Raw genomic sequence first — 132,223 nt, forward strand, 5'->3', positions numbered from 1 at the left:
AGCCCTGCCCAAGCCAGCAACTTGTTCCATAAGTCTCCTATTCTCTGGGAAAAGAAGTACTGCCTAACATCTAACCTATTTCTTCCCTTGCGTTATTTATAGGCATGAGTACTCCCCAAACTATCCAATTGAAATAATTTGTCATGCGTGCCCACAATCTAGTTTCTTCATTATTTTATAGACCTCAAAGTCTTCGCTTCTCTTTAAACCTATCTGGATAGCTAAAGAAAGACTTGCATTTATATAGCACCTTTCACTGGATTTCCCAAGGCGCTTTACAGTCAATGACCTGTTTTTTAGTGATGTTGATTGGCCAGGACATCAGGAAGAACTCCCCTGCTCTTCTTCAAAATAGTGCCAAGGGATCTTTAACGTTCACCCGAGAGAGCAGACAGTTTAGTAACTGTCTCATCCGAAAGACGGCACCTCTGACAGTGCAGTGCTCCCCCAGCACTGCACCGGGAGTGACAGCCTAGATTTTTGTGCTCAAGTCCCTGGAGCGGGGCTTGAACCCACAACCTTCTGACTGAGCCACGGCTGACACAGTGGTGTTATAAACTGGGAATCATTCTCGCGGCCCTCGTGAGCCTTTCCCAAAGCCACATCACCCAGCATGCGAGGGGACCATAACTGGACGGGGTATTCTAAATGAGGCCGAACCAAGGGTCTTGTACAAGAATAAAATGGTCCGTTTTGTTTTGATGGATAGTCATGTGAATGCAGTCCAGTGCTCCATTTGCTTTAACTATAACTTTGTGACATTGCTCGTGAACCTTTACAGAGTTAGGAACTATGAAATCAAGATTTTGTGCTTTCACCACAGGCTTTAGGTTTGATTCTGCTTCTTGTAGGGTGCAAGGGTGCTTATGTAATCAACTTTGGATCCAACTCCACATTCTACCCTGCAGGGAAACCAAAACTAGGGGCTATAAATATAAGACAGTCACCAATAAATCCAATCGGGATTTCAGGAGAAACTTAATAGAGTGGCTAGAATTTGGAACTCGCTACCACAGGGAGTGGTTGAGGCAAATAGCATAGATGCATTTAAGGAGAAACTGGATAAACACACGTGGGAGAAAGGAATAAAAGGTTATGCTGATGGGCTTAGATGAAAAGGGGAAAGAGAAGACTCGAGTGGTGCATAAACATCAGCATGGACCAGTTGGGCTGAATGGCCAGTTACTGTGCCGTACATTCTCTGTAACTGTGTTCTGTGGATGTTGGTTTAATTAGGAGTCTGATGTGTGGGACCTTGTCAGAAGCATTCTAACTGTCCAGATTAACAGTGATGCTAAAGCAGATAAACTCTAAATGGGCCCTGGGTTCGGGAGGGGGGTTTGGTTCCTGCTCACTGCAACCGAATATCAAGTGCATTATAATGTTGGCTTCTCAAATTTTGGACTTCTCCAGACTTGAACAAAAGTGAATACACAGCAGCTGACCTACAATAAAGGTTAAGGATAGTCCTTTACTAACGGTGAAACAGAGTAACTTTCAAATCAACAGATTCCCCCCACCCCCAACAGCAATGCTCTCTCTGATACAAAGAGACTGGTTATAGCTCAATCATTCTTAACAGAAACCATAAAGCACCATCTAACCACACTCCTCATTTTCTTCTGGCTCCCACAGAAGGTGTTACAGGGGATGTCTCGGAGAGGCTTTATTGCGAGAGCAATGTTGTGGTTGGTGCGTATTCAATATCCAACTGGAACCATAAAAATATCCTGGCTGCAGTATACATCATCACGATGCTCTGGGGGAATTTAGGAAGCTGCACTCTCTCATTACTACTTCTTCCAGCCACATGCAGCTCCTGTTTATTCAGCAGGCCAAGTATCGAATGAAGACTTTAATTGTTCCAGTGGAGTTCCATGAGTTTTGCACCTTCATAGTTTCCCCCCTCCCCCCCAGAGAAATTAATGCAAATTACCACATGGATTCTATTTATTTCATTAAACGTGCTAGTTTAATACTTCCAGGAGGGTTCCCCTTCTGTTGAAGGCATCCTCGACACTGTTGTGTTTGGCTTACAGTAATACAATCTCCATTACTTTTGCAGATTCAGGTACCTGTGTGTATCGCTCTTTAAATGTTGCGCAACGTTCTTCCGCCTTTTCCCCTTTCCAGCTGAGTCACGTCACGCAGTCTCCACGCTACTCCATGTGGAGAGAGGTTGGAAGTGCACATAGCTCACTGAGTTTCACTCGTGCCGTCCTTCAATTTAACCTCCCCCTTACCACTGGAAGACTTAAGCATTTAGTGCAACCATGTAAATCTTCCATCACCATCCATTCTCCAGTTCCCGAAGCACGCTCAGCGCAACAGATAGCCGATATCGAGTAAAGAATTCTCAAAAACATCAAATTTCCCCCTCCCCATTTTCAGGCCTCTGATTGAGAAGGCAGACGAGCAAACTATGCCCAACTCTCTGCCGATGATACTGCTAAACCAGGCGCATAGCGGAAACCACCACCTTCTGGGAAACTCACCCTGCCCCACTGAGATCGGGATCTTGCTGTGCAGGGGACGAAGCTGTATCTGACCACGCATCACGTTGCTGCCCGACTGCACTTCAAACTTGCTCAGTCTGCCTTTTCACCCATAAAGCATTTTGATGGCATACTATGATTCCTCTCCAATATTGTCACTCATAGCTCTTCCTCTTCTGGAGGGGTTGGTTTCCTCATTGGGGTACAGTTCCATGGGCACAAGCCACCCCGTGTCATTGTTTCATCGTCGGCTTGATATCGAGTGGCGGCAAGCTAGCCAACTGGGGAGGATGCCACAACCGGCCCCTATCCTGTCCTCGGCACGCGTACACGTTCAGTAGGGCATCCCCTTATAGCGATTGGGAGGGGAAACCCTGGCCCATTTGTCCGTTGGTAACCCCAGGATACTACAGCCGACTGCAGCAACCCTAATGCCGCCCCAGGTGAGATCAGAAAATTCACTACAGACTTGGGGTCAAACACGAGTCCCCCCTGGTCAAGGAGACTTTATTTCTGAGCCATCAGGGCATCAAGATAAATTTCAGACTGTTTTCAGCTTCAAATAAACAAATGCATACCCTTAAACCTCTCACCAATACAGATCAAAACAGCAATGTTTTTGGCTCCATGTGAGCTCTTAGCTTGCGGCACTCTGTGCAATGTCAGAAAAAGTGGGTCAGATTTCTGGAAAGAATCCCAGACATGTCTAACACTAAAGAAAACATCTCAAAAGGCCTCCCAGGTCACACATGGGTTCAATAACCAAGAACAAAGCTGCACTTTACAGTGCAAAAGCAAAATACTGCAGATAGTGGAAATCTGAAGTAAAAGCAGAAAATGCTGGAAACACTCAGCAGGTCAGACGACAGGTCATCGACCTGAAACATTAACTCGGTTTCTCTCTCCACAGATGCTGCCTGACCTGCTGACTATTTCTGGCTTTTTCTGCTTTTACTGCACTTTACAGTTGAAATTGCTTCATAAATCAATATTATTATTAGGAATAAAAACTGCCAAACTGCTGGCAGCCTGTTCTCTAGCCGCCTTCAGAAACTGCCCGATGCTCACTTTGGCAAGAGAACAGGTTCTATAAAACTAAAAAGCACTGGTAGAAAAACAACAGACAGTGACAACTGACTCTGAAGTTGGTGACAATCTGGCTCAGCTATTTGGGTCAATTTTTTAGGGTCCTCCCTTATAAACCAAAGTGAAATAAATGAGCTTCACTAAATCTTGTGATTTCTCTGCTGCTCAGTATCTCAGTGTAGAATATAAGAGCAGGAAAGTTATGTTAGAACTGTATACAACACTAGTTAGGCCACAGCTAGAGTACTGTGTGTAGTTCTGGTCACTACATTACATTAAGGATGTGATTGCACTTGAGAGGGTACAGAGGAGATTTACGAGGATGTTGCCAGGACTGGAAAACGTTAGCAATGAGGAAAGATTGGATAGACTGGTGCTGTTTTCCTTGGAACAGAGGCGGCTGAGGGGAGATTTAATTGAGGTGTATAAAATTATGAGGGGCCTAGATAGAGTGGATAGGAAGGACCTATTTACCTTAGCAGAAGGGTCAATAACCAGGGGGCATAGATTTAAAATAGTTGGTAGAAGGATTAGAGAGGAGATGGGGAAAAATGCCTTCACCAAAAAGGGTGGTAGGGGTCTGGAACTCACTGCCTGAAAGGATGGTAGAGGCAGAAATCCTCACATTAAAAAAGTACTTGGATGTGCATTAAAGAGCCGTAATTTACAGGGCTATGGACCTAGTGCTGGAAGGTGGGATTAGGCTGGGTAGCTCTTTTTCAACTGGCAAGGACACGATGGACCAAATGGCCTCTTTCTGTGTCGTGATTTTTCTATGATTTTATGATCTCAGTATTTCCATTTCCTCACCTGGACTACATAGAATACACAGGTTATTCGGCCATGCAGGCGGGACATTTTGTGTCATGTACTCGGAGGTCACAGCCGCCTAGCACCTGACTCAATATCCAGCATGCACTGCAAAGCAAACGGGCACTGAGAAACTCAAACACAAGCAGGAAATGCTGGATCAGGCATCAGCTGGGGCGAGAGAAACAGTCAACGCTTCAGGTCAATCTTCTAACGAAAGGTCAACGACCTCAAACGTCAACTCCGTTCCTCTCTCCACAGATGCTGCCTGACCTGCTGAGTATTTCCAGCATTTTCTGTTTTTATTTCAGATCCCCAGCATGTACTGAGAAACTCAGAACTGGTTTGCCGTTGCTCCTCCAGCCTGGATATCCATTTGCGCTGCTTCCAAATTTGTTGGTAGGCCCACAGAATTGGCGGTGATGGGAAATCTCTCCCGCGTCCATTTTATGGTTGAGATACCCATGGAGATGATCACACAGAGGGAAATTAGCTCAGTTGCCCGCTAACACTTATTTTGTTGTACAAATACCAACACCGAGTGTTTTTCTTCTCTCCCTTCCACAACTTCCTTGAACCGCAAGCTGTTGTTGGGTCACCAGTGCCCGAATCGGCAATCGAAAGCATTCCGAAGCATCCACAAAAAGCAGCTTGCTGGATAGCCTCCTGCCAACCGCACCACCGCCCCCCCCCCCCACCCCACCCTTCCCCGGCCCCTCTCTGTGCAAAAGCTCAGACTCCATTTGGTAAAACACAAGTAAGCTGGGAACCCGCTGAGGTGGCGGAGTGAGAGAACCGCGCCTACAAACCCATGTCTCGCAGCCCCGTGAAATCGAGTGGTGCTCCTGCAAGATGCAGCATTATCGGAGCACCACCTCCTCACAGCTGACAGCAGTGCCCCGCTCTTCGAAATAGTGCCTTTTACATCCACCCGAGGGAGCAGACGGGGCCTCGCTTTAATGTTCCACCTGAAAGACGGCACCTCCGACAGTGCAGCACTCCCTCAGTACAGCACTGGGAGTGTCAGGCTGGATATTAGTGCTCAAGTCTTTGGGCCCAAGTTTCCACATGATTTGCGCCTGATTTTTAGGAGCAACTGGTGGAGAACGGACTATCTTAGAAATCGCAATTCTCCACATTTTTTTTTCTGCAGTTCTAGTCAGGTAGAACAGTTCTACTTTGGAACAGAATTTTTTCTTCAAAAGGGGGCATGTCCGGCCACTGACACCTGATTTCAAAGTTTCCACAGTGAAAACGTACTCCAAACTAACTTAGAATGGAGCAAGTGAAGATTTTTGTAGAACTGAAAAAATCTGTTCTACACATTAAAAAATCAGGCGCAGGTTACAAATTAGGCGTCCAGAACGAGGTGGGGGGGGAACTCATTAAATTCTACAATAAATCCTTATTTATACTTCTACAAATATTATAAAAATAAATCCAACCTGAATAAACATTTATAAGCATAGAAAAGATTAAATAAACCATCTTCCTACCTGTGTGAAAGTGCTTCAGGCACAGAGAATGCTGCAGTCAGCCTGAGGCGCCTGTTCTTCCCGCGGGCGGGGAAAGAGGGGAAGAGGAGGCGCCGATCTTCCCGCGGGGGGGGGGGGGGGGGGAAGAGAGGAGGCGCCCGTTCTTCCCGGGGGGGGGGGGGGAGGAGACAGTGAGAAGGCTGCAATTGCTGATGGCAATGTGCTTTTATTAAAAAAATGTTCAAAAATTAAACAGCTACAAAGAACTACAAAAATGGCCGAGTGCCAATGTTTTTTTCACGCTGCGCGTGCGTGAACGCTCCAACGCGCATGCGCAGCGTTGCCGGCAGGAAAAAAGCTCATTTAAATAGTACCCACCCCCTCCCACTTACAAAACTGGCGCGAGTGTAGGCTCTGCCCCCCTGGACGCCGCGCCAAACAGACAAGGAGCTGCAGAACGCTCCAGAATCGCGAGTTTTTTTTTAGGCGCCGTTTTAGGCGCGAAAAACGGGCGCCCAGCTCGGAGGGGCGCCTGTTTTTTATCGTGTGGAAACTTGGGCCCATGGAGTGGGATTTAAACCCACAACCTTTTGACTCGGAGGAGAGAGTGCTGCCCACTGAGCCACAGCTGACACTTTGGTTAATCTTGGGTTACTGCAGGCTCTTCTGCACAAATATATATTACCCGCCTTTATCATCTTGACATACACTACCTCTTAGTGTTTTCTGTCCTTTTCACCTCTCGGTCTAGATAGTTCAGCTTTTCTTATTTCAAATTACTCTCTTAAGTAAGTCTTACCTTACTACAGTGTCCAGAGTGTTTTCGCTGGTCCTGAAATCAAGTTAACTTTCTGACAACAAGCCTTGGATAAGAAGTGGGAAACGTTTCTGTAAATTGCGTTAGCTGCTGGATCGATCCTGTGTCTCCCCTGGAACTTCCTTCTGGCTTTGAAAAGCACCGAAGCATTGTAACCTCAGACCTCCTTTAGACTAACTCAAGAGAATTTAATGAATATATGACAGTTACACACACACATATATCTATATAAAAATGAATGTAGTATCTATACTAAACTATTTTCTGTTGTACATAGTTATATTATTTTGTACTTTTCAACTGCAGAGCTAAATGTCTTGAGCTATTCCAAACCAACTCCTTTATACGAATGGTTCTTGAATAACTTGCGACCCTGCTCCCTCCCTCAAGAAAATCTGCTGAGAGACAACAGAACAAAACTCAATAACATTCATATCGCATTAGGCTGGGGACGCAGTTTTAACTGCAGCTGGATTTAAGCTCCTGATATGATGTGACTGGGTTAAATAGATCTCTCCACTCAGCCAAAACTCGACACAAATGCTTCATTTCTGTCGCAAATCCCTTCCAAATAAAAAAACACTTCTAACTCACACCACATCCAAATTAAGATGGACTAGATAGCTGTAATGTTCACCCACAAATGTTTTTATTGTTTAATTTTAAAACCATGAGTAAAATATAAATATCAGTTCTTTCAGGCAAAGGATACGGATAGTATCAAACACGTTATTTTCACTATTCACAGGAAAGCACTCAAAACCACAAACTTGGAGAAGTCATTCACCTTGAGACAGCAAATAAATTCTCGGGAAAATGTAATATATGCAAAAATTAATAGAAATGACGAAATAAATACATTTGTCTACTACAAAGACTTGGCAACCGTTGCTTTGCAATGACCTCACTTGAAGCTCAGAGAAAGTCTCTAGTTACTCGAGAGCAGAGTGCAATCCATGATTTGTGCTGACCTTCGGTGGTGTTGAGGGTCAGGTGCGTGCTTTCTGCGGACTGCTGGCACTGGCAGGAGAAATTAGAACTGCACTGCTCCGGGAGAAATGTTAAACAGAGATGGGTCAAACATCTGTCCTTTAAATGGTGAACCTTCAGCGTCCCAGCCTTTCTTCAACATCTCGTGCACTTTCTAGAAAGTCAACAAAAAACAGTTCAAGAAAAGGTGAGGAAAATAAGAACGTAAGAAATAGGAACAGGAGTTGGCTATTCAGCCCCTCGAGCCTGCTCCGCCATTCAATAAGATCATTGTTGATCGACTTCAACTCCACTTTCCTGCGCTATCCCCGTATCCCTCGACTCCCTTAATATACAAAAATCTATCAATCTATGTCAAAGACTGAGCCTCCACAGCCCTATGGGGCAGAGAATTCCAAAGATACACCACCCTCTGAGTGAAGAAATTTCTCCTCATCTCAGTCCAAAATGGCCGACCCTTTATTCTGAGACTGTGACCCCTGGTTCTAGACTCCCCAGCCCGGGGGAAACATCCTCCCTGCAGCTACCCGGTCAAGCCCTGTAAGAATTTTGTATGTTTCAATGAGATCACCTCTCATTCTTCTAAACTCTAGAGAATATAGGCCTAGTCTACTCAATCTTTCCTCATAGGACAATCCCCCCATCCCAGGAATCAGTCTGGTGAACCTTCGTTGCACTCCCTCAATGGCAAGTATATCCTTCCTTCGGTAAGGAGACCAAAACTGTACACAATACTCCAGATGCGGTCTCACCAGGGCCCTGTATAATTGCAGTAAGACGTCTTTACTCTTATATTCAAAACCTCATAATAAAGGCCAGCATACCATTTGTTTGCTTTCTTAATTGCTCACTGTACCTGCATGTTAACTTTCAATAATTTGTGTACAGTTCCAAGGACATCTAGGTCTCTCTGAATCTGCCATTTGTCACAGTTTGCAACAACGTAAGCCACATACACGAGTTGCTGCATGGATGTGTGCTCAGGAATGCAAGGTAAATACTGCCAGATGAAACAATCGTCTGTACATTTACAGTTGTAATAAAAGAGAGTGAAAGGTAGCAGGAACGATTGGGAGAAGGTAGAACAGTGGATATCTGCGCTCCTCTAATTCTGTCCTCGAGCATCCCCGATTATAATCACTCCACCATCGGTGTCCCTGCCTTCAGCTGCCAAGCCCTGGAATTCCCTGCCTAAACCTCTCCACATCTCGTTCCTCCTTTAAGATGCTGCTTAAAACCTACCTTTTTGGCCAAGTTTTTGGTCGCCTGCCCTAATTTCTCCTTATGTGGATTGGCGTCAAATCTTTTGTCAAAATACTCCCGTGAAGCGCCTTGGAATGTTTTATGACATTAAAGGCGCTATATAAACACAAGTTGTTGTTGCTAAATTGGCACTCTCATTCTGAGAGACATCAGGTTCAGGTAGGGTGGGAAATGGAGGCCGAGCAGGAGAGAGCTCTGAGGTTTCGATAAAATCGTATTATTGCAGCAAGTGAAGAAGGTTCACTTCATCCATCCTGTGGGGTGTCTGACCTTGGAGGTATGGGTGCCAAACATTTAAGTATTCTATAAAACAGCACTCCGCGCCCCTCAAAAACCATGCTTAACTTAACATGTACAACCAACGTAGCAACATACTAGCCCTGTCATTTACATCCACACCCAGAATCTATTTAATCACATCCATGGCCCTCCATTCCCTGGTCAATTAGTGTTCCATCCACTACTTTTTAGAATGATTCCACCAGGCGGTGGTTACCCACCATCAGTAGCTGCCTTTTGTCACCAACACTTAAGTGTGTACAAGTTAAAGTTTGAATTTCATAACAGCTTTGATAAAGATTACATAGAAACATAGAAAATAGGTGCAGGAGTAGGCCATTCGGCCCTTTGAGCCTGCACCACCATTCAATAAGATCATGGCTGATCATTCACTCAGTACCCCTTTCCTTCTTTCTCTCCATACCCCTTGATCCCTTTAGCCGTAAGGGCCATATCCAACTCCCTCTTGAATATATCCAATGAACTATCAGCAACAACTCTCTGAGGTAGAGAATTCCACAGGTTCACAACTCTGAGTGAAGAAGTTTCTCCTCATCTCAGTCCTAAATGGCTTACCTCTTATCCTTAGACAATGTCCCCCCACCGGTTCTGGACTTCCCCAACATCGGGAGCATTCTTCCTGCATCTAACCTGTCCAGTCCCGTCAGAATTTTATAAGATTCTATGAGTTCCCCTCTCATCCTTCTAAACTCCAGTGAATACAGGCCCAGTCGATCCAGTCTCTCCTCATATGTCAGTCCTGCCATCCCGGGAATCAGTCTGGTGAACCTTCGCTGCACTCCCTCAATAGCAAGAACGTCCTTCCTCAGATTAGGAGACCAAAACTGAACACAACATTCCAGGTGAGGTCTCACGAAGGCCCTGTACAACTGCAGATTGGTCTGTGAACTGGATTAAGGGGACGGGGGAAGGGAAAGAGCAAGCGAGACCCAACTAAAACCCAGCATCTTCGGCCCACTTTTTAGACAGAAGGGAAAGCAGCCAAACTGGTTTGATTTTACCCGGAGTCGACAGCAAGAAAAACCGGTCACATAAGCATTCCTTAAAATGGTCTTTAATGATCCAAACTGATTTGGCTGCCATTTCATTCTGCCATCAGCACAAATCTATATTTAGATGTAATTAGGACATGTCTCCTGCAGAACATTTACCTACAGCTAAATGCTTTGTCAATAGCATCATTGTGTGGTAGCTACAATTCACTGCAGGATTCTGGCCCACTTGTGGTGCAGCAAAACACATGCCAATGAGCAACGTCAGTCACACTATGAGAAAAAAAACTAATAGAATTTGCAGGTAAAGTGACTTAAGGACAAGGGAACGAAGCTTGCGTGGAACGTGCAGCACAGAGACAGGCTATTCGGCTCCACACGAGCCTAATCCCACTGCTGTTGGGAAATGAATTGAATGATACAGCATTGGAGCAGGGGGGGGTGGGGGGGGGGGGGGTCACACAAGCAGACCCTTGTCTTGTAATCAAAATAATGAAAGTGAAGAAACATTTTGGAATCACTGGTTGGTAAAAGAAAGCCTCATCATAAGAACAAAAGAATTAGGAGCAGGAGTAGATTATACTGCTCCTCAAGCCTGTTCCGCCATTCAATGAGGTCATGACTGACCTCAACACTTTTCCGACTGATCTCCATATTCCTCAATTCCCCTAGAGTCCAAAAATCTCTCTCTCTCAGCCTTGGGACGTTTTACTACATTACAGGCGCTATATAAATACAAGTTGTTGTGGTTGCTGGATATACTCAATGATTCAGCATCCACAGCCCTCTTGGATAGAGAATTCCGAGGATGAAGAAATTTCTCCTCATCTCAGTCTTAAATGGCCGACTCCTTACCCTGAGACTAATCCCCTTAGTTCTAGCCCGGGGAAACAACCTCTCAGCATCCACCGTCTACAGACAGTACCTTCACCACACGGACTGCAGCGGTTCAAGGTGGCGGCTCACCACCACCTTCTCGAGGGTAACTAGGGACGGGCAATAAACGCTGGCATTGCCAGCAGCGACCACATCCCATAAATGAATTTTTAAAAATCAGAATTAATTTAAAAAATTATTATTATTTTTTTTTAAGTGCAGTAATTGCTGTTACATAGGCAAATGTCGCAATCATCCAAAGCAAAATAACACAAACAGCAATTTTATCTGCTGTTGGCTCATTAGTGGTGTTGGTGAAGACACAAGAACACCCTACTTGTCTTTAAATAGTGCCATGGAATATAAAACATGTACCTGAACCACAAAAAAAAAGCAAGTGGGTCTTGCTCAATGTTGTTAACCATGCAATACTCCTTTGGTACTGCACTAGAATGCCAGCTTAGAGTTTGGATTCAATTTAATGACCCGCAACCTCTTGACTGAGAATCAAGCACATGGCCAAACGAGGCAAGACAGCACTGGAATTAACAACTTGCGCTTTTAGCGTAGTAAAATGTCCAAGGACGTTTCACAGGAACGTTATCAGACAAAAATTGACACCGAGCCCAAGAAAGAGACATTAGGACAGATGACCAAAGGCTTAGTCAAAGTGATAGGTTTTAAGGAGCGTCTTCTTCAGAATACCAGCAGTGTGTGTACGGGAGGGACACAAACCAATTCTTATCCCAGTTTTCACTGGAGAGTCCAAAATTCCAGATTCACGTGAGCTGGTTCTCTGCTTGAACGGAATATGCATTTGGCCAAGCTGATTGGCCCAGGGGAAAAGTCATGATTAAAGGATGAAACTTTTCATAAACAATTATGGGAGCTAGGGGGGAGGGGAAATTCACCGGGCACCACTCCTGCACACCTCCAGTTCAAGACCATCTCCGTTGGGGCACTAGTTCACAAACTACACAAGTAGTGGTAGCTATATTCTGGTCCATTCAAGTGTAACATAATATAGAAAATTCTTATTCCATAAAAATCCTGATGTTTGCCAGCAGGTTTGTTTTTTTAAATGTCTCATTCTGCCCTGAACTGCATTTTTCTCATTTATTCCTTCCACTCTTTTGCTTTACTGCTCCTTTTCTGACTCTCTCCTTTTTTGCCCTCTTCCCCATCCCATTTCTTTGCTCGCTCTGGATCTCTCTCTCTCTCTTTCTCTCAACATTGCAGCAGCCCACAGAGTTTTTGTACAATGGCTTCAAGATTTCAACACGCGGACAAAACACAGTCGTCAATCGGTCACCAGGTAATCGGTCTGTGACGGACTACTTACACCAACAGGGCAGGGCTGGCCACAGGAAGAAAAGATTTTAAACTGTATTTTCCTTCAAGGTTACCCTGTGCCAGTGTGGGCTTGGTCCCGAGAACCTGACCTCAACGATCAGCAGAAGTGCACAGGTTTCCCCTGCCAGCTATATTATAAAATACAGGATCCCCATACAGACTGAAAGCCGACAGAGTGACAGTCCACAACACAGGTTGTTTCTCCAGATAATGGTCCATGAAACGGGGAGGCCTTAAAGAGGGCGAAAGTTACAAGGTGGGGGGAAATTTATTTAAATAAAAACGTTGACATTTTTATCTTCAAAAAGCACTCTCAAGTTTATCATAATGTGGAACTCGAGTTACAATCATGTCAAAGACTCTTTTATAATGGGCCACTTGATTATCTAACACTGAAACTTTGTGCAGTGATGCCCGCATTTCCCGTTGACATAACACACAATCGCAATTCTCGTAATCCTCACGCTAAACCAAAGTAGTCTTAGAGAAAATGAAGGCATTCTATCAGCTTGGTCCTTTTTTTTTGCATAGACATTTAAACAATTAAGTCATTTACTAAGTTTCATTTAACAGGTTGGATTTTACTGTAAAACACTTTTATTTAGGTCCATGCTATACTTAAAGGATTCCCCAGTCATCAAATGATTATTCAATTTAACTTCTGTCACAATAGTTAACCCTTCACTGTCCTCCTCCTCCTCCTCCTCCCACCTCCCCGCCATCTTTTAACTTTCTCCGCACCAAATATCATTTTCTGGGAAATGTATAGGATGGCCTCTGTTTAAGTCACTTTAAGTGATTGTTCTCTGCAGGTGTGCTGCAAATGTGAAATTTGATTATGTTGCAATTAGTCCCTGAAAGAACATACCTGCGTCTGTCTGTATGTCTTAATCTCACCGATGTCGGCAATTAGAAGAGTAACTCTCTGAAACCATCAGCCAAACACAGTGATACTTGGAGGCTGTTTGCTTTCAAAATAGTACTTGGATATTTAAAAAAACACTCAAATTAGGATGTAGAAAGTCACTGTGTATCTCTCAGCAAAAAATGCTTTCTGAAGGTTTTAGCACCATTATTAAGCACCAACTAAAACTACAACAGGTATTTTTTTTCTCTTGCCTGTCTGACTCTCTTTCATATGCACACAACCCCTCTGTTTTAGAACACACAATACGTTTTACCTCAATAAAGCTTTTGAAATTGGTCCTCGAGCTTCGCTTCAAATAATTTTGAGAGAGATTTTGTCAAAGGCGGAGATAGAAGCTAGCTTAAATGCTACTGATGCACACTGCAGGTGGTCAAACTATCGGGGGCCTGCCTTTAGGTAGCAGTGTCACAGCTCTGAGCAAAAATATAAAGGCCAAGTCCAGGCATTTGGGACAAGCAACACCTTCAAGGGATTAAAATTTTTTTTTTTTAATTAAGGCATTAAAGGACAATAAAATTCATAAGATTTATGTGAAATAACGATTTTTTTAAAAAGTTATTTTAAAACTTATTTTGCACATTAGAAATTTCAGTTACCTAAGAAAAAAATGGGAGACCAAGATTTTTTCCCCCTCAAAATGTTGAGTGATTCCACTAATTGCTTAACAAACCATGACTCTAAAATGTTGACATGTTCCTTATGGGGGGCTTTCCGTGACAAATGTTGATATTCAAGGGGTTACTAGAATGAAGGCCTGTGGACAAGAAGCATGGGTAATGCTGAAGGTCATTAATATACAACTAGATAGGTGGTCAGGGATTAGCAACTTGCACCCCACTCCTGATCACGTTCTTACCGTTTCGTGGCTCTGTGGTTTGCCCTGCATTTTCTGATGATAATCAAACGTTAGCCTGTCCAGCACTGCATGTTCCTCCTCGTCCACCGTCGCCATCGAGCGCTCTTTGTTTATTCTGTCTATGTCTATAGTCTCTTCGCCTTCTAGAATTGCATTCCACCAGTATTCCCCATTTTTATTCAGGTTAATCTGTTAGAAAAACAAATTATTTAAAAAGTTATTTCCTTTGCAAAACTGAACACTGGGAGCAGAGGGTGCAAATGCCCGACATGGTTGGAAAGTGAGTGGGCAGGGACAAACAAGAAAAACAGCATCCAATGGAATGGAACAGCTTCCATGCACTTCCTCCACTTGGAATGTATTTATTAGGGGCCATTTAAACAAAAACCTCATAGCATCTCTTGGGAATACTATATCCATTAAAAAAAACTTCGATTTATATAGTGCCTTACACAACCACCGGACGTCTCAAAGTGCTTTATAGCCAATGAAATGTAGTCACTGTTGTGATGTAGGGAAAGGGCCACCAATTTGCGCACAGCAAGCTCCCGCAAACAGCAATGTGATAATGACCAGATCATCTATTTTTTTGTTATGTTGATTTGAGGGATAAACATTGGCCCAGGACAGCGGGGAGAACTCCCCTGCTCTTCTTCAAAATAGTGCCATGGGATATTTTACATCCACTTGAGAGAGCAGACAGGGCCTCGATTTAATCATCAGAAAGACGGTACCTCCGACAGTGCAACACTCCCTCGGCAGTGCACTGGAGTGTCCAGCCTAGATTTTTAAAATTTTGTGCTCCAGTCCTTGGACTGGGACTTGAACCCACAACCTTCTGGCTCAGAGGAGAGCGTGTACCCACTGAGCCACAGCTGATACTATATCCATATGCATACACTGACTTGTTAAAAAAAATTGGGAAAGATACAGCTCAAAGCACAATACAGTCCTTTATTTCCACAGAAAGAACATCTCGGAATGCAATAGTTTGCATGACTGGGAAATGTACAAAACGGGCATTGGTGGCTTCAGGTCCATATTGCAAGGATGATGGGATGATGGGACCAGCTTGAAACATTCTCCACAGACAAGATTAATATACCCAGGCTGAACTCTGAGCAGTACAAGGATTCTCTTTGTCCAATATTTCCTCTTTCCCACACATTTAAAAAAAAAAGGGAAGGAAAATGAATAATATTGACTGTTAAGGGATGCATTTTGTTGACTCAATCAATTGCCATGGCAATAGTGCGGAAAGATAGGAGTTGAGGTAGAAAGTCAGCCATGATCTTATTGAATGGCAGGGCAGGCTCGAGGGGCCGAGTGGCCTTACCCCTGCTCCTATTTCTTATGTTACAGTGATAGACTCCTGTTATTTGCAGCAAGTTCTATATTTTTGTAAGTCTGTGGGGGGAATTTAATACCATTTAGTGCAATAAACTTAAATGTCATAAAGAAGATCTCAACATTAACAAACCCCAGCATTTAAGCATCAAGTGACTCGAAAAGGTTACATGCTATGGGGATTTTGACTCCACTTCTGTACCTCTGAACCCTGTCAAGGACTGCAGCGGTTCAAGGCGGCGGCTCACCACCACCTTCTCAAGGGGCAATTAGGGATGGGCAATAAATGTCGGCCTTGCCAGTGACGCCCACATCCCAGGAACAATAAATTTTTTAAAAGCCCTGTTGGAACCCTCCTGCAGCTATGTTCAATGGTAAATAGGAACAGGAGAAGGTCATTAAGCCTCCCCCCCCCCCACCCCCGGAGCTTGAACTGTACCAGAAATATTTTTCTTCACTCACAGCTTTGCTGTCCAGTCCTTCTGAAGATACATTCTGCCAGTCCAAGAGTATTGTACATTTCTTGCTGGGAGCGACTGCGTTTATGTGCATAAATGTTTAATTGGATCTTCAGTCGGAGATTCTTTCTGTGGCCAAAATTAATGCAATATATCTTTGGAGGTAGGGATTATGAGCGAGATTAAAAAAAAACTCAAAATAAATGTATAAACTGAACCATTTATTTTCTCAAAAAATTCCCAAATAAATCACGTGCACAGATCTCATTAAAATACGCAAGATTCGGAGGGGGATGGACAGGATAATTGCTGAGAGATTGTTTCCCCTGGCTGGAGATTTTAGAACAAAGGGGGCATAGTCTCAAGATAAGGAGTCTGCCTTTTAAGACGGAGATGAGGAGGAATTTCTTCACTGAGGGTTGTGAATCGTTGGAATTCTCTGCACCAAAGGGCTGTGGATGCTGAGTCATTGAATATATTCAAGGCAGAGAGAGATAGATTTTTGGATTCTTTTGGGAATCAAGGAGAAGATGGAGTTGAGTTCAAGGATCAGCCATGATATTGAATGGCGGAGCAGGCTCGTGAGGCCGTATGGCCTACTCCTGCCCCTAATTCTTATGTTCTTGGAAAAATAAAATGAATCAACCAGAGAGCTGGGTGCAAGTCATCCAGTCCTCTCGTAGGAGGTTATGCAACTTGGAACATACAGTGGAAAGTGATGGAGATCTTCAGCTTCAAATTATTAAGTTGGGTTTGAATAGAATTGTTCCAAACTCTGAAGACTCCTTGCAGGCAGATTAGACCATTCTGTTCATTGCAGCCATTCTTGACAACATTTGACATGGGAGCAGTCTTGATCCCAGTGGTGATCCTCTTCTGGTGCATTTGCACTACACCTCCGGAGCCAGGTGAAGTGGTTCTGCATTGCATCCCCAGTTATAAGCAAGGGACCTCTCCCTTTGCCCATGAACAGCCCAGGTGTTTGCTTGTGTCCACTGAAATCACAGACAGGAAATTTAAGGCGGTTGGCCCGTGATTTTGTGAGATGCACTGGTGGTGCTTGGGAGTCCTTTGTGCTGGCCCGTAAATGGAACATTATTCCTCAGTTTCCCACATTACAACAGTGACTACACTCCAAAAGTACTTAATTGGTTTTAAAGTGGTTTTGAGATGTCCGGTGGTCACAAAAGGCGCTATATAAATGCAAGTCTTTATTTTTTTCACTGTGAAAATGCAAACCTAACTCTGGATTTACAGGAGATACATTTAGCATTAGTGTGAAATGATAAGATGAAATTGAAACCCCAAACCTCTCTTGCACAAATCTTGACTGGCGATTTATAGCATCACCTCAGAGCAACACCCGCTCCCCCCCCAACATCCCTGACTGAAGAACGATACTTGCAACAAAGTGACATAGGAAGGGAATTTTTTTTTCTCATTTTGGAAAACTCGGTGACAATAGCAGAATTAAAAAAAATACTAAATTAAATAAAATGGTTTTTTTCAATAAATGTTTTCTTGATTCGCACATTTGGACATCACTGCCAAGGGACCTAGCTGGACCGATCTAATCATTAACCGGGGATAGCACCGTTTCAACTGGGCACGTTAGTTCAGCCCTTCATCATCAGACTCTGTCTCATTCAATGAGGTTGCCGTCAGAACTCAAGGACTCAGCAACAGAAAGGAGCACTTAAGGCAGGAAAGGAAAAAGACGTTACAATGAAAGATAATTCTCTGTGACTGATTTAAAAGAAGTGATATTAAGGTTTCCTCAGAGAGATACAGCCGATGTCTGCAGCAGCCAGACACGTCTTGATATCACGAAATATCAGTGAGTGGGAAACCTGTTATGTTTGGGGTTTTGTGGCTTTCGCAAGCCGATATATTTTCCACGCAGGTGGCTTTTAGAGCAGACTGCTTTGTGTAATAATAGTGCCTCACAGCAACTCACAAATCTCATTTCACCATTGGGCATAATATGTGGTGGAAAAATGATCTACAGGTAAAAACAATGCTGTTACATATCATAAAAATCAAGGCCGTCATAAGACAGCAAAAATACAGCGAAGAGGTGAACAGAAAAGGGACATCCCAGTGATGCTGCCATGTCCAAATTTATAACATAAGCAATAGGAGAAGGAGTAGGCTGTTCGAGCCTGCTCTGCCATTCAATAAGATCAAGACTAATCTTTGACCTCAACTCCATATCCCTTGATTCCCTTAAAATCCAAAAAAACTAGCAATCACAGACTTGAATATATAACAACTGAGTGCCCACTGCCCTCTGGGGTAGAGAATTCCAACGATTCAGCACCCTCAGTGAAGAAATTTCTCCTCATCTCAGTCCTAAATGGCCGACCCCTTATTTCCAAGACAGTGACCCCAAGTTCGAGACTCTCCAGCCCGGGGAAGCATCCTCTCAGCATCTACCCTGTTAAGTCCTGTAAAAATTTGATATATGTTTCAATGAGATCACCTCTCCTTCCTCTCAATCCTGGTCTCCTCAATCTTTCCTCATAGGACAATCGCCCACATCCTTGGAATCAGTCTGGTGGACCTTCGTTGCATTCCCTTCATTCAGATGCCTGGGTTGGAAAATTCCAGCCGCCAAGCAGCCAGAGAGTCACTATCTGCTCTACCACCAAGAGAACAACTTACCAGCTTGTAAGATGCATTTGTGCAATCAGCCCCTTCTCTATTCATTAACTGCTTTCATTTAGAATATATTCCGTTTGAAACTCAAGTAATAATTTTTGACAACTGAAAAGTGAATTGATTCATATTTTGAAAATTAGCTCAAGTCTCTGAAGTCACAGTCATGCAACCAGCAGCGTGGGAGGACAGGCTGCGCAGGTCAGCACGAGAGATGCCTAACATGCTTAATTGCCAATCAGAGCCATTCTGTCGGCTGAGACATAAAAGACTTGGATTTCTACAGCGCATTTCACAACCACCGGATGTCTCAAAGCACTTTACAGCCAATTAAGTACTTTTAAGAACATAAGAAATAGGAGCAGGAGTAGGCCATCCGGCCCATCGAACTGCCATTCAACAAGATCATGGCTGATCTGATCATGGGCGATCTGATCATGGGCTCAGCTCCACTTCCCTGCCCGCTCCCCATAACTCTTTACTCCCTTAGGCAGATTTTTGAGCGATTATCTCCACCTTAAATATATTCAATGACCTAGCCTCTCCACAGTTCTCTGGGGCAGAGAATTCCACAGAGTTACAACCCTCAGAGAAGAAATTCCTCATCTCAGTCTCAGAATAAGGGGCTGCCCATTTAAAACTATGTTCCCCTAGTTTTAGTTTCCCCTATGAGTGGAAATATCCTCTTTGCATCTACCTTGTCGAGCCCCCTCGTTATCTTACATGTTTTGATCAGATCACCTCTCAGTCTTCTGAACTCCAATGTGTAAAGGCCCAACCTATTTTCATAAATCAACCCCCTCATCTCAGGAATCAACCTAGTGAACCTTCTCTGAACAGCCTCCAATGCAAGTATATCCTTCCTTAAATACGGAGACCAAAACTGTACGCAGTACTCCAGGTGTGGCCTTATCAATACCCTGTACAGTTGTAGCAGGAATTCTCTGCTTTTATACTCTATACCCCTTGCAATTAAGGCCAACATTCCATTTGCTTTCCTGATCATTTGCTGTCCCTGCATACTAACATTTTGTGTTTCATGCACACGGAGCCCCAGGTCCCTCTGCACTGCAACACTTCGCAATTTTTCTCCATTTAAATTGTAATTTGCCTTTCTATTTTTTCTGCCAAAGTGGATAACCTCACATTTTCCCACGTTATACTCCATCTACCAAATTTTTGCCCTCTCACTTACCCTGTCTATATCCCTCTGCAGATTTTGTGTGTCCTCCTCAGAATTTGCTTTTGGAATGTAGTCACTGTTGTAATGTGGGAAACATGTAATAACGCGCAAGTCAGCGGGTCTGATTCTCGGTATGTGCACCCCTGTGACTGCCTGCTTGCACTATTTTTACACAGCCGTTAAGCCAGTTTAAAATAAATACAGGCCATTCAAAAATTCAACCCAGAAATGTTTCTCCAAGGGGTCAGCAAAAACAACATCGGCCCCTTCAAAAACTGTACGGTGCAGCAAGGTCAAAGCAAGGGAAACAGTTGGGATAACCTTTTTAAATTGTAGATAGACCTCTGCCCTTGTATTTCTTCCTCCATCTTACATAGAATACACAACACAGAAACAGGCCATTCAGCCCAAACAGTCCATGCCAGTTTATACTCCACTCGAACCTCCCCCCATCCTTCCTCATCTAGCTCCATCAGCACAACTCTCTCTTCCATTCTTCTGCATGTGCTTAGCTAGCCTTTTTTAATTTTAATTCATTCCCAGGATGTGGGTGTTGCTGGCAAGGCCGGCATTTATTGCCCATCCCTAATTGCTCTGGAGAAGGTGGTGGTGAGCTGCCTTCTTGAACCGCTGCAGTCCGTGTGGTGAAGGTGCTCCCACAGTGCTGTTAGGGAGGGAGTTCCAGGATTTTGATCCAGCGACGATGCAGGAACGGCCGATATATTTCCAAGTCAGGATGGTGTGTGACTTGGGGGGGGGGGGGGGGGGGGGGGGAACTTGGAGGTAGTGGTGTTCCCATGCACCTGCTGCCCTTGTCCTTCTAGGTGGTAGAGGTCTTTTAAAAAGTAAATGCCCCCCCCCCCCCACACCCCGTCTCTTCAGACCGGTTTCCAATTGTAAAAAGCACATGGCAATCAGGCCTACACTAATAGCCTTTAGTTGCAGTTGCTTGAAGAAAACGGAGAACAGTGGGAGAGGGGGGTGGTAGATGGGATTTCCCTACCAACTTTTCCCCATTATGCAGAAGCATCCATGCACTATGAACGAGTGGCATGTAATGGGCGAGTGACTTCACTGATATTTCTGGAGCTCCGTTGTGTGTATTTTGTAAATTACAAATGCAATTCAAAGGGTTCGCCTTGGAGTACTCCTAACCATGAATGCATCATTTCAAGAAACCTATGTGTTTTCAGCAAAAGGCAACACACCCAACAAAAGCTGTGACAAGTAATGGAAAGTGAAATTTCTGTTATGGCTGAAACTCTTGTCTCAGAGAATAAATTGACACGGTTATCATTTACATGAGTTTCAGTTAGAAGGGGACTGCACCGAAACACAGTGTTTTTTTTGACTGTGCGCTCCATATGTGCGATCATTACCTCGAGTGGCTGTTGTGAGTTCGGTATCACAGTGAAAGTTGCTTAACGTGAATGGCGACAAAAGTATTACTTTTATTCAGTGGGTCCCACCAAAGGGAGGTTGTCTGGGGAGACCAGGAGGGGACAACAGGAATTATGGGCACACTTCTCCACAAGGAAATCTATCCGAGATCACATCCTTTTCTGATTAGTGTTACAATCTATTAACTTTGGTTAAGTGTGTGCATGCGTGCGTCTCTCTCTCTCTCCCCCATGTGCCTCCACTGTCCCTGCGCGCAGCACTAATTGCCAAACTACCTGCAACACCTCTCCCTCTGATACTGTGAGCTCCTCGCAGTGAGGCCCCTGATCCCTGCTTGGGAACTCAACACGGCTGTACAACTGGGGCACGGGGAGCATGCAAGTCAGGCACACATCTGCCGTTGCCATGGCATCCAAACAAGGACTTAAAACGCAATAAAAATGCCAATCCGCCAACATAAATCTACTTTTGAAACAATTCGGAGCATTCTTGTGTAATTGGGGGTTGTCAAGTGACTAAAGGCCCGTAACGTATCAGGAGACACGAAAATATTCTGAGGTCTCGAGTTGGACCCAGGTCTCAACTAGCGAAACAAATTGTGGCCCCACCTGGGTTTTCCTTAAACATTCTCGCCGACACATTTCTGTTAATTTCCTCAACAGCAAAAGAACCCAACGAGTCACCAAATTCATCAAAAGGAATGGGGTAGAGCAGAAGCTGCTAAAAAGATGCACGCGCATGCATACACAGTTAAAATGCAATGTAATGCGCGCACTGAGCTACTGAAGCCTTCACAACACCACTAATACAAAGAAGCTGCGGCAATGGATCAATATCAGACTGCCAAGGTGCATTTTTTGCAAGTTCTGCAAGCGAGTTCTTTTCAGTGATTAGCAGAACCAAGCAAGGCTCGATTATAAAGAACCACCAGCGAAAAGTAATCAGTGGAAAGACAAACCACACCAAAAAATGCTAGCAATACAAAGACTCGTTCACAACAAGGCAAAGATAGATTAACATTATGGAGGCAGACACTTCATTGGAAATTCATCAGAGGGTAAATTCCAGCTTAACCGGATACTTTTGCTGTTTCATAAGAAATTAGGAGATGACCATTCGGCCCTTCGAGCCTGCTCCGCCATTCAATGAGCTCATGGCTGATCTTCTACCTCAACTCCACCTTCCCACACTATCCCCATATCCCTTAGTATCCAAAACTCTATCGATCTCTGTCTTGAATATATTCAAAGACTGAACATCCACAGCCCTCTGGGGTAGAGAATTCCAGAGATTCACCACCCTCTGAGTGAAGAAATTTCTCATCAGTCCAAAATGGCCGACTCCTTAATCTGAGACTGTGACCCCTGGTTCTAGACTCTCCAGCCAGAGGAAACATCTGCATCTACCCTGTTAAGCCCTCTACGAATTTTGTATGTTTCAATGAGATCACTTCTTATTCTTCAAAACTCTAGAGAATATAGGTCTAGTCTGCTCAATCTCTTCTCATAGGATGGTGTCTGCATTTGACATCTACACACATGAACTTTCTGGCAGGCGTCACTGTATATTTGGGGATCTAAAATAGGCCAATTATAATGTCCCAATCAGCCCAGCTGAGATCAGCTAACTCAGCACAGACCAGAAATCACATCCTAGACCCTCCTGGGCTCACCTCTGGATAAACGCAGAGACACATCAGGGGAGCCCAGCATGTAAAGAAAGGCCTGCATTTATATAGCGCCTTTCACGACCACCAGTCGTCCCAAAGCACTTTGCAGCCAATGAAGTATTTTAATGATGTGCAATCACCGTTGTAATGCAGGAAACGCAGCAGCCAATTTGCACAGAGCAAGCTCCTACAAACAGCGATGTGATAATGACCAGATAATCTGTTTTAGTGATGTTGAGGGATAAATATTGGCCCCAGGACACCAGGGATAACTCCCCTGCTCTTCTTCAAAATAGTGCCGTGGGATCTTTTACGTTCGCCTGAGGGGGCAGACGGGGCCTCGGTTTAACGTCTCATCTGAAAGACAGCACCTCCGACAGTGCAGCACTCCCTCAGCACTGCACTGGGAGTGTCAGCCTAGATTTTGTGCTCAAGTTTCTGAAGTGGGACTTGAACCCACAACCTTCTGACTCAGAGGCGAGGGTGCTACCCACTGAGCCCTGGCTGTCACTAAGATTTATTATATTAAGGGATTCCGTAACTTGAAAAGCATAATTATTCCCAGAATTATAATCTGTACGACCACCATAGCACCCCCCCCCACCCCCACCCTCCAATCTTCACTTTAACTGCTCCAGTGCGGGATGTCAAATTCATCTCATCTGTCCAGCACCCCACTGTGAACAAAGGGAGCACGATGCTCACTGATACAAACGACTCCATGTTTGTACAGTTTTGAAACTCTGACTGGTGATGTTAAAATATGAAACTTGCTGCACGCTGGAATCAAATAAAAGCTGCCTTGCTGCACCAGTCGATGCAGGCATCAGTCGGTAGCAGTGAGACCCACAAATAGAAAGCCCTTGGCTCGATTCCCGGTTTGCGTCACGTTAGTTGCAATCGAGGAGCTGCTGCTTGCTTTGGTCCACCCGAGTTAGGAATGGGAACACGGGCCGCCCGCTCTGCCGCTCCCAATCGGCGGCCAGTGACCCTGGCGGAAACCGTCCGTGCATGGCTATCAGGCGAGGACATACATGGCTCAGTTGTGCTACCTCGCCACGGTCTAATACTCTGCCGACACTCGAGGTGCTTTGGTTTTTGAGATGAATGGAGCCACTTGAGCAGGGTACTGGAGTGTGGAACTCTACCGGTGAGAATCAGCGACAGCAGGAGAAAAAACCTGCGGTACAAAATCCTAAATTTAAAATAATTTCTGCCGTGAGCGATTTAGGCTGGGGATTTACATTGAGTTTAAGTCACATGTTGAGCACGTCCCCACTCTTGATTTCACAGGCGCATTTAAGGGGAAACTAGGTAACACGCGAGGGAGAAAGGAACAGACGGCTATGCCGATGGGGTGAGATGAAGAGGGGTAGGAGGGAGGCTCGTGTGGAGCATGAACACCGGCACGAACCAGTTGTGTCGAATGGCCAGTTTCTGTGCAGCACATTCGATGTACTGTGTGAGCAGGCTTACCAAGATGCAGCGGCCTGGCTCCAAGCTCCACATGGAGTTTTCGGTGTTGATCTTATGCGTCAGCTTTCCATCTATAATGACTCGCTCGCTCCCTCCTTCGAACACGGCCACGCGCAGCCTGCTGCTCTGTATGTCTACCGACACCTGTGTACAGACACAAACAACAAAATCATTTTCTCTCCAGTGCCATTTTTACACATCAGTTGACACATCCCAATTACATTTCACGCTAGTCAGAACAGATTTAGATTGTCTTGACATACGGTATTGCAAGTTCATATTGACCCTCCTGATGATTCCCATTCTATGACATGTTTTTTTAATCTATTAGCATTCTATTCGGGATCTGAGGGGACGAGAGTAAGGTAGCAATCTGAAGTGAAGCTCTTCCTTCTACAAATGTAATGGAAGAAAGTCTACATTTTTTTTTGCAAAATCAGTTTCTAGCAGCTAGTGACAGAAGAACATTACCCAAAGTTAACCAGGATTTGGAATGCACTGCCTGATGGGATGGTGGATACAGGGGATGGTGGATATACAGCACAGAAACAGGCCATTCGGCCCAACCAGTCCATGCCGACGTTTATGCTCCACTCGAGCCTCCTCCCGTCTTTCCTCATCTAAATCTATCAGCATAACCCTCTATTCCCTTCCCCCTCATATGCTTGTCCAGCCTCCCCTTAAATGCATTGATACTATTCGCCTCAATCACTCCCTGTGACAGCGAGTTCCACATTCTCACCACTCTCTGGGTAAAGAAGTTTCTTCTGAATTCCCTATTGGATTTCTTGGTGACTATCTTATATTGATGGCCTCTAGTTATGCTCTTCCCCACAAGTGGAAACATTCTCTCTGTAGCCACTCTACCAAAACCTATCATTTTAAAGACCTCCAAGCCTTCTTTTTTCAATGAGAAAACCCAACCTGTTCATCCTTTCCTGATATGCATTCAATTGCAGACTTCAAAAAGGAATTGCTTAAATAGTTGAAGGAGAAAAAATTGCAGGGAAATGGGAAAAGAGCGGGGGAGTGGGACTCACTGGATTGCTCTTCGAAAGAGCCGGGGCAGACTCGGTGGGCCAAATGGCCTCTTTCTGTGCTATACTATTCTATGATTCTATGAATGTTACCAGAGGCCTGAGAACCAGCCTTTAATCCAGCCTGTATTGGAGACTGGTGGACTGGTATGTAGCACGGCATTTGGGAGTGGGAGAACATCATCATTTTGATGATAGCATTCAGAGCTGGCATTTGGTCAGAACAGAGAGAACTCCCTGCTCGTCTTCAAAACATCCCAAGAGATCTTGAACACCCACCTGAACCATCAGAACTGAGCCTCATCCAAAGACCGACACCTTCCACAATGCAATGTGCCCGTAGTACTGCGCCTTCCACAGTGTAGTGTGTCCTCAGTACTGCACCTTCCACAGTGCAGTGTGCCCTCAGTACTGCACCTTCCACAGTGCAGTGTGCCCCCAGTACTGCACCTTCCACAGTGCAGCGTGTCCTCAGTACTGCACCTTCCACAGTGCAGTGCCCTCAGTACTGTACCTTCCACAGTGCAGTGTCCTCAGTACTATACCTTCCACAGTGCAGTGTGTCCTCAGTACTGCACCTTCCACAGTGCAGTGTGTCCTCAGTACTGCACCTTCCACAGTGCAGTGTGTCCTCAGTACTGCACCTTCCACAGTGCAGTGTGTCCTCAGTACTGCACCTTCCACAGTGCAGCGTTCCCTCAGTACTGCACCTTCCACAGTGCAGTGTGTCCTCAGTACTGCACCTTCCACAGTGCAGTGTGTCCTCAGTACTGCACCTTCCACAGTGCAGCGTTCCCTCAGTACTGCACCTTCCACAGTGCAGTGTGTCCTCAGTACTGCACCTTCCACAGTGCAGTGTGTCCTCAGTACTACACCTTCCACAGTGCAGTGTGTCCTCAGTACTGCACCTTCCACAGTGCAGCGTGTCCTCAGTACTACACCTTCCACAGTGCAGTGTCCTCAGTACTGCACCTTCCACAGTGCAGTGTGTCCTCAGTACTGTACCTTCCACAGTGCAGTGTGTCCTCAGTACTACACCTTCCACAGTGCAGTGTGTCCTCAGTACTGCACCTACCACAGTGCAGTGTGTCCTCAGTACTGTACCTTCCACAGTGCAGCGTGTCCTCAGTACTACACCTTCCACAGTGCAGTGTGTCCTCAGTACTGCACCTTCCACAGTTCAGCGTGCCCTCAGTACTGCACCTTCCACAGTGCAGCGTGTCCTCAGTACTACACCTTCCACAGTGCAGTGTCCTCAGTACTGCACCTTCCACAGTGCAGTGTGTCCTCAGTACTGTACCTTCCACAGTGCAGTGTGTCCTCAGTACTACACCTTCCACAGTGCAGTGTGTCCTCAGTACTGCACCTACCACAGAGCAGCGTGTCCTCAGTACTACACCTTCCACAGTGCAGCGTGTCCTCAGTACTGTACCTTCCACAGTGCAGTGTGTCCTCAGTACTGCACCTTCCACAGAGCAGCATGCCCTCAGTACTGCATCTTCCACAGAGCAGCATGCCCTCAGTACTGCATCTTCCACAGTGCAGCGTGCCCTCAGTACTGCACCTTCCACAGTGCAGTGTGTCCTCAGTACTGCACCTTCCACAGTGCAGTGCCCCCAGTACTGTACCTTCCACAGTGCAGTGTGTCCTCAGTACTGCACCTTCCACAGTGCAGTGCCCCCAGTACTGTACCTTCCACAGTGCAGTGTCCTCAGTACTATACCTTCCACAGTGCAGTGTGTCCTCAGTACTGCACCTTCCACAGTGCAGCGTTCCCTCAGTACTGCACCTTCCACAGTGCAGTGTCCTCAGAACTGTACCTTCCACAGTGCAGTGTGTCCTCAGTACTGCACTATCAAGTCCGCATGTCAAATCCGTTGATGTCCAGCTGAATTCTACTCTGAGAATTACCACTGGTATGCTTTTATCGACAACACCTTGACTGCCCGTGTTTGCAAACATCGCACCCCCACACCTACGCTGCGAATATGCAGTTTCCAGAGAATACAACCGCTACACCAGCAAAGACCTGCCAATCCAGGCTGACTTGAACAACCTACCACCAACCCATCTCAAATCAAGAAGGCCATTTTAGACCGTCACCAAAGCCCTTCAGCAATCTCCCCTCAGCTTTGATGACCGATGGCAAAATGCTTGAAAGAACTACAACATATGGAATGGATTCTTTATAGAGGAGCCCACAGTGCAACCTGAAGGATCAAAGCCTTACTCGCAAACAGTGGACAACCATCAGTCGTCTCAGAACCGGTCCTGGTCGATGCTGCCACCTTCTCCATCGGTGGAGGATTAAAGCCTCCCCATCATGTGACTGTGGAGCTCCTAATCAGACCCAGGAGCACATCATCGAGCACTGCCCTCACAGGGAATTCACAGGCAGCCTACACGATATCCACGCTGTTACATCGAAAGTTTTGGCCTGGATATCCGACTTAGATATTGACGCTTTACTACTATCATACGGAGGAAGACGAGTACTGCACTGCAGCCTAGATTATGAGCACAGATTGTGTCATGGCTCTCAAACACATGACCTGCAGGCAAGAGTGCCTCCAACTGAGCCAAGCTGACACACCCGAGCTGGTATTTCATTAAATTCCGATACGTCAGGCTCTTTAAAACACCAATACATATTGAATGCGATGTACCAAAAACTTCCCATCGCCTTCACGTGTCCCGACTGTAGGAACACTGGAAGTACAAGGATTTGGGGATGACACATTTTACGTTAAATACACAATGAACACTGTCCCCCTCCAACCAACAAAATGGCAGCAAGAAATTTACAAAGCAAAAGGCCCTTTGTAGCAGGATTAAACCATTGAACATTTAATCTTCCTGCACTGCAACAATTTATGGTCTGCTTGCTTGTGGTCCAATTTCACCGTGATCCAGGTAACTCTCAACACTGAACTGGGAAACCACAAATGTCCATTTGAAAGAAGACTGCCACGGTCACAAATACAATCTAATCCTGACGAGCTGGTTTGCCAAAAAGCTGCCGTGCTTTCAGCAGGTATTGCCTGGGTCAGGGTTTCGGTCACTCAACCGTTAAAAAAGAACACGACAGCGGACAGACCATTTACTGCGGTGGGACAGTAGCCTCGTGCACTGATGCTCCCCGCACTCTGACGCTCGGGGTCTGTGAGCAGCAACGCGTTGTGCCATCTTACCTTGCTTTGCTTCATCGCAATCAATTTCTTACTCCAAGGCATTTTGGGAATGGATTCAGACAGCTCTGATCGAATCGGGTTTAAGATGTTGCCACTGACCTGCTCCTGCCTCACTTCTCCACAACAATGTTCTGCCCCCTCCTTCTGAAGGCATCAATTTCTCCTGGTGGACTATTGGTACCCCACCCGATAGACCACTCTTGCGTCAGCCCACACAGTGAACAACAGCAGGCTGTTCTACCAGAGGACAGCACAGCCGAGCTGGATTCTGATTCCACCCAACATCCACACGCACGCTCCCCAACAGACATTACTGGATGGTGGTCTGGAGTAGGAACCCTGGCTGACCCTTCCTCCTCCTTAACCCAGGGGTGCAGAGGTCGTCTGTTGCACCCCAACTGTTGCCGCAGCCTAGATCAGTACAAACATAGAAACATAGAAAATAGGTGCAGGAGTAGGCCATTCGGCCCTTCGAGCCTGCACCACCATTCAATAAGATCATGACTGATCATTCCCTCAGTACCCCTTTCCTGCTTTCTCTCCATACCCCTTGAAGCCTTTACCCGTAAGGGCCATATCTAACTCCCCCTTGAATATATCCAATGAACTGGCATCGACAACTCGCTGCGGCAGGGAATTCCACAGGTTAACAACTCTCTGAGTGAAGAAGTTTCTCCTCATCTCAGTTCTAAATTGCTTACCCCTTATCCCAAGACTGTGTCCCCTGGTTCTGGACTTCCCCAACATCAGGAACTTACTTCCCGCATCTAACCTGTCCAGTCCCGTCAGAATCTTATATGTTTCTACGAGATCCCCTCTCATCCTTCTAAACTCCAGTGTATAAAGGCCCAGTTGATCCAGTCTCTCCTCATATGTCAATCCCGCCATCCTGGGACTTTCAGTGGGATGGCCGAGTGCTACACCGGACAGAGCCTTGACCCAGTCAGCCATCACGGTCGATCTTTGATTCTCTCAGCACTGAATTCTAAACCAGTCAAAAGTTACAAAATGTGTAGCACGAATAGGTCACTCATTCAAACAAGTCGGGATTTGTGGTGCAGACTGCACGTGATTGGCAATTACCTGTCTTCCTTTCACGATCACCTTGGGCACTGGCACTTTCACTTCCAGGTCAGTGTAATCCTGGGACCAAGTGTAGTTGTCCCTCACAGCCCCATTGTAGCTGTCAGAATTTTCCTCACATTTCCTGCAAACAAACCGATGAACAAATGATCACGTGTAACACATCATTGCTAAAAGTTCAACAAGGTGATGATAACACACTCAGACTCGGATTTTCCCACTTCAAGTGCTCAGTGGCAACAAGCATTCTACACAGGATACCACCGGCTGAAGAACAAGGTCATTGGAATCCAACCATTGAAGAGGAACCCGACTGCACCATGGCAACGTTTCCATTTCTTACCTTGGGCCGCCTCAAAGTGTCATTCCCAAGCTGGTGCCAAATTAGAACTAATTTTGAGCTGTGGACCACACCAACCAATAGTTACATGGGCACTGACCAAACTCCTTTCATGGATCACCCTGGCAAAGAAAGGAGAGCTTCAACTCAGCTACCCGGATGGGGCGATTGTCCTATGAGGAGAGATCGAGTAGATTGGGTCTATATGTTCTGGAGTTAAGAATGAGAGGTGATCTCATTGAAGCTTACAAGATACTGAGGGAGAGTGACAGGGTAGATGCTGAGAGGTTGCTTCCCCTGAATGGAGAGTCTAGAACTAGGGGGCATAGTCTCAGGATAAGGGGTTGACCGTTTAAGACTCAGATGAGGAAGAATTTCTTCACACAGAGGATGGTAAAACTTTGGAATTCTCTACCCCAATGTGGATGCTGAATTATTGAGTATATTCAAGACGGAGATAGATAGATTCTAGGGCAATCAAGGGATATCGAGATCGGGTGGGAAAGTAGTCAAAGATCAGCCATAATCTTATTGGATGGGGGAACAGGCTCGAAGTGCCGTATGGCCTACTCCTGCTCCTAATTCTTATGTTCTTAGCAGCCTGGGCAGGATTAAAACCCAGGTCCAAGAGGTTAGAGAACAATGTAGGAACTTACTGCAATTCCCCACTAGTCTTGGGAGCTCAACATCTGCCTGAAGAGGTTCAACATAGCATGTGTACTAGATAGCAGCCGGGGAAGAGAGAAGGCGGGTGAACTGGACGGCAATAGATATTTCAACCATTGCACAGACAAGCTTACTCATTGTGCTATGATGGGTACTCATTTTTACGAATAGGACTGGGTCTGTGTTTTTGTTTATTCAGGATACAACAAAAATCTTCCTTCACGTACATTTTTCTGGGCAGAAAGTTCAGACGCTCAGGAAATATTCCCCTACAATTGATGAATAACGCAGGATATCGCGGGCATTTAGCAGTGTGATATAAAATAAAAAATTTATACCATCTTAATTGTTTTGCCTGTTCCAATAATGTATTTTTAATGTCATTACCAGCCAAGTAGTCAGATATCCAACACAATGCAAGTCACCACGGCCCCAATTACTGAAACCCAGCGGCAACGTTCTCTTTCGTTGGCGTTTCGTTTTAGAAATGGAATCAACTTGAGAAGTTTCCATTTGTGTTTAAATACGAATCAGTTACTAATGTACATGCGACGGAGCCTGGTCTCCAGTCGTCTTGGATCCCCTTGTCACTGAACCAAGACCTTGCTCCGTCAAGCCCGTGTGGTGGCTGGTGTGCAACGGTCACCACAGGTTAAAAGAATCCACGCACAGGCATCTTCCACCGTTTAAAATGAGTTAGTCAGTCACCTGAGAACTCATTTTTAGTGTGGAAGCAAGTCATCCTCGACCCCGAGGGACTGCCTATGATGATTTACTAATTGCTGCTACTTCCTTTCATATCCATTTTACCCGCTCTGTGAGCCTCCCCTTGCCCAGTGGGCAGAATACGGAGCTGATTCAGCCCCTATCCCCACTCAGCAGCCACAAGGTGTCTCGTTGCTCAACGTTCTCTCGGTCAGCACCTCGCAACCACTTCCACTGTCACTCGCTGGGTGAGGTGGGAAATACCCAAACTCCACCATTGGCGGCCATGCCGAGGCCCCAAGCTCTGGGATTCCCTCCTAAACCGTCTGCCTCGCTACCCTCCTTAGAAACTACCTCTTTGACCAAGCTTTTGTTCATCTGCCCCAATAGCTTATGTGGCACCGTGGCCAATTTTGTCCGATAACGCTCTGGTGAAGCGCCTTGGGACATTTTATTACGTTAAAGGCGCTATATAAATACAAGGTGTTGTTAAGAAACAGAGGTGGACAAACTAGGCACAGACTGACCATAGATAGTATCTTACAACAGAAGAGGCCATTTGGCCCATTGTGCCTGTGCTGGCCATTTGAAAGAGCTACCCAATTAGATCCACTCCTCCACTCTTGCCCTGTAGCCCTGAAATTTTCTTTTTCAAGTACAGGGTACAGGCCAATTCAATCCACTTAAACGCTATTATAAAGTAATTCCACTTAAAATCCACTACATAAGCACCACCAAAATGGACCATGGAAGCCGGGATTGTTGAGCATTTTTTAAGTCTTAACTTTATGGTAGTGCAACATGCTTGTTACAGGAACGCAGACATCTGCATTACAAATAAATTGACCGTGATTTTTTTTTTGGGGGGGGGGGGGGGGGGGGGCATGTGTTTGGTTTGCGTTGGAGAGAGCATGGCTGCTGGTGGGCTGCCTGCAAGAAGACTTTCTTCCGCGGAACATCCGAGCAGGGAGTGGAGAGCCAGGGTCTGATCACGGGTTCTCTTGGATGAGACAAGGTTTGCCATTGCATCGTCCATTCTTCATCTCCTGTTCAGACAGCAACACACCATTTCTCATCCAAGAAACGAGCCGAGTGGCCTTCGACAAGCCTCTCTGGAGTGGGCTGAACAGCGGCGCGCAAGGGCAGCATGGGCTGGCTTGCCTTCCCGTTTCTTCACCTTCCCTGCGTGGGGAAGCCCCCTGCATCGACTTGGCGCCATACCAGATCTGGCTGTGCAACCAAGAGCAGAAAGGTACCAGACAGCTGCACCAATGTACCTTCCCACTCTCCACAGAATCACACAGCACAGGAGACTATTCAGCGCATCGTACCTGTGCCGGCTCTTTGCAAGAGCTGTCCGATTAGTCCCACTCCCTTGCTCGTCCCCGCAGACCGCAATTTGTTCCGTTTCAAGTATTTATCCAATTACCTATTGAAAGTTACGACTGTATCTGCTTCCACAAGGCTTTAAGGCAGTACATTCCAGACCAAAACAACTCGCTACGCAAAAGAACGTCTCCTTATCGACAATGTTTCTGTTAAGCTGCGGGGCCGCACAGCGGTCTGGAGGTCCCATGCAGCCGACGCACCAGCTTTTAAATGGAGAAATCCTGCATGGCCGGAAATTTGAATGGACCGCGCAGCCCAAAATAAAATTATAGGGAACATTACTCGTCTCCCCTCTGGTTATTTTCCCAATTACCTTAAACGTGTGCCCTCTGGTTATTGACCCTCCTGCCACTGGAAATAGTATCTCCTTATTTACTCTATCCAAGCCCTTCATCATTTCAAACACCTCTATTAAATCTCCCCCTTAACCTTCTCTGCTCGAAGAACAACAATTCCAGCTTCTCTAGTCCCTCATCCCTGGTACCATTCTGGTAATTCTCTTCTGCACTTTCTCCAAAGCCTTGACATCCTTCCTATAGTGTGGTGCCCAGAATTAGACAATACTCCAGCTGAGTGTTAACCAGTGATTTATAAAGCTTTTGCACAGGCTCGAAGGGCTGAATGGCCTACTCCTGCACCTATTTTCTATGTTTCTTTGCTTTTGTACTCTTATGCCTCCAGTTCTAAGGTCCAGGATCCTGTATGCTTTTTGTAATAGTCTATCAACTTGTTCAGCCACCTTCAAAAGATTTGTGTACGTAAATCTCCAGGTTCCTGCATCCCCTTTAAAATCACACCATTAAGTTTAAAATGCCTCTCCTCATTCTTCCTTCAAAAATGCATCCAGTTAACTCTCTATTTTAAACTGCTATTCTCCTATCCCTTCCAGAGTCAAGCTGCGAGGCCAGGGACCCAGATTCAGTCAGGTATAAACACTAAAAAGGCAGCAGTCAGACAGCGAGACAATCCCCATGACATGTGCATATCTGCAATGCAGCAGAGAGCCTGCTCCATTTGCTAAGTGTGGTGACATGGAACCCGAGTGCAGACAGAGAGAAGCAGAGACACCAACCCCACCAAAGGGCTATTGTTACGACCCATCTCCTCAGAGCCATCACAGAGCTGGATATTTAGCCTTAGACCCCATTTTATCCAAGAGCAAACGCACACACACACATACTTGGGCTCAAAGTGCTCCCGTTTCACGGGCGGTGCAGCAGCAGTGCCCTCTAGTGGTTCAGAAGCAGCATAGACGCTGGCTGGCTGCTGTGGATCTGCTGGGGTCTCCCGGTCGGCTTTCCCCACGCACTCGGGGTCCTGTTCGGCCGCCTCTGCTGCTCCTGCTTCAGGTCGCTCTTCTGAAGCAACCTCCACCTCCTGACCAGGAGGAGGGACACAAGACTTCTCTTCCTCCATTTTCCTCTTCTTCAGTTTCTCCTCCAGCTCTTTCAACCGCCTCTCGTTGTCTTGAATGGAACAATGTTCAAACTTCTTGAAAGCCTTGAAAACAAAAAGAAGAGGAGTTGTAACAACATTGGCTGCACTTGGCCCATTTGCTTTCAAGACTGCAATCGATAGATTTTTTTGCTCGGCAAGAGTATCAAGGAACATGGAGCCAAGGTGGGAAAATTGAGTTGAGGTAGCTCAGCCATGATCCGAGCCGTGTCTCAGTGGGCAGCACTCTCACCTCGGAGTCAGAAGGTTGTGGGTTCAAATCCCACTCCAGGAACTTGAGCACAAGAATCTAGACTGACACTCCCAGTGCAGTGCTGAGGGAGTGCTGCACTGTCGGAGGTGCCGTCTTTCAGATGAAACGTTGAACCGAGGCCCTATCTGCTCTCTCAGGTGGATGTAAAAGATCCCATGGCACTATTTCGAAGAAGAGCTGGGGAGTTATCCCCGGTGCCCTGACCAATATTTATCCCTCAATCAACATCACTAAAACAGATTATCTGGTCATTATCACATTGCTGTTTGTGGGTGCTGTGCGCAAATTGGACTGCCCAGAATTGAACAACAACTTGCATTTATATAGCTCCTTTAACGTAGTAAAACATCCCCAAGCGCTTCACAGGAGTGTTATCAAACAAAATTTGACATCGAGCCACATAAAGAGATATTAGGACAGGAGACCAAAAGCTTGGTTAAAGAGGTAGGTTTTAAGGAGCTTTTTAAAAGGAGGTAGAGAGGTTTAGGGAGGGAGTTGCAGAGCTTACGACCTTGGCAGCTGAAGGCACGGCCACCGATGGTTGAGCGATTATAATCAGGGATGTGCAAGAGGCCAGAATTAGAGGAGTGCAGAGATCTCAGGTGGGTTGTGCGGCTGGAGGAGGTTACAGAGATAGGAAGTGGCGAGGCCATGGAGGGATTTGAAAACAAGGACATTTTTTTCAAATCGAGGCGTTGCAGGACCAGGAGCCAATGTAGTTCAGTATTTATTCCATAAAGATGATTGGTGTGGGAATTGAATTCGCCATACTGCTTGCTACAGGGTGATGTTCTCCTGGGCTTCTGGCTTTAGCCCGTCTCCAGAAAGTGCGCGAGCACTCCAGGACTGGCCCTCCGATTTTCCCCACCGCTTGTTGCCTGCCTGAAGCATGTGGTGAATCAGCAATACACTTTAACTTTAGCAAAGCACATTGAAGCATTGGTTTAAACGGTGGCAGCTTTTCTCTCAATAAAATTACCACCTATTGCCGTGTTTGAAGCCACGTGTGTGTTATTGAAGTCATATTAGCGAGTTAGTGCTCGTCTTTGAAACTGCATGTGGGAACATCTGTATCCAAAATGTTAAGATGTGCTTAACCTCAATTGTGTTCAACACACCGGCTTTCAACTGGGAACGGATATCCAAACTGAAATTTAGAAAAAAACGGAGATTATGTTGGGGGCTGGAGAGGTAAAAGGACAATTATCAGCGAGCAGAATATTGCAAAAGGTTTGAATTAAATCACAAAGTGACATAGTGAAACACAAGAACGCAGGATCGAAAATAATGTGATGTTGCAGAATAATCACTATTTTTTGACAACACAGTCCTTGCAAGTTAAGCACACTGGTTGCTGCTCATTTCTAAACTCTCAAAGATAATAAACGTGACTTGTGATTCGCAGGAACTGGTTTTTAAAAGTGAAGTTTTTAAGTGACCGGTACCTCATGCTGATGACGAGTTGTGACTGGTTCATGGCCGTATCACGGATTAAATCCACATTTCTAGCTTTCAAGGCCCATAGTGAGAAGCATAGTGAGAGACCCTAGAGAGCACCCTGGGTACCTAGGACAAGCCATGGTCAACACGATCTTAAGAACATAAGAACTGGGAGCAGGAGTAGGCCATACAGTCCCTCGAGCCTGCTCCGCCATTCAATAAGATTGTGGCTGATCTTCGACCTCAACTCCACTTTTCCGCCCGATCCCCGTATCCCTCAATTCCTCTGGAGTCCAAATCTTCTGGATTCAGATGTTGAAAGACAGCTCGGACTATATGACGACTCTCTTTGTTGAAGGGAAATTCTTGTATGTCTGTCATGGGATACAGCTGTGGCTCAGTGGGTAGCACTCTCGCCTCCAAGTCAAAAGGTTGTGGGTTCAAGTCCCATAAAATCTAAGCCGACACTCCAGTGCAGTGCTATGGGAGTGCTGCACTGCCGGAGGTGTCGTCTTTCGGATGAGACGTTAAACCGAGGCCCCGTCTGCCCCCTCAGGTGGACGTAAAAGATCCCATGGTACTATTTTGAAGAGGAGCAGGGAAGTTATCCCCGGAGTCCTAGCCAATACTTATCCCTCAATCAACATAACAAAAACAGATTATCTGGTCATTATCACATTGCTGTTTGTGGGAGCTTGCTGTGCGCAAATTGGCTGCCGCATTTCCCACATTGCAACAGTTACTACACTTCAAAAGTACTTCATTGGCTTTGAGACATCCGGTGGTCGTGAAAGGCGCTATATAAATCCAAGTTTTTCTTTCTATCTTTCTTATGGGATAAGTAAATGGGTACAAGGCTCCAGCCCCTCAGCTTGAATAGCTCCGCTGGGCACACACTGGAATAAACGTGACAGAAAGATGCACGGAACAGATGCAAGAGATCTGTACCTTTGAACCCAATGAGACAATTCTGACCATAAACCATTTACATAGCCTGCAGTTTGAGGTCAGTATTGTTCCCATTGCCCTAGCTGTCATTTTTTTCTGGTCCTCATATTCATCAATTCCTATCCTTCTTTTCAAATCCCTCCATGGCCTCGCCCCTCCCTATCTCTGTAATCTCCTTCAGACCCCCACCCCCATGCCGAGATGTCTGCGCTCCTCAAATTCTTCCCCCTTGAGCATCACTGATTATAGTTGCTCGACCATTGGTGGCCGTGTCTTCAGCTGCCTGGGCCCCAAGCTCTGGAACTCCCTCCCTAAACCTCTGCATCTCTCTACCTCTCATTCTTCCTTGAAGATGCTCCTTAATACCTACCTTTTTGATCACCTGCCATCATTTGTTCTTATGTGGCTCGATGTTAAATGTATTGCTTTGTCTTATAGCACTCCTGCTGGACTTGCCAGAGTGGCAGTGGGGGTCAATACAATTGGCCTCAGCTACTTGGTGGTCAGGCAACTTGCATTTGAATACTTGCCTTTGCCAGAGTTGGTTTTTCCCGACTTTTAAATGAAATGTTTGTAACAATAATATGAACAGGTAAGGGCGATCCGTTGCATCAAGCCTGTCCCACCAGATTATGGTGCAGCCCAAGTATGCCATCAACCCAAGCCTTGCCCACATTACAACAGTGACTACACTTCACAAGTACTTCATTGGCTGTAAAGCGCTTTGGGAATGTCCCCGAGGTGGTGAAAGGCGCTATATAAATGCAAGTCTTTCTTTAGGAAAGTATCCTGCCCGTGTCCTAACTTGCACCAAGTCCCGCTCACCCCTTCACCTGTGCTCGCTGACCGACACTGGTTAAACAAGTCAAAATTCTCATCCTCAATTCTCATCCTCGCCCCTCCCTAGCTCTGTAATCTCCTCCAGCGATATCATGTCCTCAGGATTGACCAAAGCGCTTTACAAGTGTTGTCATGGCCATTCAGTCGACAACTACCGCATCCAATTTGTGCACAGCAAGGTGCCACAAATACAAGTTGTTGATGTAGGATGATGATGAGCAGTTTAATGTGTTTATATCGGAGAACCCCTCTTCCCACACCCCACCCGTTCCTTCCTCCCTGCTTCTCCTCCACCCTCTCCTTCCTCCCGCGCCTCTGTTGGCAAACACAGCAGCCAATTTGCACACAGTAAGGTCCCACAAACAAATACAAGTGGTTGTTGGAGGAGGGCAGTGAGGGATGAGCACCGTCCCCACCGACAATGTTTAATGGGGAGAGGGTCCTCTCCTCTCTCCCACATCGCTCTATCCCCACGCCCCTCCCCCCATCGCTCTATCTCCATGTCTCTCTCCCACCCCCCCCAATCGCTCTATCCCCATGCCCCTCTCTCCCAATCCCCCCCATGTCTCTCTCCCTCCCCATCCCCCTCATGTCTCTCTACCGCCCCCCCCATCGCTCTATCCCCAATCCCCCTCTCTCCCAATCTCCCCCATATCTCCACGCCCCTCCCTCCCAATCCCCCTCATGTCTCTCTCCCGCCCCCCCCAATCGCTCTATCCCCAATCCCCCTCATGTCTCTCTCCCGCCCCCCCAATCGCTCTATCCCCAATCCCCCTCTCTCCCAATCCCCCCCATGTCTCTCTCCCTCCCCCCCTATCTCCACGCCCCTCCCTCCCAATCCCCCTCATGTCCCTCTCCCTCTTCTCCCTCTCCCCCCTATCTCCACGCCCCTCCCTCACTCACCCTCAGCGCCAGTTTCTGGGCCACCCCGGGGGGGAAGCCCAGCCTGTCCTCCTTGAGCACCATCAGGCGGAAGAAGTCGGTCTTTCGGTACAAGAATCCGAAGAAGATGTCCAGGAAGCTCTCCACCTGCCCGGCGTGCTGCAGGATGCCGAGCAGCGCCTGGTCATACAGCTCGCTGCTGCCGGGGGCCGCGTCCATGGCCCGGCCGCTCCCCGGGAACAGTACGGGGATTATTTCACTTTCTCCGCTTCTTGTCGCCAGCTCCGCCGTCTCTCCCCCCAACTACTTCCGCCGGAACAAGTCCACCGCGACAAAACCTTCCCCCCCCCCCGGCTTCGCCCCGAATAAACGTTCCTAGAAAACAATCCTTGCAGACCCACTCCTGGTGCTGGGTTTATGTTGGAAATCCTGCCCAATACACATATCAAATTTGCATTTTTTTCATTGCAAACAGTCCAGTTATAATTATTTATCTTTTTCTTTGCAAACAGTCCAGTTATAATTGTTTATCTTTTTCTTTGCAAACAGTCCAGTTATAATTGCTTTTGTACCAGTTATAATTGTGCCTAGTTTATTTTTTTTATTGCAAACAGTCCAATTATAATTGTACCTAGTTTATTTTTTCCTTCAACAAGTTATTACTATGTATAAAAACCTTGGAGTACAAATATCAAACCTAAATTAAAAAATGCAAAGCCCACTATTATTTTGGGAAACCCCTCTGCAAGATCAAGAAGTGTGTTCCACTTGTGCTCCTCGCTTGCAGCAAAAATGGTTCTTTTCAGTGGCGCTTAAAGCCGGTGACAATTAGAAACAACCTGCACTTACATAGCACCTATCACATCTTAGGATGTCCCAAGGCACTTCATCATGAATGAATTACTTCTGAAGCACAGTCACTGTGGTTTTGCAGGCAATCTTAGCAGCCAAATTGTGCACAAAGTTCCACAAACGGCAATTAGATCAATGACCAATTTGTTGTTCTTGCTGTTGGTTAACCTGGACATCAGTTGAAGTACGCTGCTCTTCTTCAGGTCATGCTATGTGGGTCTTTCACATCTGCCTAAACAGAAGTCATCGAAAAGACAACACTCTCAACAATCCAGCGCTCTATCAGTACCACGCTGAAGTGTCAGCTTAGACCACTGCTCTAGTGATGGACTGTGACTAAGAACCCCCGACCCGCTGACTACAAGGCAAGAGCATTACCACTGGGCCAAGGTGACAATTATGACCAATTTACACCCCTGCTACTTTCTGTACTTTTCCCCTACACCTTAAATATTTTTTGTATGATTTCTGTTCCATAACATTTGGGAGCTTCATGTGATTCAAGGCTGAACTTCGGGCATTGCTGTCCAAATTACTGTCCATGGGCCACATACTTCTTGCAAGCCCAAGAAATCCAGTTTACAACCCCCAAAAGCAGGTGCCAGAAGGACTGGAGTGCATCATCACCCCCGGCAACCAAATTTTAATTTGAACCACGTCTAAAGTTTAATTTGTTTAAGTTTGTTGGTTTTAGTGCCCCATCCCCCCCCGCTTTTAGCCAGGGGGCACTTATATAATTTGTGTTTTTTGGTGCCCTCAAAAAAAAACCCCAAGCAGCTAGATTCTATTGGCCACTTTATACTTTACTCATTAGTTTTACCCGTTTAAATTTCATAGGTCTAAAGGTTTGGATAAAAACTGTTCTTACTCCTGCTCTGCCTCTCTCTTCCTTTAAGACCCTCCCTTAAAACCAAGTTTTCCATCATCCATCCTAATAGCTCCTTCTTTGGCTCAGTGTTAATTGGAGTTTGATTCCGCTCCTGTGAAGCGCCTTCGAATGTTTTCCCATGTCAACGTTGTTGTTGTTGATGATGATGTTCCTATCAGATTGCTGCTCTTCTTTTCGATAGCAGAGGCCACAGGAAAGGGAGATAATGGCCCCGATATTAATGGGGAGGGTGCGGGGGGAGTGTGTTAGAAAAATTGGCACAGTCGGGGATGTGGTGGCCCTGCTGATCTTAACTCAATAATGAGTGGCCCCATTTGTCCCTTCAGAGAAGCCAAAGAACATGTACACAGCCTGAAATTCAGCGGGGAAATCACTTTAGAACCGGCAATGAAGGAATTCACAGTTAGACCGCCCCCCAGCCCTGCCCTAAGGAGTCTGCCTCTGCTTTCTTCAAGCCCTGGTATTGGTTTCAGTTTTACGACAATTGGAGACATAGTGAAGGCTCTACCCTTGCACTCTCAATGTACGCCAAAAGGTGGATGCAGGATAGAATGGGAAATAGGAATGCTTAATCTTGAGCACTATTAACTTACAATAGATCTGCCGTGTTATGTAATGATGTGTGTATCGTCCCAGTACCTTAAATGTAATGTAAGTACTATGCCACACCACAGAGGGCGCTGCGGTGGGAAACCCTGGTAGTACCTGTAAGAAGGACTATATAAGGGTGACCACCTCGGAGGCACTCTGGAGCTGAACAATGAAGGACGAAGGTCACAGCAGTTAGACTTACACCAGACTGTGTGAAGTCAGTGATTTGTGTGCTACATACACCACATGCTGAACACTGCAACAAAGGTGGATCCAAGTAAAAAGGAGGCCGAGATTAATACAAAGGGTTTAAACTGGAGAGAGCTTCTGTAGAGGGATGAGACAGATGCATAGAATGAATTCCCTTGTCTGTATTTATTTCCATTATATTGATATAATTACTCAGATTTGCACGGAGTTTATGTTGCTGCTAATTTCAATGTAATGAAGTTTCTAATCCAATTTAATTTGTCTTCAACAAGGATAACTCCATTCATCTGGACCTTATCAGCTGCTCCTGTGGTCTGTGCTCACAGCTGCCCTCAAGTGGAGCAATGATGGTACAGCAGTTTGATTCACATAAAGCTGATGTCCTACTTAACCATTTTAAAACCACTTACCATCAATTTCCCAAAACAGCCAATCTAGATTGTAAAAGGAAAATACTGTAGATGCTGGAAGTCTACAAAAAGGGCAGAAAATACTGGAAGTAGGTCAGTCAGCATCTGTGGGGGAACAGATCAGACCAATCCAAACCTGAAGAGGTAGATGGTGACAGTCATATAATCAGCACAGTGGAAAGAGAACAAGCTGTATAGAGATGAGCCAAAGCCAGAGATAAATAATGAGTGGAATGTTCTGAATGATCATATAGTAATGGACAGAAATGTTAATCAAATCACAAACACATTTATAAAATATTCTGAACACCATTAATTTACAAATGTTTGCTGAGAACAAGTCTGTGCTTTCATTACCATGCTGTGGATTTACCAATCTCCACATAGTCACCATAGGTTAACACTGAACTGTGCACAGGGTCCCTGGTCTTTGAGTTGGCCACAGTTGGCCTGTGACCATAAGGGGAACGGAGAATGGGCAAGCCTGCTCCTAACTGGATAGGCTGGGGTTGTTTTCTTTGGATCGGCGGCTGGAGTCACTGCGCTGCATCCATGAGACTGAGAGCAACGTGGATAGCACGTTTCTAGAGGTGGTCACCCTGCAGCTTAAGAGTGTATACAGGCAGATAGAGATTGGGTGACCGCCAGACAGAAGAGGAGGACTAGGCAGGGAGTGCTGAAGTCCCACCGAATCCATCTCGCTCGCTGTTCTGAGTACCGGTGAGGGCGATGGTGGCTCTGGGGCCTGCAGCCAGAGCCAAATCCACGTCACCACGGGTGGCTCAGCTGCACAGGGGGAAGAGGAAGAAGAGTGGAAGAGCTATAGTGGTAAGGGATTGAATAGTCAGGGGAGCAGACAGGCGTTTCTGCGGCCACAGACGTGACTCCAGGATGCCTCCCTGGTGACAGGGTCAAGGATGTCACTGAGCGCTGCAGGGCATTCTGGGGGGAGAGGGTGAACAGCCAGAGGTCGTGGTCCACATCGGTACCAATGACATAGGCAGGAAGAGGGATGAGGTCCTGCGGGCAGAGGTTAGGGAGCTAGGAGAAAGATTAAGGTAGTAATCTCCAGATTACTCCCGGTGCCACGAGCTAGTGAGTACAGAAATAGGAGGATCGAGCAGATGAATATGTTGCTGGAGAGATGGTGCAGGTGGGAGGGCTTTAGTTTCCTGAGGCATTGGGACCGCTTCTAGGGAAGGTGGGACCTGTACAAGCCGAACGGGTTGCACCTCAACAGAGCCGGGACCAATATCCTCACCTGGGGGGGGGGTTGCTAGTACTGTTGGGGAGGGTTTAAACTAGCTTGGCAGGGGGATGGGAACCTGAAAATAGATTCAGTAGGGAGAGGAGTAAAACTGTAATTAGAAAGCAAAAATAAAGAAAGTGAGTTTGAAGGAGAGAGGAAACAAGCAGGAAAAAAGGATTAAAAAAAACAAATTTAAAGGCACTTTGTCTAAATGCACGTAGCATTCGTAACAAGATAGATGAGTTGACGGCACAAATAGATACAAATGGGTATGATCTGATGGCCATTACAGAGACATGGTTGCAAGGTGACCAGGACTGGGAATTAAATATCCAGGGTATTTGACAATCTGGAAGGACGGACAGAAAAGAAAAGGAGGTGGGGTAGCTCTATTGATAAAGGATGGTATTACTGCAATAGCGAGAAACAATATTGGCTCAAATGATCAGGATGTTGAAACAGTTTGGGTGGAGATAAGGAACAATAAAGGGAAAAAGTCACTGGTGGGCGTAGTCTATAGGCCCCCTAACAGTAGCAACTCTGTTGGTCGGAGCATAAACCAGGAAAGAGTGCAGGCTTATAAAAAGGGAACAGGAATAATCAGGGGTGATTTTAACCTCCATATTGATTGGACAAATCAAATTGGTCAGGGTAGCCTTGAGGAAGAGTTCATCGTGTGCATAAGGGACGGGTTCCTTGAGCAGTATGTAATGGAAGGAACTGAGTGTAACGTAGCCAAGTTTGCTGACGATACAAAGATGGGAGGAAAAGCAATGTGTGAGGAGGACACAAAAAATCTGCAAAAGGACAGACAGGCTAAGTGAATGGGCAAAAATTTGGCAGATGGAGTATAATGTTGGAAAGTGTGAGGTCATGCACTTTGGCAGAAAAAAAAATCAAAGAGCGAGTTATTATTTAAATGGAGAAAAATTGCAAAGTGCTGCAGTACAGCGGGACCTGGGGGTATTTGTGCATGAAACACAAAAGGTTAGTATGCAGGTACAGCAAGTGATCAGGAAGGCCAATGGAATCTTGGACTTTATTGCAAAGGGGATGGAGTATAAAAGCAGGGAAGTCTTGCTACAGTTATTGTAAAGTCCTGTCCCTTCAGTACAGATTCACACGAGGCATGTAGTGAAGTCAAGGTCACTCTGGACCTGCACCTTTATTTCACAGCTCTGGAACGCTGCACTTGCCTGAGACCTGTCCTTATATTACCTGTCTCTTGCAAGTGCACCCCTGGTGGTAAGGTATGCTGGTGGTTACAGGTCATATCTTATTACAATCATGTATAGCATGTTAGGATACAGTTGCATATAATAATGTAAGATACATGACATCACCCTCCCCCAAGGTCTTATTGTCTTTATAGGTTCAGTCTCTCAGATGGTCTACGCTCTCGTGTGGAGCGTCTGAGTTGTGGTTCAGTTGTTTGCCTTGGTGTCTGTTTTCCTTTGGGTGTGATTGCTGGTATCTCGCCTGGGCTGTCTGTTTCGATTGGTGTGATTGTTGTTGACTCGCCTGGGCTGTCTGTTGGGATTGCCCTTTCCTCAGGTTGTTCCCTCTGTCTGTCCACCAGGTGTGGTGCGAGTTCCACATTGTAGTCTGCCTCTGGTGCCGCAGTGTTGTTGGTAAATCTGCTTTTGACTTGGTCTACATGCCTCCGGCAGGTTTTGCCATTGTCCATTTGTACTACCAGTAGCCTGTTTCCTTCCTTGCCCGTTATTGTCCCTGCAAGCCATTTGGGACCCCTGCCATAGTTTAGTACAAACACTTTGTCCCCTATCTCATTCCATCTCCCCCTCGAATTTCTGTCATGGTACTCAGTCAGCTTACGGCGCTTTGCCTCAACGATTTCGTGCATGTCTGGGAGGATTAATGAGAGCCTTTTTTTAAAGTCCTTTTCATCAACAGTTGCGTGGGGGATCCCAGTCAGTGAGTACAGACAAGATCGGTATGCCAGCAGCAGTCGCGACAGGCGACCCTGCAGCGTGGGACCTTGGATTTTAAGCATGCCTTGTGTAATGATTTGCACTGCTCTCTCTGCCTGGCCGTTGGAGGCCGGCTTGAACGGTGCCGTCTTGACGTGATTTATGCCATGATCAATTATAAAGTCTTGGAATTCTGCGCTGGTGAAGCACGGACCATTGTCACTGACCAATATGTCAGGGATTCCGTGCGTTGCAAACATGGTTGCGAGGCTCTCCACAGTGGTGGAGGTTGTGCTCGAGTTTAAAATGGTGCATTCGATCCACTTTGAAAATGCATTTACAACTACGAGGAACATTTTGCCCATGAATGGGCCCGCATAGTCTACGTGCACCCGCGACCACGGTTTGGTAGGCCAGGGGCTCAGTGGGGCCTCCCTGGGGGCATTGCTGAGTTGGGCACAAATGGTGCACCTTCGGACGCAGAGCTCCAAGTCCGCATCAATACCAGGCCACCAGACGTGGGTTCTGGCTATGGCCCTCATGAGAACGACCCCCAGGTGCTCGCGGACAAATGCCTCTCTGCCTCGCAGAGGCATGACTACTCGGCTGCTCCACATCAGGCAGTCTGCTTGTAGTGATAGCTCATGCATGCGCCTGTGAAAGAGTTTTAATTCCTCGGGGCGGGCATCGCGAGCCTCTGCCCAGTCACCGGTTAGGACACATCTTTTTACTAAGAATAACGTGAGGTCGCTGACTATCCAGGCTCTGATTTGGCGAGCCATCATGGACGAACCTGTGGACTCAAAGGCATTGATTGCCATGACTATCTCACAGTCCTGTTCGTCAGATCCTTCCGTGGTCGCCAGGGGTAGCCTGCTGAGCGCGTCGGCACAGTTGTCTGTGCCTTATGGTATAATCGTAGGACGCCAGCATGAGTGCCCACCGTTGAATTCGCGCTGAGGCGTTGGCGTTTATTGCCTTGCTCTCGGATAGGAGGGACGTGAGGGGCTTGTGGTCGGTTTCTAATGCGAACTTGGCCCCGAAAAGGTATTGGTGCATCTTTTTGACACCGTACACGCACGCGAGCGCCTCCTTCTCTACCATTCTGTACCCGCGCTCCGCCCGCGAAAGTGACCTGGAGGCATAAGCTATGGGTTGTAATTTGCCCGCAATATTGACATTTTGCAAAACGCACCCGACCCCATACGCTGACGCATCGCATGTGAGAACTAGCTTTTTACCTGGGTCAAAGAAAGTCAAAACACAGAAGGTTGCATGCCTTATTGAAGGCGCGTTCCTGGGCGTCCCCCCCAAAACCAATCACACCCCTTCCTGAGTAGCACGTGGAGAGGCTCCAGCAGCGTGCTTAAGTTCTGCATAAAGTTCCCAAAGTAATTGAGTAGCCCGAGAAAGGCGCGCAGTTCTGAGACATTCCGGGGCCTGGGTGCTCGGCGAATTGCTTCTGTTTTGGACTCTGTTGGGCGGATTCCATCAGCGGCAATCCTTCTGCCCAAAAATTCAACCTCGGGTGCGAGAAACAGGCACTTGGATTTCTTGACTTGTAGACCTACCCGATCCAACCGCTTTAGTACTTCCTCCAAATTACAGAGATGGGAGTCGGTGTCCCTGCCTGTGATAAGTATGTCGTCTTGAAATACAACCGTCCCCGGGATGGACTTGAGCAGACTCTCCATGTTGCGCTGGAATATGGCAGCTGCCGACCTGATGCCGAATGGGCATCGATTGTACATGAAAAGGCCTCGATGTGTGTTGATGGTGGTGAGTAGCTTGGATTCCTCGGTCAATTCTTGCGTCATATACGCAGATGTGAGGTCTAATTTTGAGAAAAGTTTACCTCCAGCCAATGTGGCAAATAAGTCCTCCGCTCTGGGCAGCGGGTACTGGTCCTGTAGGGAGACTCTGTTTATGGTAGATTTGTAGTCCCCACAGATGCGTACGGATCCATCAGGCTTCATGACTGGGACGATGGGACTTGCCCAGTCGCTAAATTCCACAGGTGATATAATGCCTTCCCGCAGAAGCCTGTCTAGTTCGTGTTCAATCTTTTCCCTCATCACATAGGGTACAGCTCTGGCCTTGTGATGGACCAGTCTAGCATCATGTGTGATGTAGATTTTGACCTTGGCCCCTTTGAAAGTGCCCACACCTGGCTGAAAGAGATGTTCAAATCGCTTTATAATTGTTGAGCAGGAGGTCCGTTCCTCTAATGACATGGCATGGACATCATCCCATTTCCAGTTTAGTTTTGCCAGCCAGCTTCTCCCCAGCAGTGCTGGGGGATCTCCGGGGACAATCCACAGGGGAAGTCAGATCACTGTCCCTTTGTGTGTGACAGAGAGCATGGCGCTGCCGAGGACTGGTACGATTTCTTTGGTATAGGTCCTTAGTTTTGTGTCGACCCTTGAGAGTTTTGGTCTTCTCTTTTATGCGGCCACAGTGTTCAAATTGTTGAGCGCCCATGAGAGATTGACTCGCTCCCGTATCCAGTTCCATATTGACAGATCCCGTTGAGTAGGACCCTCATCATTATAGGAGGCGTCCTGTTGTAGGAGCAGCGGCCATTGATCGTGTTGACCCGCTGTACATCGGTGTCCCGGGTACTGTCCCCACCATCGTCTGGTCCGCTTTCCGACCCATCCGATTCGTATACCAGCCGAGCTGCCGTTTCTTTGCACATGCAGGCCAAATGCCCTGTATATTCACAATTTCTACAAATAGCCTGCTGAAATCGACATCCCCTTGACGAGTGCTCCTCCCCACACCTCCAGCACAGACCTGTTCCATTGTTCAAAGTGTTCCCAAAGAATGAGCTGCGTCTGGCTGATCTCTCTTGAGCTTCTCTCAGTTTGTAGTTGATTGCTCGCATTGTGGGTTGATGAGGTGTGAACGGACGTTCCTGTGGCCCTTGATGGCTTCTGCCTGCTGTCGAGAGCTGTTCTCCCGGTTTTGTCTGTGGGGGTAGCAGCTTGTTTCGTACTGTGAACTTCTTGTTCCGATATTTCGTTAGTTGTCGTATCTGCATTGTAAATCAACCTCGTTTCTTCTTCCCCTACCAAGAGTGTCTGTGCAACCAGTGCTGCTGCCTCTAAGGTCAGGTTCTTGGTTTCTATGAGTTTTCGGAATATGCCTGCGTGGCCGATTCCTTCAATGAAAAAGTCTCTCACGAAGTCGGGTATGTTCTGGCCCACACAGCGTCTGTAGTTGTAGAACCTGTGTCTGGCCATGTGTAGGCTGCTCGCTGGCTTCAGGTGGTCTCTTACCAGTGTGCTCAATTCTTCAAACGCCTTGCTTGCTGGTTTCTCGGGTGCCAACAGATCCTTCATTAAAGCGTATGTTTTCGAACCACAGCTGGTCAAGAGATGGGCTCGTCTCTTATCTGCCTTATCGTCGCCTAACCAGTCTTTGGTTACAAAGCTTTGCTGGAGCCTTTCTATAAAGTCCTCCCAATTGTCTCCCGCATTGTACTTTTCATCCCATCCTCGTCGCCACTGTAAAGTCCTGTCCCCTCAGTACAGATTCACACGAGGCATGTAGTGAAAGTCAAGGTCACTCTGGACCTGCACCTTTATTTCACAGCTCTGGAATGCTGCACTTGCCTGAGACCTGTCCTTATATACCTGTCTCTTGCAAGTGCACCCCTGGTGGTAAGGTATGCTGGTGATCACAGGTCATATCTTATTACAGTCATTTACAGCATGTTAAGATACAGTTAGATATAATAATGTAAGATACATGACAGTTATACAAAGTATTGGTGAGGCCACACCTGGAATACTGCATGCAGTTTTGGTTTCCGTATTTATGAAAGGATATACTTGCTTTGGAGGCAGTGTAAGAATAAAAGTGTTATTAATCGATTCTGTGTATGTATAAATGTTAAAGGTGTAGATTAATGGAAAGGCCTGTTTGTGTTGAGATAAAATGGAAGCCCACAGATTGCCAGCATCAGCTAAGTTTTGTAAGAAACAAAGCCCCCAGAGCTGCCACATGGGTTTTGTGTATTGGAAAGCCATTTAAACTAATCAGAGATGGCCGAGCCAGACCAGGCAACCACATGTGTGAGGAGAGCCAATGGGGAACTACCTGGAGCCAGGGTCCAATCGTGGGGCTTTCAGAGGGGCAATGTCTTTGAGAGATTTAAAAGAACTCAGCCAAAGACTTTTCTCTCTCTCTCAGACACACGGCATAAGACATCCTCGAAGACCAGCTAAAACATCAAGCAGTGTCCCCAAACCAGCCCGCAAAAGGGACGTAACACATATCACTCGTTATTATAACCTCATTTTAGCTCTGTTATAACATAATTGACAGCTGTTGGTAATGTGTATGTGCGTGTCTTTTTTAGATAACTGATTACTGCTGCTAATGTGCATGTGTGTATGTTTTTAATAAACTCTTCTAATTGTTTGGAAAGAATCGTCTCACTGTCAAATGTAAGCCCAGAGAGATTCAGAAATCTTAAAAAATTGGTGGAGAATGCTGGCAACTGGCGAGACAGCTTTTTGATAATTCTTTTGAACAATTGGAAATCTTGAGAGTTGCGATTCTAACCTGTGATGCGATTATAATTGAAACAATTAAAAAAGGAGGGAGAGAGAACACAGGGAATTATAGACCGGTCAGCCTGACATCGGTAGTGGGTAAAATGATGGAATCAATTATTAAGGATGTCATAGCAGTGCATTTGGAAAGAGGTGACATGATAGGTCCAAGTCAGCATGGATTTGTGAAAGGGAAATCATGCTTGACAAATCTTCTGGAATTTTTTGAGGATGTTTCCAGTAGAGTGGACAAGGGAGAACCAGTTGATGTGGTATATTTGGACTTTCAGAAGGCGTTCGACAAGGTCCCACACAAGAGATTGATGTGCAAAGTTAGAGCACATGGGATTGGGGGTAGTGTGCTGACATGGATTGAGAACTGGTTGTCAGACAGGAAGCAAAGAGTAGGAGTAAATGGGTACTTTTCAGAATGGCAAGCAGTGACTAGTGGGGTACCGCAAGGTTCTGTGCTGGGGCCCCAGCTGTTTACATTGTACATTAATGATTTAGATGAGGGGATTAAATGTAGTATCTCCAAATTTGCGGATGAGACTAAGTTGGGTGGCAGTGTGAGCTGCGAGGAGGATGCTGTGAGGCTGGAGAGCGACTTGGATAGGTTAGGTGAGTGGGCAAATGCATGGCAGATGAAGTATAATGTGGATAAATGTGAGGTTATCCACTTTGGTGGTAAAAACAGAGAGACAGACTATTATCTGAATGGTGAGATTAGGAAAAGGGGAGGTGCAAAGAGACCTGGGTGTCATGGTACATCAGTCATTGAAGGTTGGCATGCAGGTACAGCAGGCGGTTAAGAAAGCAAATGGCATGTTGGCCTTCATAGCGAGGGGATTTGAGTACAGGGGCAGGGAGGTGTTGCTACAGTTGTACAGGGCATTGGTGAGGCCACACCTGGAGTATTGTGTACAGTTTTGGTCTCCTAACCTGAGGAAGGACATTCTTGCTATTGAGGGAGTGCAGCGAAGGTTCACCAGACTGATTCCCGGGATGGCGGGACTGACCTATCAAGAAAGACTGGATCAACTGGGCTTGTATTCACTGGAGTTCAGAAGAATGAGAGGGGACCTCATAGAAACATTTAAAATTCTGACGGGGTTAGACAGGTTAGATGCAGGAAGAATGTTCCCAATGTTGGGGAAGTCCAGAACCAGAGGTCACAGTCTAAGGATAAGGGGTAAGCCATTTAGGACCGAGATGCGGAGGAACTTCTTCACCCAGAGAGTGGTGAACCTGTGGAATTCTCTACCACAGCAAGTTGTTGAGGCCAATTCACTAAATATATTCAAAAAGGAGTTAGATGAGGTCCTTGCTACTAGGGGGATCAAGGGGTATGGCGAGAAAGCAGGAATGGGGTACTGAAGTTGAATGTTCAGCCATGAACTCATTGAATGGCGGTGCAGGCTAGAAGGGCCGAATGGCCTACTCCTGCACCTATTTTCTATGTTTCTAGATCGGGAGTTGCGTCTTAGGGGAGCAGTCGTCTCGATCGTTGTAACTGTTTAGGGTGGGTTGGAACTGTTTAAGGGGGGACCCACCAAGAGTTATATTCAAAGGACACAGGATGAAGGGATCGGTCATGGATAGAAAGCCAACAATAAAAAGTAATGTTGAGCTAGTTTATCAGGAGAGCTTGTCCAAAAAGCTCCCGATACAAAATGCAGAAGAGTTAAGGGCACAGGCACGGCACGAGGGTAGACCTGCCTCATTTGGGGAGACGGTGAGAATTATCCAGGAGAGGGTAGATAGGGGAGAGCGGAGATCAAAATGGGCAGTCTCGTGGCGTTTAGCGCTTTTTATTGTGCCAGGAGAGATGAGGAATTAATGAGGCAAGACGTCAAAGTGATACAAGATTTGAAAGAATTGCAAGTAAAAGAGATTCAGTTAAAAGAGAGATTGAAGGTATAAACAGCAAAAGGAAGGCCTCCAACTTGTGAAGCAGTTAAAAGAGGGAGAAATACAGCATTTAAGACAAGAAATTAGCCACTTAAACCACAGTATTAAGCAATTAGAAAGAAGCAGCTTCACTGCTACAGCAACAAAGCCTTTCAAACTTAAATGCCACCGCAGCCGTTGTTGAAGCAAATGAAAACAAATTAGAGTTAAAAAAAATATAAATTGGAAAACTTGAGGCTCCAGCAAGAGATAGACGATGCTAGAGCTGCATTAAGAGAAGTCATTAAGGAGCCACATAGGGAAGCAGATCACTCTCAGCGCCAACTAGAAATAGCAAGGCTAAAAATAAGTTAGGGGAGCAGTAGGCCGTGGTATCCGCAGTAACATGGGGAGCCATAACAGAGACAGCAGAAGGGGAAAAGGGGGAAAGAGATTGGGAAGAGGAAGGAAGTCAGTCTAATTCCCAGGAGAGTGGTGTAGAATGGGATAACTTGGAGACACAAAAGCCAATCGTAGCCGTAGTAACCACTTCTTCGCGACGTAATACGCATGGCAACATCACCAGTAACCATACCGACTCATGGCCCATATCTGGTGCTGACGCCACGACGAGTAGCCACGAGTTTTGGCCCATTAATGATGGGGGCGACCCACTGGAAGTTAATAGGAGGTGGGCAAATTTCAGGAGGGGTCACCCCGAGTTGGAAGAAAGAGCCTCAACACGAATCCTCCTCTTGGCCTGTTCCACTTCCCTAAAAAGATAATCTGCCAAAAGCAGTCCTCCAGGTGCCACAGCGGCCGATGTACTCATGACTGAGATCCTAAACCATTTAGGGATCCGAAACTTCAACTTAGTGGCTCTGCTTAATCAGACCAAGCAGCGCCCGGGAGAGACCCCTAGATCCTTCAGTAATCGCCTGTACGATATCTATCAACATACGCAGAACCAGGAACCCGCAAATGCTACAGTAGGAAAGGATCAGGAACAATTTAAATCGATGTTCCTGACCCAACTTTCCCCTTTAGTTAAAACCACCCTGGGAATAGATATGAGGCCCACCAATCAGTGGACAGATATAGAGACCAATGCTCAAATAGCCTGGGAGGTGGTAAAAGAACAGTTAAAGGGGAAGTCACCACCCACTGCAAATAAACCAGTGTCAATGGTGGAGGGATCTCAACTATCCCTTTAAGGGACGGTGCTTCAATTGTAAGAAGGTAGGCCACCTAGCAAAAGACTGCAGCAGACCCAGACCAGCACCGAACCATGATGCAACGCATAGATACCTCCCCGAGGGACGAATCCAAGCCCTCTGGGACAGATCAAAGATTGGATAAATTGATAACCCTTATACAAACCCAAATTGCCACGGGGAGGATGCAAAATCATTTACCGGTACACACAATCGCCGATGCACACTCTCATTAGAGGGACCCATTCCAGGATCGACCGTATGACAGGGTTCGGCCCCCAAAGATTGGTCAGAAGTGGGGTTCCGACGTGATGGTAGTGGGAAACCAGTAGTCCGTGTTGTCTTAAAAGGGGGCAGACAGCAGCTTGTGTTTATCGATACTGGCTCAGCCGTTACCATCATCCACACCCCAGACCCTGAATGCCATGCAGTGGCGGGCAAGGGTTATATGACCCTTAAAGGGTTTAACGGTGATACAACCACTGCGTATACAGGGAAGGCCACTGAACTTCAGTTGGGAGGCCTCACCTGAAAAGTCCCAGCACCTATGCTGATGACCACCCCCGACAGAAGGGGAATTTTAGGGACTGATGTGTTGGATCAGTATGGCGCGGTGATAGATTATAAATCAGGACAGTGTTTGGATGGGATTGGGAGATAAGGCAGGAGTGATAGAAATTTCAGATGCTCACTCGGTTTTTGCTATTAAAAAGCCATTCGAGTATGACCCTCCGGGGAGCGAAAATGAATCTGTGGCGAAATAAATTCAGGAACACCCCGCGGTGTTTGCCACATGCAAGCATGACTGTGGAAAAATAGTAGGCGAGGAATCTATTGAGGGACAACCCCCCCCCCCCACTCATTCACTAAACAGTACCCCATCCCAAGCGAGAGTCACCCTTACAGAAAATCCCTAGTCGAGCAGGGTGTTCTTAGGAGAGGCACTTTCACGACCAATTCACCCGCATGGCCGGTTAAAAAGCCCGATAGCAGCTGGCGACTGACTATTGATTACAGAAGGTTAAATTCTGCAACACCAGCCTGCTCATCAGTAGTAAGAGAAACTCCTACCATATTATCTCAAATTCCTGCTGGTTCCAAGTACTTCTCGACCCTCGACATTGCCAATGGATTCTGAAGTATCCCTGTTAAAGGGGAAGACCAGTACAAATTTGCATTCACATTTGATGACCAGAGCTACACCTGGACATGCTTGCCTCAGGGCTTCCACAATGCCCCCACGATATTCCACAAAAGAATGGCCGCAATTTTACATCGATGGGTCCTCATATCACACTGAAGGATCCCCTCACACCGGACATGCTGTGGTATTGCCAGAAAGAACCATCCAGCGAAGATGCGAAAGACAGTCTTCACAATATGCAGAAATCATCGCACTTCTAACTGCTGTAAAGGAAACCCCGTGAATATTTGGTCCGACAGAACCTATGCTATAAACACCATGCTCTCCCTGCCCCTATACCACAAAAATGGCTATTGTACGATAGCCGGCAAGGCCCTGGTCCATGGGCCCTGGTTACGCCTGCTCTGGTCATACTTTAAACAGCGATCCCAGCCCTGCTTCATAGGAAAGGTCAGGAGCAGCCCATAGAAAAGGGGGTCCACATAGTGAGGGAAATTCCAGAGCAGACAGAGCAGCCAAGGATGCTGTGATTGATGGGGAGATAGAGGATATAGTTGTTGAGCCCGGAAATGCTGTTAGCAAAGCCTCCCCAACAAATCACCTAGATTTAAAATCCCTGCAGCAGCAATACTGGTCATATGCTGTTGCAAGCATCTGGCACGAAGAAGGCAGACCCCTTCCTCAACCAACAGCCTGGGCTCCCAACACCAGACTAGCCACTGCCCCTGACTCAGATGAGCAGTTTGCTGATGTTCAAAAGAAAGCCAAACGCCTGCTCGGTGGTGAGTGTTCCACCAGAGGTGGGTCAGGAACTGTTTTCCCTCTTTCACTCCCACCCCACAGCAGGGCACTATTCGGCCCTGGTAACCTTCTACAAGGTAGCATCCACAGGGTGGTGGCCTTCCATGAGGGAAACAATTGACCAATACGTGGCACGATGCCGACCGTGCCTGCAACACAATCCTCCCGCATGCACTAACCGAGCCTTGCTTCAAAGCGATGTCCCACCTCAAGGGCCATGGACTCACCTCCAGACAGACTTCACTGGGCCACTTCCACAGGCGCAAGGCAATTTTCAGCATGCCCAAGTGGTGGTGGATCAATTCACTAAATGGATCGAAGCACTCCCCTGCCACTCCAACACTGCAATCACAGCAGCCAAAACACTATTGAATCATGTGTTTTGTAGGTGGGGAGTACCAGTACAAGTGGACAGCGATCAAGGTTCACACTTTACTGGTAACATTTTTACTCACCTGCAGGAAATGTTGGGGATAAAACACAAATTACATATTGCTCATCCCCCCCAGTTGTCCAGAGGGGTCAAAAAGGGGAACAGGACCCTCAAGTTAATGTTAAAAAAAAAAATTGTGCACGGACCACCCCACTCAATGGGCTAACATGCTGCCAGTGTGCTTAGTGGCAATGAGGTCCATACCCCATAGAACAACAGGGGTCGCCCCATATCCGGCCATGACGGGGAGGCTCGAGAACACCAGGCCAGCTAACACTAACAGGGATGAGTCCCCTGACAATGAAACCATGTAGTTCCAAGTGGCTGGAACAAGTGATAGATCACACCGATCAGATCAATCGATTTGTGGCCACCAAATTGGGGCAGTCAAAAAGAGAAATTAAGAAGTACTTTGACAAGAAAGTACGTCCCTGTGAATACAAGGTGGAGACTCGGTAATGATTCCAAATGATGGGAACAAGAAGCCGCCTCTGAGCCCGGGTGGTGGGGACCGAATACGATTATAGACCGATTGAACCCCGCGGTTTATTTGATTCAGTTACCGGGGAAGAAGGGTGTTAAATACAAGAAGTGGTTTCACATTAATCAGTTAAAAACTGCCAAAGAGTAAATACTGCACCGATCTTGTTTCCCACAGACCAGGTTACGGATCCTCACGATTGACAGGACGACACTGGCCAAGACCGAAGCCGAGGGAAAATGGAGAAGCGAGAGCTGCAGCATGACTCACAAACATTATCAATCATCAATGTGCTTCGAGAAGCGATGGTGCACTGAGGATACGGGAAGGGGAGAGTCTCCGCTGGAGATGTTATCGGACTGTTATTAAATCCCCTACACCTTACGAGGCGGGGACCAAGTCACGCCACCCATTTTTCTTCCTCTCCCCCTCAATGCTTACGATACATGAGGGGTCAATAAGGATATTTCCTCCTCAAGGTGGGGAGTTTGTAAGAATAAAAGTGTTTATTAATTGATTCTGTGTATGTATAAATGTTAAAAGTGTAGATTAACGGGAAGACCTGTTTGTGTTGAGATAAAATGGAAGCCCACAGATTGCCAGCATCAGCTAAGTTTTGTAAGAAACAAAATGAAAGCCCCCAGAGCTGCCGCATGGGTTTTGTGTATTGGAAAGCCATTTAAACTAATCAAAGATGGCTGAGCCAGACCAGACAGCCACATGTGTGAGGAGCGCCAATGGGGAACTGCCCTGGAGCCAGGGTCCAATCGTGGGGCTTTCGGAGGGACAATGGCTTTGAGGTTTAAAAGAACTCAGCCAAAGACTTTTCTCTCTCTCTTGGACACATGGCACGAGACATCCCTGAAGACCAGCTAAAACAGCAAGCTGTGAGTGCAAACCAGCCCGCAAAAGGGACGTAACGTATATCACTCGTTATTATAACCTCATTGTAGCTCTGTTTTAACATAATTGACAACTGTTGGTAATGTGCATGTGCGTGTCTTTTTAAGATAACTGATTACTGCTGCTAATGTGCATGTGTGTATGTTTTTAATAAACTCTTCTAATTGTTTGGAAAGAATCATCTCACTGTCAAATGTAAGCCCAGAGAGATTCAGAAATCTTACAGCAGTTCAGAGAAGGTTCACTAGGTTGATTCTGAAGATGAAGGGTTTGACTTATAAAGGAAAGGTTGAGTAGCTTGGGCCTCTATTCATTGGAATTCAGAAGAATGAGAGGTGATCTTATCGAAACGTATAAAATTATGAGGGGGCTCGACAAGGTGGATGCAGAGAGGATGTTTCCACTGATGGGGGAGACTAGAACTAGAGGGCTTAGAATCTTAGAATAAGGGGTCACCCATGTAAAACAGAGATGAGGAGGAATTTCTTCTGAGGTTGTCAATCTGTGGAATCCACTGCCTCAGAGAGCTGTGGAAACTGGGAATTTGAATAAATTTAAGAGATAGAAGTTCTTAACCGATAAGGGATTAAGGGGTTATGGAGAGCGGGCGGTGAAGTGGACCCGAGTGCCACATACCAGGGAGTGTGGTGGCTGGTGTGCAATAGCCACCGCACATTAAAAAAAATCCACGCACAAGCATCTTCCAGCCTTCAAGATTTAATTCGGGACCTGGAATTTTAGGTCCTTTGTTGAAACCTCCGTGAACTTTTTGATGTGGAAGCAAGTCATCCTCGATTCGAGGGACTGCCTATGATGATGATGGGATGATGGACCCAGTCCATAATCGGATCAGCCATGATTGTATTAAATGGCGGAGCAGGCTCGAGGGGTCGTATGGCCTACTCCTGCTCCTATTTCTTATGTTCTTATGGAACAGAGGAGGCGGAGGAGATTTAATTGAGGTGGATAAAATTATGAGGGGCCTAGATAGTGGATAAGAATGACTCGTTTCCCTTAGCAGAGGGGTCAATAACCAGGGGGTATAGATTTAAAGTAATTGGTAGAAGGATTAGAGGGGAAATGAGGATATTGTTTTTCCACCAGAGGGTGGTGGGGGTCTGGAACTCACTGCGTGAAAGGGCAGTAGAGGCAGAAACTCTCATCACATTTTAAAAAGTACTTGGATGTGCATTTAAAGAGCCATGACCTACAGGGCTATGGACCTAGTGCTGGAAGATGGGATTAGGCTGGGCAGCTCTTTTTCGACCGGCATGGACACAATGGCCTGCTTCTGTGTGGTAATTTTTCTATGATTCTATAATTGCTATGTTAGAAACATAGAAACTCGTGACTGAGAGTGCCGGGTGATACTGGATTGGGCTCAACTGAGCGGCCCTCTCCCTGGTTGAATGCCCAATCCAATACTCAGTACTAAACATCAATCAAGTTTCAATACAAAACCCATCGTTCAAAACAGCCAAGGAAAAAAAGGAGAGAAATTGGGATAGAGGAAGTGCGTGACACCAGTCGCCACTTCCAAAGGCCTGAAGATTGTCGGGGAGAAAGGCAGAACTCAATAGTGCGGAGATCCTGGGGAAAAGCACTCCAGGGTCTAGATCATAGTAGTTTATTTTACTATTATTGTAGGGAAACCTCATGTTTAAAGGAATGAGAGGAATATTTATGCTACGTTATAAAGCATTGCTTAGACCTCTGCTGGAGTACTGTATCCAATTTTGGGCATCACACTTTCGGAATGACGTCAAAGCCTTAGAGTCGGTGCAGAGATTTATGGGAATATCATCAGGGACAAGGGACCTTAATTCTGTGGAAAAATTAGAGAAGCTGGGAATGTTCTCCTTAGAGCAAAGATTAAGGAACGATTTAATAGTGTTCAAAATTGAGGGGTTGAAATATTTGCAGATGCTCAGTGAATCCATAAAAGAGGATTGCCAAGATGGCTATCAGTCAGATATAATGGTGTAGAGTGAAGCTCGCCGTACTCTGATACTGCATTTAACACATTCCATACACACACATTTTGTGATAGTATCCACAAGGAGCAACATCTTCTGCACCAGCCAGTCAGTCCCCATGGTGACCGACATTACGCATCAAATGTTTCCTGACTAACATCCAGTCCCATCATTTCATGAGTAATGACAACTTTTACATACGTCCATATATTATGTCAAAGTAGCTTCAAAAATTAAAGTGGAAAATTTAGTCTTTCCTCCAAACAATAAAAATATTAAAATTCATTCAGAATATTTATGCCACTTGCGAGACAGACCTCCATATTTCATTTCTGTTCGATTCCCAATTTCTTCCCTCCCCTCCTGAAGACAGACTCTTGCTGGGGTACAGTTCCCAAGGCAGCAGTAGACCACTGTGTATTCTTCACACGAGAGCTGAAAAGCAATAGTTAGCAGTCTCTTTGGCTTTGGAGGGCATGACAGCCAAGTCTGATCCTGTTCTCGCATAACACATTTACACGCTTATGATTTGCAGCAAGGGTCACTGGACAGTGATCCCGAGAGAGAGGTCTGGCTGATTTTTCCCTGCTTACCCCAGCAGCACCAAGGCTAACTGTGCTGCTCCTGCTGAGATCTATTAACTCAGAGGAGTACGGGATTGAACCCGGGGCGAGAGTTACTGGATACAACTTTCACAGTCTCAAAATAAACCCAGCAACACATTGATAATCAGTGTGTGATAATCCATTAACCACTTAAAACCAAGTAGGATTTGAAGTTATTCATCTACATATTTATATATTCAGTAACTTACATTTAGCACAATGATGATAAGTAAACCGTTAAAGTTTACAGTATCAAAAAACTGAATGGACAGCTTATTGAAGGTATATAAATACTTTTATTTGTTCCAAAATTAAATCACCTTGGATAATTTCCTCTTTAAAAATCTGGACTGATGGAATCTTTTCTACGTTAACATCGAAACATGATTCGCAGCAATTTTTGTTCACACTATGGTGTTTGATAAACAGTTAACATATAAAATTAAAGCAATGCCAATTCACTGCATTTAGGAATAAGCAGCTTGAATTCAGTACTAGTCACTTACTGGGTTCAGTGTCGTAAGGACGGGACCTTTGGACCAACATTATGTAGCCTCAACAGTTTTCAATACATATAATCCACTGATATATCAAAATGACAACTGGCTACAGCACACGTTTTAACAAGCTTAAAACACCAGTATGGCAGAATCCAAGTATCCTTGCATCATCACTTTTGACTCCTCTGCTTCCGTAGCCAGCATCTTTATTGTTTTACTGCAGAGCAGATTTCGAGTATGACTTTGAAACCTGGCACACTCGGCTAAATCTTTAACCAAAGCAGCGTTTTAAAATGGTGTGTGTATTATTAAAACCAATGGTTTAGCTAGATTAGAAACGGAGTATCCTAGCCATAAAGATGAAGAAGGATCCAAGTTTGGTCCTCTGTGGATTTAGCTAATTTCAGTTGAGATGCTACAATTGGGGTCAATGCCCTTAGGATGGGGATGGGGGGAGAACAATTCAGTCAGGGTTTCGATCACTATCCTGCAGACCCTGCTGGATGTGCACTTGTGCAGACTGAGAGTAATTATAAGGCTCCAAAGTAATGCCCCTTTGGATAAATAGCCTGCCACCACTCTCTGTCAAGGTTCCCAGATGAATGAGGTAACAGAAGACATCGAGGGCAGGAGAGAAATGGCAAAGAAAAAGTGCAGAGAAAAAAGGATAGGCGGGGCCTCGGCTTAATGACTCATCTGAAAGATGGCACCTCCAACAGTGCAGCACTCCCTCAGTGTCAGCCTGGATTTTTGTGCTCAAGTCTCTGGAGTGGGACTTGAACCCACAACCTTCTGACTCAGAGGTGAGAGTTTGACCACTGAGCCAATATGATAGACATGTCCACATGCAGGCACCATATAAAAACTACATCCCAAGATGCTTAACATATGAATACAACATACAACTTACCAATTCTACAGGACACCGTACAGGGGACATGTGTGAGCCATACAGAGCCAGATCTGGGGGGAACGGGCAGCTTTTACATGGGCAAACTGTATCAAGTGACAAATGTGCAACGTGCATTTTGCGAGAGGGTATCCCCCGAACTGTCCTCGCGGTTTATTCTCTCTACTCCTGCAGCTGGAATTCAGCAGATCAAGCATTCCTTTCCCGAGGTGGTATATAGTCCAATCCGAGATGTGCAAAGATTTCCTCTTCTGTAGCAGCCGGCAAAAATTTATTCTTTCAAATTTGGAAGAAAATAATGTTAACTTTTAAATTTATATGTAAAGTTATTAATCATACAATTAGCACAAGTAATATTACTTTGGTTTTAAGATGTTGTACTTGGAACATAAGAACGTAAGAACGTAAGAATTAGGAGCAGGAGTTGGCCATTCGGCACCTCGAGCCTGCTCTGCCATTCAATGAGATCATGGCTGATCTTCTAACTCAACAGTATTGAAACCTAAAAGTCAAAAGGAAGAGAGCTTTCCTCTTCTGAAGTGAATGGATTGCTATCTCTGATTTTGTACAGTTAACATAATTTCATTAGGGGCACACCACTCAGAATTAACTGCATTAGCAATGCAGTGTGTTGGCAGATTACCGCACTACACAGCAGAGGGCAAAGCTATGGACCAATGCTTACGGAGTTCTAGCTTACTTGGATTATTTTGTGGGCTAACTCTTTACGTACAGATAGAGTGAATTTTTTTTTTCTAATTTGGAGAATGAGTCCATAAGAACATAAGAATTAGGAGCAGGAGTAGGCCATTTGGCCCCTCGAGCATTCAATAATATCATGGCTGATCTGATCTTGGCTTCAACTCCACTTGCCCGCTCCCCATAATCCTCGACTCCCCTGTAGTCCATCTGAACTCGCCTCCAAGAGCAGAATGCCCACCTTCCAATTGCTGTGGATCACGTCACATCGTGCTGGGACGAAAGTGAGGCCGCCACAGTGAAAACCACGATATAACATTACTTAGAATCGGACAGCACAGGAGGCCATTCAGGCCGATTAGACTTCTTTCAAAATTGTTTGGTAGATTCAGAGCCAAATTTTTGGATTTCTTCCTACCTGTTCATTATCAAACAAAGAATGGCTGTTCAAACCCATGTGCTTGAAGTGCTTGGCATATCTGCGTAGGTCTCGTTCAAAGAGCTACAGGACGCAAGGAGAAGGAAACAAGAAACAGTCATTGAAACTTAAAAGTCAAAATGGAGAAAGCTTTCCTCTTCTGAAGTGAATGGATTTCTAGCTCTGATTTTCTGCATTTCCAGATGATGTGTTTTACCATCTATTTCCCCCCCCGCCCCCAACCAGTTATCTTCCCTTCCACACCTAAAGCCCTTAACTCTTGCTGGTGTAGGGATCCTTGGGTGTCAGTTGCTTTCCCATACGTCATTCAAATAGCCATTCTTCAATTGTACCCTAAATTGAGTACGTCAACTGCAGGGACAGAACAGCAAAGCCCACATATTCATATGGACACACCTCTGACAGGAGTCGTGCATATTATTCAGGAGTGGAAACCCCGGTTTGTTTTGCTGTTCCCTACTCCAAGGGTGCTGACGCCAACTGTAATGTCCTGTTATCTCAGCTGCAATCAGGTAACGCGTTACAAGCTGGATCCTTCCTGGTCCATCGGGCTGAGCTACTCGCGGCTAATCAGTTAAGCCCAGATAATGTGGGGAGCTCCCACAAACTGCAATGTGGTAATGACCAGATAATCTCTTTTTTAATATCGATTGAGAGATAAATATTGGCCAGGACACCGGGTATAACTCCCCCTGCTCTTCTTCGAAATAGTACGAGATCTTTTACGTCCACTTGAGAGCGCAGACGGGGCCTCGGTTTAATGTCTCATCGGAAATCAGCACCTCCGACAGTGCGGCGCTCCCTCAGCACTGCACTGGGAGTGTCAGCCTAGATTTTTTTTGTACTCAAGTCCCTGGAGTGGGATTTGAACCTACAAACTTCTGACTCAAGAGGCGAAAGTACTACCCCACAGAGCCTCAGCTGAAAGAGGATTATAGGGCTGGAGGAGGTTACCAAAATATGTGAGGAGCAAGCCATGAAGGGATTTAAATATGTTAATATTTTAAAATTTGAGGCTATGGAGGACCAGGAGCCAATGTCAGACAGCAAAGACAGGGGCGATGGGCGAGCTGTACCTGGTGTGGTTAGAATATGAGCAGCAGAGTTTTGGGTGAGCTGACGTTCGTGGAGGGCAGAGGATAGGAGGCCAGCCAGAAGAACATTTGAATAGTCAAGTCTGGCTGTGACAAAGGCACGGATGAGGGTTTCAGCATCGGATGGGCTGAGGTAGGAGCAGAGGTGGGAAATGTTATGGGGAGGTGGAACTAGGCATGATGGAGAGGATGTGAGATTGGAAGCTCATTTCAGGATTGAATAGGATGCCGTGATTGCAAACAGTCTGGCTGAACTGGAGACAGGTGTTGGGGAGAGAATGGAATTGATGGCAAGGGTTTGCGGCGAAGACTGAAGACGATGGCTTCGGTCTTCTCACTGTTTAACTGGAGGAAATCCTCATCTTCCTGCAATATTTCTGTTTTGCTTTTAATGCTAACCGGTCATACTAAAGAACTTGTATTTGTATAGCACCTTATCGACATCCTCAGGGCATCTTACAACCAACTTTTGAAGTACAGTCGCTGCTGTTATGTGGGTAAAATCGGCAAATTGATTTGCATACAGCAAAATCTCACAACCAGCAAATGAATGAATCACCAGGTAATTTGTTTTTTTTGGTCTTTGCAAGAGAAATGTTGGCCAGTACACCAGGAGAAACCGGCTGAGCAAGGGAAAATCCCGAGCTAAACAGCCGGCCTCTGAGCGCCATAACAGAGGTGGGGGGCGGGGGGGGAATAAACCCTTGAAAAAACCCACCAAAAACATCCCAGATACATAGCTCACGCATAAATCGGCAAATTTTTTTTTTAAACAATCACACTTACCCGAGATTGGCATTCCTTCCCTCACTGCAGCTCGGTCCCCCCCGCTTTCACAGGCGTCCCCGCCAGGGCTATGACCATATACAGCGTTTCGGGTTGGGCAGCAACCACAAATCGAGCCAGTGTCGCGACTCGGGGCATTGCACACCAGCTCACCTTTCCCGGGCGGTAATGCTCCACGCCCCGTCCATACCAGCACCGAATGTCCCGGCGGAGCGCCGGAAGCTGGCCGCAAGTGCTTTCCGGCGCCATTGCCACCCTCCGGGGTGCTAAGAGGGGCGGCAGAAGACTGAATTGCCACCCCACACTGTTTTGAATCAAGTGCCTTTGTCAGTTCTGACGAAAGGGATTGATCCAAATATTAACCGGTCTGTTTGTGGCGGAGGAGCGGCGAGAGATCGTGGCGGAGGAGCGGCGAGAGATCGTGGCGGAGGAGCGGCGAGAGATTGTGGCGGAGGAGCGGCGAATGAGGGTACGGGGCCCAGAAGAGCCGAGGGCCCAGGGGCAGCACGGGCCAGCCCACACTGCGATGTGTGCGCACACTAGGTCCGTGCAGCAGAGCAGGTCTCCAGTTGCCCTGGTTCAACCCTTGTCTAGCTCTGTCGAGCCCGTGTGGTGGCTGATGTGCAACAGTCGCCACACGTTAAAAAAAATCCACGCACAGGCATCTTCCACCCCCTCAATTGGAGTTCAGGATTGGAACATCGGGTCCTTCACTGAAACATCGGTGAACTCTTATGGAAGCAAGTCATCCTCGTTCGAGGGACCGCCTATGATGATGAACCGGTCTTTCTCAGTTGCTAACTGATCAGCAGAGTTTTGCTTTATATTTCTGTATCAGACAATAGTTGTATCGTACTATATTTAATTATACTTACCTGTGAGCCTGTCCATCCCAATAAGGCATAGGCATACTGGCCAAAGGGAGCAATGACCAGGTCCACTCTCACAGCCTTCCAGTTCTTATCTCTTGCTGCAGCAGCAGATACTTGCCGAGTAGTCTCTGCATGACCAGCAAGTCCAATTCCCCCAGTCACATTCACAGCCAAAGAGTCACGATTGTTTGGTCTGTTTGGTTCTATATTATTTACTGTCTCCTTCTTTAGTTTGAAGATAGAAAAGCATTTTGTAAAGTGATCAAATATCTCAGGCTCCTTGTTTTTCAACTTATGGTAACTGTTGTCAGTGATGTCATCATACAATATCAGTCCCTAAAACAATTGGAAAACAAACTTGTAACTTAACATTTACTTTTCCACAGTTCGCAAAGGTTATCAGCTTGAAAAATGTCTAGGTTGTTAAAAACGTTCATTATGCAAGGATCCTTGCTGTTATCAGAGGTCTCTGTGCTGGCCTCTTGAGCCGCCCCGATTTTAATCACTCCGCTACTGGTGGCCGTCCCTTCAGCTGCCAAAGCCCTAAAGCTCTGGAATAAAAACAGAGAATGCTAGAAATCTCAACGTGTCAGGCAACATCAGTGGAGAGAAAAACAGAGCTAACTTTTCGGGTCAACGACCCTTCGTCAGAACTGCCGAATGTTCGAAAAGAGCACGTTCTTTCTTTCCCATCCCTTTTCAGTGCGAAAGAACAAAAGGGAAGGTCTGTGATAGGGTGGAAGGCAGGAGAGATTAGAGACACAAAAGGGATGATGGCCGAATTGAAATGGTAATGGCAGAAGTCAGGTAAAGGTTAATCTGGATAGGGTGTGAATGGTGTAGTAATGACCAGCTGCCATTATCGACAGAGAGAAAAAATAGAAGAAGGAAGAAAAAAAAAAAAGAGGATATGCTCTGAAATTGTTGAACTCGATGTTGAATCCAGAAGGCTGTAAAGTGCCTAAGCGAAAGAAGAGGTGCTGTTCCTCGAGCTTGCGTTGAGCTTCATTGGAACAGTGTAGGAGTCCGAGAACGCAGATATCAGAGTGGGAGTGGAGCGGAGATTTAAAGTGACAGGCGACCGGAAGGTCAGGGTCACACTTACAGACTGAAGCTCTGGAATTCCCTCCCTCAACTTCTCCGCCTTGCTACCTCTTTTTCCTTTAAGACGCTCCTTAAAACCTACCTCTTTGATCAAGCTTTTGGTCATCTGCCCCAATATCTCCTTATGTAGCTCAGTGTCTGATAACGCTCCTGTGAAATGGCTTGGGACGTTTTACTACATTAAAGTCGCTATATAAATGCAAGTTGTTATGTTGTTGCAGAGAACTAGATTTATCAATTAATTACAAAACCCTCGTCAACAATATTAAAAGAACACCTTTCCTATTAACTTGTTGTGCAACAATTCCTTCTCAAAATCTTTTTAAAACAATTTTTAATATAAAAATGGCTATGGACAAAGCACATGAAAAACATTAAAATGATTAGGGCAACAGATAAATGGATGTGTTCTGTGGGTATGCAGTTTCTCACCAAAAACCAAGACCTACTTCCAGTGTGGTGCGAAGATTTACAGTGCAGATCTCAGGGCCGACCCCCAGTTTGTGCTGAGTTAGCTTAATCTCACTCTGCCTCCAATGGTGGGGCAAAGGGAGGGGAGATGTTCACAAACGACAGGAGTCAGAGAACCAAAAGGTGCCGGAGGGAATGTAAAGCTGGAGGAAGTTGCAGAGATAGGATAGGGTGAGGCTATGGATGTTAATAGAAGATAGGATTTAATCTTTATGTTTTTGGAGGGGGGGGGGGCAGAACAAGGAGAAATTGTAGGTCTAGAACTCACTCCCTAAACCGCTCCACCTCTCTACCTCTCTTTCCTACTTTAAGACACTAGTAAGGACAAGTCTGAAGATAATGAAAGTATGGATAAGGGTTCCAGCGGCAGTGAGATTGGTGTGGTGGTCAGCAATGTTATTGAAGTGGAAATAAGCAATGTTAGTGATGTATAGAATCATAGAATGGCTACAGCACGGAAGGCAGCTATTCGGCCCATCGAACCCGCGCCGACTCTCAGCTAGTCCCATTCCCCTGTCCTTTCCCCATAACCCTGCAATTTTTTCTCCTTCAGATACTTATCCAACTCGCTTTTGAAAAATAAAATTGAGTTTGGTTGCCAGATTTGAAGCTGAACTCGAGGTTGAATAAGGTGCCAAGGTTTCACATACTCTGGTTCAGCTTGAGCAGGGGGCTAGGAAGCAGGTGGAGACAGTGGGAAGGGAACAGAGTTTATGGAAGAGACCAAAAAATGATGGTTCCCGATGAGTATCCCAGCTTCAGTCAGTTCTTTTGTCATTTGTTGAATAACTCATTATAGGCCAGTGTAAGAGAAAGAGACAAAATAGAATCAACAATCAAGATGTAGAGAGAACGCTAACTACCCTCCCACCCATTTAGAACTGATAAAAGCACAGCATAATGTAGCCCAGCTTAATAGCATGGGCAAGAAAGGAGGAACAGAGAGGGACAAAGTCCATGGCAAAGCTTAAAAAGATGTGCGTTCATCTAATTTTCAATCTAAAACATGCCGCCATGGGAGATGATACTTCAAGGAAAGTCAGAGGACAGTAACCCAAGACAGAATTGTACAAGTTTCCCCCCCCCCCACCATCGTAACCTTGAACCGGGTCAGTCTCTAGCTTTTCTCCCATCTTCCCTCGTGCCTTCTCTGAGCTCATCTTGTCCCAGAGACCCACCTCATGCTCTGTTGACTCCCATTCCCATTAAACTGACCATCCCAACTTCCTTTTCTAGCCTGCATTCGAGCTGATATTGTAAATGGTTCCCAATCAGGTTTCCGCCTCTGCCACAGCACTGAAACGGTTCTAATGGAAGTCACAAAGGACATCCTATGTGACGGTGACCATGTATACTCAGGATACTCCTCATCCTTCTCGAGCTCTGCAGCCTGTGCCATGGTTAACCACACCATCCTCTTCCAACGCCACTCCTTTGTTGTCCATCAGAGTGGGACTAACTCTGCTTCCTTGTATTCTTACAATCAAAAATGTTCTAGATAGTGATGTTAAATGTTTTGGGACTATTAGCAGCAAAGTTCTGAAACCGACCCCCCATAAATGAATTATCATATCAGTTTGATCTACATCCAAGTTGAAGAAGTTTAAGGGTCAAAATTATCTCTTGGACATTGCCAAAGTTCATAAAATGTCTGAGTCATACCTGGGTGACCATCCAACTAATCACTTGGTAAATAAGACCCTCTTCTTTGCCTTCCTCTGGGTGAGTTATAAGAAAGTCAACATCATGGCCAGACTGCTTCTCTCTGAAGAACAGAAAGTTCTGATGAGTGAACACAAACCACTTAAATAAACTGAAAGATACTTCAAAACCAATGGGCATATCTCTTTCTATGGAGAGACTGGAGGAATACAATATTACAGTGAAAAAAAACAAATCAGCCATGATCTTATTGAATGGTGGTGCAGGCTCGAAGGGCCGAATGGCCGACTCCTGCACCTATTTTCTATGTTTCTAAAAATGGTCTGAGGAAGGGTCATTGACCTGAAACATTGAGTCGGTTTCTCGCTCCACAGATGCTGCCTGACCTGCTGAGTACTTCCAGCATTTTCTGTTTTAACCAAAATTGTTGGTATTTTCGAATGCATTTCTTTAGGATTGGGTCAATGCAGTGGAGTGCTTGGTTCCCACCCCGAAGGCTGTTGGTTGAAGAGCTGGTGACAAAGAGCACTCCCCGTGATGATTCCAAACCTCATTTTCCGCCCGGCTCGGTTTTACTTTAGTTTCCAATTTATGCCAACCCAGATAAATTAGAAGTATCTGAAACAATGCAAGGAAGTGTTTTGTATAGTTTATGACTCTTCCCCAGTTCTTAACTGGTCTGTCAATCCTTCTCTACACCACAATACTCATTGTACCAGCTGATCATTGCAGACAGGCCATTGCTGCACAATCACGGGGTGGAGTATGGCACAGAAGTAGATACTTGTGAACTTGTGAATGTTGCACTTATCAAGTTGGACAATTGTAATGAATTTAAACAATATTTCTCCTGAATGGCCTACTAGGTAAATGTACTGCCCTATGTGGTTTTAAGCCCTATAGATCAGAGAGAACATTGAGAGGTTTTCCCTTTGGTCTATACAGAGCTCGCTAATCTCAACTAGTATGGTAGTAGGAAAGCATTAATTAGCTTCAGTACGAGGACTAGGAAAGGAGAGGAGGGGGAGGGGGGGAAATCAGTTAGTGTTCCTGTTTGTGAACATTATTCAAGGACCTCTCCTGCAGAACGCACCTGTGGATATCAACTAAGGCCAGCATTAGACCCAGCATGGTCAAAGTCATGAGAACATAAGAAATAGAAGAAATAGGAGCAGGAGTCGGCTATTTGGCCTCTCGAGCCTGCTCCGCCATTCAATAAGATCATGGCTGATCTGATCTTGGCCTCAGCTCCACTTCCCTGCCCGCGCCCATAACCCTCGACTCCCTCGAGTCCTGTTAGCACTCAAGCCTAAGGCTTGTATGTAAATAATAACTGCTTCGGTGAAGTACTCCCAAAGCAAGCACTCTACTTGGAACTCCTACACAGCAAGCGAGGCCCAGGTGGGTAGAGGAAACGTTTCAAGGACACCCTCAAAACCTCCTTGATAAAGTGCAACATCCCCAACGACACCTGGGAGTCCCTGGCCAAAGACCGCCCTAAGTGGAGGAAGAGCATCCGGGAGGGTGCTGAGCACCTTGAGTCTCGTCGCCGAGAGCATGCAGAAATCAAGTGCAGGCAGCGGAAGGAGTGTGCGGCAAACCAGATTCCCACCCACCCTTTCCTTCAACGACTGTCTGTCCCACCTGCGACAGAGACTGTAATTCCCGAATTGGACTAGTCAGTCACCCGAGAACTCATTTTTGGAGTGGAAGCAAGTCTTCCTCGATTTCGAGGGACTGCCTATGATGATGCCTTGGCTCCACAGAACCCTGCCCTAGCAAGTGGTCAATGAGGAAATGCAAGCAGGGGAGAAAATTACCCCTCAAAAAACACACAGGCTGTACTGAAAATATTTACAAGACACTTCAAATAAATTTATATTTTTCTCCAATACAGCTCCATTACTGTTGAGCATTTGGATCTAATAGAAAGTAAGATGTCCATCTGACATGTTTTATACAACATGCATTTTTCAAGAACTGGGAATTACATTCGATGGACAATCGTGGACACTTTAAAAAATAACCTTTACCTGCACAGGATTACATGAGCACTGCAACCAAAACAAAAGCATTCTTTCTTGGGGTGTTTATTTTGACTCTTGTGCAGAAGGAACTTTCTTCAGTTTGCTTGTATTTTTACAAGGTTATGGCTACTTTGTAAGCTGCCATATTACAATGTCTGACTCTCAATTAAAAGACAAGTTCAAACCCAGTCTCAGCTGAGACATGTAGACAAACAAGAACTCCGTCCAGCATTGCTCACGTCAGCTGATGCACAGCACTGATGCAGTCTACGAGGACATGAGCAGTTTCAACCATTTTGCTCCTGATGGGAGTAAATAGGTCATTATAAAAAGAAAATGACTTGCATTTCTATAGCTCCTTTCACGACCACCGGACTTTCCAAAGCACTTTACAGCTAAATAAGGTACTTTTTGAAGTGGGGGCATTGTTGTGATGTAGGAAAGGCGGCAGCCAATTTGTGCACAGCAAGCTCCCACAAACAGCACTATGATAATGACCAGATAATTAGTTTTTAGTGATGTTGATTGGGGGATAAATTTTGGCGTGTACCTTGCAGGGGCACACCGCCACACTGCCCATGGCCGCCGTTCCTTTTATGGCCCCGACCTGCCGCTGATGGTCTCTCGCAGGTCGGGGCTGCCACGTGGGCAGTACAGCAGGAGCGGCGAGGTCGGGGTAGAAGGAGCGGCGAGAGATTGTAGAGCGACGTGATCGGGGTCCAGGAGAGGCGTGAGTTCGGGGCCAGAAGAGGCGAGGGCCCAGGGGCAGCACGGGCCAGCCCACACTGCGATATGTGCGTGCTCGGTCCATGCAGCAGAGCTGGTCTCGTCGTCCTGGTTAATCCTCGCCACTGGACCAAGACCTAGCTCTGCCAAGCTCGTGTGCAACGGCCGCCACACGTTAAAAAAATCCACGCACAGGCATCTTCCACCCTTCAGCATGTAGTTCGGGACCTGGAATATTAAGTCCTTCATTGAAACACCTGTGAACTCATCCTTTTTTGGCATGGAAGCAAGTCATCCTGGTTTCGAGGGACTGCTTATGATGATGAAATATCGACCAGGACACCGGGAATAACTCTCCTGCTCTTCTTCGAAATAGTGCTGCGGAATCTTTAAGAGCAGACGGGCGTCGGTTTAACATTTCATCCGAAAGACGGCACCTCTTGACAGTGCAGCACTCCCTCAGCACTGCACTGGAGCGTCAGCCGAGATTTCTGTGCTCAAGTCCCTGGAGTGGGACTTGAACCCGCAACCTTCTGACTCAGAGGCGAGTGTGCTGCCCACTGAGCCACGGCCGATAACAATAACAGGTCCTCATTTACCTAGTCCTTTCTACTCTTTACAATCTTAGTTGAAGGGCGTTGGCCTCCTTTAGGTTTCACAATAATAAAGGATAGCCATGGTTCCCTTTCCTTTTCTCGGGTAGTTTCAGGCTTTTACAAATGTTAGCAGAAGTTAACGGAACCACATTGTGTTAGGAGAAGCTAAAGTGCGCTAACCTTCGAAAGCCACCAGCTAGTGTTATAATTGCAGTCGGTAGAAATCTGTGTACAGCTCCTTCCACAATTTGTCCGATCAAATCTGCCTCTGCCCTTGTAACTGGTACAATGAGGTCTTCATAATACAGCAGGCCTGTAAAACAAAAGAGATTATCAGTTTTAAACAGGGACAGCCTTGGCAGCTGTTCAAAGCATTTTGAAATTTCATCCAGCTCATGTTAGTTTTTTTTTGTTGCAATGCCTGAAGGACATTTTGCTACAAGGCCTTTTTCCAGCTTCTGCTGACTTACAGTGGGACTTGTCAGCACCAAAAGTTACAGCTCCACTGCAGGGCACCCTCGTTATCGCAGCAGAGCTGGGTTAGTACTGCAGAAGACAACCAAGTTACGCTTTCAGTGGGAATTTTTTCATCTGCTTTTTTCCACCTATACTTACATGTTAGACATTTCCCCAAAGCCCCAAATTTAAAATGTGTGTTTAAGTCTCTCAAGGCCTCGCCCCTCTCTATCTCTAACCTCATCCAGCCCTATAAGAACATAAGAATTAGGAACAGGAGTAGGCCATTTAGCCCCTCGAGCCTGCTCCGCCATTCAAAAAGATCATGGCTGATCTGGCCGTGGACTCAGCTCCACTTACCCGCCCGCTTCTATAAACTTCTGAGAACTCTGCATTCCTTAAATTATGGCCTCTGGTACATCCCCCACTCATTCTGCGCACCACTGGCAACTGTGACTTCAGCCGTCTAGGCCCTATTGTTTGGAATTCCCTCCCTAAACCTCTATGTCTCTATGCCTCTCCACCTCCCTGTCCTCTTTGAAGACCCTTCTTAAAACCCAAATCCTTGACCAAACTTTTAGTTACCCCCTCCTAATGTCTTCTTCTTTGACTCAGTATCAATTTTGTGTCATGTATGTAGACCATGTATACTAACTGTATAGTCACATAAGATGTGCCACCAGAGGGCACTGCGGTGGGAGACCTGAGGGTCACCTGCATAGGTGTGCAGGGCCCAGTATAAAAGGCTGCCCACCATGCTTGTGCCTCACTCTGGAGTTACAATAAATGGGACTAAGGTCACAACAGCTCAAGTACAATACTAGACCTCGTGGAGTCATTCATAAGAGTATTAAAGACGTAACAGTTTGCATGATGATGCGTTTGTGAAACAATATTAGAAATATTGGGAAATCTTGACAACTGATAAAAACTTTCTGTTCCACGACGTTAAGTGATTCATGTCAATCAGGTCCTGGACAGGATTCCTGGCTTGGGACGTTTTCTATGTTAAAAGGTCTATATAAATGCAAGTTGTTGCTGCTGCTTCTTCTAAACAGACTCTGAATGTAGAATGAGTACATGGCATTCATACCTCTCTATGCTGCCTAAGGTGGAATTCACTGCCTCAGAGAGCTGTGGAAGCCGGGACATTGAATAAATTTAAGACAGAAATAGACAGTTTCTTGACCGATAAGGGATTAAGGGGTTATGGGGAGCGGACAGGGAAGTGGACTCGAGTCCATGATCGGATCAGCCATGATCGTATTAAATGGCGGAGCAGGTTCGAGGGGCCGGATGTCCTACTCCTGCTCCTATTTCTTATGTTCTTATGTGTGCTGTGACTCTGGATAACTTAGTTAGACTCCGAGTAGTCCAGAGAGTAAAGGATCCATCTGATGCAGCACAAAAGCCAGAAGACCGAAAGATTCTACATTTCAATTACCAAATGTGCTCAGCTAGCCAATTGCAATGGCAGCAACAGCTGGGACACTATAATAAGTGTCCCTCAACCATCAAACCTGTCCTTGAAGGCCTTCATTTGCTCCCCATTTCCCAAAGTTTTCATTTCAAAATCCTCGTCTTTGACTACCAATTCCTCCTTCGCTCACTTCACCCTACTTCTGCAGCCTCATCCAGACCTACAGCACATCTTGCCTCTGAATCTGGACTATAGAGTTGGCGAGAGGTGGGAGCAGCGTCGGAGCGGCCTATAAAGGCCCAGCGGGAGCTCGAGGGTCAGCGGCAGTTGGCGAGAGGTGGGAGCAGCGTCGGAGCGGCCTATAAAGGCCCAGCGGGAGCTCGAGGGTCAGCGGCAGTTGGCGAGAGGTGGGAGCAGCGTCGGAGCGGCCTATAAAGGCCCAGCGGGAGCTCGAGGGTCAGCGGCAGTTGGCGAGAGGTGGGAGCAGCGTCGGAACGGCCTATAAAGGCCCAGCGGGAGCTCGAGGGTCAGCGGCAGTTGGCGAGAGGTGGGAGCAGCGTCGGAGCGGCCTATAAAGGCGCAGCGGGAGCTCGAGGGTCAGCGGCAGTTGGCGAGAGGTGGGAGCAGCGTCGGAACGGCCTATAAAGGCCCAGCGGGAGCTCGAGGGTCAGCGGCAGTTGGCGAGAGGTGGGAGCAGCGTCGGAGCGGCCTATAAAGGCCCAGCGGGAGCTCGAGGGTCAGCGGCAGTTGGCGAGAGGTGGGAGCAGCGTCGGAGCGGCCTATAAAGGCCCAGCGGGAGCTCGAGGGTCAGCGGCAGTTGGCGAGAGGTGGGAGCAGCGTCGGAGCGGCCTATAAAGGCCCAGCGGGAGCTCGAGAGTCAGCGGCAGTTGGCGAGAGGTGGGAGCAGTGTCGGAGCGGCCTATAAAGGCGTACTTGTGCAGCTACAGCGGGAGAGAAAGCAAAATAGAAGTAGAAAGGAATCAAAAGGTGACGTCACAGCCAATGGGGTAAGTGATTGGCTGGTGATTGGTGAGTAGCTTTTCTTTTTGTTTTTTATATCAGTAAGTGAACTGTAACATTGTTATTACCAATTTAAGGGTATCCAAGGGTTAAGGCATGGCAGGAGAGATCGGTCTCGTGATATGCTCCTCCTGTGCCATGTGGGAACTCAGGGACACTTCCGGTGTCCCTGACGACTACGTGTGTGAGAAGTGTGTCCGCCTCGAGCTCCTGACGGTCCGCGTTACGGAATTGAAGCTGAGGGTGGATTCACTCTGGAGCATCCACAATGCTGAGAATGACGTGAGTATCACGTGTAGTGAGTTGGTCTTACCGCAGGAGAAGGATCCACAGCCAGATAGGGAATGGAAGACCAGCAGGAAGAGCAGTGCAAGGAAGGTAGTGCAGGGGTCCCCTGTGGTCATCCCCCTGCAAAACAGATACACCGTTTTGAGTACTGTTGGGGGGGGGATGACTCATCGGGGGAGGGCAGCAGCAGACAAGTTCATGGCACCGTGGCTGGCGCTGCTGCACAGGAGGGCAGGAAAAAGAGTGGGAGCGCGATAGTGATAGGGGATTCAATTGTGATGGGAATAGATAGGCGTTTCTGCGGCCGCAACCGAGACTCCAGGATGGTATGTTGCCTCCCTGGTGCAAGGGTCAAGGATGTCTCGGAGCGGGTGCAGGACATTCTGAAATGGGAGGGTGAACAGACAGTTGTCGTGGTGCACATTGGTACCAACGACATAGGTTAAAAAAAAAGGGATGAGGTCCTACGAAACGAATTTAAGGAGCGAGGAGCTAAATTAAAAAGTAGGACCTCAAAAGTAGTAATCTCGGGATTGCTACCAGTGCCACGTGCTAGTCAGAGTAGGAATCGCAGGATAGCGCAGATGAATACGTGGCTTGAGCAGTGGTGCAGCAGGGAGGGATTCAAATTCCTGGGGCATTGGAACCGGTTCTGGGGGAGGTGGGACCAGTACAAACCGGACGGTCTGCATCTGGGCAGGACCGGAATCAATGTCCTAGGGGGAGTGTTTGCTAGTGCTGTTGGGGAGGAGTTAAACTAATATGGCAGGGGGATGGGAACCAATGCAGGGAGACAGAGGGAGACAAAAGGGAGGCAGAGGCAGGAGACGGAGGGGAGATGGGGGGGGTTGGGGGCCGGAGAGGCCCGGGGCGGGGAACAGGAAGGGCCACTGTGCGGCAGAATTCTAAAAGGACAAAAGGTGTTAAAAAAACAAGCCTGAAGGCTTTGTGTCTTAATGCAAGGAGTATCTGCAATAAGGTGGATGAATTAACTGTGCAAATAGATGTTAACAAATATGATGTGATTGGGATTACGGAGACGTGGCTCCAGGATTATCAGGGCTGGGAACTCAACATCCAGGGGTATTCAACATTCAGGAAGGATAGAATAAAAGGAAAAGGAGGGGGGTTAGCATTGCTGGTTAAAGAGGAGATTAATACAATAGTTAGGAAAGACATTAGCTTGGATGATGTGGAATCTATATGGGTAGAGCTGCAGAACACCAAAGGGCAAAAAACGTTAGTGGGAGTTGTGTACAGACCTCCAAACAGTAGTAGTGATGTTGGGGAGGGCATCAAACAGGAAATTAGGGGTGCATGCAATAAAGGTGCAGCAGTTATAATGGGTGACTTTAATATGCACATAGATTGGGCTAGCCAAACTGGAAGCAATACGGTGGAGGAGGATTTCCTGGAGTGCATAAGGGATGGTTTTCTAGACCAATATGTCGACGAACCAACTAGGGGGGAGGCCATCTTAGACTGGGTGTTGTGTAATGAGAGAGGACTAATTAGCAATCTCATTGTGCGAGGCCCCTTGGGGAAGAGTGACCATAATATGGTGGAATTCTGCATTAGGATGGAGAATGATAGTTAATTCAGAGACCATGGTCCAGAACTTAAAGAAGGGTAACTTTGAAGGTATGAGGCGTGAATTGGCTAGGATAGATTGGCGAATTATACTTAAGGGGTTGACTGTGGATGGGCAATGGCAGACATTTAGAGACCGCATGGATGAATTACAACAATTGTACATTCCTGTCTGGCGTAAAAATAAAAAAGGGAAGGTGGCTCAACCGTGGCTATCTAGGGAAATCAGGGATAGTATTAAAGCCAAGGAAGTGGCATACAAATTGGCCAGAAATAGCAGCGAACCTGGGGACTGGGAGAAATTTAGAACTCAGCAGAGGAGGACAAAGGGTTTGATTAGGGCAGGGAAAATGGAGTACGAGAAGAAGCTTGCAGGGAACATTAAGGCGGATTGCAAAAGTTTCTATAGGTATGTAAAGAGAAAAAGGTTAGTAAAGACAAACGTAGGTCCCCTGCAGTCAGAATCAGGGGAAGTCATAACGGGGAACAAAGAAATGGCAGACCAATTGAACAAGTACTTTGGTTCAGTATTCACTAAGGAGGACACAAACAACCTTCCGGATATAAAAGGGGTCAGAGGGTCTAGTAGGGAGGAGGAACTGAGGGAAATCTTTATTAGTCGGGAAATTGTGTTGGGGAAATTGATGGGATTGAAGGCCGATAAATCCCCAGGGCCTGATGGACTGCATCCCAGAGTACTTAAGGAGGTGGCCTTGGAAATAGCGGATGCATTGACAGTCATTTTCCAACATTCCATTGACTCTGGATCAGTTCCTATCGAGTGGAGGGTAGCCAATGTAACCCCACTTTTTAAAAAAGGAGGGAAGAGAGAAAACAGGGAATTATAGACTGGTCAGCCTGACCTCAGTAGTGGGTAAAATGATGGAATCAATTATTAAGGATGTCATAGCAGCGCATTTGGAAAATGGTGACATGATAGGTCCAAGTCAGCATGGATTTGTGAAGGGGAAATCATGTTTGACAAATCTTCTGGAATTTTTTGAGGATGTTTCCAGTAAAGTGGACAAAGGAGAACCAGTTGATGTGGTATATTTGGACTTTCAGAAGGCTTTCGACAAGGTCCCACACAAGAGATTAATGTGCAAAGTTAAAGCACATGGGATTGGAGGTAGTGTGCTGACGTGGATTGAGAACTAGTTGTCAGACAGGAAGCAAAGAGTAGGAGTAAATGGGTACTTTTCAGAATGGTAGGCAGTGACTAGTGGGGTACCGCAAGGTTCTGTGCTGGGGCCCCAGCTGTTTACATTGTACATTAATGATTTAGACGAGGGGATTAAATGTAGTATCTCCAAATTTGCGGATGACACTAAGTTGGGTGGCAGTGTGAGCTGCGAGGAGGATGCTATGAGGCTGCAGAGTGACTTGGATAGGTTAGGTGAGTGGGCAAATGCATGGCAGATGAAGTATATGTGGATAAATGTGAGGTTATCCACTTTGGTGGTAAAAACAGAGAGACAGACTATTATCTGAATGGTGACAGATTAGGAAAAGGGAAGGTGCAACGAGACCTGGGTGTCATGGTACATCAGTCATTGAAGGTTGGCATGCAGGTACTGCAGGCGGTTAAGAAAGCAAATGGCATGTTGGCCTTCATAGCGAGGGGATTTGAGTACAGGGGCAGGGAAGTGTTGCTACAGTTGTACAGGGCCTTGGTGAGGCCACACCTGGAGTATTGTGTACAATTTTGGTCTCCTAACTTGAGGAAGGACATTCTTGCTATTGAGGGAGTGCAGCGAAGATTCACCAGACTGATTCCCGGGATGGTGGGACTGACCTATCAAGAAAGACTGGATCAACTGGGCTTGTATTCACTGGAGTTCAGAAGAATGAGAGGGGACCTCATAGTAACGTTTAAAATCCTGACGGGTTTAGACAGGTTAGATGCAGGAAGAATGTTCCCAATGTTGGGGAAGTCCAGAACCAGGGGTCACAGTCTAAGGATAAGGGGTAAGCCATTTAGGACCGAGATGAGGAGAGACTTCTTCACCCAGAGAGTGGTGAACCTGTGGAATTCTCTGCCACAGAAAGTGGTTGGGGCCAATTCACTAAATATATTCAAAAGGGAGTTAGATGAAGTCCTTACTACTCGGGGGATCAAGGGGTATGGCGAGAAAGCAGGAAGGGGGTACTGAGGTTTCATGTTCAGCCATGAACTCATTGAATTGCGGTGCAGGCTAGAAGGGCTGAATGGCCTGCTCCTGCACCTATTTTCTATGTTTCTATAGTGTGTCCCTCCCCACTCCACCTATGGTGACAGTGTTTCCAGCCATTACAGACCCAACTCTGGGATTCACTACCTTGCATTATCTCTCTCCACCTTCAAATACTGCCTTAAAATCTGCATCTTAAACCTCATGTTCAGCCAGCTCCACTGACTGTTCTGCTAATTCTTGGTCACTTTCTGATTTTCCCCCTCATGAAGTGCCTTGCGTATTGCAATATATATCGAAAGCGTGATACAAATGTGAATTCACTGTCAAACGAGTCCTGCTGAAAAAAGTGTGCATATGGCAACGTCAGCCAAGGGCAAGACTGAGTTTGGCTGCAACGCCCTCCATAATGACAGCCAACTAACACTCACATCTGAGTTTACACACGAAGAATGATCACAGGCTAACAGAGCGCTGCTGGTAACCACTGAACTGTACCTTTCATTTCGAAGAAGCAGAGAGAGAAATATATAGGTTAGACTACAAGACAACAAAGATCTCAGGTGTATTAAAACTGAAAGAAAAGAGTTCATGAGTGAACAACTTGCCTTCAATTAAATGTTATGTCATAGAATGGACAATGAAATATCCAAACATGGATTAAACTCCCCTTTTCTCCCCTTCCGCCTTGAAGAAAAAAAAGACTTACATTTCTATAGCGCCTTTCACAACCTCAGGATGTCCCAAAGCGCTTTACAGCCAATTAAGTACTTTTTAAAGAGCGTAGTCACTGTTGTAACGTAGAAAACACGGCAGCCAATTTGCGCACAGCAATTTCCCACAAACAGCAATGTGATAATGACCAGATCATCTATTTTTGTGAAGTTGATTGAGGGATAAATATTGGCAGGACTGGAGATAACTCCCTTGCTCGTCTTCACAATAGTGCCATGGGATCCTTTATGTCCACCTGAGTGAGCAGATGGGGCCTCAGTTTAACGTCTCGTCCGAAAGACGGCACCTCCGACAGTGCAGCATTCCCTCAATACTGCACTGGAGTGTCAGATGCTGATTCTTATTGGGGTACAGTTCCAAAGTAGGAGCAGTCCTCCAGTAATCTTACCCAAGCAGCCATCGTGAGAGCCTGATCAATGTGGGGGTCAATTTCTGCAGGGGTTCACCTGGCTCGTCCACGGTACCTTCAGCGGAAGAGCTATGGAAATCCCGGAAACATAACGTAAATTCCGTTTACCTGGGATTTCCCGCAGTTGTTCTGCCGAATAACAGCAGACAACTGGGAGCACCCCCATGGAAATTCACCCAGTGTGTCAGCAGGCTATATTACTATGGGGTGCACCACAGCCGAAACTGATCTGGTCATTTCCCATCATCCAAAAAACACCCGCACACCTTCCAGCAGGAATTACTATATGGTGATCAGGGATGGGAATGTTAGCTGATTTTCCCCCTCCCCAGACCCCAGATGTCCCAGTGAAAATCAGCCAATTCACCATTGAATCATAGAATAATACAGCACAGGAGGCCGCCATTCGGTCCATCGAGTCCGTACGGCTCTTTCGAAGAGCAATCCAGTTAGTCCCACTCCCCCGCTCTTTCACCACACCTCTGCAATTTTTTCTCCTTTAAGTATTTATCCCATTATCTTTTGTAGGCCACGATTGAATCTGTACCCAGCAACCTATCGTTCCAAATCCTAACCACTCGTTGCGTAAAAAAGTTTTTCGCCAATCACCTTAAATCTGTGCCTCTTGCTATCAACTCTTCAGCCATTGGAAACAGTCTTTCTTTATATGTACACAACTTGTATTTATATAGCGCCTTTAATGTAGTGAAACATCCCAAGGAGCTTCACTGAAGTATTATGCGATAAAAATTTGACACAGAGCCGCACAAGTAGAAATTAGCGCAGGTGACCAAAAGCTTGGTCAAAGAGGTATGTTTTAAGGGGAGTCTTGAAGGAGGAAAGAGAGGTAGAGAGGCGAAGAATTTTAGGCAGGGAGTTCCAGAGTTTGGGGCCCAGGCAACAGAAGGCATGGCCACCAATGGTGGAGCGACTATAATCAGGGATGCTCAGGAGGGCAGAATTAGAGGAGCACAGATATCTCAGGGGGTTGTGGGGCTGGAGGAGATTACAGAGATAGGGAGGGGCGAGGCCATGGAGGGATTTGAAAATAAGGGAAACCGGAAGCCAATGTAGGTCAGCGAGCATAGGGGTGATGGGTGAACAGGATTTAGTGCAAGTTAGGACATGGACAGCCGAGTTTTGGATCACATCTAGTTTATGTATTCGCATACAGAACCTGGAACCTTTCTAGTCTATTTGGCTCAGTTCTATGTCAAACAGTACATTTAACCATTGGAATAGATTTGTAATAGTCCTATATTTTTTTTTTTCAATGACAGGTAACATAGATGATGTTATTGAGGCATGAGGTCAAGGCCCAACACCACGTAAACACTTAAAAGTTGGTGCTACTTCAGGAGCCACACCAGAGGAAATGTGCAGGACCGCATCCCTGTTCCCACTCCCTCCAGAGGAAAATCTCACCCCACGAACAGTCACTGTAGGTTTGTTCTGTCTTTGAAATGATATAAGGCAGAGCCATTGACATCTACGAGTAGAAAGGGACAAAGCTCAGCGTGCTATCATTGTACAACCACATGGAAAAACTGCTGGCTGTGAATCTGACCAAGCTGTAGTATCTTCCGACATGCTATCCCTGCCAACCAACACTTCCAAACTTCCCTCCCAATAATCGCTAACAATATTAAATATCATCCACGTCGCTACAGGAATGTCTGATGATTCGCCAACTGTGGGATATGAAACAGACACAGTACTGTCAAAATGTTTTCATTCTGAATAATCATTAATACAATTGCTTCTGTAGTAAAGTGGAAATCTTCCTTTGTTTAGACACCTGTGAAGATAGCAGTTCACTATATAAACATAGGAACATAATGCTAGTTCCTGGCGTCTTTCCAGAATCATTGAACAATGATAAATGACCTCGAGAAAAGTGAGCCATTTAAAAAGCGGCACGTTAAAATACTAATATTTTGTCTACACTTTATTACCTGCTTCCTGTTCTTTTGTAAGTTTTATTTTTGATGCTCTCAGTTCATCTATCGTCCGCAGCCCCTCTCTGTACCACTTATCGGCTGTCTTCACACCAACGCCAAAGATACTGGTGAACAGCTAGGGTCAGAAACAAGGCGTACAAACGATCACATCCAGTTAATGACCTGTTGTTTACGGACACGAGCAGGACAGCTCTAGTGCAACTTATTGTTATATTCAAGTAAAAAGACTTGCATTTATATAGCACCTTTCAAGACCTCCGGACATCCCAAAGCGCTTTATAGCCAATGAAGTATTTTTTGAAGTGTTGTACTGTAGGAAACGCAGCACAGATTGCGCACAGCAAGCTCCCACAAACAGCAATGTGATAATGACCAGATAATCTATTTTTAGTGATGTTGATTGAGGGATAAATATTGGCCCAGGACACCAGGAATAGCTCGACAGCTCTTCTTTGAATAATGCCATGTGATATTTTACATCCACCCGAGAAAGATGATGGTTTAATGTCTCAACTGAAAGACGGCACCTCAGACAGCGCAGCACTCCCTTAGTACTGCACTGGAGTGTCAGCCTAGGTTTTTGTGTTCAAGTCAGGCTGCAGTGACTTTGGCCTGCACTTGCACCTGTAGCTGTAGCTGGCACCTCTGTAACTCATATACAGTACTACAACCACACTGCTATTCCAGAACTCCGCTGCAGTCTTTCTTGCCTTTAACTCTCTGGCAAAATAATTTGCAATCCCAATTTTTTTTTTTTAAAAAAGAGACTGCTGTAAACACACAACATGCTGATCAGGATCTGAATGAGAAAAAAATATTACTGTTCTGGCTGGAACCCTTCGCGATAACTCTGAATTCTGGGGAAGGGTCCCATCTGAAATGGTAACTTCTCTTGCTCTTTCAGATATTGATTAGCATTTCTGTTTCCATTTCAGATTTCCACTTTTTTTTTCCATCTATACACACACACACACACACACACACACAAACAGACTAAAGTTGGTACAACTGTTGAGATTACATCCTGATGAAGGTGGGAAATGGTCTGTCACCATCATTTTGCAATTGCCATTAGCCAATCACAGTTCCCACTGTGGTCAGGTTTAGCAGATTTCCTCAGTGGCCATTTTCTGACATGTCCCTCACTAAAGTGTTGAAATCTACCCTGTGAACTTGTCAGTTCATTTCACACCGTGTAGCAAAACATCTCCCAACACCAAGGCCTACCTTTAGAGTTTGATATCTCGCATTCTGGATTACACTCTCAACTTCTCTGCAGAGTCCATCTTCAAGGATTTCCTGCAGCAAAGATTGAGGAGACTCATGTGTTTCATTTCCTGCAGTATTAATTGCATTACTGTCCAAAAACATCCACTGAGTTGTAAATTGTTAGAACAGCAGAGACCAAACTGGATCCTTTCTCATCTGATTTTTTGCCTTTGCACTGTCTAACTTTGCTGCATCAAGGCTCCAGTGGCAGCATTATAGAAACATAGAAAATAGGTGCAGGAGTAGGCCATTCGGCCTTCGAGCCTGCACCACCATTCAACATGATCATGGCTGATCATGCAACTTGGATATAAAAGGGGTCAGAGGGTCTAGTAAGGAGGGGGAACTGAGGGAAATCTTTATTAATCGGGAAATTGTGTTGGGGAAATTGATGGGATTGAAGGCCGATAAATCCCCAGGGCCTGATGGACTGCATCCTAGAGTACTTAAGGAGGTGGCCTTGGAAATAGCGGATGCATTGACAGTCATTTTCCAACATTCCATTGACTCTGGATCAGTTCCTATGGAGTGGAGGGTAGCCAATGTAACCCCACTTTTTAAAAAAGGAGGGAGAGAGAAAACAGGGAATTATAGACCGGTCAGCCTGACCTCAGTAGTGGGTAAAATGATGGAATCAATTATTAAGGATGTCATAGCAGTGCATCTGGAAAATGGTGACATGATAGGTCCAAGTCAGCATGGATTTGTGAAAGGGAAATCATGCTTGACAAATCTTCTGGAATTTTTTGAGGATGTTTCCAGTAAAGTGGACAAAGGAGAACCAGTTGATGTGGTATATTTGGACTTTCAGAAGGCTTTCGACAAGGTCCCACACAAGAGATTAATGTGCAAAGTTAAAGCACATGGGATTGGGGGTAGTGTGCTGACGTGGATTGAGAACTGGTTGTCAGACAGGAAGCAAAGAGTAGGAGTAAATGGGTACTTTTCAGAATGGCAGGCAGTGACTAGTGGGGTACCGCAAGGTTCTGTGCTGGGGCCCCAGCTGTTTACATTGTACATTAATGATTTAGACGAGGGGATTAAATGCAGTATCTCCAAATTTGCGGATGATACTAAGTTGGGTGGCAGTGTGAGCTGCGAGGAGGATGCTATGAGGCTGCAGAGTGACTTGGATAGGTTAGGTGAGTGGGCAAATGCATGGCAGATGAAGTATAATGTGGATAAATGTGAGGTTATCCACTTTGGTGGTAAAAACAGAGAGACAGACTATTATCTGAATGGTGACAGATTAGGAAAAGGGAAGGTGCAACGAGACCTGGGTGTCATGGTACATCAGTCATTGAAGGTTGGCATGCAGGTACAGCAGGCGGTTAAGAAAGCAAATGGCATGTTGGCCTTCATAGCGAGGGGATTTGAGTACAGGGGCAGGGAGGTGTTGCTACAGTTGTACAGGGCCTTGGTGAGGCCACACCTGGAGTATTGTGTACAGTTTTGGTCTCCTAACTTGAGGAAGGACATTCTTGCTATTGAGGGAGTGCAGCGAAGGTTCACCAGACTGATTCCCGGGATGGCGGGACTGACCTATCAAGAAAGATTGGATCAACTGGGCTTGTATTCACTGGAGTTCAGAAGAATGAGAGGGGACCTCATAGAAACGTTTAAAATTCTGACGGGTTTAGACAGGTTAGATGCAGGAAGAATGTTCCCAATGTTGGGGAAGTCCAGAACCAGGGGTCACAGTCTAAGGATAAGGGGTAAGCCATTTAGGACCGAGATGAGGAGAAACTTCTTCACCCAGAGAGTGGTGAACCTGTGGAATTCTCTGCCACAGAAAGTAGTTGAGGCCAATTCACTAAATATATTCAAAAGGGAGTTAGATGAAGTCCTTACTACTCGGGGGATCAAGGGTTATGGCAAGAAAGCAGGAAGGGGGTACTGAAGTTTCATGTTCAGCCATGAACTCATTGAATGGCGGTGCAGGCTAGAAGGGCTGAATGGCCTGCTCCTGCACCTATTTTCTATGTTTCTATGTTTCAGTACCCCATTCCTGATTTCTCTCCATATCCCTTGATCCTTTAGCCGTTAGGGCCACATCTAACTCCCTTTTGAATATATCTAACGAACTGGCCTCAACAACTTTCTGTGGTAGAGAATTCCACAGGTTCACAATTCTCTGAGTGAAGAAGTTTCTCCTCATCTCGGTCCTAAATGGCTTACCCCTTATCCTTAGACTATGACCCCTGGTTCTGGACTTCCCCAACATCGAGAATATTCTTCCTGCATCTAACCTGTCCAATCCCGTCAGAATTTTATATGTTTCTATGAGATCCCCTCTCCTTCTAAATTCCAGTTAATATAAGCCTAGTCGATCCAGTCTTTCTTCAAATGTCAGTCCTGCCATCCCGGGAATCAGTCTGGTGAACCTTGGCTGCACTCCCTCAATAGCAAGAATGTCCTTCCTCAGATTAGAAGACAAAAACTGTACACAATATTCAAGGTGTGGCCTCACCAAGGCCTATACCATTGCAGTAAGACATCCCTGCTCCTATACTCAAATCCTCTCGCTATGAAGGCCAACATGCCATTTGCCTTCTTCGCCGCCTGCTGTACCTGCATGCCAACTTTCAATGACTGATGTACTATGACACGCAGGTCTCATTGCACCTCTCCTTTTCCTAATCTGTCACCATTCAGATAGCATTCTGCCTCCCTGTTTTTGCCACCAAAGTGGATAACCTCACATTTAGCGACATTATACTGCATCTGCCTTGCATTTGGCCACTCACCTAACCTGTCCAAGTCACCCTGCAGCTTCTTAGCATCTTCCTCACAGCTCACACTGCCACCCAGCTTAGTGTCAACTGCAAACTTGGATATATTACATGCAATTCCTTCGTCCAAATCATTAATGTATATTGTAAATAGCTGGGGACCCAGCACCGAACCTTGATGATATAAATGCAGCACCACGTAATAAACAGCTGCTCTCCTGGTTACCCAAAGAAAGCTTCAAGACTACAGAAACAATGCACCATGTCATTACCTTAATCACCTTTCTGGAATGGTCCCCAAGACTGGGAATCCCTTGAAGGACTTCCATTCTGGTCACATTATATGGCAAAGACTTTAGAATAGAAGATGCTCTGGTGAATGCCAGGTACCGTCCCTCACTCTCACATAACTCTGCATTTTCAGCCAGTATCTTCAATGCATCCTAGGCAGAATCAAGACAAAGGACCACATCTAAATCCATTTGTTATAGTGTACACATTTCAACATAGCCAGTTTCCATTAACTCGCTCAGGACTTCAAATGCATCCCAGGATTTTAAAAAGAATTACGACTATTCATATTTTACATTACATACATTTTGAGCCAGGAATTTTCTTCTTTCTTCACCCCTTCCAAAGTAGCCTCACACATGAACCCAGCGAGTGTCAACAGCGTGAGTCGTCATAGTCAAGCCCTAACCATGTTCTCAAATGACTTCGATACACATGCATTTTCTAACAGCGTCGTCAGGTAGTGAACATGAGCAGCAACCTCAGTTTATATTCCCTCTCCCTCAGCCAGAGGCACGAGGGCCATCAGTCTGGGCATGACAAAGGGTCCCAAGTAACCCTGCATCTTTCATTATAGTTACTGCAATTTATTCTAGAGACTTGGGAACAGGGATGGGGTGGGGTGTCGACTGATTATTACCGTAAGTAATCTGTTTTTATTGTTCAGCGTGGTCCTTCTTTGACAGGCGTACGGTGAAATAGGAACCCCAATAACAGCAGCAGCAACTCTCGTCACCTAAAAATCAAACACAATTGGTAAGTATTATAATTGAATCCAGCCACACACACCTTATTCCCCCCCCCCTCCGACAAATGAAAATCAGACCAACCATTAACAAAGGGTGTAAGAGCCATTAAGTGGGGTCTCTCTGATATGGCAGATTGGAACACTCTGTTGCAAACTCAGTGATCCTATTCTTAAGCAAGGCACATCCACAATACTTCAGGGCATTGTTGATGACTGACCAGCCTGGATCAAAATAGAACCAGGAAAGGCAGACCGGTCACTGAGGAACACCCTGGAATTCCTCAGATGCACCAACGTTAGCGTCCTCGACCAGGCCAACATCCCCAGCATTGAAGCACCGACCACACTCGATCAGCTCCGCTAGGCAGGCTACATTGTTTGCATGCCTGACACAAGACTCCCAAAGCAAGTGCTCTACTCAGAACTCCTTCACAGCAAACGAGCCAAAGGTGGGCAGAGGACACGTTTCAAGGACACCCTCAAAGCCTCCCTGATAAAGTGCAACATCCCCACTGACACCTGGGAGTCCCTGGCCAAAGACCGCCCTAAGTGGAAGAAGTGCATCCGGGAGGGCGCTGAGCACCTCGCGTCTCATCGCCGAGATCATGCAGAAACCAAGCACAGTCTGCGGAAAGAACGTGCAGCAAACCAATCCCACTCGACTCCAGAGAACTGCAAGCCCATCATCATCATCATAGGCAATCCCTCGAAATCGAGGGAGACTTGCTTCCACACTAAAAATGAGTCCTTAGGTGGCTGAACAGTCCAATACAAGAACCACAGTCCCTGTCACAGGTGGGACAGATGGTCATTGAGGGAAAGGGTGGGTGGGACTGGTTTGCTGTACATTCTTTCCGCAGACTGTGCTTGGTTTCTGCATGCTCTCGGCGATGAGACTCGAGGTGCTCAGTGCCCTCCCGGATGCACTTCTTCCACTTAGGGCGGTCTTTGGCCAGGTACTCCCAGGTGTCAGTGGGGATGTCGCACTTTATCAGGGAGGCTTTGAAGGAGTCCTTGAAACGTTTCCTCTGCCTACCTTTGGCTCGTTTGCTGTGAGGGAGTTCTGAGCAGAGCGCCAGCTTTGGGAGTCTTGTGTCAGGCAGGCAAACTATGTGGCCTGCCCAGCGGAGCTGATAGAGTGTGATCAGTGCTTCAATGCTGGGGATGTTGGCCTGGTCGAGGATGGTAACATTGGTGCATCTGTCCTCCCAGGGGATTTGCAGGATCTTGCGGAGACATCGTTGGTGGTATTTCTCCAGCAATTTGAGATGTCTACTGTATATGGTCCATGTCTCTGAGCCATAAAGGAGGGCGGGTATCACTATAGCCCTGTAGACCATGAGCTTGGTGGCAGATTTGAGGGCTTGGTCTTTGAACGCTCTTTTCCTTAGGTGGCCGAAGGCTGCACTGGCGCACTGGAGGCGGTGCTGAATCTCGTCGTCAATGTCTGCCCTTGTTGATAAGAGACTCCCGAGGTATGGGAAATGGTCCTCGTTGTCCAGGGCCGCGCCGTGGATCTTGATGAATGGGTTGGCGGGGGCAGTGTCATGCAACAGGGACAGGTTGGTGGAGGACCATGCTTTCATACGCCTCAATGAAGATGTTGATTATGTCTCGGAGTCTCTGAATGTGCGCAGACGCAGGCGTCGTCCGCGTACTGTACCTCGCCGACAGAGGATGGGACAGTCTTGGATCTGGCCTGGAGACGTCGCAGGTTGAACAGGTTCCCACTGGTTCTGTAGTTTAGTTCCATTCCAGCGTGGTGCTTGTTGATTGTGAGGTGGATCATGGCGGCGAGGAAGATTGAGAAGAGGTTTGGCGCGATGACGCAGCCCTGTTTGAACCCGGTCCAGACGTAGATTGGGTCTGTAATGGATCCGTTGGTAAGGATCACGGCTTGCGTGTCGTCGTGGAGCAGGCGGAGGATGGTGACAAACTTTTGGGGACAGCCGAAATGGAGGAGGACGCTCCATTGACCCTCGTGGTTGACAGTGTCAAAGGCCTTTGTAAGGTCAAAGAAGGCCAAGTACAAGGGTTGGTGTTGCTCCCTGCATTTTTCTTGTAGCTGTCGCGCTGTAAAAATCATGTCTGTTTTACCCTGGAGGGGACGAAACCCACACTGCGACTCCGGGAGGAACTCCTCAGCCACAGGGAAAAGACGGTTGAGGAAGATTCTAGCGATGATTTTCCCAGTGGCTGATAACAGGGAGATTCCTCTATAGTTGCCGCAGTCGGACTTGTCCTCTTTTTTTTAAAGATGGTCACGATCACTGTATCTCTGAGATCTCCCGCCATGCTCTCCTCCCTCCAGATGAGAGAGATGAGGTCATGCATTCATGCCAACAGTGCCTCTCCGCCATACTTCAGTGCCTTAGCAGGGATTCCATCCACTCCCGTAGCCTTGTTGTTCTTAAGCTGTCTTATGGCTTCTCTACCTCATGCAGGGCTGGGGTTTTACTGAGATGGTGGCGGATAGCATGCTGTGGGTTGGATTCGAGGACACTCGAGTCAAAGGCACAGTCTCGATTGAGGAGATCCACCCAGCGGGCCCTGACTGCCTCGGTGTCCTTGATGAGTGTCTCCCCGTTCTTGGCCAGCAGTGGGGTGGGGCCTTGGGTGTTTGGACCGTCGGTGGCCTTGACTGCGGTGAAGAATCCTCACACATCATGGCTGTCGGCCAACTGCTGTATCTCCTGTGCTTTCTCCATCCACCACTTGTTCTTTAGGTCCCGAGTTTTTTGTTGGACCTCGGCCTTAAGCCATCTGTAATGCTGCCTTGCTGCTCCCGAGTTGGGTTGTTGTTTTAAGCTCCAAAATGCCCTGCGCTTGTGATCTATTAACTCTTGGATCTCCTGGTCATTCTCATCAAACCAGTCCTGGTGTTTCCTGGTTGAGTGACCGAGCAGCTCTTCACAGGCACTGGTTATGGAGGTCTGGTGGGCAGACTAAGCGCTGTGGACATTCTGCATCTCAGGGTCATCAAGGCATGCCAGGTTAGCTGTGAGGTGCTGACTGTATAGGGCTCTCTTAGCTGGGTCTTTGAGTGCCCCGGCATTGACTTTTTTGCAGCACTGCTTCTGCTGCCATTGCCACTTTGGGGCTATGTTGATGTTAATGATGGAATAGATTAGGCGGTAGTCCGTCCAGCAGTCATCAGTTCCTGTCATGGCACGGGTGATGTGCCCATCCTTGCAATCCCTGGCTTGGACAATGACATAGTCGAGCAGGTGCCAGTGTTTGGAGCGAGGGTGTTGCCACAATGCCTTATACTGGACCTTCTGGCAGAACAAGGTGTTGGTGATGAAAAGGTCGTGTTCTAGACATTTTGTCAGGAGCAGGGTACCGCTGGGTTTGGTTTACCCTAATCACTCTCTGCCGATCACGCCTCCCCAGGGGGCTGTGTCCTTGCTGACCCTGGCATTGAAGTCACCGAGGAGGATCAGTTTGTCGTCTGCAGGGACGCGGGACAGGGATTTTTCAAGGCTGAAGTAAAAACCCTCTTTGGTCTCATCGAGGGTTGGGGCGTACATACTGAGCATTGATTCCGGGATAGGGTGAGTCGGAGAATCATAAGAACATAAGAAATAGGAGCAGAAGTAGGCCATACGGCCCCTCGAGCCTGCTCCGCCATTCAATAAGATCATGGCTGATCTGATCATGGACTCGGCTCCACTTCTGTGCCCACTCCCCATAACCCCTTATCGTTTAAGAAACTGTTTCTGTCTTAAATTTATTCAATGTCCCAGCTTCCACAGCTCTCTGAGGCAGCGAATTCCACAAATTTACAACCCTCATGAGGAGAAATGTCTTCTCTCTCAGTTTTAAATGGGCGGCCCCTTATTCTAAGATCATGCTCTCTAGTTCTAGTCTCCCCCATCAGTGGAAACATCCACTTTGTCAAGCCCCCTCATAATCTTATACGTTTCGATAAGATCACCTCTCATTCTTCTGAATTCCAATCAGTAGAGGCCCAACCAACTCAACCTTTCCTCATAAGTCAACCCCCTCATCCCTGGAATCAACCTAGTGAACTTTCTCCGAACTGCCTCTAAAGCAAGTATATCTTTCCTTAAATATGGAAACCAAAACTGCATGCAGTATTCCAGGTGTGGCCTCACCAATACCCTGTATAGCTTTTATACTCTATCCCCTTTGCAACAAAGACCAAGATTCCATTGGCCTTCCTGATCACTTGCTGAACCTGCATACTATCCTTTTGTGTTTCATGCACAAGTATCCCCAGGTCCCGCTCTACTGCAGCACTTTGCAATCTTTCTCCATTTAAATAATAACTTGCTCTTTGATTTTTTTTCTGCCAAAGTGCATGACCTCACACTTTCCAACATTATACTCCATCTGCCAAATTTTTGCCCACTCACTTAGCCTGTCTATGTCCTTTTGCAGATTTTGTGTCCTCCTCACACATTGCTCTTCCTCCCATCTTTGTATCATCAGCAAACTTGGCTATGTTACACTCAGTCCCTTCTTCCAAGTCGTTAATATAGTCGCTTCTTCCAAGTCGAATCATGAGACGTTCGTTAATCCTGCAGGGGGAAGTCTTTGAGGCGGTTGACCAGCTCGTTTTTGATAGCGAAACCTACTTCGTGGAGGCGGTGTTCTTCCTTTGGTTTCCATTTCCAAAAGAAGGTGTAACCTCCACCTTGTTCCTTGAGCTGGCCTTCCCCTGCCCACCGGGTCTCACTTAGGGCAGCGATGTTGATATCAAAGCGTCTAAGTTTCCGGGCAACTATGGCGGTGCGGCATTCCAGCCTGCCGCTGTTGGGAGTTGTCCATGAGGGTCCTGACATTCCAGGTCCCGAACTTCATGTTTATGGAGTGGAAGTTGCCTGTGCGCGAGTTCTTTTAACGTGGAGTGGCAGTTGCACACCAGCTACCACACTGGCTTAGCTGAGCAAGGTCTTGGTCTAGTGGCAAGGGGGTCCAAGACGACTGGAGACCAGTCACTGCTGTATGAGCCTAGTTGCCTACGAGATGTTGGCCATAAGCTCGGCGCTGAGTAGCGCCCTTCGGTGAGATGGTAGGTGGTCCGAGGTTTGACCGGGGGCAGACATTGGGAAGGTCAGTGGACTATTTTTTGGGTGATGTTCAGAGTGGAAGGAGGTCAGGGTGGTCACAGCCATTGTGCTCTCCACGTGCTGGAGGAGAAGAGGCCAGGTCGTCAGTGGAGAAGGAGAGGCCTAGTCGCCGGTGGAGGGGAGGAAGCCCAATCACTGTTGAAGGAGGAGGGGCTTAGCCACCGCTGGGGTAGAGGAGGCCCGATCGCCATTGAAGGAGCAGCTGAGTCGGCTATGTCCAGTGGGGAGCGCAAGGTAGGCCCAAAACTGTGGTCGGAGGCTCATCGGGCGGCGTCGGGGATCGGGTGGAGCAGCTGAGTTGGCCGCGTCGTCGGGAGCGTGGGGGAGAAGAGGTCCAGTTGCTGCAGGAGGGGAAGAGGCTCGGACGTCGAAGAAGGGAAGAGGCCCAGTCGCCGCTGGAGAAGAGGTCCGGTCGCTGGAGGGGAAGTGACTCGGATGCTGCGGAAGGAAAGAGGCTCGGATGCTGCAGGAGGGAACAGGCTCGGTCGCCGCTGATTAGAGGGTTGTCCGGTCGTCGCCGATGGATGGAAGCTCGGAGGGAAGGCTCGCGCCTGAGGTAGGCCCAAATTTTGGGGATTTGTGTTTTAGAGTTTTATGGTTTTAGGGTTAGAAATGCACCCTCTATTAGGGCCTATTAAGACCAGGGGAAGCTTAAACATTGGAAGGGGGGTGATTGAGTGTGAAAAGGTGTCGTATGGCAACTGATGGCAAGGATAAAGTTGTTTGGCAGGGGAGCTCCCAGGGAGCTGCCACCCCGACAGCCATCTTGCTTATCCCAATGCACTAGTGGACATCAGGTGGTTTTGAGTGGAGATGGAGTGGGAAGATTACCAGTGGTATTAATTGGCAAACTGTGAACTTATTTGATTCAACTCCAGCAGTACCGCTGCTCACATTCAGCGTCTCCAAGATTTGGTTCTGCCAATCTGCACCTAAGCTTTCTGGATTTAGATAAGTGGAGCATGTCCCTTATAAAGGAGCGGGTGCGTTCCATTGCAAGGCAATCAGAAACTACCTATTTGTATTTCTCAGTCATTTGATTTGGAGACTCTAAATATTGCAACGAGTTTCCTCATTGTAACACATACCTGCCCAAAACTAAAAGGAGTGAAATTAGAATTTCAGAAAATTCCATGTAGTATACCATCATTGATGGAAATTTACTTCACGTCAACGATTTCCTTGGAATGTGTGTTTAGCATTTCAGAAGCTTGTATATTTTTCACTATTCAGAGCCCTATGGACTTTCCTTATTCTGACCAGTTGGACGTATCCTGCTTGAATACATCTGACTCTTCCTTCAGCCACACAATTTTTTCTCCACTTTCCTCCTTTCCTAAAAAGATGCTAGCTGTGGATTCACAGAGAGGGTCAGCAGACTATTTTAACACGGAAGGGGGAAATCACAGCCTGACACAATCTGGCTGTTCATTCACACGCACTTCCAGCAGGACACACTGAAAAGCAATCAGGAGCAGGAACCCTAGGTGATTTTGCCCAGGGACAGGAAGCGATTGCAGCACCCAACTCCTGTCCCAGCCATTAGTCAACGTATACCACAGACCAGGAATCGAACCTAGTGCGTTCCTGGTCTATTTGACAACGAACCACACCTCACATGGTGCATTAATGAATCGCCAGAGGAATTCTAATATATTTTTTCAAAAGTGCACTCACATATCAGTGTTCTCTAACAAGACTTGCATCAAAATACCTGAAGCCGATGGCGAGTTTCCAGTTCCAAGGGCCTGCCTGCTCCCATACACTCCGTGAACCACGCAATATCTACCAAGGCCGCTGTGAATCCAGTTCTGCAAACTCCGTTCTGTTTTTCCAGCAAATCCAACACCTCATCACCAGTGTTATTCTCAGACACAACATGGGTAACGGATTCACTGCAAAGAGAAACAGTAAACGTCACAAATTTAAAAATCAAGTAACTATCAGTTCCTGAAGATTGGACACAGTACAAAATTGCCCCATGTATAATTCAGAACATGAAGCAAGAACTGAATTCAAATGTCTACATCTGAAACATTAATTAAATTTTCTCTTTATAAACACTGGCAAACCCGGTGTATTTTTTTTGCTTTACTTTTAGGGAAAAAGATGAACTGCTTAAACTCTTTTCACTACTCGTGCAGTCTTTAAAGCAAATTGGCTCACGAGGCTGAGCAGGAACCAGATGCAGTTTCTGATAAGTGAAATTAGGAGTTTTCTACAATCACTGTGATACCCAATTCCATATTTTGTTCTTTGATCTTTGCCCCCTAATTAGTAGACAGATGGAGAGAAACTGCTGCCATTGGCGGAAGGGTTGAGAACCAGAGGACACAGATTTTAAGGTGATTGGCAAAACAACCAAAGGCGACATGATCGAATACTTTTTTTACGCAATGAGTGGTTAGGATCGGGAATGCACTGCCTGAAAGGGTGGTGGTGGCAGATTCAAATCGTGGCTTTCAAAACAGAACTGGATAAGCAGCTGAAGGGAAAAATTGCGCAGGGCTACAGGGAAAGGGCGGGGGAGTAGGTCTCGATGATGTGCTCTTGCAGAGAGCCGGCATAGACTCGACGGACAAAATGGCCTCCTTCTGAGCTGTAATCACTCGATGACTATGAATTAAATCTCTAATGGCATTGCTCGCAATAAGTTGGAAGAGTACAACAAATATGCACAAAATGTGTTTTTGTGGCTGGGATTTTTCTCTGCTGCTATGGTCTGTGTATCTGTTGTTTTGCTTCTACAGTTAGCAGGTCAGGGAGAGCGATAGTGGGAGAATGGGGAGTTCTGGGACACTGGGGGCAGGTGGAATGCTCAGGGTAGGAGAGTGTATTGGCAGAAGAGGACGGAGATGGGTACTTGTAAAAAGGAGGATGATTATCTGCAGTGTTTCTCAGTTTGTTTCAGCGGATTTATACATATGGAGATCAAGCATGTTTATGTTTATGAAAGAAAGGTCTTTTTTTAAAGTTAGTGAGTAAAATATTAACCAAGTAACGTTACTGATTAAACAAACCCAAGTCAAAGGTGGGAAACAGGATTTGGGAGGATCAGGTGTTAGCATCAGGGGTAAACAGTACTTAATCTGCTTACAGTAACAACTTGCATGTAAATAGTACCTTTATCATAGAGAAGTAGCCCAAAATACTGCACAGAGAGGTAATCAAAATAAAATCGTATATCCAGACAAATGAGGAGATATTACGAATGGTGATTTAAAAAAAAACTTGGCCCAAGAGCTAGGTTTTAAGCCAAATTTTAAAGGTTGGTAGAGAGGCAGAGATGTTTAGGGAGAGAATTCCAGAGCATGATTCCTGGGGAGCTGAAGGCAAAGGAAACACAAGAGGCCAGAGCCATAGGAATGGAGAATTGGAGGGACAGGGGGCTGAAAAAGGTTAGAGACACAGGGAAAGAGGAGACCATGAAGGGGTTTACACACAAGGATGAGAATTTTGCATTTGAGGACTGGAGTAAATGCAGATCCGCAGGGACAGGGGCGATGGGTAAATCACAGCCAAGGCCAATCACATCCTCACCCCGACATCCACTTTCCAGTAGGAGAGTTCTACAGAACTATTGGGAGATGGAACCTTGGCTGAGTTGTACCTTCCGAAGCTAGGTGTGCCAAGGCCAACTATAATCTCCTATCAGGTGTGTTAAAGGGACAACAATAAAACATGCAGTGGTAATTCATGACCACGTTTACATGGTCTCAAACTTCCATTTGCAAAAGCTGTGAAGTAAAGCACTTACTCACGCCATTAATTAATCCTGGTTCCAATGATTATTAACAGGTACAACTAAAGGTCAACAGTGCGAACACATGAAAAATAGTTTGGCTAATTTGCTAATGAAGAGTTGAAGATGACAAACAGTTTTAAAATTGCCTAAATGTTTGTGCTACTTCATTCCTCTTGCTGCGGCAGTTACGATGTAACTGGGAACACCGTGCAAATCAGGCTCGTGGCAGTTCTGCTGCATTACTGAAGCCAGCACAGAAAAGATAACACTGCTTAAAATCTCCAGAAAACATAAAGATTAGTTTATCCATTTAATTTAATTTTGCTCCCCTCCTAAAGGCATTGACTCATAAGAACATAAGAAATAGGAGCAGGAGTAGACCATCTGGCCCCTCGAGCCTGCTCCGCCATTCATTAAGATCATGGCTGATCTGATCTTGGCCTCAACTCCACTTCCCTTCCCGCTCCCCATATCTCTTGACTCCCTTATCGTTCAAAAATCTGTCCATCTCCACCTTAAATATATTAATTGACCCAGCCTCCACAGCTCTCTGGGGTAGAGAATTCCAAGGATTCACGACCCTCAGAGGAGAAATTCTTCCTCATTTACGTTTTAAATGGGCAACCCCTTTTTCTGAAACTCTAGTTCTAGATTCCCCCACGAGGGGAAACATCCTCTCTGCATCTACCCTGTCAAGCCCCCTCAGAATCTTATGCGTTTCAATAAGATCACCTCTCAGTCTTCTAAACTCCAATGAGTATAGGCCCAACCTGTTCAACCTTTCTTCATATGACAACCCCCTTCATCTCAGGAATCAACCTCGTGAACCTTCTCTGAACTGCCTCCAATGCAAGACTCACCGCTGTGATACCTCTGGTAGCTTGCCTCAGTGATTATTATCAGCGAGTGCTGGAAAATGATTCAACACCATTGCACCTGACCCCAATCCTATCCTCACCCAATGTTTACCCATATGCATTTCCAATAAGATCGCTGGGTGTCGATCAGAAGCAGAAATCTGACCAGTATTTCCCTGTCTCAATCAGGAATTCTTTGTAAAATTCCTACTGCTATGGAGATCAACCACAAACAGAAACCAAGGGTTTATCTGAAGCTTTCCTGTTCTGTGTGGCCCCGCTGCTCACTAGTTTAGCTTGCGCAGTTATTGAGGGAGCTAATGAATTACAAAAATTAACAGAAGAAAAGGAATACTATATCTATATGCAAGTGCTTTAGTTTTATTTAGCACAAGTATAAGAGTGAAATGCCTCCTTCTCACTCATGTTACACCACCAATATTCTGTCACATACCAACAATATAGGATACTCAAGCTGATAATTACAACTGTACAAGTCGTGGGCCAATCAATTGGTAATTTATGTAGAGTGCAAGACCCATTGAAGTACAGTCTACAGCATCACCACCCCACCTACAGCAAAAGTATATCGTAGAGGCATTTTTCAATTTAATTTAATTGAACAAGTCATGAGAATGCATGTTGCATCACATGCATAGAACATGTCATAAGAATGCACGCTGCATCACATGCATTGCACAAGTCATAAGAATGTTGAGACAAGTTATTGAGTAACTTATATTGAGTATACTGCTTCTGATTTCACAACAGCACAAGCTGTTTTTGTTGTACCCAATAACTTCCCTAATTACTGAGGAAATTCAGTGAATCATGCCAAAATCTTTTGTACCTGGATAGGGTGCCTTTTCCTCCATTATTGTAAAGGGCTCTGTACTGCAACCAAGATCATTTTAACAAGAGGAGATGCAATTAAAATGCAGTAAAAACTCAAATACTCGGTTGTCTTTAGGTAATGTGTTCTCCTGCCTGCAATCTATCCCATATTCCATCATCATCATTATAGGCAGTCCCTCGGAATCGAGGAAGATTTGCTTCCACTCTAAAAATGAGTCCTTAGGTGGCTGAACAGTCCAATATGAGAACCACAGTCCCGGTCACAGGTGGGACAGATAGTCGTTGAGGGAAAGGGTGGGTGGGACTGGTTTGCCGCACGCTCCTTCCGCTGCCTGTGCTTGATTTCTGTATGCTCACTTCACTATCCTATGTCCTGCCAACCTCCAATAGCACTCCATTCCCTCAGTGCACTGATTTCAAAATCTCTCCTTGGCTTTGCAGCATTTTACCTCTGAAACTTCCTTCAGGCCTGCGCATACACCTACGATTGGCACCACTTAACCCCACCTCCTGACCCAGATCAGTGGCACAGCTTTGCTATTATTCTGCAATTCTCTTTCTTAATCCATCTGTTTTGCTGCTTCTCTCCCCCAATTTCAAACTCCTTTGTCTTCCCATAATTCAAAAATTTTCCCTGTTCTTGCTTGTGCATTTCCCGCTCACTTGAAGCATTCCATGGCGTTTCACTATATTAGTCCAAGTTGCGTTGAATTTGCTGTTAGCCTGGTTTAAAAGGAGGTGAAATGGTCAGACTCGGGGGGGGGGGGGGGGGGCGCACACCTTCAAGCTCACTCACCTCATGTGCTCTTCCACTCGAAATCCCTTTTTCTGAGCAAGCTCTGTCAGGAAGCTTCTCCTGCTTGACCCCATCCTCCGCTCCACCAGAAATATACCAACTTCACCAAACTTCACCGCAGTGCCGCCTGGGCTGTTCCCGCCCACCAAAGGGTCTCGGGGCTCAGTCGAAAGAGCAGCATCCTTCCGCCTCTTCTTACGAGGCAGCAAGGGCATGGTGGGGTGAGAGCAGGTCCGTCAACCTGAGGGAGGGAAGAGGCAACATGTCAAATCCGAGAGAAACAGGGCTGCCAACCATTATCAGCAGTCCCTCGGAATCGGGGAAGACTTGCTTCCAATCTTAGAATGAGTCCTTAGTTGACTGAACAGTCCAATACGAGAGCCACAGTCCCTGTCACAGATGGTCATTGAGGGTAGGGGAGGGTGGGACTGGTTTGCCGCACGTTCTTTCCGCTGTCTGCACTTGATTTCTGCACGCTCTCGGATGCACTTCCTCCACTTAGTATGGCCTTTGGCCAGGGACTCTCAGGTTTCGGTGGGGCCAATGTCAGGAGTGAAATTCAACACAAAAACCCACTTAAAGGCAGAGAGAGAGCTAGCTGCAAGTTACTGCTTCATGGAACTGATATTCAAGGGAGATATCCCATACCCAGCCTGACTGACTGACTGACAAAAGCTTAAAACGAAGAACGGTGGGATGGGGGGGCACTCACGCGAAAATTCGACAAGGCCGGGGAAATTCGACAAGGCCGCAGCGTGACAGCTGAATTATGCGGGGTTGGGCACGCGCACGCGCACGCACGCTCTCAGCGGTGCGCGAGGGCGGAGCTGGCGCCTGTCAATCACCCCGGAGAGCGGTGCGCGAGGGCGGAGCTGGCGCCTGTCAATCACCCCAGGGCCCGGCCGAGGGCGGAGCTGGCGCTTGTCAATCACCCCAGAGAGCGGTCGGGGGCGGAGCTCGCACCTGTCAATCACCCCCCCCCCCCCCCGCGACTCAGTGCACCAGCGCGCTCACGGTTTTGTGCAGAATGGATCAAACTTGCTTGCTGCAAAGATCCGACATAATCTATGTCCGAAAGACAGTGATTGTCCACTCAGCCAGATCTGTCAACATTACAATCATCATAGGCAGTCCCTCGAAATCGACTCTAAAAGTGAGTTCATCACCCTCCCTGATAAAATGCAACATTTCCACTGACACCTGGGAGTCCCTGGTCAAAGACTGACCTAAGTGGAGGAAGTGCATCCGGGAAGGCGCTGAGCACCTTGAGTCTCATCGCTGGGAGCATGCAGAAATCAAGCGCAGGCAGCAGAAGGAGCATGCAGCAAACCAGTCCCACCCACCCTTACCCTCAACCACTGTCTGTCCCACCTGTGACAGGGACTGTGGCTCTCGTATTGGACTGTTCAGCCACCCAAGGACTCAGTTTTAGAGTGGAAGCAAGTCTTCCTCGATTCCGAGGGACTGCCTATGATGATGATGATGATGTACTGCCTGTGCTTGGTTTCTGCATGCTCTCGGTGACAGGGGGCCAAGACTGGGAATTAAACATACAGGGGTATCTGACAATTCGGAAAGATAGACAAGAAGGGAAGGGAGGTGGGGTAGCTCTGTTAATAAAGGATGATATCAGGGCAGTTGTGAGAGACAAAATGTTGAATCATTGTGGGTGGAGATTAGAGAAAGTAAGGGGAAAAAGTCACTGGTGGGCGTAGTTTATAGGCCCCCAAATAATAACTTCATGGTGGGGCGGGCAATAATCAAGGGAATAATGGAGGCATGTGAAAAAGGAACGGCAGTGATCATGGGGGATTTTAACCTACATATCGATTGGTCAAATCAAATCGCACGGGGTAGCCTTGAGGAGGAATTCATAGAATGCATACGGGATTGTTTCTTAGAACAGTATGTTACAGAACCTACAAGGGAGCAAGCTATCTTAGATCTGGTCCTATGTAATGAGACAGGAATAATAAACGATCTCCTAGTAAAAAATCCTCTCGGAATGAGTGATCACAGTATGGTTGAATTTGTAATACAGATTGAGGGTGAGGAAGTAGTGTCTCAAACGAGCGTACCATGCTTAAACAAAGGGGACTACAGTGGGATGAGGGCAGAGTTGGCTAAAGTAGACTGGAAACACAGACTAAACGGTGGCACAATAGAGGAACAGTGGAGGACTTTGAAGGAGCTCTTTCATAGTGCTCAACAAAAATATATTCCAGTGAAAAAGAAGGGCGGTAAGAGAAGGGATAACCAGCTGTGGATAAATAAGGAAATAAGGGAGAGTATCAAATTAAAAACCAATGTGGCCAAGGTTAGTGGAAAACTAGAAGATTGGGAAAATTTTAAACGACAGCAAAGAATGACTAAGAAAGCAATAAAGAAAGGAAAGATAGATTACGAAAGTAAACTTGCGCAAAACATAAAAACAGATCGTAAAAGCTTTTACCGATATATAAAACGGAAAAGAGTGACTAAAGTAAATGTTGGTCCCTTAGAAGAGGAGAAGGGGGATTTAATAATGGGAAATGTGGAAATGGCTGAGACCTTAAACAATTATTTTGCTTCGGTCTTCACAGTGGAAGACACAAAAACCATGCCAAAAATTGCTGGTCACGGGAATGTGGGAAGGGAGGACCTTGAGATAATCACTATCACTAGGTGGGTAGTGCTGGATAGGCTAATGGGACTCAAGGTAGACAAGTCCCCTGGTCCGGATGAAATGCATCCCAGGGTATTAAAAGAGATGGCGGAAGTTATAGCAGATGCATTCCTGATTGGAAGGCGAATGGAATGTTGGCCTTCATTGCGAGAGGGATGGAGTACAACAGCAGGGAGGTCCTGCTGCAACTGTATAGGGTATTAGTGAGGCCGCACCTGAAGTACTGCGTGCAGTTTTGGTCACCTTACTTAAGGAAGGATATACTAGCTTTGGAGGGGATACAGAGACGATTCACTAGACTGATTCCGGAGATGAGAGGGTTACCTTATAGAAACATAGAAACATAGAAAATGGGTGCAGGAGCAGGCCATTCAGCCCTTCTAGCCTGCACCGCCATTCAATGAGTTCATGCCTGAACATGAAACTTCAGTACCCCCTTCCTGCTTTCTCGCCATATCCCTTGATCCCCCGAGTAGTAAGGACTTCATCTAACTCCCTTTTGAATATATTTAGTGAATTGGCCCCAACCACTTTCTGTGGCAGAGAATTCCACAGGTTCACCACTCTCTGGGTGAAGAAGTCTCTCCTCATCTCGGTCCTAAATGGCTTACCCCTTATCCTTAGACTGTGACCCCTGGTTCTGGACTTCCCCAACATTGGGAACATTCTTCCTGCATCTAACCTGTCTAAACCCGTCAGGATTTTAAACGTTTCTATGAGGTCCCCTCTCATTCTTCTGAACTCCAGTGAATACAAGCCCAGTTGATCCAGTCTTTCTTGATAGGTCAGTCCCATCATCCCGGGAATCAGTCTGGTGAACCTTCGCTGCACTCCCTCAATAGCAAGAATGTCCTTCCTCAAGTTAGGAGACCAAAATTGTACACAATACTCCAGGTGTGGCCTCACCAAGGCCCTGTACAACTGTAGCAACACCTCCCTGCCCCTGTACTCAAATCCCCTCGCTATGAAGGCCAACATGCCATTTGCTTTCTTAACCGCCTGCTGTACCTGCATGCCAACCTTCAATGACTGATGTACCATGACACCCAGGTCTCGTTGCACCTTCCCTTTTCCTAATCTGTCACCATTCAGATAATAGTCTGTCTCTCTGTTTTTACCACCAAAGTGGATAACCTCACATTTATCCACATTATACTTCATCTGCCATGCATTTGCCCACTCACCTAACCTATCCAAGTCACTCTGCAGCCTCATAGCATCCTCCTCGCAGCTCACACTGCCACCCAACTTAGTATCATCCGCAAATTTGGAGATACTACATTTAATCCTTCGTCTAAATCATTAATGTACAATGTAAACAGCTGGGGCCCCAGCACAGAACCTTGCGGTACCCCACTAGTCACTGCCTGCCATTCTGAAAAGTACCCATTTACTCCTACTCTTTGCTTCCTGTCTGACAACCAGTTCTCAATCCACGTCAGCACACTACCCCCAATCCCATGTGCTTTAACTTTGCACATTAATCTCTTGTGTGGGACCTTGTCGAAAGCCTTCTGAAAGTCCAAATATACCACATCAACTGGTTCTCCTTTGTCCACTTTACTGGAAACATCCTCAAAAAATTCCAGAAGATTTGTCAAACATGATTTCCCCTTCACAAATCCATGCTGACTTGGACCTATCATGTCACCATTTTCCAAATGCGCTGCTATGACATCCTTAATAATTGATTCCATCATTTTACCCACTACTGAGGTCAGGCTGACCGGTCTATAATTCCCTGTTTTCTCTCTCCCTCCTTTTTTAAAAAGTGGGGTTACATTGGCTACCCTCCACTCGATAGGAACTGATCCAGAGTCAATGGAATGTTGGAAAATGACTGTCAATGCATCCGCTATTTCCAAGGCCACCTCCTTAAGTACTCTGGGATGCAGTCCATCAGGCCCTGGGGATTTATCGGCCTTCAATCCCATCAATTTCCCCAACACAATTTCCCGACTAATAAAGATTTCCCTCAGTTCCTCCTCCCTACTAGACCCTCTGACCAGAGGGTCTAGTAGGGAGGAGGAACTGAGGGAAATCTTTTATATCCGGAAGGTTGTTTGTGTCCTCCTTAGTGAATACTGAACCAAAGTACTTGTTCAATTGGTCTGCCATTTCTTTGTTCCCCGTTATGACTTCCCCTGATTCTGACTGCAGGGGACCTACGTTTGTCTTTACTAACCTTTTTCTCTTTACATACCTATAGAAACTTTTGCAATCCGCCTTAATGTTTCCTGCAAGCTTCTTCTCGTACTCCATTTTCCCTGCCCTAATCAAACCCTTTGTCCTCCTCTGCTGAGTTCTAAATTTCTCCCAGTCCCCAGGTTCGCTGCTATTTCTGGCCAATTTGTATGCCACTTCCTTGGCTTTAATACTATCCCTGATTTCCCTAGATAGCCACGGTTGAGCCACCTTCCCTTTTTTATTTTTATGCCAGACAGGAATGTACAATTGTTGTAATTCATCCATGCGGTCTCTAAATGTCTGCCATTGCCCATCCACAGTCAACCCCTTAAGTATCATTCGCCAATCTATCCTAGCCAATTCACGTCTCATACCTTCAAAGTTACCCTTCTTTAAGTTCTGGACCATGGTCTCTGAATTAACTGTATCATTCTCCATCCTAATGCAGAATTCCACCATATTATGGTCACTCTTCCCCAAGGGGCCTCGCACAATGAGATTGCTAATTAGTCCTCTCTCTCATTACACAATCAATGATGATAGATTGAACAGACTGGGTCTTTACTCGTTGGAGTTCAGAAGGATGAGGGGTGATCTTATAGAAACATTTAAAATAATGAAAGGGATAGACAAGATCGAGGCAGAGAGGTTGCTTCCACTGGTCGGGGAGTCTAGAACTAGGGGGCACAGCCTGAAAATACAGGGGAGCCAATTTAAAACCGAGTTGAGAAGGAATTTCTTCTCCCAGAGGGTTGTGAATCTGTGGAATTCTCTGCCCAAGGAAGCAGTTGAGGCTAGCTCATTGAATGTATTCAAATCACAGATAGATAGATTTTTAACCAATAAGGGAATTAAGGGTTACGGGGAGCGGGTGGGTAAGTGGAGCTGAGTCCACGGCCAGATCAGCCATGATCTTGTTGAATGGCGGAGCAGGCTCAAGGGGCTAGATGGCCTACTCCTGTTCCTAATTCTTATGTTCTTATGCGACTCAAGGTGCTCAGCACCCTCCTGGATACTCTTCGTCCATTAAGGGCGGTCTTGGGCCAGGGATTCCCAGGTGCCGGTGGAGATGTTGCACTTTATCAGGGATGCTTTGTGGGTGTCCTTGAAACGTTTCCTCTGCCCATCTGGGGATCGCTTGCTGTGTAGGAGTTCTGAGTAGGGCGCTTGCTTTGGGAGTCTTTGGCTTTGAGAATATTGCATCAAGTACAACTCAACTTTTCCTACATTACAACAGTGACTGCACTTCAAAAAGTATTTCAAAAGCAAAATACTGCTGATGCTGGAACCTGAAATAAACAGATGCTGCCTAAACCGCTGAGATTTTCAAAAAGTATTTCATTGGCTGTGAAGTGCTTTCGGACGTCCAGTGGTCGTGAAATGAGCTGTATAAATGCAATTCTTTCTTCTGTCAAGAGGCACCAAAGACTGAGTCAGACAATAAGCTGCTCAATTCTAGTAACAATTCCACTACAATTCATACCATCATGAAGTTCAATATAATAATCTAGGTAAAAGTAAACTGATACTTCTACTTGCAAATCAACAAAAACCTAAATGAGCAAAGGCACAGCAGTAAACTAATTGTAAGAATCACAATCTCTCAGCCTCTAGTTGGGGTTTGCATAAATACAATATAACACTTTAACAAAGTAACATTCAATGTACAAGATTGTGGTACAGACTTATACTGGACACTCAGCACAGACCAGAAATTGATCCTGAGACCATTGGGAAGCTTTAAATGTTTTTTTTTCATGCCCAAGTTACTTAAAAGATATATTATTCAGGTTCAGAGAAGATGTTGCTTTAAAACATTCATTTTGGAGATCAGGTTAGCTATGACTTGGTTCTTTCTGCTATTTCCAATGTTTCATAGATTCAAAGAATCATAGAATGGTTACATCCCGTTTCCTGCTATGATATTTTACAACAACAACAACAACTTGTATTTATATAGCGCTTTTAACAGAGTGAAACATCCCAAGGTGCTTCACAGGAGTGTTATGAGATAAAAAAATTTGGCATGGAGCCACATAAAGAGAAATTAGGGCAGGTGACCAAAAGCTTGGTCAAAGAGGTAGGTTTTAAGGAGCATCTTAAAGGAGGAAAGAGAGGTAGAGTGGGAGAGAGGTTTAGGCAGGGAATTCCAGAGCTTAAGGCCCAGGCAACAGAAGGCACGGCCACCGATGGTTGAGCGATTATAATCAGGGATGCTCAAGACATCAGAATTAGAGGAGTGCAGAAATCTCGGGGGGTTGTGGGGCTGGAGGAGATTACAGAGATAGGGAGAGGCGAGGCCATGGGAGATTTGAAAACAAGGATGAGAATTTTGAAATCGAGGTGTTGCTTAACTGAGAGCCAATGTAGGTCAGCGAGCGCTAGGGTGATGAGTGAGCGGGACTTGGTACGAGTTAGGACACGGGCAGCAAGTTTTGGATCACCTCTAGTTTACTAAGGGTAGAATGTGGGAGGCCAGCCAGGAGTGCATTGGAATCGTCAAGTCCAGAGCTAACAAAGGATGAGGGCTTCAGCAGTGGATAAGCTGAGGCAAGGGTGGAGACGCGTGATGTTACGGAGGTGGAAATAGGCAGTCTTAGTTATGCTGCGGCTATGTGGTCAAAAGCTAATTTCAGGGTCAACTATGACACCTAGGTTGCAAACAATCTGGTTCTGCCTCAGACAGCCGTTGGGGAGAGGAATGGAGTCAGTGGCTGGGGAATGGAGTTTGTGGCGGGGGCCGAAAACAATGGCTTCAGTCTTCCCAATACTCAACTGGAGAAAATTTCTGCTCATCCAGAACTGGATGTTGGACAAGTAATCTGACAATTTAGAGACCATGGAGGGGTTGAGAGGAGTGGTATTGAGGTAGAGCTGGATGTCATCAGCGTACATGTAGAAACTGCTGCTGTGTTTTCAGATGATGTCGCCAAGGGGCAACATGTAGATGAGAAATAAGAGGGGGCCAAGGATAATTCCTTGGGGGACACTAGAGGTAACAAAAGAGAGAACAAGACTTGCATTTATATAGTGCCTTTCATGACCACCGGAGGCCTCAAAGTGCTTTACAGCCAATGGAATGTAGTCACTGTTGTAATGTGAGAAACGCAGCAGTCAATTTGTGCACAGAAAGCTCCCACAAACAGCGGGGACCATACTTAATATTAGACACTCAGAATATTTTTCTTATTGTGAGGGTTTTTTTATCTGGTTATCCCAGGCCTTGCAACAACCACCAGGAGGGGTGGGAAAACAGCTCCCAGAGCTGGACAAGTCTCACTCTGAGCTGGCTGCAGTGGAGAAGTCGGAGAGTGACTGCCCCAACAACTTTCCATCCCCTCTGTGGAGAAGTAAACTGGGGCTGTCCTCAATGTCTCCCCACAGAAATGCAACTGGGATTGGCGACTCAATAGTGTAGGCAGTTACCGGTGTGATGTGTTCGTACCCCAATGCACTTCCGCATTGGACTACCCATGAAAGCTGCATTTCAACTCATGGATCGTCATGTGAGAAATATGAACAGAGCTCAGAATATAATATTGGTCAAAGAAATACTTTCAAGCAAGGAAACACTTTGGATGTGGGACAGAAGGAGTACGTTTTATACCATTTTTTAGAATAATTATCCTTATCCAATTTTCTTCTAAAGGCATTAATTCTTGTTGGGGTACAGTTCCAAGGGTCGCATAGAGCATTGGCTAATCGTTGTGCCTTTCCCAAGTGGCTATTCTTCATGCGTGAGCCCAAACAATGAGTATTGGCGGCTTGCTTGTCATGGGCAGCATCAAGGTCAAGCCAGATTTCCTACATTACAACAGTGACCACATTTCAAAAAGTACCTTATTGGCTGTAAAGCACTTCGGGAAGTCTGGTAGTCATGAAAAGTGATATATAAATGCAAGTCTTTCTTTCTTACAGGTCCCTTGCTCCCAACAACTACACATATACATTCCAGCAGGGGTCACTGGGTAGTGAAGCTTAGTTGTGTTTTGCTCACCCCTAAACCCAGGTCATTGCAACTCTATTACTGGTTGATGTCAGCTGATACAGCAATGTGCAGACATCAAACAGGAGACCTTCTGATCTGTAAGACAAATGGCCAGTGGAAGTACTGATTGAGCCAAAATAAAAGTTCCATGTAATGCCAAAGATAACTAGTTTCGGTGGACGTTCTCACAAAGGCCACAAAAACATATTTCTTCAACTGCAAAAGAAAGAAAAAGAAAGACTTGCATTTATATAGCGCCTACCGGATGTCTCAAATTGTTTTACAGCCAATGAAGTAGTTTTGGAGTGTAGTCACTGCTGTAATGTGTGAAACGTGGCAGCCAATTTGAGCATAGCAAGCTCCCACAAACAGCAATGTGATAATGACCAGATAATTTTTTTTTTTGTTATGTTGATTGAGGGATAAATATTGGCCAGGATACCGGGGATAACACTCCTGCTCTTCTTCAAAATAGTGCCATGGGATCTTTTATGTCCAAATGTGAGAGCAGATGGGGTCTCAATTTAAACATCTCATCTAAAAGACAGCACCTCCAACAGTGCAGCACTCCCTCAGTGTTGCATTAAAGAGTCAACCTAGATTTTCGTGCTCATGTCTCTAGGGTGGGACTTGAACCTGCAACCTTCTGACTCAGAGTCAAGGGTGCTACCCCACTGAGCCATGGCTGACAAGTATATTTACCTGTATCTTATGTAAGGCATTTTCGACTAAAATTAATACATGTGGCTAAAACGGTGTCACCATAGCCACATCTGTGGCTAGTCAGTTATTTCTATTGGACAACACTGGACTAGTGCCAATCCATCTTTAATGTCCACCGCAGCCAATAAGCTAGATTGCAATCTAACTTCTCTGGTCATGATCACATTTGCTATTTGTGGGAATTTGCGCAAATTGGCTGCCACGTTTCCCACATTACAACAGTGATTACATTCCAAAAAGTATTCCATTGACTGTAAAGCGTTTTGAGATGTTCGGTGGTCGTGAAAGGTGCTATATAAATCCAAGGCTTTCTTGGTTAGATCCAGGTTAGATGCAGGAAGAGTGTTCCCGATGTTGGGGAAGTCCAGAACCAGGGGTCACAGTCTAAGGATAAGGGGTAAGCCATTTAGGACCAACATGAGGAGAAACTGCTTCACTCAGAGAGTTGTTAACCTGTGGAATTCTGTACCACAGAGAGTTGTTGAAACCAGTTCATTAGATATATTCAAGAGGGAGTTAGATATGGCCCCGATGGCTAAAGGATCAAGGGGTATGGAGAGATTAATGCAATAGTAGGGAAGGATATTAGCTTGGATGATGTGGAATCGGTATGGGTGGAGCTACGGAATACCAAAGGGCAGAAAACGCTCGTGGGAGTTGTGTACAGACCACCAAACAGTAGTAGTGAGGTTGCGGACAGCATCAAACAAGAAATTAGGGATGCATGCAATAAAGGTATTGTGTTCCGAACACAGATGAGACTACACACAGGGAGGTTTAAGTAACAGTGACCTCAGTCTTTATTAAGACACGCCAGAGTGAGGAACAGGCCTTAGGGGCCGGCTTATATACAGTGCTCCCAAGGGATGCTGGGATCCCTTGGAACTTCAGGGGATGCGCTCCCTGGTGGCGGAATATGGGAGTGCATGCTTTACAGATACACAACATCACTCCCCGCCAAAGTCAAAGTGAAAATTATTTACAAAGTGAGGCGGTCGGGAGCCTTTCTTTCCCTGGTGGACCGCCTCGGCACAAATGTCTGTTCTGGTGTGTTGGCTGTGCCCTCGCTGGGCTGGCGTGTTGTTGGCCCTGCAGGGCTGCTGGGTGAGCCTGGCCTTGCTGGGCTGTTGGGCGTGATGGGTTTGATTTCCTGGTCTGGGGTGGTGTCATTGATCCTTTGGGTGTGTGTTGTGGGCTCGAGAAAGGTGGTGTCTGCTGTGGGTTGTTCAGGGCAGTCTGTGAACCGCAGCCTCCTTTGATCCAGGTGCTTTCTGCAAATTTGTCCATTGTCTTGTTTGACTACAAACACCCTACTCCCTTCTTTAGCTATCACCGTGCCCGCAAACCACTTGGGACAATGTCCATAGTTTAGCACATACACAGGGTTATTCAGATCAATTTCCCGTGACACAGTGGCGCGACCATCGTTTACATTTTGTTGCTGCCATCTGCTCTCTACCTGATCATGCAGGTTGGGGTGGACTAGCGAGAGTCTGGTTTTAAATGTCCTTTTCATGAGTAGCTCAGCCGGGGGCACTCTTATGAGCGAGTGGGGTCTCGTGCGGTAGCTGAGCAGTACTCGGGACAGGTGGGTTTGGAGTGAGCCTTCTGTGACTTGTTTAAGGCTCTATTTGATTGTTTGTACTGCCCGCTCTGCCTGCCCATTGGAGGCTGGTTTAAAAAGGACCGAGGTGACATGTTTGATCCCATTGCGGGTCATGAATTCTTTAAATTCGGCACTGGTGAAACATGGCCCGTTGTCAGTGACCAGTATGTCAGGCAGGCCGTGGGTGGCAAACATGGCCCTCAGGCTTTCAATGGTGGCGGTGGCGGTGCTTCCCGACATTATTTCACATTCAATCCATTTTGAAAAAGCATCCACCACCACCAGGAACATTTTACCGAGAAACGGGCCCGCATAGTCGACATGGATCCTCGACCATGGTTTGGAGGACCAGGACCACAAACTTAGTGGTGCCTCTCTGGGCGCGTTGCTCAACTGAGCACACATACTGCATTGCCGTACACAGGACTCTTAAGTCAGAATCGATACCGGGCCACCACACGTGGGATCTGGCTATCGCTTTTATCATTACTATACCCAGGTGTGTGCTGTGGAGATCTGAGATGAACATCTCCCTGCCCTTTTTTGGTAGCACTACGCGATTACCCCACAACAGGCAGTCTGCCTGAATGGACAGCTCGTCCTCTCGCCGCTGGAACGGCTTGATTAGCTCTTGCATTTCAACGGGGATGCTGGCTCAGCTCCCATGCAGTACACAGTTTTTTACTAGGGACAGCAGAGGATCTTGGCTGGTCCAAGTCCTAATCTGGTGGGCCGTGACAGGTGATTTATCATTTTCAAATGCTTCCATGACCATCAACAAATCTGCGGTCTGCGTTATCATCAATAAGTTTGCCAGCTCGTTGGAGGTGCCCCATTATTCCACAGTTCTTGCAAACATACCCTTTGAAGCGGCATGAATAGGCTGAATGGAAGCCTCCACAATGCCAACAAGGTGTGAATTGCCTTGCATTCATCCTTTGTTGCGGATTCTGAGTCATCTGGGTCACTTGAGGCCTGCTGGCAGTTACAGACTCGTGATTTCTGCCCTGTACATTTCTGCTCGCAAGCACAGTTCCAGTTAATTTATGAACATTGCTAGCACTTGTGTGCTGAGAGATTTGTTTGGTGTTATCACTGGTGGACATAAATGTTGTGTATCTGTAAAGCATGCACTCCCATGGTCCGCCACTAGGGAGCTCATCCCCTGAAGTCCCAAGGGATCCCAGCATCCCTTGGGAACACTGTATATAAGCCGGCCCCTAAGGCCAGTTCCTCACTCTGGAGTGTCTTATTAAAGACTGAGGTAACTGTTACTTTAACCTCCCTGTGTGCAGCCTCATCTGTGTTAGGAACACAATAATAAACGCCTGTGCTATCGCAATGGCCTTACTGAGGGTCAGTGTTTTAGTAGGATGGTCTCGTGGCCAATGCCCAGTACAAAAAAGTCTCTGAGCATCTGCTCCAGGTAGCCATCAAACTCACATTGTCCTGCAAGTCGCCTTAGCTCGTCGACGTAGCTCGCCACTTCCTGACCTTCAGATCACTGGCACGTGTAGAGCCGATACCTCGCCATCAGCACGCTCTCCCTCGGGTTAAGATGCTCACAAACCAGTGTACACAGCTCCTCATACGACTTATCTGTGGGTTTCACCAGAGCCAGAAGATTCTTCATGAGGCTATAGATCGGTGCCCCGCAGGCCGTGAGGAGGACCGCTCTCCTTTTTGCAGCGCTTCCTTCTCCGTCCAGCTCGTTGGCTACAAAGTACTGGTCTAGCCGTTCGACATAGGTTTCCCAGTCCTCACCCTCCGAGAACTTCTCTGGGATGCCCACAGTTTGCTGCATCTTTGCGTTGGATTCGTATATTCATCGCCAGTTATTGTGTTCCTAACACAAATGAGACTGCACACAGGGAGGTTAAAGTAACAGTGACCTCAATCTTTATTAAGACACTCCAGAGTGAGGAACAGGCCTTAGGGGCCGGCTTATGTACAGTGCTCCAAGGGATGCTGGGATCCCTTGGTACTTCAGGGGATGCGCTCCCTGGTGGCAAAATATGGGAGTGCATGCTTTACAGGTGCACAACAAAAGGTACAGCAGTTAATCTACATATTAATTGGGCTAACAAACTGGTAGCAATGCTGTGGAGGAGGATTTCCTGGAGTGTATTAGGGATGATTTTCTAGACCATTATTTCGAAGAACCAACTAGAGGGCTGGCCATCCTAGACTGGGTGATGTATAATGAGAAAGGACTAATTAGCAATCTTGTTGTGTGAGGCTCCTTGGGGAAGAGTGACCATAATATGGTAGAATTCTTTATTAAGATGGAGAGTAACACAGTTAATTCAGAGACTAGGGTCCTGAACTTAAGGAAAGGTAACTTTGATGGTATGAAACGTGAATTGGCTAGAATGGACTGGCGAGTGATACTTAAAGGGTTGACGGTGAATAAGCAATGGCAAACATTTAAAGATCACATGGATGAACTTCAAAAATTGTACATCCCTGTGTGGAGTAAAAATAAAACGGGGAAGGTGGCTCAACTGTGACTAACAAGGGAAATTAAGGATATTGTTAAATCCAAGGAAGAGGCATATAAATTGGCCAGAAAAAGCAGCAAACCTGAGGACTGGGAGAATTTTGTAATACAGCAGAGGAGGACAAAGGGTTTAATTAGGAGAGGGAAAATAGAGTATGAGAGGAAGCTTGCTGGGAACATAAAAACTGACTGCAAAAGTTTCTATTGATACGTGAAGAGACAAAGATTAGTGAAGACAAACGTAGGTCACTTGCAGTCAGAATCAGGTGAATTTATAATGGGGAACAAAGAAATGTTAAACCAGTTAAACAAATACTTTGGTTCTGTCTTCACGAAGGAAGACACAAATAACCTTCTGGAAATACTAGGGAACCGAGGGTATAGTGAGGAGGAACTGAAGGAAATCCTTATTAGTCATGAAATTGATGGGATTGAAGGCCGATAAATTCCCGGGGCCTAATAGTCTGCATCCCAGAGTACTTAAGGAAGTAGCCCTAGAAATAGTGGATGTATTGGTGATCATTTTCCAACAGTCTATCAACTCTGGATCGGTTCCTATGGACTGGAGGGTAGCTAATGTAACACCACTTTTTAAGAAAGGATGGAGAGAGAAAACGGGTAATTATAGACCTGTTAGCCTGACATCAGTAGTGGGGAAAATTATTGGAATCAATTATTAAAGATGAAAAAGCAGCACATTTGGAAAGCAGTGACGGGATCGGTCTAAGTCAGCATGGATTTATGAAAGGGAAATCCTGCTTGACAAATCTTCTAGAATTTTTTGAGGAGTTAACTGGTAGAGTGGACAAGGGAGAACCAGTGGATGTGGTGTATTTGGACTTTCAAAAGGCTTTTGACAAGGACCCACACAAGAGATTGGTGTGCAAAATTAAAGCACATAGTATTTGGGGTAATGTACTGACGTGGACAGAGAACCGGTTGGCAGACAGGAAACAGAGAGTCGGGATAAATGGGTCCTTTTCAGAATGGCAGGCAGTGATTACTGGAGTACCGTAGGAACCCAGCTATTTACAATATACATTAGTGATTTGGATGAGGGAATTGAGTGTAATATCTCCAAGTTTGCAGATGACATTAAGCTGGGTGGCAGTGTGAGCTGTGAGGAGGACGCTAAAAGGCTGCAGGGTGACTTGGACAGGTTAGGTGAGTGGGCAAACGCATGGTAGATGCAGTATAATGTGGATAAATGTGAGGGTATCCACTTTGGTGGCAAAAACACGAAGGCAGAATATTATGTAAATGGCGGCAGATTAGGAAAAGGGGAGGTGCTGTGAGACCTGGGTGTCATGGTACATCAGTCATTGAAACTCTTTTAGGGAGTTAATGGAAAAAAAAAACATTAAACCGTGCCCCCCGATCTGGGGGAAACACCAACATTTACAATGCCTTTTTTTTTGGCACAGAATTCAATTTTTTTCCAAGTGCCCCCTATAAAAGGGGAGGGGGACACTAAAAGCACCGGCAATTAAAACAAATTAAACTTTAAAACGTAAAATCAAATTAAAATTTGGTTGCCGGGCGTGATGATGCACTCCAGTCCCTCCGGTGCCCACCTCTCGCGGAAGGCCGCGAGCGTACCGGTGGACACCGCGTGCTCCATCTCCAAGGACACCCTGGACTGGATGTAAGAGCGGAAGAGAGGCAGGCAGTCAGGTTGAACGACCCCCTCGACCGCCCGCTGCCTGGACCGGCTGATGGTCAGTCATTGAAAGCTGGCATACAGGTTCAGCAGGTGGTGAAGAAATCAAATGTATGTTGGCCTTCATAGCTAGGGGATTTGAGTATAGGAACAGGGAGGTCTTACTGCAGTTCTACAGGGCCTTGATGAAGCCTCACCTGGAATATTGTGTTCAGTTTTGGTCTCCTAATCTGAGGAAGGACGTTCTTGCTATTGAGGGAGTGCAGAGAAGGTTCACCAGACTGATTCCCGGGATGGCAGGACTGACATATGAGGAGAGACTGGATCGACTGGGCCTGTATTCACTGGAGTTTAGAAGGATGAGAGGGGATCTCATAGAAACATATAAAATTCTGACGGGACTGGACAGGTTAGATGCAGGAAGAATGTTCCCGATGTTGGGGAAGTCCAGAACCAGGGGTCACAGTCTAAGGATCGAGATGAGGAGAAACTTCTTCACTCAGAGAGTTGTTAACCTGTGGAATTCCTTACAGCAGAGAGTTGTTGATGCCAGTTCGTTGGATATATTCAAGAGGGAGTTAGATATGGTCCTTACTGCTAAAGGGATCAAGGGGTATGGAGAGAAAGCAGGAAAGGGGTACTGAGGGAATGATCAGCCATGATCTTATTGAATGGCGGTGCAGGCTCGAAGGGCCGAATGGCCTACTCCTGCATCTATTTTCTATGTTTCTATGTAAAGCAGGAAAGGGGTACTGAGGGAATGATCAGCCATGATCTTATTGAATGGTGGTGCAGGCTCGAAGGGCCGAATGGCCTGCTCCTGCAACTATTTTCTATGTTTTTCTCATCTGAAGCTTGGATCCAATAAGTAATGGCTTTGTCACTGTCTACATTTATTTAAGATACTTTTTGAGGTTTTAACTAAAAATGGTCACCAGCCTGGAGAGGAATGTATATGAATCCCTGAGGTTGACAGCACTGTGAGGGTGAAATTCCCAGTCCCTCATACCTTTTGCTCTGACCACGCCCATCTATGGTAATAAATAACAGGGGAAGGCGGGGGTTCGCTCGTCCCCGCCCCTCCAACGCGATTGGTAATTTAACAAGTGCATTGGGCGACCGATACATTGTTGGAACAGCTGACTGGTTGGGTGATCTGTCAATTGCATGCACCTCCTGTTGCTTTATTAAAACTGCGCGTGCTTCGCAGCTATGCAGAAAGTTTAGAACCAGGAAACCGCAGCGACTGGAGATAGGTCTGCGATACCGGGCTGTTAACCCATTTGGCACGTCCCGACTGCTCAGCTGCTCGTCTTCCAGCCGATATAATGAAGTTGGCAGCGTTTTTGCTCCTGATCGTGTCCTGCCGGTTCGGGCATTGCAGTAGGCGGAACATCGTGCTGATACTCACGGACGATCAGGACGTGGAGCTGGGAGGAATGGTAGGTCTCGACTGAACTGGCAGGTTGCTTCTCTTCGCTTCGAATCGAACACTTTTGTTTCAGTCCAATCCTTCTGATCGCTCGGTTCCACTTCTGAGCTTCTGCATTGACCGAACATCACCGTGATTGGCTGAGTAGCTCTTACAAAATTAACCTTAAACTTTGCCCATAACTCCAGTGCCAAGTTTTTTTCTCTGGTTTTACAATGCATTAAAAGTTTGGCAACTTTAAAATTAGTGTTGGTATTCTTTGGGACTTTTCTCTTGCACAATACTGACTGCTGAGCTCTCTGCTTCCAGCATTTTGTTTTCATTTCAGATTGCCAGCATTTGCAGTGGTTTTCATCAGCCAAATGTTGCTAACTGCTAACTAAATGGTGGATCAGGAATTTTCTCTCTTTTTGGGTAGTTGTGGGATGCTGAGGGAAAGACGAGCAAAGAAATAAAAAAACATTTAAATTAAAGGTATACTTGTGAATTAAATAGCATTAAACTGTGGGCCATCCTGCTCGCCAAATATCACTACTCCACTATAACCTGAACATACTTTTGAATGGCTGCTGACTCTTGCCATTTGATGAATCACCAGTGTCTTTAAAAGGTGAACCATACAATATTTCTCGCTCATCTTCATGTGGTTAACACGTTTACTGCCCTTGGTTATCCCCTTGTGTGTCTGATGCAAAATAAAGTTTAGTGCATTGCAACATCTGAATTGTCATGTAATTAAAATGTTACTTTAAAAAAAAAAGAAACCTCACGAGTTGTGCTGTGGTTGCCTAACCATCTAAATGAAACTATTTTACCAGATTAGAATCATAGAAAAGTTATGTCTGCCGGTTGAAAAAGAGCTATCCAGCCTAATCCCACTTTCCAGCTCTTTGTCCGTAGCCCTGTAAGTTATGGCACTTCAGGTGCACATCCAAGTGTGGTGAGGGTTTCTGCCTCTACCACCCTTTCAGGCAGTGAGTTCCAGACCCCCACCACCCTCTGGGTGCAATTGTTTTTCCTCATCTCCCCTTTAATCCTTCTACCAATTACTTTAAATCTATGCCCCCTGGTTATTGACCACTCTGCTAAGGGGAATAGGTCCTTCCTATCCACTCTCTCAGCTCCTCAATTTTATACACAATTAAATCTCCCCTCAGTCTCCTCTGCTCCAGTGTTAAATGTTATGTTAAAGGCACTATATAAATACAAGGTTCTGAAATAATTGCTGATTAAACTTGATTTTACAGGCCTCAGCATAAACAATAAGTTTTTTGCTTCCAGGGTTCTTTAAACTCTGACCAAAAACAGACGCTGGAAACAAAGTGAATGCCAATGAAAAATAAATGTGTGTTGCATGCCACAGGGCAAGTTTGTGTCTTGGATTCCAAGAGGTAGTTACAGAGATTGGAATAAGATTGTCAATATTTACACCACAACAACAACAACAACAACTGTATTTATATAGCATCTTTGGCGTAGTGAAACGTCCCAAGGTGCTCCACAGGAGATAATAAATTTGACACAGTAGAAATTAGTGCAGGTGACCAAAAGCTTGGTCAAAGAGGTTTGTTTTGTTTTAAGGTGTGTCTTGAAGGAGGATAGAGTGGTTTAGGTGGGGAGTTTGAGCTTGGGGCCTAGGCATCAGAAGGCACGGCCACCGATGGTTGAGCAATTTTATAATCAGGGATGCTCAAGAGGGCAGAACTGGAGGGGGGGTGGCGGGGGCTGGAGGAGATTAGAGATAGGAGGGGTGAAGCTATGGAGGAATTTCCTATTTAATCCAGGGATCTGTTGGCCCATATCTATATAATGTCAAATTATTTGTCTTGTAATACTCCTGTGATGCTCCTTGTTACTATGTTGAAGGTGCTATATAAATACATGTTGAGCAATAAAACTGGGAACTGTGTAACTATTGTTAATTAAAGTAAGTGATCATTTTTCAGCAATTAAAGATAAAGAGAATTGACCTCTGATCAGAGTGTCTAAAAGCACTTACTTTCTCATGATCTGGAAATGACCTTGTGACTTGCTGTGTGTTTAAAGCCACTCACTATATGAGTCAGTGGCAGTGCTAGCTTATCATTTCCTATTTTGTAGTTTCATAAGGTTTTGTCTTGAATATTCAGCACTGGAAATTATCTTTTTAGGGAGAGAATTTGCTGCTAGACTGGGTTCTGTATTAACCTCCCACCTCTTCCATCATCATCATAGGCAGTCCCTTGAAATCGAGGAAGACTTGCTTCCACTCTAAAAGTGAGTTCTCAGGTGACTGAACAGTCCAATACAGGAATTACAGTCTTTGTCACAGATGGGACAGTCAGTGGTTGAAGGAAAGGGTGGGTGGGGAGTCTGGTTTGCCGCACGCTCCTTCCGCTGCCTGCGCTTGCTTTCTGCATGCTCTCGGCAACCAGACTCTAGGTGCTCAGCGCCCTCCCAGATGCTCTTCCTCTACTTGGGGTGGTCTTGGGCCAGGAATGCCTGGGTGTCAGTGGGGAGGTTGCACTATATCAAGGAGGCTTTGAGGGTGTCCTTGAAACGTTTCCTCTGCCCACCTGGGGCTCGCTTGCTGTATAGGAGTTCCGAGTAGAGCGCTTGCTTTGAGTGTCGTGTCTGGCATGCGGATGTGTCACAGGAGATTTAAAACTTTGACACTGAACCGCATAAGTAGAAATTAGCGCAGGTGACCAAAAGCTTGGTCAAAGAGGTAGGTTTTAAGGAGTGTCTTGAAGGAGGATAGAGAGGCGGGCTTCCACCTCTAGATTGCCTATGAAGGTCATGTGTGCTAGCTTGACTTGGTCGATAGTACTGCTGAGTCAGAAGGTTATGGGTTCAAGCATCACTTGAGCACAGCCATCATCATAGGCAGTCCCTTGTATTGAGGATGACTTGCTTCCATGCCAAAAAGGGATGAGTTCGCAGATGTTTCAATGAAGGACCTAATATTCCAGGTCCTGAACTACATGATGAAGGGTGGAAGATGCCTGTGTGTGGATTTTTTTAACATGGGGTGGCTGTTGCATACCAGCCACCACACTGGCTTGACCGAGCTAGGTCTTGGTCCAATTGCAAGGATTAACCAAGACGATTGGAGACCTGCTCTGCTGCACAGACCTAGTGCGCGCACATATATCGCAGTGTGGGCTGGCTGGTGCTGCCCCTGGGCCCTCTCCTCTTCTGGGCCCCGATCACGTCGCTCTACAATCTCTCGCCACTCCTGCTGTACCTGCCCATGCTCCAATCAGCAACCTGGCTTGGTGACGTCTAATCCAGTCGCCCTCTTTACAGCCGTCTCGCACCTGAACCGGCTCGCACTGTACCTTGAAGTGGTATGCTCCACACCGCTCCTTTTGAAGGCCGTGACCTGCTGATGGTCCTTGCAGGTCGGGGCCACTGCGCCGAATACCGAATTGAGCAACCAGTGCAATACTGAATGGATGCTGCATTGTCTGATGTGCTGTCTTTTGGATGAGCTGTTAAAATAAAGAACTCCAGTGGACACACGGTCATTTGGTGCTATTCAAGGAGTTCTCCCAAAAACCTGGTCAACCAAAAACTGCTAACTTGTCTGTTGCTGTTTATGGCATTTGGCTACAGTGTTTGGCTCACGTTACAATATCCTGAGGGTGTGATGAGCTATACAAATACAAGTTATTTAAAACTGGACAGTCTCAATGCAAAACTGTTCCCAGCAGATATGTCAACGTGCCATATTTAATATGGAGAATTTGAGTTGGAGCAAATTGGTCCCCGTCCTCCCTTAAAGTCACAGAATGGTTGATGTGACAAATAGAAAAGTTGTTGCTTCTGAGATTGGGAGTTAAGGTACGTTGTTGGGACAAATAGAAGAAGCTTTACTTTGCACATAACTGGTACCTCACATGGGTGTCCTTGATGCTGAAATGGAGTTGTTCCATTCCCACCACTACCTTTTGAGCACAAGTATTTCACAATGTTTCTCTTCTCACCGTCCATCCCTGCATGATCTCTGCTCTACATTTCTTCTGTGGACCTGAAGTTTAGTTTGTGCGAGTTGTGTCTATCCACACAGCCACATCCTGTCCCTCTGTGCAGTACACCAGTCCTGTGGAGAGTCTTGAACCCATAACCTTCCCAGTCAGCAATGAGAGTGATGCCAACTGACTGTGTGTAAGCTAATTCCAGAATGAGATTGTTGATTTTTAAAGAAAAAATGATTTGAGACGGGGACTACTGGATGAAGCCTTTGTTTGCAAGAGAAAAGTCCTTTTGCTCATCTTACCGGATTGTTCAGTTTGTAACCTATCCTCTCCCATGCAGTTGCTCAGTTACACTGTAATCTAGGTTTGCTCTTAATTGCATTCCTGAGTGTTCCAGTTTGTGCTTTGATTGTGCTGTGGCTTAGGATGTTTTATTGACGTTGCATTTGCAATCCAGGCTTTTAGGAAAAGGTGTATGTGGAACTTCCATCACCTGCCAACAATCGATTCGAATACAATGAAGCATTCTCCACACTGATCAACCTCTCTGGCTGATACTTTGTGTATTTGTATAGGGTATTGAATGGTTGGGTGATGCTATGTTTTGTAATCCTGTCCCAGTTTAGCTTTTTTAAAAAAAAAACACCGCCTCCTGTAAACATAATAGTCTGGATTTTACAGTTTAAAAAATAAATCATCATAGGCAGTCCCTCGGAATCGAGGTACTTGCTTCCACTCCCAAAGTGAGTTCTGATAGCTGAACAGTCCAATACAAGAGCCACAGACCCTGTTACAGGTGGAACTGACATTCATCGAGGGAAGGGGTGGATGGGGCTGGTTTGCCGCCCGTTGCTTCCGCTGCCTGCGCTTGACCTCTTCACGTTCTTTGCGTTAAGACTCGAGAGCTCAACGACCTCCCGGATGCACTTTCTCCACCTCGGGCGGACTTCGGCCAGGGTCTCCCAGGTGTCCGTGGTGATGTCGCACTTTACCAGGGAGGCTTTGAGGGGTGTCCTTATAACGCTTCCGCTGCCCACCTTTGGCTCGTTTACCATGAAGGAGCTCCACGTAAAGCATTTGCTTAGGGAGTCTCGTATCTGGCATGTGAACTATGTGGCCTGCCCAGCGGAGCTGATCGAGTGTGGTCAGTGCTTCAATGCTGGGGATGTTGGCCTGGACGAGGACACTGATTGTTGGTGCGCCTGTCCTCCCAGGGGATTTGCAGGATCTTGCAGAGACATTGTCGGTGATGCATCTCCAGTGACTTGAGGTGCCAAAATAAGTGAGGCTATCAGCGCTCACTGTTATTAAAAAGTGATTCGGACCGCAACTTCCAGCAACTGGACATGCATAGTTAACCGGGGAAATCAGGACGTTGCTGTGCGAGTTGCCCCGCTCCTCCAGAAGCTGCACTATACCGGTATCGCGCTGAGACTCGCTGTTAAAGCAGATGGAATGGTGGGAAGTTGCTGTACTTACTCACTACATACCCACTAAATGTGTAGTCTCATGCCTTCAGATTTTAATTATGGTTGGAGATTTTTAAAAATGTAATTTTTTTTAACTTCTTCTTCTCTCCCTATCTTAATCGCGTTGTTCCTTGCCTCATTATTTTGCTTTCTGTACATGACTTGGCATTGAATAAATATTCTAACTTGCACTTGTTAGTTCAGACTCTGTCTCAGTAAGAATTCTTCAATCTGATTAGTTAAGGAGATGCGGTTGCTTTCCTTGTTCATACAGGTCCCAGATCCCGTGTTTTGGCTTTCTAAACACCGCAGTGCACAAACCCATAGGAAGTCTGTGGGCAAATTTACAACAACAACTTGTAGTTATATAGCGCCATTAATGCAGTGAAACGTCCCAAGGCACGTCACAGGCGTATTGAGATAGAAAATTTGACACCGAGCCACATAAGTAGAAATTAGGACAGGTGACCAAAAGTTTGGTCAAAGCGGTAAGTTTTAAGGAGCATCTTGAAGGAGGAAAGAGAGGCGGAGAGGTTTAGATGGAGTTCCAGAGCTTGGGGCTTTGGCAACAGAAGGCACAGCCACCAATGGCTGAGTCATTATAATCAGGGATGCTCAAGAGAGCAGAATTAGAGGGGTGCAGACATCTGGAGGGCGGGGTGATGGTTCTGGAACTGGAGGAGATTAAGAGATTGGGAGGGCTGAGGCTATGGAGTGATTTGAAAACCAGGATGAGAATTTTGAAATCGAGGCATTGCTTAACCAGGAGTCAATGCAGGAGAGCGAGCACCGGGTTGATGGGTGAGCGGTGGGAGATTGTGGCGGAGGTGTCCGGGGCAGCACTAGCAGCCCACACTGCGATATGTGTGCGCACTGGGTCCATGCAGCAGAGCAAGTCTCCAATCGTCCTGGTTAACCCTTGCCACTGGTTAAAGGCTTAACTCTGTCAAGCTCGTGTGGTGGCTGGTGTGCAACGGTCACCACATGTTTATATATTTTTTAAAATCCACACTGGCATCTTCACCCCTGGAGTTCAGGACTGGAATATCTGCAAACTCATCCCTTTTGGTGTGGAAGCAAGTCATCCTCGTTCGAGGGACCACCGATGATGAGTGAGTGGGACTTGGTGTGAGTTAGGACACAGGCAGCTGAGTTTTGGGGCACTTCTAGTTTACGTAGGGTAGAATGTGAGGGGCCAGTCAGGAGTGCGTTGGAATAGTCCAGTCTCGAGGTAACTAAAGCATGGATGAGGGCTTCAGCAGCAGATGAATGTTTGCCACTGACTGCAACATCCAGGTCATTATTTCAAAACTCTGCTCTTTATTCTTCCCCCCCCCCCAACCCCAAATGTCTCCTTTTATGCCTGCTGTATATTTGATAGGTGGGACACCCTCAAAGCCTCCCTGATAAAGTGTAACATCCCCGCTGACGCCTGGGAGTCCCTGGCCTAAGACCACCCTAAGTGGAGGAAGTGCATCCGGGAGAGCGCTGAGCACCTCGAGTCTCATCGCTGAGAGCATGCAGAAATCAAGCGGAGGCAGTGGAAGGAGCATGTGGTAAACCAGTCCCACCCCTTCCCTCAACGACTATCTGTGGCTCTCGTATTGGACTGTTCAGCCACTAAAGAACTCACTTCAGGCGTGGAAGCAAGTCTTCCTCGATTCTGAGGGACTCTTATGATGTGTTTCTATCAAATATCATCAAGAACAGAACTAGACAATTGAGCCTGTTCTGCCATTAGTTAGATCATGGCTGATCTCCACTCCGTAAATTCTAACGTAGAATAGCTATGAATTATTGTACTCCATGACCATTAATTTAATTTACAATTGTCACTTTTTTTTGTCTGCACAAAATCCTCTCGAACCAAGAAATCTTTGTTTGGGGCTTATAAGTGATTTGCACATTGCAGTTTAGTGCAGAACCTTGTTATATAATGACCTTAAATCTGTATCCTTTGGTTACTGACCCTTTTGCCAGCGGAATCAGTTTCTTTACTCTTATTAAAAACCCTTCAGAATTTTAAACACCTATCAAATCCCCTGTTGGCCTTCTCTGCTCTAAGGTGAACAACCCAGCTTCTCTAGTCTCTGAATGTAACTGAAGTCCCTCACCCTTGGGACAATTCTGGTAAATATCCTATTGCCTTGAAATTCTTCCTAAAGTGTGATACCCAGAATTGGACACAATACTCCAGTTGAGGCCTATGACTCAAAGTGGCAACGCAATTGCGATCGGGAATAGAAACATAGAAAATAGGCCCTTCGAGCCTGCACCACAATTCAGTAAGATCATGGCTGATCATTCACCTCAGTACCCTTTTCCTGCTTTCTCTCCATATCCCTTTAGCTGTAAGGGCCATATCTAACTCCCTCTTGAATATATCTAATGAACTGGCATCAACAACTCTCTGCAGTAGGGAATTCCACAGGTTAACAACTCTCCGAGTGAAGAAGTTTCTCCTCATCAGTCCTAAATGGCTTACCCCTTATCCTTAGACTGTGACCCCTGGTTCTGGACTTCCCCAACATCGGGAACATTCTTCCTGCATCTAACCTGTCCCGTCCCGCCAGAATTTTATGTTTCTATGAGATCCCCTCTCATTCTTTTAAACTCCAGTGAATATAAGCCTAGTCGATCAAGTGTCGTCTCATATGTCAGTCCTGCTATCCTGGGAATCAGTCTGGTGAACCTTCTCTGCACTCCCTCAATAGCAAGAATGTACTTGTAAGTTTAAGTGAGTTAAATTATTTGCAGTAGGTTTTGGCCGAGCCCTGAATTCAAATTTGTCCGACCTTAGTGAGAGATGATCTAACTAATGGCAGAACAGGCTCAATTGTCTAGTTCTGTTCTTGATGATATTTGATATCATGACAGCTCTCCCTCACTGGCTCTGCTACTGCAAGATAAAGACTTGTTGTTTCCAGCAGACCATATGTAATTCCGAATAAACCAGGGAACCATTAGACTGTTACGAAGTGATGCTAGCGGCATGCAACTGATGTTCTCTCAAGTAAAAGGCAGAACTATTATTTAAATGGAGAGAGACTACAGAATATTATTCAAATGGAGAGAGGTTGCGGTACAGAGGGATCTGGGGGTCCTCATACATGAAACATAAAAAGTTAGCATGCAGGTGCAGCAAGTAATCGGGAAAGCAAATAGAATGTTGACTTTTATTGCAAGGGGGATGGAGTATAAAAGTAGGAAAGTCTTGATACAACTGTACAGGCTGTTGGTGAGACCACATCTATAGTACTGTGTAAAGTTTTGGTTTCCTTGTTTAAGGAGGGATATACTTGCATTGGAGACAGTTCCGAGAAGGCTCACTAGGTTGAGGGCAGTCGAGGGTTATAGTGAACAGGCAGAACAGTGGAGTTGAGGCCAAGATCAGATCAGCCATGATCTTATTGAACAGTGGAGCAGGCTCGAGGGGCCTTATGGCCTACTACTCCTCCCATTTTTTGTGTTCTTATGTTCTTAAAACAATCTTTTTTGTTTTTGTCGAGTTCAGAAATGTGTTGACGTTTCAAGATTCACACGATCACTGATACTGTGCCGATTTCCAAGGATTGCTGTGTCTCTAATTCGAGGAAGTACCAGTCCAATGTTTTATTTTCTGCTGTTTCATCACGGGCAAAGGAACTTGTAAACCCAGATACTTGATGCTGAACTTTCAAGGTTATTCACAAACAAAGAGTATTGTGTACAGATTATACATGTTTCTTTTTATTTTGTCCTTGTACATTAAATATCATCTGTCTGAAAATTACATTGGAGGTTTTAAGATCATCAAATACTTCACTGTACGCATTGGACGTGTTTGCTGTGTGGTGGGAGGGGACTGTGGAAATTGGCCAAATGGATGAAAATGATGCAGTTTTTGATTAGTTTTGCAACTCAGATTATTTATTTTGAATGTTTTTTCTGCAGATTAAATGGTTAAGGTGGAGTTCCTGATGAGTTTGTCTGTGGTCTGTGGTCTATAAGGAGCAGGTTTGATGGGCTGAATGGCTTTTCCCCTGCTCTGACTCACCATGGTGCAGCAGTAATCTGGCTCAGGCAGTCTTGGACACTTGCAGTTATCTCCACTATCTGCAGCACCACATTGTTCTATTCATTCTACTTCTTGAAACTGTAAAGTTTAATTGGAGTACATCCTGACTTCTGTAATGCTCTGTATAATGTCACTCACTGTGTGGTATGCTGCTGTTTCAGACTCCCATGAAGAAGACTCTGACCTTAATTGGAGATAAAGGGGTTACGTTCACTAATGCAGTAAGTAAACTCATTGTTACTGTGCATCTCATTACTTGTTGGTTCATCAAATACTTCACTGTACGCATTGGACATGTTTGCTGTGTAGTGAAAGGGGCCTGTGGAAATTGGCCAAATGGATGAAAATTATGCCGTTTTTGATTAGTTTGATGCGATGGGCTGGTAGCTTGCATGTCGTCTGCTGCTTGATCCAAGTCCAGGATCACAGTGATAACTTCTGCTCAGCTCTGCGACAGCAAGGCTTGTGTACGGCTTCTGCACCAGTGGCCTGTCCACAGCTGTAAGCCCAAGATAGCGCTAAGGCGAGTGCTATCTTGGGTGTTGGAGAGGAAAATCTGTGATTGGAACTGTTTTTCCAGTATCTTGCATATTGTAGCTCAATGGAACAGGTATATTGTACAGGCAAACCAGACTCTCCACCCACCCCTTCCTTCAACCACTGTCTGTCACATCTGTGACCGAGACTGTAATTTCCATATGAGCCACCAAAGAACTCTAGTGGAAGCAAGTCTCCCTCGATTTTGAGGGACTGCCAATGATGGATGGTTATGTTACTGGGCCAGTAATCCAGAGGCCTGGACTAATGATCCAGAGACATGAGTTCAAATCCCACCATGGCAGCTGGGGAATTTAAATTCAGTTAATTAAATAAATCTTGAATTTAAAAAGCTTAAAAATTACCAGATTGTCATTAAAAACCTATCAGATTCACTAATGTCCTTTTTTTAGGGAAGGCAATCTGCTGTCCTTATCTGGTCTGGCCTATATGTGACTCCAGACCCACAGCAATGTGGTTGACTCTTGACTATCCACTGAAATAGTGGGCCACTCTGCTGTACCGAAATGCTGTGAAAACACCTCTGGACTGCAGCGGTTCAAGATGGCGGTTCACCACCACCTTCTCCAGAGCAATTGGGGATGGGCAATAAATGCTAGTCTTGCTAGGGACACCCACATCCTGTGAAATAATTTTATTTTTAAAGTGGGAAGTGCCATTGGAGGAAAGGTGACACTAACTGTTACTTTGGAATGGTTCTGGTCAAATCTGGAAGGTCACTGATGATGAGGGAGAACTGGCTGTGTTGTTGGAGGATGTGCTTTTGCCTTCTCTCATTCCTCTAAAACTCCAAATATATTGTCCGACACATTCTTCCTTCTCCCTGCCTACTTGCTTCATTGAAAACCAGACTCCTTGCACCCCGTCCTATTTTTAATTCATTCTTTCTCATTACTGTGAAACTGTGTGTGCCAGCTCACCGACCTCAATCTGCCCTTTTGCTACAATCTGCAGGCTCTTAAACCTAATCTTGGTGCCATCTAATCATTTCAAGATGCATTCATATTTATCAGTGTCCTGTATGGTGGCCCTTCTCTGAGGTGTCTACATTTACTTTTTAAAGTGTGATTAGCTGGGGTAGTAATAAATTCAGCTTTTGAAAAGTTCAATCGTTTCTCTCAAATGCAGCAATGAGAGCTGCAACAGCTGGTTTCCTTTTAGACCTACTGGTCTGAAAGCTTGAGATCTATTAGATGAGGCAGATGCCACTCAGTTTGCTTTAGTGCTAAAAATGCCTCTGGTTTTGACTCTTCTTGATGCTGTTGAGTGTTCGTTTCTACTCCAGTTTACGGTCACCCCACTGTGCTGTCCGAGTCGCAGTGCCATCTTGACTGGGAAGTATCCACACAATCACCTGGTGCGCAACAACTCGCTGGACGGAAACTGCAGCAGCGCTCAGTGGCAGAAGGTTATGGAGCCGCAGGTCTTCTCTGTCTACTTGAAGAATCAAGGATACCAGACCTTCTACGCAGGCAAATACCTCAATCAGGTAACGTGGTTTGAACTAAAGAAATGGTGGTCATGTGTTCTGGAATGGTTTATTCTGACAATGTGCCACTTCATTCCAGCGAGGTTCCATGGACAATTTGTTTGGCTGAAGCAGGAATGTCCAAGGCGCCCTCTCCTGATCTGTGCTGATTGGCTGATTTCAAGTGGGACAGTAGTGGTGAATAAGGGGCTGCCCATTTAAAATGGAAATGAGGAGGAATTTCTTCTCCTGGAGGGTCATGAATCTTTGGAATTCTCTACCCCAGAGAGCTGTGGAGGCTGGGTGATTGAATATATTTAAGGTGGAGGTAGACCGATTTTTGAATGATGAGAGTAAAGGGTTATGGATTGCAGGCAGGGAAGTGGAGTTGAGGCCAAGATTGGATCAGTCAGGATCTTATTGAGTGGCGGAACAGGCTCGAGGGGCCAAATGGCTGACTCCTGCTCCTATTTCTTATGGTGATGGGTGTTATGTCTTGGATAAAGAATCAGACTAGATACTGCAAGCTCAAAGTAAGTAGTCCTTTATTGCAGATCTGAATGCCTCTCCAGCCTGTGAGGCTTCCTTATATACAGGTGCTCCCAAGGGATTGTGGGATCCCTTGGGACTCCAGGGGATAAGCCCTCTGGTGGTTAGACGTGGTAATTACAGGTTTACATACATAACAATGGGGGGCTACGATTGCCCCTAGTTTAGAAAGGAACATTAGCTTTGGGTATGTATCCAGCGACTCCTGCTAAAAGTGCAGTTGTGTGGGTGGGAACGAGATTTTGTTTGCCATGAGTTCTCTTCTCCAATGCAATCTCCCCACATGGTTGAATAGCTTGCTGATTTCCTATCTCGGCTCGCGTTTGATAATCGGCCACTTGTGTGAAAGACTGGCACCTGTGGAACTTTACATCCCAGCACTGATCAGTCCCTTCAGTTGAGGAGGGATGAGATTGGGCAGAAAAAATGTTAATATAAAATGAAGACTGGCTGTGGCTGGGTGTAATCTTGAGGCATTGGTGGTGGTGGTGTGTGTTGGAAGGGATCGGGTTAAATAGCCAATTCAATGAGCTTTAAAGTCCTACACAATGAGGACATTCTACCTATTGAATTTTCAGCATCTTCATAGCATGAAGGGTGATAAGAAAAGGCTCATAAACCAAGCCCCTTACTTATAAATATTGAGCAGATCTAACAGTGCAAATGTTTGACATGTTCTGGTTGGGTAATCAAACATTTGAAGATGTTTGTTGTATTGTTCCAGTGATCTACACTGTGTACAGAGGGTGGGGTGAGTTGATGCATTTTCTACATCTCTTGGGGGAGAGGTGTTTAAATATCCCAACACTATTGTGTGCGCTGTGCCCTGAAGTTGTTCAAATTACCTGTTTAACTAAGGTGGATTAATCTCCTTATTGACACACGGGTCATCCACTGGCCTCATTCATGGTGGTCTTAACCCCCCACTTTGATCTGAGAGAGAGATATCGCTGGAGCAATGAGCAATGTTGGGATTTGCTTTGGAATCTTTGCAACATTTCTCATCCCTTTTCGTTAATGCTTAACTTCAAAGGCTGTCCGAGTAGCGCATTGTAATTACTTTTTGAAACACAACTGCAATTTAGAAGTAATCTGAACTCTCAACCTGGCTGTAATCTCTACACTTTTAAATCACAGAAATTTACTGTACGGCATGAAGCCACTTCAGCCCATCATGCCGGCCGAAAAAGAGCTATCCAACCTAATCCCACTTTCCAACTCTTGGTCTGTAACCCTGTAGGTTACGGCACTTCAAGTGCACATCCAAGTACTTTTTAAATGTGGTGAGGGTTTCTGCCTCTACCACCCTTTCAGGCAGTGAGTTCCAGACCCTCTGGGTGAAGAAATTTCCCCTCAAATCCCTTTTAAACCTCCCCCCAATTACTTTAAATCTATGCCCCCTGGTTGAAGACCCCTCTGCTAAGGGAAATGGGCCCGCCCTATCCACTCTATCTATGCCCTTCATAATTTATCCACCTCAATAAGGTCTCCCCTCAGCCTCTTCTGTTCCAAAGAAAACAATCCCAGCCTATCTGATCTTTCCTCATCGGTAAAATTCTCCTGGCAACATCCTTGTAAATCTCCTCTGTAGCCTCTCTCTAGTGCAATCGCCCTGTAATGTGGTGACCAGACCTGCACGCAGTTCTCCAGCTGTGGTCTGAATGCCGCATGAAGATGGGAATGAAAAGGTCATACTGCTGACTGACCAGTTACTTGTGTCTTTTTACAAGTCCCACCAGATCTCTCCTGCAATATTCTTGAGCCAGTAAGTTATTCCAAACTCAGCGGGTTATCTGTAAATCGCTGCTTAAAGTTGAATCTTGCCCAGTCTGGCTGTAATGAAAGAGATTAACTATTGGTTGAGTTGGATGGCAATGGGCAGGGTGAGATCTATTTGATGTCTTCATCTGTAAGTCCTAAATTTTATGTTCAGCTTTTGACCTGCCTCCCAATTGAAACCATTGTCCCAGATAAAGGGTGTGATGGTTAAGATGGTGCTGAAAATGTCTGAATTCTCGTCCTTTCCCTCTGCCACCCCACCAGGATGGCAGCACATAATTCAACCAAGCCACTGCTATATTCAAGCCTACAAAAGGGGGGGGAAGATTCATCTCTGCAGACAGCAACAATAGGCAGATGTTTATTTCCAGATGCTGTGACAGAAGCTGGTCACCCAGCTAAAGAATTACAAGCCAGATCTTCCTATGTCGCTGATTCTGGTTATTTTATTTTGACAGTATGGGCATTCTACGGTTGGTGGAACAGCCCACGTCCCCATGGGCTGGGATCACTGGCATGGACTGGTAAGTGATGAGTTGTCTTTGTTTAGGTGGGAGATTGTTTGAAAGATTCCATAAATCAGCTAAAGCACTTTTGAAATCTTCAGTCACTAAAATGGGGTCTTTGGCCATCCGCCATCATGGATCGGCACTCTGAAATTTTCAAAACCAATCTCTCTGACCTATCTTTTAGTCCCTGCCCTAAACTTTTCTCCTAACATCTGTTTTTGGTGTTCCTAGTTCCTCCCTTTCTCTTTCTCCAACTCCCCATCTTCCTGTGAGGAGCTTTGGGACATGTCAGCATGTTGAAGACTACACGAGTGTGAGTTTGCCATCATTATTGCTTCGATAATTCCTGCACTTTTTGGAATGAAAAATTCTTGTCATTGATGTGTCATTATGCTCAATAATAAGAGGTGACTGCCAGCAAGTTATTGTAAATTTCAATGTGGGACACCATTAAACTGACTGATGGTTACAAAAACAAACTATGGCAAGTATTTACGTAATGTATCCTCAGCATTTCATCATTTGTATTGTGGGGGGGAAAAAATGCAGGGATTTTCTCCTTGACAAAATTGCAGGTTATTAGGGGTACCAATATATAGCCACATCAGCTGTGGCTCAGTGGGTAGCACTCTCGCCTCTGGGTCAGAAGGTTGTGGGTTCAAGTCCCACTTTGAGCAAAAAAAAATCAAGGCTGACACTCTCAGTGCAGTGCTGAGGGAGCGCTGCACTGTCGGAGGTGCCGTCTTTCAGATGAGACGTTAAATCGAGGACCTGTCTGCTCTCGCAGGTGGACATAAGATCCCAGGGCACTATTTCATAGAAGAGTTATGCCCGGTGTCCTGGCCAATATTTATCCCTCAATCAACAAAGCAGATTATCTGGTCGTTATCACATTGCTGTTTGTGGGAGCTTGCTGTGTGCAAATTGGCTGCCGCGTTTCCCACATTACAACAGTGACTACACTCCAAAAGTACTTCATTGGCTGTAAAGCAATTTTAGACGTCCAGTGGTCGTGAAAGGCGCTATATAAATGCAAGTCTTTTTTTCTTCACCCCTTTTTGTTGCTACATTTGAAATGAATTTGTCCTTTATAGTTGCCTCCCCCTTTCCCTCCATTAACACTTGCCCCATCCCATGGCTCCTACCAATGATGCTGGTGGGGGGATGGATTTCTGCCTCGCACTATGACCAGAGCCCTGAGGGGCAGTCCCAGCAATGGCCATGATTGTAGTCTGAACTAACCGACCTCGACATACTGATGTTTGCATAAAATGTGGATAAATTGCCACGTATCCATCTCTGCAGGGGCTTTCATTTATTCAGTCCGGTTATTGTACAATCTGGCAGTTTCTGAACTTATTGCGAGCAGCCGCTTCATTCTCCTGAGCAACACCTTGCCGCTACTTGTGCTATAAACTTCTGGCTCCACTTACCCTTGTACTAAGCCCAAGAGGAAGTCTTGGCAAAGAATGCTGCTAACTCTCCACTTTTTTTTTATCTAACCAACGTAGCCACTCTTCCATCCCAATAAGTTAAAAGACTCTGGAAAGTTAACTGAGGTAGACTTTTAATCCCTTGGTAAGTTTGAGCCAATCTCCACCTAGTCTTGTTAGGCATGCGATTGATTGTTCCTGACGTTGGAAGTGGAAGCTGTGGATACTTAACAGCTGGGTTCAATAGATTTAATAAGCAGGCAGCGCCATGGTGAAAGACATTCTGTCCTTCAAAGATGAGGGTAGAATTCTAGAATGGTTACAGCACAGAAGGAAGCCATTTGCACCGTTGCGCCCGTGCCAGCTCTCTGGCAAACGCACTTCAGCTAGTCCCACTCCCCGTAGCCCTGCACATTTTTTTTCTTCAGCTACTTATCCAACTTCCTTTTGAAAGCAGCGATTGAGTCTGCCTCCACCACTCCTTTCGGGCAGCGCATTCCAGATCCTAACCACTTGCTGCTTTTTTTTTTTTTTAAGTTTTTTTTTTCTCGTCGTCTTTGGCTCTTCTGCCAATCACCTTAAATCTGTATCCCCCTGGTTCTCGACCCTTCACCAATGGGAACAGTTTCTTTCTCTTTCTCTTTCTCTCTCTTTCTCTCTCTTCTCTCTCTTTCTCTCTCTTTCTCTCTCTTTCTCTCTCTTTCTCTCTCTCTCTCTCTTTCTCTCTCTTTCTCTCTTTCTCTCTCTTTCTCTCTCTTTCTCTCTCTTTCTCTCTCTTTCTCTCTCTTTCTCTCTCTCTCTCTTTCTCTCTCTTTCTCTCTCTTTCTCTCTCTTTCTCTCTCTTTCTCTCTCTTTCTCTCTCTTTCTCTCTCTTTCTCTCTCTTTCTCTCTCTTTCTCTTCTCTTTCTCTCTCTCTCTCTCTCTCTTTCTCTCTCTTCTCTTCTCTCTCTTTCTCTCTCCAGATCTCTCTCCAGATCTCTCTCCAGATCTCTTACTCTACTCTACTCTACTCTATCCAGACCTCTCATAATTTGAACACCTCTATCAAATTTCCTCTTCTCTGCTCTAAGGAGAACAACCCCAGCTTCTCCAGTCTATTCCCGTAACTGAAGCCCCTGGAATCATTCTCGTAAATCTTTTCTGCACCCTCTCTAAGGCCTTCCCATCCTTCCTAAAGTGCGGTGCCCAGAATTGGACACAATACTCCAGTTGAGGCTGAACCAGTGTTTTATACAGGTTCACGTGTAGTGAGTTGGTCTTACCGCAGGAGAAGGGTCCACAGCCAGATAGGGAATGGAAGACCAACAGGAAGAGCAGTGCAAGAAAGATAGTGCAGGAGTCCCCTGTGGTCATCCCCCTGCAAAACAGATACACTGCTTTGAGTACTGTTGGGGAGGATGACTCATCAGGGGGAGGGCAGCAGCAGCCAAGTTCATGGCACCGTAGGTGGCTCTGCTGCAAAGGAGGGCAGGAAAAAGAGTGGGAGCGCGATAGTGATAGGGGATTCGATGGTGAGGGGAATAGATAGGCGTTCTGCGGACGCAACCGAGACTCCAGGATGGTATGTTGCCTCCCTGGTGCAAGGGTCAAGGATGTCTCGGAGCGGGTGCAGGACATTCTGAAATGGGAGGGAGAACAGCCAGTTGTCGTGGTGCACATTGGTACCAACGACCTAGGTAAAAAAAGGGATGAGGTCCTACGAAAAGAATTTAAGGAGCTAGGAGCTAAATTAAAAAGTAGGACCTCAAAAGTAGTAATCTCGGGATTGCTACCAGTGCCACGTGCTAGTCAGAGTAGGAATCGCAGGATAGCGCAGATGAATACATGGCTTGAGCAGTGGTGCAGCAGGGAGGGATTCAAATTCTTGGGGCATTGGAACCGGTTCTGGGGGAGGTGGGACCAGTACAAACCGGACGGTCTGCACCTGGGCAGGTCCGGAACCAATGTCCTAGGGGGAGTGTTTGCTAGTGCTGTTGGGGAGGAGTTAAACTAATATTGCAGGGGGATGGGAACCTATACAGGAGACAGAGGGAGACAAAAAGGAGGCAAAAGCAAAAGACAGAAAGGAGATGAGGAAAAGTGGAGGCAGAGAAACCCAAGGCAAAGAACAAAAAGGGCCACTGTACAGCAAAATTCTAAAAGAACAAAGGGTGTTAAAAAAGCAAGCCAGAAGGCTTTGTGTCTTAATGCAAGGAGTATCCGCAATAAGGTGGATGAATTAATTGTGCAAATAGATGTTAACAAATATGATGTGATTGGGATTACGGAGACGTGGCTCCAGGATGATCAGGGCTGGGACTCAACATCCAGGGGTATTCAACATTCAGGAAGGATAGAATAAAAGGAAAAGGAGGTGGGGTAGCATTGCTGGTTAAAGAGGAGATTAATGCAATAGTTAGGAAAGACATTAGCTTGGATGATGTGGAATCTATATGGGTAGAGCTGCAGAACACTAAAGGGCAAAAATCGTTAGTGGGAGTTGTGTACAGACCTCCAAACAGTAGTAGTGATGTTGGGGAGGGCATCAAACAGGAAATTAGGAGTGCATGCAAT

The 132,223-nt window shown here is 46.1% G+C and overlaps 3 protein-coding genes across 3 annotated transcripts in view; 1 reads left to right on the forward strand and 2 right to left on the reverse strand.

Annotated features, from left to right (window-relative positions):
- Positions 1 to 7,310: 7,310 nt before the first annotated feature.
- On the reverse strand, positions 7,311 to 38,983 carry nudcd3 (NudC domain containing 3). The gene is made up of 6 exons (XM_070865433.1): positions 38,684 to 38,983; positions 34,025 to 34,344; positions 29,745 to 29,868; positions 24,434 to 24,577; positions 14,242 to 14,430; positions 7,311 to 7,827 (listed from the first exon to the last, which is right to left on the reverse strand). Exons 1-6 carry the CDS (start codon positions 38,879 to 38,881, stop codon positions 7,717 to 7,719), a joined length of 1,086 nt encoding a protein of 361 aa, XP_070721534.1. The 5' UTR covers positions 38,882 to 38,983; the 3' UTR covers positions 7,311 to 7,716.
- A 20,142-nt stretch (positions 38,984 to 59,125) lies between these two features.
- polm (polymerase (DNA directed), mu) lies at positions 59,126 to 97,919 on the reverse strand. The gene is made up of 12 exons (XM_070865980.1): positions 97,841 to 97,919; positions 97,129 to 97,369; positions 92,590 to 92,770; positions 85,672 to 85,767; positions 85,013 to 85,183; positions 81,967 to 82,038; positions 80,734 to 80,854; positions 70,870 to 71,002; positions 67,341 to 67,443; positions 64,107 to 64,439; positions 61,331 to 61,414; positions 59,126 to 60,489 (listed from the first exon to the last, which is right to left on the reverse strand). Exons 2-12 carry the CDS (start codon positions 97,341 to 97,343, stop codon positions 60,403 to 60,405), a joined length of 1,596 nt encoding a protein of 531 aa, XP_070722081.1. The 5' UTR covers positions 97,344 to 97,369; positions 97,841 to 97,919; the 3' UTR covers positions 59,126 to 60,402.
- Positions 97,920 to 113,638: 15,719 nt separating this feature from the next.
- gnsb (glucosamine (N-acetyl)-6-sulfatase (Sanfilippo disease IIID), b) overlaps positions 113,639 to 132,223 on the forward strand; it is a 31,637-nt gene continuing 13,052 nt past the window's right edge. Inside the window, exons 1-4 of the mRNA XM_070865314.1 lie at positions 113,639 to 113,899; positions 123,536 to 123,595; positions 125,218 to 125,421; positions 128,187 to 128,288. Of these exons, the coding sequence (XP_070721415.1) occupies positions 113,786 to 113,899; positions 123,536 to 123,595; positions 125,218 to 125,421; positions 128,187 to 128,288 (480 nt within the window). The 5' untranslated portion in view covers positions 113,639 to 113,785. The remainder of the gene's footprint in view (positions 113,900 to 123,535; positions 123,596 to 125,217; positions 125,422 to 128,186; positions 128,289 to 132,223) is intronic.

Source organism: Pristiophorus japonicus, chromosome 22 (genome assembly GCF_044704955.1).
Source record: "Pristiophorus japonicus isolate sPriJap1 chromosome 22, sPriJap1.hap1, whole genome shotgun sequence".
Taxonomy (NCBI): Eukaryota; Metazoa; Chordata; class Chondrichthyes; family Pristiophoridae; genus Pristiophorus; species Pristiophorus japonicus.

Excerpts from the sequence above, each read along its gene's own strand:
- nudcd3 (XM_070865433.1), bottom strand. The coding sequence starts at position 38,881 with ATGGACGCGGCCCCCGGCAGCAGCGAGCTGTATGACCAGGCGCTGCTC. Across the intron at positions 29,869-34,024 it reads CGGGAGCACTTTGAGCCCAA|GAAATGTGAGGAAAATTCTG; the intron begins GTATGTGTGTGT and ends GTTTGTTTGCAG. Across the intron at positions 7,828-14,241 it reads AACCACAGAGCCACGAAACG|AAAGTGCACGAGATGTTGAA; the intron begins GTAAGAACGTGA and ends TTGACTTTCTAG.
- polm (XM_070865980.1), bottom strand. The coding sequence starts at position 97,343 with ATGCCCTTGCTGCCTCGTAAGAAGAGGCGGAAGGATGCTGCTCTTTCG. Across the intron at positions 92,771-97,128 it reads CGAGTGGAAGAGCACATGAG|TGAATCCGTTACCCATGTTG; the intron begins GTGAGTGAGCTT and ends TTCTCTTTGCAG. Across the intron at positions 64,440-67,340 it reads TTAGTTGGATGGTCACCCAG|GGACTGATATTGTATGATGA; the intron begins GTATGACTCAGA and ends CAATTGTTTTAG.